Source organism: Myotis myotis, unplaced genomic scaffold (assembly GCF_014108235.1).
Source record: "Myotis myotis isolate mMyoMyo1 unplaced genomic scaffold, mMyoMyo1.p scaffold_m19_p_9, whole genome shotgun sequence".
Lineage (NCBI taxonomy): Eukaryota > Metazoa > Chordata > Mammalia > Chiroptera > Vespertilionidae > Myotis > Myotis myotis.
The window spans coordinates 79,196,045-79,340,223 of NW_023416401.1; the positions used below are offsets into that span (position 1 = coordinate 79,196,045).

The 144,179-nt window shown below is 41.4% G+C and overlaps 1 long non-coding RNA gene and 1 pseudogene across 1 annotated transcript; one reads left to right on the forward strand and one right to left on the reverse strand.

Annotated features, from left to right (window-relative positions):
* Nucleotides 1-55,650: 55,650 nt before the first annotated feature.
* Nucleotides 55,651-87,876, forward strand: LOC118663080. The gene is made up of 3 exons (XR_004969986.1): nt 55,651-55,711; nt 55,893-56,010; nt 87,779-87,876. It is a non-coding gene; the product is annotated as an uncharacterized LOC118663080 (long non-coding RNA).
* A 12,082-nt stretch (nt 87,877-99,958) lies between these two features.
* On the reverse strand, nt 99,959-100,529 carry LOC118662487 (annotated as a pseudogene).
* Nucleotides 100,530-144,179: the final 43,650 nt, after the last annotated feature.

Consider the following 144,179-nt stretch of genomic DNA (forward strand, 5'->3'; position numbering starts at 1 on the left):
AAAAACTAACACCATTTCCCCTAAGAACAGGAACAAGACAGGGATGCCCCCTCTCACCACTCCTGTTCAACATAGTACTGGAAGTGTTAGCCATTGCAATTCGGCAAGAAGAAGAAATAAAAGGCATCCAAATTGGAAAAGAGGAAGTAAAACTGTCCTTATTTGCAGACGACATGATATTATACATACAAAACCCTAGAGACTCCATCAAAAGCTACTGGACTTAATACATGAATTTGGCAATGTTGCAGGATACAAAATTAACCCCAAGAAATCCGAGGCATTTCTATACACCAATAGTGAACTTTCTGAAAGAGAGATTATAAAAACAATCCCATTTACCATCGCACCAAAAAAATTAAGCTACCTAGGAATAAACTTAACTAAAGAGGTAAAAGACCTCTACTCAGAAAACTACAGGACGTTGAAAAAAGATATAGAGGAAGACATAAACAGATGGAAGAACATACCGTGTTCATGGATTGGTAGAATCAACATCACTAAAATGTCCATACTACCCAAAGCAATCTATAAATTCAACGCACTTCCCATTAAAATACCAACGGCATACTTCATAGATCTAGAACGAACTCTCCAAAAATTCATCTGGAATAAAAAAAGACCCCGAATAGCTGCAGCAATCCTGAAAAAGACCAAAGTAGGTGGGATCTCAATACCAGATATCAAGTTGTATTACAAAGCCACTGTTCTCAAAACTGCCTGGTACTGGCACAAGAATAGGCATATAGATCAATGGAATAGAATAGAGAGCCCAGAAATCGGCCCGAACCAATATGCTCAATTAATATTTGACAAAGGAGGCAAGAACATACAATGGAGCCAAGATAGTCTCTTCAATAAATGGTGTTGGGAAAATTGGACAAATATATGCAAGAAAATGAAACTAGACCACCAACTTACACCATACACAAAAATAAACTCAAAATGGATAAAGGACTTAAATGTACGACAGGAAACCATAAAAATTCTAGAAGAATCCAAAGGCAACAAAATCTCAGACATATGCCGAAGCAATTTCTTCACTGATACAGCTCCTAGGGCACTTGAAACGAAAGAGAAAAATAAACAAATGGGACTACATCAAAATAAAAAGCTTCTGCACAGCAAAAGAAACCATGAACAAAACAACGAGAAAACCCACTGTGTGGGAAAACATATTTGCCAATGTCATATCTGATAAGGGCCTAATCTCCAAAATTTATAGGGAACTCATACAACTTAACAAAAGGAAGATAAACAATCCAATCAAAAAATGGGCAAAGGACCTAAATAGACACCTTTCAAAAGAGGACATTCAGAAAGCCAAGAGACATATGAAACATGCTCAAAGTCACTAATCATCCGAGAGATGCAAATCAAAACAACAATGAGGTACCATCTCACACCTGTCAGACTGGCTATCATCAACAAATCAACAAACGACAAGTGCTGGAGAGGATGTGGAGAAAAAGGAACACTTGTGCACTGCTGGTGGGAATGCAGACTGGTGCAGCCACTATGGAAGACAGTATGGAGTTTCCTTAAAAAACTGAAAATGGAACTCCCATTTGACCCTGTGATCCCACTTCTAGGAATATATCCCAAGAAACCAGAAACACCAATCAGAAAGGATATATGCACCCCTATGTTCATAGCAGCACAATTCACCATAGCTAAGATCTGGAAACAGCCTAAGTGCCCATCAGTAGATGAATGGATCAGAAAACTGTGGTACATCTACACGATGGAATACTATGCTGCTCTAAAAAGGAAGGAACTCTTACCATTTGCAACGTCATGGATGGAACTGGAGAGCATTATGCTAAGTGAAATAAGCCAGTCAATGAAGGAAAAATACCACATGATCTCACTCATTCATGGATAATAGAGACCATTATAAACTTTTGAACAATAATAGATACAGAGGCAGAGCTGCCTCAAACAGATTGTCAAACTGCAGTGGGAAGGCCGGGGGGGTTTGGGGGGCAGGAGGTAGTGGGGTAAGAGATCAACTAAAGGACTTGTATGCATGCATATAAGCATAACCAGTGGACATAAGACATTGGGGGATAGGGGAGGCTAGGGGACTGTCTAGGGCGGGGGGATAAAATGGACACATATGTAATACCCTTTGTAATACTTTAAGCAATAAAAAAAAAAAAAGAAAAAAAAAAAGAAACTTATACAACTCAACACCAAAAATAATCCAATTAAAGTGACCTGAATAGACACTTTTCCAAAGATGAGCAATAGACAAATATAAAGATGCTCAATGTCACTAATTATCAGAGAAATGCAAATCAAAACTACAAGGAGGTGTCACCTCCAACATGTCAGAATGGTTGTCAATAAGTCAACAGATAACAAGTGCTGGCAAGGATGTGGAGAAAAGGGAGCCCTCATGCACTATTGGTAGGAATGCAAATTGGTGTAGTCACTGTGGAAAGTAGTATGGAGTTACCTACAAAAATTAAATATGTAACTGCCATTTTACTTCTGAGAATATATCCAAAGACGCCTGAAACATTAATTTGAAGAAATATATGCACCCCTATGTTCATTGCAGTGTTATTCACAATAGCCAAAATTTGGAAGCAGCCTGTGTCCACTAGTGGATAAAAAAGTTGTGGTACATTTACACAATGGAACGCTACTCAGCCATGAAAAAGAAGGAAATCTTACCCTTTACAACAGCATGGATGGACCTGGAGAGTATTATATTGAATGAAATAAGGCAGTCAGAGAAGGAAAAATACCATATAATCTTACTTATATGTGGAATCTAATGACCAAATTAACTAACAAAATAGAAACAGCCTCATAGATACAGAGAGCAGACTGACAGCTGTCAGAAGCGATGAGTTGGGGGGATGGGTAAAAAGGTGATGGGATTAAGCAAAATATCAAACACATACTAAACCTCATAGACAGACCATACTATGGTGATTATCAGAGAGAAAAGAGAGTTGCGGGGGGAAGTAGGAGAGGGTAACGGGGGAATAAAAGGTGATGGAAGGAGACGACTAGGGGTGGTGAACACACAGTACATTACACAGATGATGTATTACAGCATTGTACCCCTGTAACCTATATAACCAATGTCACGCCAATAAATTCAATTGAAAATAATATTCACACAATTTGAATGTGGTACAGTCTTCCCTGGGGTGGGAAACAATATGGGCAGAGGCAGGGTTCTCTGAGTCTCTGCACTCCATTTGTGTTGTTTAAATTTCCTAAACATGTGCCTGTGTTACTTAGTCACAGAAAGAAATTTTTAAAAATATATTTGTTAGATTTATAAATGACTATAAATTCACCAAAAAAGGAAACGACCTACAAAACACACCCAGATCAAAGTAAATGACATGAAAGTGATGTCAGGCTGAGGGTAAAATAAAGGCAGAAACACCAAGGCATAGCTGGGGGTGCTCTTTACTCAACATTATTGCAAAATACCTCTGAGTAACATCGCCCTGGAGTCAGGGAGAAAAAAGTGGAAATATGGCCAGAAGGAGGGCTTTGAAGTGCTGAAGATAGGAATGAGTAGGTCCTCCAATAAGAGGATATTGACTTCCCCTAAGATCATAACCCTAAGCGGGGACTCTCAGACATTATTGGTAATTAATGGAGTGCTATTCTAAGTCACACAGTGCTCTGTGGGTGGACTGCAGAAACAATTTTATCACAAGAAACTGCCTCATGCTCCCGAGGACACTGCAGGATGCCTTTGGGTATTCACTGAGAGGGTGTGGAGAAACAGATGGATAGGTAACATGCACGCACGTGCACACACGTGGGTATGTGTGTGTTTGTGTGGGTTCTGGGGAGGGGGGAGGGGCAGGGACCTGGAACTAGAGATTCTCTTCCTCATCATTCCAGGCCAGTTGGCCAAGAATCTTGGTGTTAAAAGTGTGTCAGGGTCAAGGATCAAAACACAAATGAAAACTCAATAATCCTGAGTCTCACCTACTATCTCCTTTAGTAGGACTCAGACTTCAGGCATCATAGTGGTGCTTTTAGGAATAGTCCAGGAGAGCTGAAGGCAGAGTCCAGCTGTAGCTTTCCTTCACAACCTTCCCAGACCAGTTCTTCCAATCAGTCTCCCCCTCTGTTGAGAAGTTGCCTCCCCACAGGCTGGTACCTCTAGTCACCTACATTCTCATTCCCTTCACATCAGCTTTCTAGCCACACCACTTCTTTCAGGTCTCCTGTTACACTTGTTTTCTTCATTCCCATCATCACAAGTCTGGTTCAGGTCTTGATTGCCCTGACCTAAATCAGCAGCTTTCTAATTGGTCTCCCCACTGCAGGGCTGCTCTTTAAGTGAACTGATTCTATGTATAGACACACTTCTTGGTTCCTATTACTCCCTTGATCCCAAACTTTCAGTGACTCCCCATTACCTTCTGGGCTGGAATCCCAGACTCTTTATAAAATGACCTTGGCTTCTTGTTCCAGCCCCCAGGTCTCTCCTTCAATCCTGTCTCCTCCACATTCCCCCCTCCAGCTCCTTCTCACTTTAGCAGGAACCAAACACACTGCTCAATGCGAACACCAAACTTCTCCGTGTCTCCCTGTGTAAGACCACATATCTTTAGGAGGCAGGGGGGACTCTGAAGGAAAGTGGAGAAGGTGATCTGTTTTTGAATATTCCTGCTTAACTGATTCAATTAGAAAAGTGCTATTCTCCATATTCCTCTTTTGTTTTAGTTTAATATGACTCCTCTTTCTCTCTCTGCCAGCTCCATGCTGCTGATGTCTTGGTTACACTGCCTCCTCGGCTTTCATTCTTCTGTACCTCAAGTCCACCTTCAGTACCCAGTCTGAAGCTTGAAGGTCTCCTTTGGCTGCTGCAGGTTCATCGGAAAGACGTCCAGTCTAATTAGCATATTACAGTTTTATTATTATAGATTTTTCAGTGCAAACACCAAACAGCACTCTCTATAGGTAGATATAGATGATATAGATATAGTTACAGATACACATATATACTCTTCAGATATTCATGGCATATTACCTATACATATGTCATATGCTAGTATATAGATAGAGAGATTAATTTGAAAGATTGGCTTACACAGTTGTAGAGGATAGCAAATCTGAAGCTTGCAGGGAAGGCAGGCATGCTTGAGTGTGAATAGAGGTGGAATTCCTTCCATTTCTGGGAGATCTTAGTCTTCTCCCTTAAGACCTTAATGATTAAATGAGGCCTAGCCATCCTGTGGTGGGTAATCTGCTTTACTCAAACTCTATTGACTTAAATGCTAATCTTATCCACACAGCAAGATCCAGACTGGGTTTTGACCAGGCAACTGGTTACCATGGGCCTAACTGAGTTGAGCCATAAAATTAACCATCATAGGGTCAGTCCCATCATATCCCATGCCCAGCTTTGGACCAGCCTCCTGCTTGCCCAGGTGGCAAAATGGGGGAAACATTTAAGAGTCCCACTTATATGCAGACGCCCTTGTGAAATTATGAATACCATTGACATTCCTATTAGTCTAACTGGGACATATCTACCACTTGGTTTGCCAAGTCAGTATAATAATGTGTATCTTCAGCACCCATGTCCACTGTTAAGCAGATTGTGCACCTACAACATGTATGCACTCTGGTGTGGGACATTATTTGACTCCCTTGTTCCATATGGTAACATTATTTTTGTGATACTAGAATAGGAATGTATTAAATTTTTAATGTGCATGGAGGGGAAGCATATGTGTTGCATCTGAAATTTCAAAAACATCAAGGAACCAGATGTATATTCATATTATCATATATGTATACACACATATACTACACGCCCCTTTAAAATGAGACAGCTTTAATTTTATCTTTTGGTTTTATTGGAAGGATTGTTAAGTAAATAAAACTCTAACGAAATATGTGAAAGAGCACCAAATAGATTATAACTATAATTTACAATGTTTTAATGGCAGTAGAGAGGGAGGAAGGTGGACAATGGTATTTTTGGATTATTTATAGTCTATGGCAGTTCCTGTAGGAGTCATTTCTCACATATCATATCGTTCTATCTGGTGTTGTAAGGAAGCATTTTCCTTAAATTGGGGACTCAAATAAAGTGCACAAGCAAGATTTGAACTAAAGTTTGTCTTAATCTAAATGTATGTGGTTCACCTCCCCTCCCCCTTCTGACCGTGTAATGAATGAGTTCAGAACACTCAGTAGCAAGTTACTCACAAGGTTCTATGGTGATTGTATGCCATGTGCAGAGACTGCTTTGAAATTCTTTTGGCCAAAATTATGCTTTCTGGCTTAGAACTTGGGGCACTGACCCTAAGTGGTGATCAAAAGGGAATTCTTCCTCTCTTCTCCCTCTTTTCTGCCCCAGGACACCCCTCTCTCCACCCAGGAGATTTGGAGACACCACAACCCCTCTGCCAACCCCTTTCCTTACCAGATTCCTCTGTATCAGAAAAGTCATTCCAAGTGCCCTGAGGGGAGAGACTACAGGGGACCAATTAGGGAGACTGAAGAGGAAATACAAGTAGGACATGGCAGAGATAAGAATGTATTCAAGACATTTAGGAAGTATAGTCATGAGGACTTGGTGTTGGGTGGGTGGGTTTGGAAAGTGAGGGGAGTGGCTTTTTTCTCTCTGAAGAGACTCTTATCTGCTGAGGGGGGGCGAGGTGGGTGGTGACGTTTTAGGACTGAGCGGAGAGGAGAACTTCTGAATTAGCCAACTACCTAAAGAAGTGAGTCAACTGGAGAAAGATAGGAGGATCCCTGGGCAATATCCAGAGCTGGATTGAGATTGGATGCTGCAAAACAGTAGTGGTTCCAGGCTGCGAGGTGGTCTGGCTGTTAGCAGGGTCTGGCAGCCTGGGTTTGGGTCCAGACAGGAGAAGATGGGTGATTAGCAGCTGGGGTTTCAGGGAGTACTCACGGTGGCAGGGAGTCCAGGGAATCAGTGCAGTTGTTAAGAGTGGAGTTGAAGGGACAGACTGGTCTACACGGGGCTGGGGCAGAAGGGCTGGCTGGCTAAAGTAGAGGGAGTTAAAATCTCAGTGAGGAAGAAGAAAAGGGAAGTGGGTGTAACCAAGTGAGAAAGTGGAGAGGAAAAGCAGTTCTGGTGAAAATATAAGTATGCGGGTAAAGTTTAGTGGTTCTAAGAAAGACAAGATCCAGGGTGAAGCTAAGGGAAAGCCTTGCCAGGTGGGATGGAGAAGGTCACTGGTGAGGGGTGGCCAGGACCTGAGGGGGAGAGGTAGGACTTGTGGTCCCAGAGGTGCAGTACCACCAGGGGAGACAAAGTGGGTAGAAGGAGGGACAGAGGGTTTGGTACATAGTGCTTCCTGAGGGGGTGTGAGCGAGCAGCAGTAGTAACAGCGTAGACCTGGGCTAATGGTGGGGACCTGTGTCTTATTTAAGGGTTCCCTACAAGCAGAGCCTGATACTAGGAACTGTGTGCAAGTGGCTTATTTGGGGGATGTTCAGGGGATATAGGAAGGGAGCAGGGAGAGAAGAGGAAAGCCAATGAAGGGTCCACTAATAAATGGCAATGGAGCAATGGGGTTCAAGCCTCAGAACTGGCTCATTGAGGGGCAAAGAACCCCTACTCAGTGTTGCAATTGGCTGTGGGTTTTCTACTGCCCACACCTGTCCTGCGTTTGGTCAAGGTGCTTTATTGTTAAGTGTACATTCTTGGAAAAGAAGTGGGAAGCCTTCAGCCTGCACTGAAACTGCCACAGTTGGCTGAGCTCATACAGGTGAGGCACTGCCAGGGTCTTCAACTGGGGGTCGTGAAGGAGGAGTTTTGGGGCAAGAGAGAGAGAGGACCAAGATATGTCACTGGATACATCTTGGTATCACCTGCTCTCACCTCCCGACTCTTAGATGGATGAGGCACTGGGGGGACACAGAAGATGACCCCTGAGAGCGCTGCAGGGGAAGGTCAGGGAGAGCCAGGTTCCAGTGAGATCAGGTGAATGTGCTCAGTGAAGGGCTGTAAAAGAGAGGAGATGTTTGCCTAGGAGGGAGCTTGCAGAAGGGAGGTTGGGTGGGAGATGAGAGGAAATGTGTGGGGACAGGGGGAAGAAGCTCAGAGTGCCAGGGGACACGGGTGCCTGGGGAGGTTCCCAGGACAGAGAGGTACAGTCACGCGATCCAAGTGGGTGCTGCTGGCCCTGTGACTTCTTATAAAGCTTGGCCCAGAGTACTTGGGGGCATCAGGGGCTTCTCAGAAGGAATCATATTCAAAGTATGTTTCCGGGAGACTCCAAGGATGGATCCAGGAATCTTCCTGTGCATTGGAAACAGCAACACCAGGGTGATAGAGACAGCTGATGTCTCTGGCAAGTCCCTGGGTGAGGCTCTGGTTTAAGGCCACTGGCCAACAGTCCCCAGAGCTGGTTCTCTGTGTCCTGAAGGAGTTTCTCCAAGTGCCTCCCAGAGAGCACAATCCTAACTGTGTGCCTCGTGTCACCCGAAATGAGACTCAGCAGGATAAGGTCTTCACGTTTGTCATTTTTACACTTTTAAATTGACACAATTTTTTCTTTACATGGAACATTGTATGAAAGCTAATAAAAAAACAGTTTTAGGCAGAACTTTGGGAAATATCAGGCTTCCCAAGTTGCCAAATGGAACCCAGTTTGAAAACCACCATTCCTGATAGCCTAACATCTACCCCTACCTTGGGTTATCATGAGTCACATGGTGAGACTTCCTTGCTTTGGGCAGCACAGACCCATGTCCCCCGAAATTGCATTAGATCTGGGTGTGTTGAGGACTGCTGTGCTGGTGTGTGTTGGGAAAACGCTGTGTAATGTTCACTCAGACACCCTTTTATGGGGCACAGCAAGAGAAAGTCCTCGTAGGAGTTCCTGGCAGAAAAAAATGTTTTCCTTCTGAGCTGCAAGTTTGTTTGTTTTTAAATGTTGTGGCTACCAGGGATCTCATAGCAGCATTTGTCTGCCTATACAGCTTAGCTCCAGGTCTGTGGTCCTTCCACCCATAGCATCTGCACAGACATTTTTGGGAACTGATGTTACCCTGGACTTCAATGAACTTCCTTACTTTCATTTTTCCTTTCCTTTCCTTTCTTTATGTAATTGGATTATGTACCATATGTATTTAGAGCAGAGAAAAGTTTGCCTTCGGGATTGAAATAAACTTTGGTAATTTAAGGCTGGCTGTATTAGGGTTCCCAAGAGGGAGACTCTGAGACAAGGATTTGCACACAGTCACTGATTTGGGAAGTGACTCAGAGGAGCATCAGTAGGAAAGGAGGGAGGAGACAAGGAGAGGGAGAGGGAGCCTACAACACAGATGTGACCGTGAACAGGTGAGCTCTGTAGGCAGCTGGCTCAGTCCTGCCAGGATCTCTGGAAGAGTGAATAGGACATTCCTCAGAGTTGTTTCACTAAAGAGCAGGGATTTGGGGTATTTATCCACCAACTCCCATCATTCAGTGGTGAGGCCTGCTCCTGGGAGCAATAAATGCGCAGCTACCTTCTAGTGCATGGAATGACGCTCAACCAACTAAGCCACACCAGCTGGGCACCTTTCTTGTTTTTAAAATAATGTCTTTTTATTGAGCTATCATTTACATAGGGCCCTGCACATACATTAAGTGTACACTTCTATCAACTTGACAAGGGTGGACTCCTGTATAACCCACACCCCTACTAAGATACAGACATTCCCATCCTCCCAGAAGGTTCTCGTGTGCCCCTTCTCTTCCATCCATGCTCAGAAGCAGCACCTCTTGTGCCTTCTATGCCACTTGTTAGTCTTGGTTGTTCTAGAACTTCATAGACATGGGGGCACAGACAGACATGTTCTGGTGCCTGGTTTTTGTTTAGCGTATGGCTTTGAAACCATCTATGTTTATTCTTTTTTATTGTTGAGTAGTTTTCTATTGCATAAATATACATTTTTTCTATTATATATAAAATATATAAATATACATTCTCTTATTGATTGGCATTTGAGTTATGTCCAGGTTTTGACAATGGAGAACATGGGAATTTATGAAGTTTGTTATAAGAAACAAGTTCTGGTTTATCTCGCTCTCCTTCATCCCTGCCTCCAATCTGCAAGTCCTGTCAGTTTTCTGGTGCTTCTCTCTCAGAGTTGCCTCATTCCATCCATCACCACTCCAGGTCTCCAGGCCAGGCCCAAGTTGTCCCTCTACTGTCCGCTCTCCCTTCCAGGGATTCCCTCTGGTGTCCTGCCCCTCCTTAAACCAGAGTGAGCTTTAAAAAAAAATAAATAAATAAAAAAAAATATATATATATATATATATATATATATATATATATATATATATTGATTTCAGAGAGGAAGGGAGGGGAGAGAGAGATAGAAACATCAATGATGAGAGAGAATCACTGATTGGCTGCCTCCCGCAAGTCCCCCACTGGGGACCAAGCTGGCAACCCTGGCACATGCCCCAGACTAGAATAGAACCTGGGACCCTTCAGTCTGAAGGCCTATGCTCCGTCCCCTGAGCCAAACCAGCTAGGGCCAGAGTGAGCTTTTGGAAACACAAATTAGATCATGTCACTCTTTGAAATCGAAAAGTAAAACCCTTAAAGTAAAATTCAAAGTCTTACCCTCAAAGCCCCAGGAGATGGGACCCCTGCCTCCTCTACATCTCAGTTGCCTTTCCTGCTTTGTTCTTTGCTCTTCAATCACACCAGTCTTCTTTCGGCTGCTCAGGCATACCCAGCTCATGTGCTGTTCCCCGAGACTCCAATGCTGTTGCTTTTATGCTTGGCTGTTTCCTCATTCTTAACCTCTTTGCTTAAATGTCTCCATCTTAGGGTGGCATTTTCTGAACCCTCCTTCTGAAGTGATGTCACACCCCATTTTTAGTTCCATCACTGAATTCTTCCAACCAGCACCTAGCACAATTTGAAGTTATATATTTGTCTTCTGGTCTGCTGTCTCTCTCCCCTAAGAGGCCAATGGCTCCATTAGGGCAGGAAGAGTCCTGTCATGTTCACTGGTGTTATCCAGTATTGAACATGGTAGGCACACAGTAGGTACTCATAAGTATTTGCTGAACAAATTGTTGAATTTGTAATCATGATTACAGCAGTCCCTTCCTCTCTTTTAGCCATGGGGTTAAGTTGAATCTGGTAGGTAAAATCCAGCACAGTAAAAGGTGACGAAAATAATTTTAGACCTAGGAGGGCAAATGCAGGATAATTTACTGAGATATTAATTTGTGTGTGTCCTTTCCCTCTTCCACAAAGGAAGCCAGACTTTTTTTTGCCCCTTGGGTACAAAATGCGTTTTTCCTGCATACCTGTTTGCACATGAAGATTCATACCCACTACCCATACTTCTTTGTGATGGGTAGATAAGTTAAGCCAAATGCAATGTCTGCTTGCTAAACTTCATCATAAAATCTTGCAGTAGCTCACTGAATTTAAAAGTATTATTTTAATTTATTCTGCGCTATTTTCACCACTACAGAGATAATAGCTTTCTGCATTTGTTTATGAAAATAAATTTTCCTTTGGCATATTTTAGAAAATACTCTCTGCTACACCGCAAAATCAGTTGCTGCTACTTAATTTATTCCATATTTGTTGCTGGGCATAAGCAATGTTTCTAGAATCATTAGTGAGGCACAGATAGAGGCTCTGAAGGTGCAGGTGGGAAAGCAAATGATAAGTCATTAGCCAACATTTGCAGGGAGAAATTGTTCCTAGGGAGGAAGGTAAGTTTTTCTGGGAGCAATGCTAAATCTTCAGTTAACAGGAAGCCACTTAATAATTTATAATACACATATGACATAATTTGCACAATTTGTAAATTACTTAATGGTTACCTTACATACATGTGTTTATGCATATTCATCCTATAATCTTACCTAATTCCTCAACATTTACAAATCATATCTTCATCCCCATTAGAATGCAAATTACTCACTATCATGATTTCTTTACCTTTGCAAATAGAAGAATGTATTGGAGTCCAATGCCTTTATTTTGCAGCAGCTCAGGGGCTTGCTAGTGGCCAAGCTAGGATGTGAACCCTGTCTCTAATCCAATCCAGTGGTTCAATGAATTCAAATGGAGAATGGAAGAATCACTGGAGGGAAAAGGGGAGGACGGAGAAGGAAAGAGAAATTGTGGAGCACACAAATCTGGTAGAGGATGAACAAAAGGGTCCCTGTCCTTCATACTTGGTGGCCTTGTCTATTGCTCTCAGATGGGGAATCATGCTTCCCTTGGAAACATTAGGAAACCATTACTAAACAGTGGCTTCTGGCTCTAATTGCAATTTCCCAGTGCTTTAAAAAATTAGAAACTAAAAAGATAGGGATTTTCTCATCAAATGAAGGAATGGTTTAGAAGAAAATTTGGGAGGATTTAAGTAATATTTTGTTTATAATATTAATGTCATTAATTTATTTTTTAGTTTGAGAAGACATTGGCCATAAAAATCTTATCCACTGAACTGATATTTTTCCTTGGATTTAAAAAAGTAAATGGATTTAGAAATATCTGATATAAGAGAAATAAATGTTCATTATAAAATTTCTGGAAAATATAAAAGACACAAAAAAGTTATAATCCCCCATGATTATTCTCACCATACAGGGAAAGCCTAATTTACTTCTTTGTTTCTGAAAACATCTTTTATTTTATCTTTATAACATTTAATAGAAATTTTACTCAAAATATTTTAATGGAGTCTTGAAACACACAAAATTGGATAGTATAATGAACTTACATGTGCCCATAATGCAGCTTTAAAAATGATCACTGTTTTGCCAGTCTGTTCAATAGTTCTTTAGCCTTTATATTTTGTTTTTGTTGGAGTATTGTAAAGCACATCTCAGACATCATATAATTTTACCCATAAATACTTTAGCATAAATGTATCTTTAAATAATAAGGGCTTTAAAAAATTTAACCATCACACCATTAATAAATGTAAAAAGCTCACAATAATTTCTTTCTTTTTTTAAAATATATTTTTTATTGATTAAGATATTACATATGTGTCCTTATCCCCACGTTACTCCCTACCCCCCCGCCCCCCCCCCGCTCATGCCCTCACCCCCCCGTTGTCCGTGTCCATTGGTTAGGCCTATATGCTTGCATATAAGTCCTTTGCTTGATCTTTCCCCCTTACCCTCACCCTCCCCTACCTTCCCTCCAAGGCCCGACAGTCCAATCAATGCCTCTCCATCTCTGGATCAGTCCTTGTTCATCAGTTTATGTTGTTCATTATATTCCACAAATGAGTGAGATCATGTGGTATTTATCCGCTCTCCAGTTCCATCCATGCTGTGGCAAATGGTAAGAGTTCCTTTTTCTTCTTCCTCTTCTTAAAGGATACCTTTCAGCATTTCATATAATGCTGGTTTGGTGGTAATGAACTCCTTTAGCTTTTCCTTATCTGTGAAGCTCTTTATCTGACCTTCAGTTCTGAATGATAGCTTTGCTGGATAAAGTAATCTTGGTTGTAGGTTCTTGCTATTCATCACTTTGAATATTTCTTGCCAGTCTCTTCTGGCCTGCATGGTTTCTGTTGAGAAATCAGCTGACAGTCGTATGGGTACTCCCTTGTAGGTAACTGAGTTTCTTTCTCTTGCTGCTTTTAAGATTCTCTCTTTGTCTTTTGCTCTTGGCATTTTAATTATGATGTGTCTTGGTGTGGTCCTCTTTGGATTCCTTTTGTTTGGGGTTCTCTGCGCTTCCTGGACTTGTAAGTCTATTTCTTTCACCAGGTAGGAGAAGTTTTCTGTCATCATTTCTTCAAATAGGTTTTCAATATCTTGCCCTCTCTCTTCTTCTGGTATCCCTATAATTCTGATGTTGGTATGCTTGAAGTTGTCCCAGAGGCTCCTTACACTATCTTCATATTTTTGGAATCTTTTTTCTTTTTTCTTTTTCGGTTGGGTATTTTTTGTTTCTTTGTATTTCAAATCTTTGACTTGATTCTTGGGATCCTCTTGTCTGCTGTTGGATCTCTGTATATTATTCTTTATTTCAGTCAGTGTATGCTTAATTTCTAGTTGGTCCTTTTTCATATCCTCGAGGGTCTCACTAGATTTCTTGAGGGTCTCACTAAATTTATCGGCGGTTTCCATAAAATTCTTGAAAAACCTTAAAAGTGTGGTTTTGAACTCTATATCCAGTCGTTTGCTTTCCTCCATTTCTGTCATTTGTGACCTGTTTCTTTGTCTCCGCATTTTTTATGCTTCCCTCTGTTGTTAGAGTGGTTTTGTGTGCTAGGTGTCCTGTAGGGCCCAGTGGCTCAGCCTCCCCAGTTACCTGAGGTGGACACTCTTGTGGGCTTTGTGCACAGTCTTGTTGTAGTTATGCCTTGATTGTTGTAGGATCACTGGGAGGAATTGACTTCCAGGCCAGTTGGCAGTGAGAATTGGCTGTGTCTGCAGTGGGAGAACTTCTGTGCTGAAGACACCCTTCTGGGGCAAGACTTGCTTCAGTGGGGCTTTGGTGCTCACTGAGTCTGCCCCCTGGGTGTGTCCGTTATGGATCTGAGGAGTTGTAATCTGGATGGTCCCCCTCTGACCACGGGGTACACTGGCTCTTGGAGGTTACCCAGCAGAAGCTATGAAGAGAACTGCAGATTCCCCTTCCTTTTTTGGAGTTTGGAGGCGCCCTGATGAGGCCCAGCTGTGAAGCAATGCAAGCTGCTGTGGGGCCTTGGGCCTTCTCTTGGAAGTTCTGGGTCTGTGGCCCAGCTGCAGGTTGTTAGCTAATTTTCAGGTTGCAAAGGGCCAGGGCATTCATATGCAAAAGCCTCTGCTGCAGCCTGGATGGGGCGGGGTCTCAGGGAATCAAAGGGCGGAGCAAGGAACTATGGCGGATTCTCAGCCCTGCCCTAAGGGGCCGGCGCATCTTAGTGTCCCGAGAATCCAATTGCTGCAAGCACCTCTGAGGGAAAGCCGCCCTCGAGTTCCGAGTTCTGCCTGCTGCCAGACAGTCCAGTTTCTCCCCGTATGAGTCCTGGGTCCCCAGAGACTTCCTGGAACTGGAGTTCAGAGCAGTCGGGAGCTTGTGACTCCCTCCCGATTCAAAAAGACAGCCGCGTCCTCAGGTACCAGTCCCTTTCCGCGCGCACGAGCCTCCGTACCTTTGCACTTTACTTCTGCAGCTCCTGACCCTCAATGTGCTTTTCTCCTTCCTTCTAGTTGTAGAATGTCCACTCAGCCAGCCTTCCTGTAAGTTCTGGATGATGTCCGTTTTGTCTGTTTATTTTGTTTTGAAGTTGTTGTAGGAGGCAGCAATTTCGGTGTTTCCCTATCTTAGTTTCTCTCTCAATAATTTCTTAATATCATCTGATATCCCTCATATTAAAATTTAGCAAATTACTACCTAGTTGGTTTGTCTGAATCAAATATTGCATTATATCTAGTACCAGCCTTTAAGTATTTTTTTTTTTTTTTAACAATCTTCTTGTCTGTCTTTTCCCTTCTTTCTTTTCTAATGATTTGTTGGATACATTGAGTTATTTGAGCTGGAGATTGTCTTACTTCCTGGATTTGGCTGCTTGCTTCCTTGTGAAAATGTTTAACAGTGTGAAAATAAAAGAAAACCAAACTGAACACTTTTAAAAGAATGTATGAAAGCTAATCACTTAGAAATTGTTGATTTAGATATATGCAAGATAACATTTGTTCCTCTATTCCTAATATTTCCTGTCAACTGACAGTAGATCTGGAAGATTGATTAGATTAAGGGTTATATGTTTTTCTCACAAATATACTGTGTATATGGAACCTTGCAGCAAAAGATGAGGCATAAGGTAACCTTTCATAACTGATCTCTTCTAAATTGATTCACTGCATTAATTGACCATCACCTTCCCTTGTAAAATAAATATGGATGAATGTCAAAGGCATTTCAAATGCACATGTCCAGCAGGTCACTTTCTTGACCAGTGCTATTCAAAAGAACTTTCTCACCCTGTCGGGTTTGGCTCAGTGGATAGAGCATCCACCTGTGGACTGAAGGGTCCTAGGTGCATTTCTGGTCAAGGGCACATGCCCGGGTGGCAGGCTCCATCCCCAGTGGGGGGCGTACAGGAGGCAGCTGATCAATTGCTGTTTGCCATCATCATTGATGTTTCTATATCTCTCTTCCTCTCTGAAATAAATAAAAACATATTTAGAAAAAAATCTTAAAAAAAGAAGAACTTTCTGTGATGAAGGAAATATTCTGTATCTTCATTGTCCAATGTGTAAGCTACTAGTCTCATGTGACCATTGAACAGTTAATTGAATCTAGTGGGACTGAAGAACTGAATTTCATTTATTTAACTTTAATTAATTAAAACATAAATAGCTCCATGTGTGAGTGGCTGCCACATTGGACAGTGAAGTTCTACAGCATCTACACATGTCTACCTCGTTCAGTGAAGCTGTGTACTTACCAGGAGTCATTAATTTTGTTTACAAATCTTTTTAGGTTTTTTGTACTTCTTATTGTATTTGTGTACTTTGAACAGTGTGAAAATAAAAGAAAACCAAACTGAATACATTTGAAAGAATGTATGAAAGCTAGTCACTTAGAAATTATTGATTTAGATATATATAAGATAACATGCCAAGTTTGGGAAAGTTATACAAGTTTATAAACTTTTTTGTGCTCTGTTAATTTGACAAGTGTCTTCAATTTCTCAATGTATTTAAAAAATAAAGATAAGATTTATAGATAATTCATTATGGGAGTGGTTTATGGAAAAAAGAGAATGGGCAACTCCAATTTTATTCTCAAAGAATAGGTTCTGATACCTTCCCCCCCCCAATATTTTTCATTGTGGTAAAATACACATAATATAAAATATACCATTGTAATCATATTTAAGTGTACAGTTCAGTGGTATTAAGTACATTCATTTATTTGTGCAATCATCGCCATCATCTATCCACAGAATTTTTTCATCTTGCAAACTGAAACTCTATACCCATTAAACATAACTCCCCATTCCCTACTCCTCCAAAAGGAAGACAAATGTATATATGAATAATTTTGAAAAGATTTATTCTTCAATCTACTTTTTCAAGGAACTATTGGTTCTAATAGCAGAGAGAGCTTTGGTATAGTTTCATATAACTGCTCCACTCAGAAGGAGATATTTCCTTTTCACTCTATTTTCTAACCATTGTTGCTTGTGTTCATCATGGCTTTGGCAGGAAAGAGTGGAACAAATGTTGTCAGAGACATGAGGAGTCCAAATCTTTAACCCCTGAAGTATTTCATTCCCTGGAACCAGACAATCTTTATTCTGGAACTAAGGACTCATGAAAACAAAACCACTGGTTTTGGCCACTAAGGGATCATGGATAGTGACAGAGGTGAGGCAAATGGGCTGATCTGTGGTCCCTGGACACTTAGCAGGGAGTTTGACAGTTTCAAAAGCCAACACATGGCCATTACAGCAAATCACTTTAAACTGGCCTCGCTTCCTTTTGCAAAGATCAGGAGGATTCGGTAATCATACTTTCCGAGTCATTACTATGCACCAGGCTATGTTCTAAGTGCTTTACACAGATTTCCTCATTTAAACCTCATGATATTCTTGTCAAGTAGGAACTATGTTTTTTTTTTATCCTTAAGCAACGATGAAATTGAGGTATGAAGAGGTTAAGCATTTACCTAAATAATTCCATTAGGACTGAAGCCAGAATTTAGGCTTACATTTCATCAGATCAAGAAGGAAATTTGAAGATATTTTTATATATTTTTTATGAAAGACCAGATTAATCAACAAATTTTATAATGGCTGACTATTGCTTTTATACTCTTTGTTTCTATAAATTTGACAATTTTAGATACCATTTTTAAGTGAAATCAAGCAGTATTGGTCCTTTGGTGACTAGCTTATTTCATTTAGTGTCACATTCTCCAGGTTCATCCATGTTGTTTCAAATGGCAGAATTTCCTTCTTTTTAAAGGCTGAATAGTATTCTATTTTATGTACATACCATAGTTTTTAATCCATCCATCAGTGGACAATTAGGTTGTTTCTATGTTTTGGTTATTGCAAATGATGCTGCAGTGAACATAGAAGTGCAAATATTTCTTTGATATGTTGATTTCACTTCTTTTGGGTATATATAAAGAGGTAGAATTGTGGATCATATGGTAATTCTATCTTTAATTAAAAAAACATTTTTACTGACTTCAGATAGGAAGGGAGAGGGAGAGAGAGATAGAAACATCAATGATGAGAGAGAGTCATTGATCAGATGCCTCCTGCACGCCCCCACTGGGGATCATGCCCACAACCCGGGCATGTGCAGTAACTGGGAGTTGAACTGTAACCTCCTGGTTCATAGGTTGATGCTCAACCACTGAGCCACACAGACAGGAATATTTATTAATTTTTTGAGGAACCTACATACTGTTTCTATAGCAGTTGTATCATTTGCACCCCCACAAACAATGCACAAAAGTTGGTTTCTCCACATTCTCACTTGCACTTACTATCTTTTGTTGTATGTTGTGTTTTGTTTTGTTTTTTCTTATAATAGCCATCCTAACAGTATGAGGTGGTATCTTGTGGTTTTCATTTGTATTTCTCTGATGATTAGTGATGATGTGCACCTTCTCATATATATGTGGGCATTTGTAGGTCTTCTTTGGAGAAATGTCTGTTCTGGTCCTTTGTCCATTTTGTAGGTTGATGTAATCCTGCTTGATTATTTTGCATTTTGTTGCCTGTACTTTTTGGTGTGATATCAAAGAAATCATTGCCAATGCCAATGTCAAGAAGCTTTTCCTCAATTTTTTTTATTTTAGGAGTTTTATAGTTTGAGGTCTTGTGTTTAAGTCTTTATAAACCATTTTGAGTTGATTTCTGTGTATGGTGTAAGGTAGGGGCTAATTTCATTCTTCTGCATTTGGATACCAACTTTTCCAACAACAGTTGTTGGTATATTCATAAAATGGGATGTTATTTAGTCATATAAAAGCATTAACTACTGATATAAGCAAAAACATAGGTGGATATTAAAAGCCATATGCTAAGTGAAAGAACTGAGACACAGCAGACACGAAATACCATTTTGTTGCATTCTGCATTAGCCAGTATGTTGAGACTTTGATCTCCTTTCCAAATCATAATTGGCAAACTTGACCAGATACCACCTGTGTATTCACCCACCTTGAAAACAGTAGGACAAGTTAAAGAAGGGGTTTCAGCTGAACAGCAGCATAAAAATAACTCTGGGGTTTCAGGTCCAGCAAGACTGTGATTAGTTTCCTAAATTAGCTTATGCAAAGGAGGCCCAAGACAAAGGAAGTCCTGAGTAATTCTGAGTTTTGGGGAGAGGTTAGTTCTCTCTCATTGAAGGTGCTAAGCAAGGCTAGGCAAAGTTTTGGACATATTTTACAGGAACAATATGCCCCATTCTAATGAACATCTAGAATGTGTTCTAGAATTGGGGGGAATGATTGAATGAAAAATCTCAGAAATTCTATAATTATCAATGTTCTCCAATGTTAAAGAGGAGCAGAAAGGCAGATTGGGGCACCCCGAAACAAGCAAAAATATTTTTCCTTGTAGGAGAATAATAATTGTGTTTTAATAAATGTAGGCAGAGCTCAGAGGATTTTTAGGGCTGTGAAGCTACTCTGTATGACACCATAGTGACAGATATATGTTGTTACACATTTGTCCAAACCCATAGGATGTACAGCACCAAGAGTGAACACCAATGTACACTATGGACTTTGGGTGATCAAGCTGAGTCAATGTAGGTTCATCAATTGTAAGAAGTTTGCCACTGTGGTGGGGATGTTGGAAATGGGGACGCTACTTGGGGAGAAGGCTGTGTGTATCAAGTCACTCCAGAACTCCCTATAGGAGAGTGAAAGCTAAGCATGGGCAAAGGAATCAATGGGAAATCTCTGTACCTTCCTCTCAATTTTCCTGTGAACCTAAAACTGATCTAAAAAATAAAGTCTTAAAAAATGTAAGTATAGTTTATATGTATATTAACACCCACTCTTTTACTGTGTAGTTTTGTGACTTTTGACAAATTCATGTTCATATAACTCAGTGGTTCTCAACCTTGGCTGCACATTAGAATCACCTGGGAATCTTTTTAAAATCCTGGTTTCTGGGCCTCATCCTCCAGAAATTCTGTTTCTTTGTTACTAATGCTGTGGCCCCACACCATAGCAAAGAAACAGAATTTCCGGAGGATGAGGCCCAGAAATCAGGATTTTAAAAAGATTCCCAGGTGATTCTAATGTGCAGCCAAGGTTGAGAACCATTGATATAACTGCTAGTATCAACATAGAATAGTTCCACCATTTCCCCAAATTCCCATGCTTCCCTCTTTGTAGAAAATGCCTTATTTCACCCCAGCCCTTGACCACGATTGAAGCGTTTTCTGTTCTTTTACCTTAACCTTTTCCAAAATGGAAGACTGAAAAAGAAATGGAACCATACAATATATAGTCTTTTGAGTCTGGCTTCTTTTATCAGCATAAGTTACTTGTTGGTCCTGTGGTTGCATGTATCAGTAGCTGATTTTCCTTTACTGCTGAGCTGCATTCTATGATATAGATGGAAGTGCGGAGCCAGCTCAGCCAAGCGTTCACAAGCCTGGGTGAGGGCGGCGAATGGATGAAGAAATGACAGACAAAGAGAATAAGCTGGGTCTAGGTCAGCCATGGGCAAACAATGGTCCGCGGGCCAGATCCGGCCCGTTTGAAATGAATAAAACTATTGAAAAAAAAAGACCGTACCCTTTTATGTAATGATGTTTACTTTGAATTTATATTAGTTCACACAAACACTCCATCCATGCTTTTGTTCCGGCCCTCCGGTCCAGTTTAAGAACCCATTGTGGCCCTCGAGTCAAAAAGTTTGCCCACCTCTGGTCTAGGTGGATCTTCCTGTGCCTGGCTGAGGCCACAGAGAGAGATCCAGAGGTCAGCTGAGCCTTTATTTTATAGCCAGAGGTAAACAAGGTAGTTGTCACCATAGTTACAATGTTCTTGTGAGTTTCACTTGTTTTGGCAGCACTTGCTACATCTCCCTCAGCCCATTAGCTACCCAGATAAGATCTAGGGAGCATTATAAGGTCAAGCCTAATTATGCTAAGAGGACTGTGCCCTCAAAGCTGAGACTTGTTTGTGACTGTGCCAACAGGTCAGTCCGAGGCTTAACCCTATAGCCGGGCCCTACAGACACACAGTTTATCTATTCATCCATTGAAGGACATTGGGATAATTCCCAGTTTTTGGCAATTATGAATAAAGCTGCTATAAACATTGGGTTATAGGTTTTTGTGTGAATATAAGTTTTAATTTCAAATTAAATACTCAGAAGTGGGATTTATGGATTCCATGGTCAATGTATATTCAACTTTAAAAGATAAACATATTTTGAATGCACCAAGTTTGTATTCCTGATTTGATCTAAGATTTTGGATCAGAAGTAGATCCCAGGTCTAATTTTTTGCATATAGCTACTCAATTTTCTCTCCCAGAGCAGGTGGTGAAAAGATTCTGCACATCAGTTCTTCATGGGTTTTAAAGCAAAATTGCTGTATAAAGACAGGTAGTGAATGTTCAGAAATTCCCTTGGTGATATTTTTGCAGAAGAATTATAAGGAAGCAACTTTACCTCTTAAGAATCACTTTGCAAGCATGCATATCAATTAAAAAACTTCCAAGACGGATTTTCTTGTTCTTTTGTGCTTAACTTTCATTCTCCTACAGGGAGTTCTAGAGTAACTCCACACACAGCACACACCATGTTTTAAACAGAACCAGTCCATTGTCATGAAGACTTTAACGGTGATAGAAAACTAGCATCGAAGGCCCAGTAAATAAACATTGCTACTAGGTAACATTATGTGGGTAACCTTGTTGAGAGTAAACAGTATTTCTTATTATGTCACATTATTAGTTCCATCAGTTTGCCTTAGTGGATAGGATGGACATGTGTTTCTTTTGTTTATACAGGTACCTAGATTTATTGTTTTGGAGCAAGATCTGTTTCTCTCTAAAATAAGCAAGGGCATTGGGCCAATCAACTATTATCAGAAAATAGTGTTTTTAATTTTTATGGGCCTCTTCAGAAAATCAGATACCAAATAATAGATAGGAAGTTTATTTGTGGAGTTTATTGGACAAAAAGGAAATCTCTTACCTATATAACTAGTTTTATAAAATTACAGCACTGATTTAATATAGATCAAAATTTTCATTTGGGAAAAAAAGCTTATATTTGGCATTAAAGAACAGTGATTCAAATCAGAATAATCAAATTAGAAAACCACTTTGATTTTTCTACATTTTTAAGTGAGGATTCCGTGATAAAAAACTAGCACTGCTTTTAGTTAAGAATAATATAATTTTGTTTAAATTAACAATAATTAATCTTTAGGGCATAAGGAAAATGTGCCACAATATTTCAAATAACAATGCAAAATAAAATAATAAAAGTTATCATAACTGCTAAACTAAGCCTGTCTATTCTAATGAAGAACATCATTCAATGCTTTTAATTATAAACTGTTTGGTTTTTTTTTTTTTAAAAAAAAAAAAACTGGTACTAAGTGACTTTCAAATAAACTTACATGAAAGTCCGAAGATTGAGTTAAAAAATTTCTTTACTTTCTTTAGTATATTTTTTATTGGTATTAGATTTTTAATAACTGGAAATTTTACAAATTTAATTTCTAGTAGTAATATAGGAAAAAATAATACAGAAGCAATAGATGTCTTCCAATCGGTTTCAAATCTTGAAGAATTGCTTCAAAATGTTCACATAATGAAATAAGATGCTTTGCATTAGGACCTTTTATTTAGGAATGACAGGTTCTTAATTCTAGGTCTTTGGCCAGTGTCCAAAGTCAAGCAGCAGAGTGGTAGGAGAGGAGATGCATCCATTATTCAGGCCTCATCCTGTGCCAAGAAAGGAAACTCACAGGAGCATGGCTCAGAGCATTCTTAAGTTACTAAAACTTGACTTTCTTTCTTGGATTGGTAAAATGATACATTGTTGATTCTAGAAATTTGTAATTTAAGATGATTTCTCTGCATAGTACTCAGCAAACCATAAGATGTGTTTTATTTTATAATTTCCAGTTTCATCAAAATACAGATTACTATTTTATGAGTGCACTACCATCTTAGCAGAGAGTCTGCATAAACCGTGGCTCCGAGGGCTGGTGTCTCAGAAATGTGCAGCATTCAGGATCACCTAACAAGGAATAAGTTCTTGATGACTCATTGTGGGTGGACAAGAAGTTTACAATTTCTCTGTTAAAAAGAAAACAAAGGACTATGTAGTTTTGAAATGCAAACACATTTTTTTACTTAGATATTGTGTAATTTAAGATGCTGCTAGTGATACCATATTAGCGTGCCAAGAATTATTGCATTCCTTGGGGACATAGAAAAAGATGAGTCTCCCCGACCACTGTGCGCCTGACCAAGACAGATCTTTCAGTGGGAGGGGCGATCAGCTGAGCAGGATATCCATTCTATCATTCAGTTTGAAGTTCTAGGATCAAAGTGTGCCTTTGAGTGATTTATTATTTCTTTTTCAAGTACGCCTGTTACACACACAGACGTACAATCTGTATAGTGACTTCTTTAGGAGCCTGTGGCAAGCCATCTTGGCTGGGAGACCAGATGGCCGGCATCAGCATATCTCTATCTCTCTCTCTCTCTCTCTCTCTCTCTCTCTCTCTCTCTCTCTCTCTCCCCTCCCACGCCCAAATTTATTAGAAATTTTAAGTCTGGCAGTACCCAGATTTATTCATTTAAAAACTCTGGGGATGGGGCCAGCAATATGGGCTTTAGGAAGTCTTGAGGATTCTGAGGCACCCTCAAAAGTGAAAACTGTGGAACTTGATAATATTGCTTTACAAAAAAGAAAATTTAGCCTAGAACTTTTTTGAATCTGCATGGCCCCTCTGCTTTTTGGGCAGTATGACAAGAAGCCAGAGTAGTAGGAAGTGATAGAGAATTGACAATCCAGGGACAGCCACCATCAATATCTCCCAGGAGTTAGTGTTTAAACATCTCAGCTCTCTCTCCCCTGTAGGTAGGATAATTTTGAGAGAGCATATTTCAGAGTTGTCCCTGTGAGACTGAGCTCCACTTGTTAATTTTTTAAAAAAATATTTATTTATTTTTTGTTTTTATTGATTTTCAGAGACAAGAAGGGAGAGGGAGAGAGAGATAGAAATATCAATGATGAGAGAGAATCATTGATCTACTGCCTCTTGCATGCCTTCTACTGGGGATTGAGCCTGCAACCTGGGCATGTGCCCTGACCAGGAATAGAAATGTGACCTCCTGGTTCATGGGTCAGTGCTCAACCCCTGAGCCAAACTGACCAGGCCATCTTTACTATTTTTTATGAGCATAGTGTTAAACATAGTCATGTTGTTATGCACTGGATCTCCAGAACTTTTTTCATCTTCTCCTTTGCAAACTTTAGAAAATTATTACCACCTCCACACTAACCAATCTCTTAGAATTTGTTCCTTTAAGCCCTAACCTTCTATGTTTCTCCTTAATGCCTTGATATAATGACCTTATTCCTGATGAAAAGATTATCTTGGGAAATGTTGGCCAAAATTAAACCCTTTCCCCAAACATCTGGTCTAATTTCCCTTTCTTGGGCAAATAGACCCCTTGGCCGAGTTCCAGTTCAGGGAATTACATTCTGCCTGCCACAATTTTCCTTGCATTGTCAATTGGCTATGTTGTTCTTCTCGATTTCTCTCAGTGACTTCTCCCTTGATATCGTTGTCTGCTGTTTCACAAAGCAGAACTCAAGACATGGCTTCATGTGGGGAATTTTCTTGTGTTTTAGAAAATATAACTTCCCCACTACAATGGGGCTTAAACATTTCAGTCTTTCTAGGTGTTTTGAAGGGTTTAGCTAAAAAAATACATGGTGGGCTCTCATGTGGGTCTAATTTTAGGAGTGACATCATTGAGATTTACCTAAAAATATCTCTAATTGGAAAGTATGCTGACAAAAATGGCTAATAGTTATCTAAAAATTTCTAATGGGAAATCACAATGACACTGATAGCTAATAATAATAATAATAATAATGATAGGTTACTGTGTTTCAGATACCTTTTTTGGTTGTTAATCCTCACCTGAGGACATTTTTCCCATTTATTTTTAGAGAGAGTGAAAAGGAGGGAGGGGGGAAAGAGAGAGAGAGAATCATTGATGTGAGAGTGTCTAACTCACGTTGATTGGTTCTGCAAACTGGGTTGAGGATGGAACCTACAACACAGGTATGCCCTTGATGGGGAATGGGACCTGTGACTCTTCAGTGAGCAGGCCAACATTCTAACCACTGAGCCATGCTGACCAGGGCTCAGATAACCTTTTAAGTGATTTCCATGTATCTACTCATTGTTATTGTAATTCTCATTTTGCAGATGAGGAAACTGTGGCATGGAGGAGCTATGTCTATTGCCTACAGTTCGTGTATATCTTCTAAGCATCTCATAGGAGATAAAACACATCAGTTATAATGGACCCATAGAATGAGCCATTAAGAATAGTGAGGTAATTCATATGCAGTAGATGCAACAAACACTCCCTGATATATAATTGAGTGAAAAGGGAAAGATATAAAATAGTGTGGATGCTAAATTCTTTTTTTGGAATAAATCATGTAAAGGACTTATGTATATTTTGCTGCTGTATAAATTTCCTTTTCTGATTTGGAAGGAAACCCAAGGTAATGTTAGCAGTGGTTACCTTGGAGTAAAGGTTGATTTTATTCAAAATTAATTTTATCTTTTGTGATATTTAAATTTTTTTCTACCATGTACATGATGTGTTATTTAAACATTTTGAAATTGTCAAGACAGGTTATTTGGATGGTAAGATTATGAATAACCTCTGGATTCTTCCATGTCCCTATTTCAGAAACATAAGAAATACAATTTATATCAATAAAAGGGAACTTGGCCTAAAACTAGCCTGGGAATGTCCAGACTAAGAGTAGAAAAGCTCTATTCTTTTGGACTTTTGGCCTGGAGGTTGGTGATGGGGTGAATCTGGACTGGGGTGGTGGTTGGGGTGGTGGTGAGCCTGAGCTGTCTGAAGGTGGAGGGTGGAGGCCCTCAAAGTCATAAACAGAGTAAGGACATGAGTCAGATGTTGGTCCTATCAAAACAGAAGTCACAAACATATCACATTCCTTTAAAAATATATTGAGATTTTTTAAATCAAGTTCACAATTTAAAAAGAAGGAAATCTGAGTTATATGAGCATTGTCTAATCTCCAGGCTTGCTTCCCTGGTGGATTTAGTTTGTTACAAGGGCATTGGGGGGCAGCACCCTGGACTTGTTCTTCCACAACCTCCCCTCTTTGGTCCAGAGCATCTCAGATTCTGCTACCAATGTGTTAATGAAGCAAAAGGCTCCAGAAAACAACCACGCCATTTCATGGGAATTGCCAGTCGTAAATGTGAGTACACACAGCAGTTGGTTATCTCTTTGGGGGTTAAGTTACCCCATTCAGTGTCGGCTTGCGCAGACAATGGGTGGGGGCCCGCGACACCAGTATAATCCTTTTACCTGCCCTATCTGCAGTGACATTGGAATGAAGGGGCACTTTCAGAGGGTATCAGTTTCTTCGGTAAGTTCTGCAAACAAGCCCCAGATCCGTTGCTTCATAGTTGTGCTTCCACTCCCGGCCGAAGGAAGCCAGCTCTGCCTGTCACTCCTGCAAACAGATGAAAGGCTCACTGAGCATCTGGTGGAATTCCATTGTTGCGGTGTTTACTCAGGGACGCCCGTGCCTCCACCTAAACATGGGCTTCGAGGAGACTGGTTTTCATGCTAAGCACTACATCCTGAGAGCAGAAACAGCAATTAAAACTTATTATAAAAAGAATTGGAAAGGCAGACAGGGTTTTCCGTTGATCTCAGTGAATAAATTTGTCTCCCACATGCCAACACCTTGGAGTTGCCCAATACTCTGTCTTGTCATTTTTCTTTCAAAGAAGCCACACCTTCCATTTCTCATTGCAAGGAACTATGGTGACAGACACATAAGAATTTTATCTTCTTTTTAAAGGAACTTAGGTCACAGGGGAGCTGCAATGAGACAGATGATGCAGGAGAGCAGACAGGGAGGGAGCAGGAAGGGCATGTGCAAATTCTATTGTGTCCTCAATCTTGAGAGCAAGAACTACTGTGCCAACTCAGAGACTGCAGGCAGTCCTGGGGAGAAGATGTGCCCAAGGCCCCCTGCTTTGGGGACAGTAGCTCTACTGTTGAGAGTGTTTTTTCACTTTCACCAATGTTTGTAAGCCAGTGGAAACTTTCATGAATCTAGGCCATTCATTCACAGTCAACCAATATGTGTTTACCGACCACTTATAATCTCAAAGCTTGGGGTGCTGAGAACAGACAAAGAGACCTGCCTACAGCTCTGCAGGCCAGAGTGATCCCACTAATGGGACTTTCTGTCCTTCTCTCCAGCTGAACAAACCTGAGTACACCAGGCTCCTGTCATAGACCTTTCTATGCTCCATAAAATCCAAACCACTCAGCAGGATGCTGGTCCCCGCACTCCCTTCCAATCTGCGTGAGCTCCCCTCTCTCTGATCTCTGATCTGTTCATTAAATATAAAATGCAAATCCCCCATTCTGCTCTGACCCATGCAGTGCCCTTTGCCTGGAATGCTTCTCTTTCAGCTTTATCTACCTCACCCCGTCCATTGGAGAGCCAGCTCAAATGCAACTTGGCTATCGGCCTTACCTCAGCCCTCCTGGAAACAGTAATTGCTCCTCCCTTTAGATTATTATCAGTGATATTATTTGTTTGTGTGTTTATCTCCCCCAACAGTTTCTTGAGGATTACAGAGAAGCACATGTTATTCATCTCCATATCTTTAATTCTTATCACACCCCTCAGAATGGCTATCATTAAAAATCAACAAACAACAAGTGCTGGTGAGGATGTGGAAAAAAGGGAACCCTCATGCACTGTTGGTGGGAATGCAGACTGGTGCAGACACTGTGGAAAACAGTATGGAATTACCTCTAAAAATTAAAAATGGAACTGCCTTATGACCCAGAGATTCCATTTCTGGGAATATATCCAAAGAAACCTGAAACACTAATTTATAAGAATATATGCACCCTTATGTTCTTTGCAGCGTTATTTACAATAGCCAAGATTTGGATACAGCCCAAGTGTCCATTAGTAGGTGAGTGGATAAAAAACTGTGGTACATTTACACAATGGAATACTACTTGGTGGTAAAAAAGAAGGAAATTTCAGTTTTTGCAACAGCATGGATAGAATTGGAGAGTGTTATGCTGCATTGAATAAGCCAGTCAGAAAAAGACACATATCATATAATATCATTTATATGTGGAATCTAATGAACAAAATAAACTAACAAAAAAATAGAAACAGACTAAAAGATACACAGAACAGACTGATAGCTGTCAGAGGGTAAGGCTGTTGGGGGCTGGGTGAAAATGTTGGAAGGATTAAGGAAAGAAAAAAACACCTTCATAAACACAGATAATAGTATTATGATTACAAGAGTGGAAGGGAGATAAAAGAAGATAAAAGGGGATTAAATGGTGATGGGAGGAGATGTGACTTGGGGTGGTGAATACACAAAACATTTTACAGATAATGTATTATAGAATTGTATTCCATAAATGAGTGAGATCATGTGATATTTATCTTTCTCTGACTGGCTTATTTTGCTTAGCATAAGGCTCTCCAGTTCCATCCATGCTGTTGCAAATGGTAAGAATTCCTTCTTTTTTACCACAGCGTAGTAAAACTAATGTTTAGAATTCATAAATTAAAATTAGCACCTTATTCAAATTTACCAAGAATGGCTGTTCATCATTTCTATGCACAACATTGCAAAGCTCCTGTCATATACACTTGAAGAGAACTGAAATTCCAATTTTGGGGAGAAGGATGTTAATTGTAATAAAACAAATTTTTTGGAAAATTAAAAAAAAAAGAATTGTATACCTGAAACTTAAATAATTTTATTAACCAATGTCATCTCAATAACTTCAACAAAAAAACAAATTAGAGGGTGATGAATTAAAATTAAAGGGTTTTCTCTTTTAAATGGGATTAACAATCATACTAAATATAGATTAAATATAACTTTCAAGTTATTTTACTTAAATAAGTTATAAGAATGTACTCAGTGCATTGTAAGGCCTTAATCAAAAGTAAAATTTTTATGTCATTACTATTATTATTGGGGTGAGAGAATTAGAATATTAATTCATGGAAAATTCAGATTTCATTAGACATAATTTAAACCACACAGTACTGTTCAGAATCAAGTCTGTTACATTCTTACTTAAAGCAACTGACAGTGTAGGAACCACATCTACACTTCATACCTCCTTCGTCTTTCTCAGGGCCCAGAGTTCATTGATCCTTTCCATGACACCTTCTCCCAAGAAATACAAGCTCAGAGGATAATCCATTTACTTTTTCAAAGATGCTCAATCCAACCCTGAACCCCGCCTTTCAACACACCTTGTGCATCCTTTGTAGAGTGAGGAGAATGAGATTGTGGATGAAATAATTCTCAGTGTCCAGATAACTCAATATTTAAAAAAGTCAAGGTCTGGAAGTTCCCCTGTAATCCCTTCATCATTTTTGTGTGGATGTTACATGGCAGGTTGCACTGTACACAGTAAGTTGTCTACAACAGAGCCATCGGCAGCCTCGGAATTCATCCGCCTGCTGAGTCCTGTGTGTTGTCACCTACCTGGGGCCGTGGAGAAGGGCAAGAATACCCTTGGCTTCAGGCGGAGTGCTTTGGCCATAGACTTCTTCCAGAACGACTTCAAAAGCAGCATCCCCCAGGCAGTCGCCTGTAGTGACGCTCTTCCTGGCTCCGCAGGGCAAACACAGGTTATGCCTTGCCCCCTCGGTCACTGGTCACCAGGAGCCTCCACGTTGGGGGATGGATCCCAGCGTCCTGGTGCCCCTGCCTGTCCTCCCTTCAAATGCTATCTTGGCAGAAAGGCTAAGAGGAGGAAAGGCGGAAAAGAAGAGCAAATACAAGCCCTCAGGTCTCCCCTGTTGTGTTGGGACATGTTGTCAGCGTTCTGTGGGCCTGGGTATTTATTTTCTCTCAGAGATGGCAGGTTCCAACAATAGAGAAATTGTATCTGGTTAATTTTTTTTTTTAAGTTCAGAAGGCTCTTCCTTTATATATTATAGAGCTTCTTATAGTTCACATAGTCACATGATTCTCATTATTGCTATCAATCTTTCTCCATCTTTCTCAAGTCTACCTCACCTCAAAAAAGGACATAGTGCTTTTTTTCAAAGCCCCAGGCATAACACATATTTTATATAATAAAAGAATTATGGGCCTGGCCCGCATGGCTCAGTGGTTGAGCATTGGCCTAGGAGCCAGGAGGTCACGGTTGGATTCCCTGTCAGGGCACATGCCTAGGGTGTGGGTTTGATCCCCAGTGTGGAGCGTGCAGGAAGCAGCCGATCAATGATTCTCTCTCATCGCTGATGTTTCTATCTCTCCCTCTCCCCCTTCCTTCCTCTCTGAAATCAATATATAGATGAATTATGATACCACAATGAATAATTAAATGTGCACCAGACATCACTGTTCCTGAAGTCAGAAAACACACTCTATCACAGAGACTCTCCTAAGGGTAGATTCTCAAGATCTGTGGGCCAGTCAGTGATAAGGGTCATTTACATAATGAGTGAAATTAAATGGCTGTGCTGGTGTCCTTTCCACAACTGAGTCATGGTTCACGATGAGGGTGTGCTATTCCTTCTATTAATAGCTAGCAACTTTTAAATGCAGCCATTTTACTAAAATAATTTATTCTTCAATGGACACTAGAGTACACAAAACATGGGACCACCCTGTGCATACTCTTTTATCTCTTGCTTTTCTAAAAAAAATTCAATTACAGTTGATTTTCAATATTATTTTATATTAGTTTCAGATGTACAGCATACTGGTTAGACATTTATATAATTTACAAAGTGACCTCCCCAATATTTCCAGCATCCATCTGGCACTGCTCAGAGTTGTTACAGTATTATTGGCTATATTCCCTATGCTGTACTTGACATCCCCATGACTATTTTGTAACTACCAATTTGTACTTTTTAATCCCTTCACCTTTTTCACCCAGTGTTCTGTTAATTTTTGTTGAGCTCCACGAAGGGGGAGGGAACGAGGGAATTTGCCAAGAAAAGGGAAATGGGACAAGGTGAATTAAAACAGCATCCACAGTCTTGGTCTGACCAAAACATCCATTGCTTTGCAAATTCTAAATATGCTATCCCTGGTCATGAATGCTTTTAACAGATTAAAAATACTTAACATTTGCACTTCTCTGAAACACGACCCAAACTGCCTGCTATGCAGTGCGGGGAAGCTGCTAGTTAACACATACAGTGCAGGCCCCGACCTGTCCACTATGGCTCCTGTCCCTCTGTCCATGGATTGCACACAGTTAATTGAGTCCAAGGCCTCCCCTTCCTTTCTCATGCTCTTTGCTGTGGGGCCTCCCAACGCTGGTCGGGGAGGGAGGGTTCTGAGTCCACTCCACATGCAAGCTCTGCACTGGGGGCCCCTCTGAACCCAGTTGTGGTGTCCCTGCCCCCAACTTGGTAATGCTGTCTGGATTGTTAAAGAGGCCTTCAGGTCTATATGACTTTATTCCTAAAATCCATCCTCCATCTTGCCAGGTGAAACTTCTGAAATCAGAGCTCTGGTTGTATCATGCCCGAGCTCAAAAACATCCATGGCTTTATAGATTCTACCCACGTTGTTCCTGGCCTGGGACTCTGGGCCTCACCTGTCTGATTTCCACCTGCTGTTCTCCCAGGATCCCTCACCACCCTGCCTTCTGCAGGGAAGCCCCTGGGGCCTGGCCATTCCTCTCATTTTGATGCAGGCGCCTCCTCTCCCTTGACTTTGGAGTGCTCCCTCTCTCACTGTTGTATTTTCATTTCAGAGCCACGCTTCCTGATCCAGAAGAGATGACACCTCCTCTTTGAAGCCAGCCCCTATTTGCCAGGCAGAAATGATCTCTCTCCATAGGACAGTCACCACTTTACAATAATTAAATGAATTTATTTTGTTGTAAAAATAAAATTTAAAAACCACAACTGTAATAAATACTATTTGCATTATACAAATTCAAATAATACAGAAGAAGGAAAGATTTCCATGCCCTCAGTCTCTTTTATCTTTAATCTAATTACTGGAGCTAACTATCACCAAGATTCTGATGTATTTTCAGATTTTTTTTCTGCATTTAGATCCAGATGTCAACACATAGGCTAACTTATTTTTTAAATTTTTTTGTTAATCTTTACCTATTAATTTTTAGAGAGAGTGGGAGGGAGGGACAGAGACAGAGAGAAACATCAATATGAGAGAGACACATCAGTTGGTTGCCTCCAACATGCACTCTGACCAGGGACAGGGATCGAGACTGCAACTGAGGTATGTGCCCTTCCTTGACCAGAATCAAACCCGAAACCCTTTAGTCTGCAGGCCAATGCTCTAACCACTGAGAAAACTGGTTAGGGCATAAGTTGACTTATTTTATTTTATTATTATTATTTTTAATATTTTTATTGATTTCAGAGAGGAACAAAGAGGGAGAGATAGAAACATCAATGATGAGAGAGAATAAATCTTCAGCTGCCTTCTGCATGCCCCCCACTGGGCTTGTGCCCTTGACCAGAATTGAATTTGGGACCCTTCAGTCTGCAGGCCAACACTCTATCCACTGAGCCAAACCAGGTGAGCTAGGTTGACTTATTTTAAACAAATGTTGAGTCATCCTGTAATTTTTTGCAAGTTTTTTTTCTCACTTAATATAGCAAGAACATTTTTCTATGTCAGGCTATAATAATATACTGCACTATTTTAAACAATAATATAATATTCTATAGTATGCATGTGCTATAATTTGACTATTCTAGTAATAACTGTTTTAGGTTGTTTCTCATTGTTCAATTACAACTAATTATGTAATGAACATTCTTACACATTTATTTTTGTACATTTGAAGAAATATTTCTGTAGGACAGATTCTAGATGTGGGATCCTAGGTCAAAAGAGTATTTATAGCTATTTGTGTATAAATGTCATCTTACTTAGGAAGCCCTAAAGCTGGCAGGTGGATTCATGCCTCATTAGCAGCTTTGATAAAGTCTTCAGAATATTGTTTCTGGAGAGTTTGATATGGGTTTGGAGTGAGAAATTTAGATAATATCACACTTCACATTTTCTCATCAAAATTAGGATCAAAACAGAAGTTGGAAGAAATATGAGGGAAAGAAATACTGATATAAATATGATAGTATTGCTTCATGGAAAATAATTTGAATTCGGAAGTCAGAATTGCACATTAGAATTACCTGGGGAATGTTACAATATCCCAATGCCCAGGCTACACCCCAGATTCTTTAAAATAGATTTCTGAAGGAGGGACCCAAACACCTGCATTTAAAAAACTCTGCAGGTCCTCCCAGTGCCCCTCTAAGGCTGAGAACCACTGTTCAGATGTCTGTATGCTCTGGTCAGCTATGAGGCATCTTGAACGCTCTGCTTGCATTCAACCTCTGTAACATGAGAATGTTCTGTCTGTCTCACAAGTTTTTGTGATGCCAAAATGAGATAACAGATGTGAAAACAAGAGTCAAAAGATAAGAGTATTAATAATAAAAACATATGCCACCATCATTACAAGCTGGGGCAAAAGTAGGTTTACAGTTGTTTGTATGACAAATAATACAGTAATCCTGTATAATGAAGAACTAATATGCAAATGGTCATCACACCCTTGTGCTCTCGCGCCAGAGCTGGGGGACCTGAGGCCAGGTGTGGGGACCTGAGGCCATGCCCCCTGCCCTGGCACCGGGGCCGAAGGACCTGAGGCCGGGCTGGGGGACCTGAGGCAGGGCTGGGGGACCTGAAGCCATTCCCCCCACCTGGCAGGGCTTGAAGGGGGACCTGAGGCTGTGCCCCCTGCCCTGCAGGGCTTGACGGGGGTGGGGCCGGCTGGGTCTCGTGTGATTTCGAGGCACGTACGGGTGGGCTGGGACTTGACTCTGGGTCCCGGGGCATGCCCCAGACTCTGACAGGAGGGAGATTTTTATATACATTTTACTAATTTTCTTTCATCTCTGACACTTCTATTATAGAGAAAGGGCAAATAGCAATATTAAAATATTTCCTCTAATTAATTCCCTTTTAATGTGTATGGATTTTGTGCACCAGGCCACTAGTCAATAAATAATAATACAAAAATAAACTGTGTTTTGTGTACTAACAACTGTAAACCTACTTTCACCGCATCCTGTATCTTTCAGTTCAGCCAGTCACAGACAAAGCAAAGTAAAACATTTAAGGTCTAAAATTCACATAGTGAGGAAACAAAGATGACTGAAGGAGAAGAGCAGCATTTGGCTGCTTCCAGCACTGTTGTCAGTGTGGGGTCTGATAGACTGTACAAGATTAATAATAGCACCCTCCTCATCCCTTCAGAGGGATGGAGTATTGTGAAGGTAAACAAGGTAATGTCAGGGAAAAGAGCAGTATAAATATTTGCCATCAGTAGTGATAAAAACAAATTGCTCCCTCTGTGGATTTTGCCTCAGCTGTGTAATCATTGGAAAATTAATCAATGGTCCACATGCCAGAGGTCCAGGCTGTCGCCCACTGCTTCACTTCTATTTAAATCCTGAGCAGAGGAACGGATAAGAAGGTCTTTGAATTTAAGATGTAAATTTGTGATTGCATTTTCCCTGGTGTGCCCTGAAATGCATCGATAGGAGTGCCAGTTCCTGAGCTCTGACCCTTACCTGGAATGTCCCAATGTGTCAAGCTGATTGAAGACTGAGAAGCTCTGCATTTGGAGAAATCTGTTAACTTGGCCAGATCTGCCTGGATTGTGCACCTGTCTGTTAATACCCTTTCACCATTCAATCCCCTGGAATGAAGGCACCATGGAGAGTTGATACTCATCACCCAGGGACCCCGGAGAATGGAAGACTATTCAGTCTGGACTTAGTCCTCCAGATCATCTCTTCCAATTGTATTCCCTTTGAGGTGAATAAGCAGAGCTCCAGAGATGTTAAGAGCTGGGAATAGATCCCACTGTGACCCTATTATTTTTTTTAAAATATATTTTTATTGATTTTTTACAGAGAGGGAGGGAGAGAGATAGAGAGTCAGAAACATCGATGAGAGAGAAACATCAACCAGCTGCCTCCTGCACACTTCCCACTGGGGATGTGCCCGCAACCAAGGTACATGCCCTTGACCAGAATCGAACCTGGGACCTTTCAGTCCGCAGGCCGACGCTCTATCCACTGAGCCAAGCCAGTCTTGGCACTGTGACCCTATTATATCACGTGTTCAGGGAAGGGGGTTTGGACCCCTCAGTACACAACAGCTGTTGAACAGCCACTCTAGTTTCATCAGTGTGGCAAAGGGCGTGTATTTGATTGTGCAAATTGACTCCTGAGGCCCTCATGCTACCTAATCTAGAAGCAATAGCATGAAATATCAATGTACAATGCAAAGAGAATGAATTAAATGCTAAATTGGGTGGCATGGACAGTAAACAGTGGTGTGCTGATAAACTATCTTTTTGGAGAAAAGAAAAAGCTCTGATTTGTAATGTTTATAGTCTTTGCTTATTTCTATGTTGTAAATACAACCGCCATGGCTGATGTTACTGAATATAAAGTTAGGAAGAGATGGGCACCATCAGAGCAGATTTCAGAGGACAGGGAGGTTGGTGATGATTGGAATTTTCCAGAAAGGGTTAATAAAGGGGCTTGAACTCAAGCTGAGAAATACTGAGTAAGAGATAAGAAATTATAGGCAGCAAAGACTTTACACCTTTTCCAGGTTTGGAAAGAAAGGGAAACTCCCTGAGATAAAATTTATTTCATCCCAGGACTTTTCAAATTTTTTACATTCAGAAATTTTTTGTTCTAAACTTTTTCCTTTAGAATAGTTTGAAATTTACAGAAAAGTTGCAAAGATACTACAGAGTTTCTGTATACCCTGCACTCAGCTTCCCCTATTTTCACGTCTTGCATTGCTGTGGTACGTTTGTCAGAACCAAGGAACCAATACTAATACACTAGAGGCCCGATGCAGGAAATTCATGCAAGAGTAGTCCTCAGGGCCCCGGCTGCCTCGAGGCCCCTGTCCATTGGTCTTTCCAGAAGGTCGTTCTGGAAGGTCATTCCACCGTCCGGTCGAATTAGTATATTAGCTCTTTATTATATAGGATTGTTATTAATGAAACTCTATACTTATTTGAATTTTATTAGCTCTCCTTATTGTCCTGTTCTGTTCTGGGATTCTGTTCAGGATACCACATTGCCTTTAGCTGTCCTAGCTCCTGAGACTCCTCTGGTCTGTGACAGTCCCCAGACTTTCCTTGATTTTGATGATCTGAGGAGCACTAGACAAGTATTTTGTAGAATTCCCTTCCATTTCTATTTGTCTCATGGTCAGGTTGTGGCTGTGGGTTTTCTGGGAGGAAGAATGTAGAGATAAAGCGATATTTTCTTCCTGTCACATCAAGGGTCCATGCCATCAACATGATTTATCACTGAGGAAGCTGACCTTGGTTATCCGGTCCTGGTGCTGTCTCTCCAGTGCACTATTTGGTTTATTCAAATATACTTATTAGAATTATATTTGGTTTATTTGGGGGTAGAGTGAGACAGGACAGGAAGGCAGGCAGTATAGACATGTAATGAGCAGATGGCCATGGTGGGCACCTGGGGCTCAGTCCCACAGGGGCTCTCTGGGACTGAAGAGCATACTTCAGATTTGTCCCTAACTGGACGGCAAGAAAAATGGGGGCATTTAATTCTCTAATTTTCATCTGTCATCAAGTGAGGATACTCCTGGGGGCATTAAGTTTCTGGAATGCCCAGGCTACCTAAGAACTGTGGGGGTCAGAGAAAGCCCCCAGCAGAGGGTCCTAGTAGCTTTCAGTCAAAATCAGGCTGCATGCTCAGGACTGGTAGGTGCTGAGAGTCAATTATAGCCTTCCTCGCCTGTTTCCCTTAATGATCAAAATCAGAGACTTCTAGATAAAGAACATCACCAAATTAAGATCTCATACTTCAAGGAAGTTTATATATAGAAAAATATCTTCCAGAGAGATCTCCTGGATTAGGTAACAATAACAGCAACAAGAGAGTAACATAACACAGATAAGATAATTACTTTTACAGTTTATAAAGCTTTCACAGACATCTTATTTAAAATATAATTTGAATTTCACAAGAACCACATGAAGTTTTCAGAGCCTGTTGTTCTCATTTTCCAGATGAGGATATCAAGGCATAGGGAGTTAGCCAAGGAGTGCAGAGTCAGAACTGGTCACCAGTTTTCCTGAGTCTAACCAGGACCAGTGTTCTAGAGTTAACAGATTATTGGAACTTTTCACCCACTTTGGTGTCAGTGTCTGGGAAAATCAGTTTGCAGCTCAAATAGTATTTACCCCACTTCTGGTGATAGAGCCAAACCAAGCACAGGACTGCCAATTTCAAGATAAATCCAGTCTTTTTATTTCTAGATGGTTTTAAGAAGTACTTCAAATGAGAAAATGGAACATAGCACATTCCAGAACAGCCAGATAAATTCCCTCATGTTAATTTGGTTTCATATGTTTCCAAAATCAGCCACAATGCTAAAACAAGCAACAAAATTGTGTACTTTAACTTAGAAAATGAAAGAACTATAAATATAGCTATGTAAATATTAAGATTAATAACATAAACAAGAATCATGGACAGAGTATCTTAAATATCTGACAAATTAAAAAATATATTTTTATTGATTTCAGAGAGGAGGGGAGAGGGAGAGAGAGTTAGAAATATCGCTGATGAGAGAGAATCATTGATTGGCTGCTGCCTGCAAGCCTCCACCCCCCCCACCCCACCCCTAGTGATAGTGCCCTGAACTGGGAATCCAACCACGACCTCCTGGTTCATAGGTTGATGTTTAGCACTGAGCCACACCAGCCGGGCTGAAAATTTCTTTTATCTGAAAGGAGTACTAAAAAAACCAAAAAACATCGCATTTTGTCACAATGTAGTGGCTGATAGTTTGTATCTATCCAAAGCTTTTTTTTTTTTTTTAAATATTTTATTGATTTTTTACAGAGAGGAAGGGAGAGAGATAGAGAGTTAGAAACATCGATCAGCTGCCTCCTGCACATCTCCTACTGGGGATGTGCCCGCAACCCAGATATATGCCCTTAACCGGAATCGAACCTAGGACCTTTCAGTCCGCAGGCCGACGCTCTATCCGCTGAGCCAAACCGGTTTCGGCTATCCAAAGCTTTTTATCAAAAAGAGGAAAGAAACCCTAGCGCAGTGGTTCTCAACCTTCCTAATGCAGCGACCCTTTAATACAGTTCCTCATGTTGTGGTGACCCCCAACCATAAAATTATTGTCGTTGCTACTTCATCACTGTAATTTTGCTACTGTTATGAATCGTAATGTAAATATCTGATATGCAGGATGTATTTAGGCGACCCCCAAAGGGGTCGTGACCCACAGGTTGAGAACCACTGCCTAGAGCATAGGTAGATAGGACCTATTGGACTATAAGGGAATGGTGGGAGGTGGCTGGGGTGAGGAGGCAGTATGGCCCCTATAAACATTAATTAAGGTTGGTTCACGTGCTATTTAAAATCTTGGTTCCCTGGGATGTTTCTCTAGAATTTAGTGTTATCTTATTGTTCAGTTCCTATATGTTTTTCAAAAGTTCTTTCCCCCCCTGTAATATCTATTAAGAATGCCAAGTATTTCAGTGATTATTTTAAGCTGTATGCTTACCATTTCTGCATTTTTATTCATTTCATGTTAATCCAATATGAGAAATTGTAACATGGCCACATACTAGAATTTATTAGCTGGTAATTTTATATCAGAATTTAAGGAACCACCCAGGCAATGGGTGTGTCTTTTTACATGTAAAATACCTCTATATGCAAAGTACTTTAGCAAACACCAGGATCACCTGGAGAGGTGGTTAAAACACAGATGGCTGAGCATCACCCCCCGAGATTCTGATTTTGTAGGACTGGGATGGGACCTAAGAATTTGTCTATCCAACCACTTTCCAGGTGATAACTGTTGCTGCTGGTCAGGTCCACACTTTGAGGAGTCCTGGTGTTGGGGCAATGATTACAGTAGGACTTCCTATCTGATGGAAGAGGGTGACTCTTTAGCACTAAATAAATTTTCAGGAATAACTGACTATAAGGCAGATTAAGTGCACAAGATGGTGGAGGAAGTGGAAAATCTGTCCAACATATATGTGTCCTGATACACAGTGTCCGTGATTGCAGCAAACTGTCAGTTACTTCTGAAGAAAAGGCATGTTATTGGCTGATGCCTTGGAATTCTGTCCACGTGTTCTATAGTTCGTGATTTACACTTAATACCAATACTCCCCTGGACTAATATTACTCAAAGCAAGGAGACTGGTATCAATGGATGAATCACCAAACTCTTCATTAGAAGCTCTTGGATTCAAGACCTGGTGATGCGCCTACTCCCTTTTTTTCTGCTGTGACTTCAAGCAAGTCACCTAACCTAGCTTAGCCTTAGTGTTTCTCCCAACCCCCCAGTCATGTGGTGATAGCATGAGCCATCCTGATGGGAGCCTTGGACTGCAGCGATTGTCTACATGGAAGTGAGCTGATGTCTGCATATGTAAGGGGTTAACCAGGGAGCAGCTTGTGTCTGAAGTAGAGATGGGGGTGGGCCATCTGAACGCAGGCACAGCTCCATCTGCCCCCTGCCTGGTGGATTGCCATATGGCGCCTCACCTTGTTCCCTTTCAAGATGAACTCTCATTCCCCAGAAAAAATTTCTCAGCCTTACAGTCACAACTTCAAAAATGCAGTGGGGACCACATTTAAAAGGTCTTGTAAATTTTTACTTGATTTAATTTTTTAAACTGCACTTTTAAAACAAACCCAAATATAGAGATGAAAGCCAAGAATTAAAATATACATGCAAAATAGAAAACATTAATATTTTCAAGTATGACAAATTGAATAATCATCATAAGGAAACAATAAAACATTAAGTGACTTGGACCAGATGATTATTGTTAGCCTTCATGATGCTGGAACATGTGGTCTGTGCAGAAGATCAGGAACAAGCCAACCCAGTGCTGGCTTCCACATTTGCAGTCACTCCCTTAATCCCTCTGTTGACAAGTGTCCGTCAGTTAATTAAACAAACTTTAACCCTAATTGTCAGAGGGGGAGTGAGAAGAGACTGAAGGAGTTCTGTTAAAATGACTCAGAGGGTTAAATCCTATGAGCAGGATACTCTATATTACATTGTCTTCCAACCCATAATTCTTTGATTTTTTACCTGGTTGTCAACCATTCTAGCATCCCTTGCTAAGATGTGGTGTTTCTTGCCACGCAAAGGGAACTAAGGAGCTGAGGAGTAGAATATCTGCAGTGACTAAGACATGGGGCTGGAAGTCAGGAGGAATGGAGTGATCCACTGTGCTCCCCTCACCCAGGGCTCTCTCTTCTCACTCCTGCCCTGTTATTCTCATCACCTCTTGCTGTCATCCCTCAGTGATTTGGCTAATGGCAGATTTTCCACATGTTAACCTGGAAGAACTGGCTCTGAAAGAGTGGAATTATAAAGTAACTAGAGGCCTAGTGCATGAAAATTCATGCACTGGAGGGGGCGGGGAGTTCCTCAGCCCGGCCTGCCTCCTCTCACAGTCCGGGAGCCCTCGTCCCTGGTTACCTGAGCCTCGGGCCACCCTGGGTGGCTTGGGGGGCTGAAGGGACTGGGCACTGCCATCTGGTGGCTATGGGTGCTGCCATATTTGAGGGCATGGCAGTAAATTAACATATTCCCTCCTTATTGGCTGTAGGAGCTGCCATCTTTGTGATGGCATGGGGTCAATTAGCATATTCCCTCTTTATTAGATAGGACTAGAGGCCCGGTGCACAAAAATTTGTGCACTCGGGGGGGAGGGGGGGAGGTCCCCTCAGCCCGGCCTTTGCCCTCTCGCAGTCTGGGACCCCTCAGGGGATGACCACCTGCTCCCATGTGAGAGTGCCCTGACCACCAGAGGGCAGCTCCTGCATTGAGCATCTGCCCCCTGGTGGTCAGTGTGTGTCATAGTGACCAGTCATTCCCAGTCATTCTGCTGTTAGGGTCAGTTTGCATATTACCCTTTTATTATATAGGATAGAGGCCTGGTGCATGGGTGAGGGCCGGCTAGTTTGCCCTGAAGAGTGTCCCGGATCAGGGTGGAGGTCCTGCTTGGGTGCCTGGCCAGCCTGGATGAGGGGATGATGGCTGTTTGCAGCTGGTCACACTCCCTTCAGGGTGGGGGTCCCCACTGGGGTGCCTGGCCAGCCTGGTGAGGGGCTGAGGGCCATTTTCAGGCTGGCAGGCGACTGAAGCTCCCAACCTCTCCTTTTTTTCTTTTTTTTAATTCTGGGATTTATTTACCTTCTATGGCTATCACTGGAACTGCGGGCCAGCTTTAGCTCTGAGGCTTGGCTCCAGCTCTGAGACCTCGGCTGCTGAAAGCAGGTATCTGGGTTTGTTTGGCTTCTATAATTGAAACACTGTTGCAACTCCAGCTCTGAGGCCCAGCTGGCTGAAAGCAAGTTTCTGGGGTTTGTTTAGCTTCTATAATTGCAACATTGTTTCTTAGAATGCAGCTCAGAGGCCGGCAGCGGCAGGCGGGGAACCTTGGCTTCCTCCATCACTGGAGAAAGCAAGCCTCCTCTTTGCTTCAGCTGCCTGGCTGCCGGCCGCCATCTTGGTTGGCAGTTAATTTGCATATCACCCTGATTAGCCAATGGGAAGCGTGTCGGAGGTACGGTTAATTACCATGTTTGTCTATTATTAGATAGGATGTTTCTGTGGTGGTGTCCCCTGTCACACTCATGAGTGCTCCAGGGTGGGGCCCAGAGTCTTGTGGACCATGAGGCTCAACTTTAGAAGCCAACTTCCATGAACTGAGGCAGGAGATGCTGAGGCAGCCACTGGATCTCTTCTCCCCAAAGTAATGGTTGGTGGATAACTGCCACCTTTGACAGAGGGATGTTTTCTTATCTACTTAAGTGCGCTTTAGAACAAGAGTGCTTACATTTTTTTTTTGGTATGAAATAAACTTTTAAACATTATGATCATTGCTTTCTTTTTAAATTGAATTTGTTTAGGTGACATTGGTTAGTAAAACCATACAGATTTCATGTGTCCAACTCAATAAAGCATCATCTGCATACTGCATTGTGCACTCATCACCCAAAGTCAAGTCTCTACTGGAGGCACTACAGTGTTTATCTTTTATTGGGATACTCTGATTTGCACTTTATTAAAAGGGAAGGAGATTCCCTTGGTCTGGGTTCCCCCAAAAGCTGACCCTAAGACAAGGATTTGGGGTGGAAATTGTATATTTGGGAGGAGCAGAATGGTGAGGCTGGGAGGGTAAGGTAGGCAATATGGATGCATGACTTTGTTAACAACTTTGTGGGTGATTGGAGCTTATTCCTTCGGAGGAGGGACCCTGGAAAATGCTGTAAAACACATGTAAGTGACAAAGCTGGAGTATCATTAACCAAGGGTTGTTCATTCATGGAAACTTCTGGCCTTCCTGGCACAGCAACAGTTTCAGAGCTAGTCCCTAAGCAAAGAAAGACAATGAAGTACATAAAATAGAAAGGTTGGAGGATCAGGGAGGAGGTCACTAGCAGCATCGACAGCAGAAGCAGACACTCTCAAGGCCTCCTTTCTTGAGAAAGCACCTGGGCAGGCTCATGTTCAAGGACCAGCATTGGTATTTATCTCCTTCTGAACCATAAATAAAAATCCTGGCCCCTCAGTCGAAAATGTCCAAAAGCCTCCCCTTACCCCTACTTCGTTGTTGACAAGCACCTCTGTCTCTCCTGCTGGCTCCTAAAGTGCTGAGGCTCCGGGGCAGGGCCCACACCACAGCTTTGCCTCATTGCAAGTGTGCACATTGATGCGGTTTGTCGGCTGGCCCTGCATGTTGAGAGCACTGTTCATTATCCCAGGGAAACCTGCTGAGCTGAATTGACAGATGGGAGCTGGTGTTTCTGTGAGCGAGGTGTACCACTTGCTTGGGAAAGCAGGTGGGGGACAATGATAGAACGTGTATAGACAATGTCTGCGAGCCATGGTGCATGGGGCAGCAGGGACCATAAAAACTGTCAGCCCAGTACTTTGCTTTTAAGGAGGAAGAGGCTGAAAATGAAAGAGCTAATGTGACTTGTTTCGAGGCTCATGACCAGTTGGTGGTAGAGTGGGGTGTAAAAGTTAGCTCATCTCCGTCGTGCTCAGATCATGTTTGATAGGTCAGATAAAACTGCCCAATTCACAGCTGCAAGTAGGATAAAGCCCCTTTGACCAGGAAGATGGGATACTTTCCCTGATATGCAGCCTGGGGTGGTGGGAAGTGAATTTCCTTTGGCAGAAATTCCAAGAACTTATGGTGATGTGCCAAGTGGCATTACCAGAAGGCAGGGTTGAATGTAACTCAGGAATTCACTCATTTATTCAGTTTTGACTACAAAATTGAGTTGTCTGAGCACTGTACAGTAACACACACACACACACACACACACACACACACACACACACACACACACACACACCCACACACCCTGGTACTCACAACAGCATAAATGTATTCCATAGATTGTGGTGAGTGACAGAAATCAGATAGGAATGAGACTATGTTGCATAAAACCCTTTTTAGAAAGTTCAAGAAGAGGCAACACTAATTTATAATGATAAGCATCTGAATGGAGATTGTTTTTGGGTGGATGCTGACATTAACTAGGAAGAGGTGAGTGGGAGCCTAACTGGGTGATGACAATGTTTGATACTTTGAACTGGGTGGTAGTGCACAGTTGTTTATATGGACAGCAGTCCTCGAGCTGCATATCTAAGATTGGACTTATGCTTTTTATGCTCTTTATGATGTTATATCCTACTTAAGAAAATAAAGAAAAAAAGTTCAAAGCAACACATCCTATATAATAAAAGGCTAATATGCAAATCAACAGAATGGTGGAATGGCCGGTTACTATGACACACACTGACCACCAGGGGGCAGACACTCAACGCAGGAGCTGCCCTTTGGTGGTCAGTGCGCTCCCACAGGGGGAGTGCCACTCAGCCAGAAGCTCACGGGTGAGCGCAGTGGCAGTGGTGGGAGCTTCTCCTGCCTCCGTGGCAGCGCTAAGGAACGCTCAGAAGATGTCTGACTGCTGTGGGGAATGGGCCTAAGCCTGCAGTTGGACATCCCCTGAGGGGTCCTGGTTGCGAGAGGGTGCAGGCCCAGCTGAGTACCACCACCTCCCCTCCCAAATGCACTAATGTTGTGTACTGGACCTCTAGTATAACATAACAGACTATAGCATATAAAGGGAATTGGAATGAAAAAAATAATTTCTCTCATTCACACGTCTATTCTTTCAACAAATGTCTATTGAGACTGTTGGTGCCCAGTTCATATTCCCTCATTCATCTTTCTCATACAAAGGAACGGGATCCTGCAAGAGTGTGCCTCCATGCTCTGACCCGGTGCTGAGGAGCCATGGCCTAAGGGAGCACCATTGGACTAATGATGGAGGGAGGTGGAGCATGAGTACCCTGCTCCAAAGGCACTGAGCCCTGGTTGCCTACAGTTCTACCTTGATCTCTCACTTGCCCTGTATTGGCTGCCTTGCCTTCTTTGTCTCCTTTCCCCTTTCCCCTACTCCTGGGATCATCTCCAAAACAAACTTCTTGCACTCACATCGTTGTCCTAAGGTTTGTTTCTTGGGGAACTCAAGCTAAGTGAAGCTCCTACTTTCCTCCTGGACATCCATTCAAGCCCAGTCTCTCAGGCTCATACAACTTACAGGGTGAGCAATCCACAAACATAAAAAAAAATGAAGTGGGACAAGTGCCGAGTGGGGGAGCACTGCCCAGAAGAGACCATAGAGCCCACAGGGGACCTAGGGAGTCCAGGAGAGGTCGCAGAAGCAGAGCCAGGAGTGATCACACCTCCTCTCCTTCTCTGTTTTCTTCCTCCCTTCTCCTTTGCAGCCAGATAAAAAGGCAGTCATTTAATTAAGACATTTTCTTATGTTCCTATAAATATCAATAAGTATGTTGAATTTACCACCCATGTTGGTTTATTGTGGTGCCTCATCTTCTCTTACAGAACCAAGACTTAGCCTTTACAATTGTCTCCGGATGTATGGAAACCATTTTTACATATATTTTTAATATTTCTTCCCATCTGCATGACATATAGATCCCAGGAAAACCCAGCACATATTTCCCAGACCACGGGGGGAGATGCCTTTCAGGGTAGCTCAAAACTACTTACCAATCAACAGCTGGCAGAAACGTGTACCAAGAGTGATCATCTGGAAATGGGCAGCTGACTCACATCGTCGGAGCTGTCGTCTCCACTCCGGCAGCTTTTCTGGGTGAAAAATTCTTCAAAGCACATGCATTTGAGACCAGGGCATTTTTTTTAATGCTCCTCACCAAAATGGACAGCTCATAGGGCTCTCCAATTCATGATTCAGTAGAGTATCAAATTGAATGCAGGCTGTGGTTTGAACATCCCTTCCCAGATAGCAGATAGACTGGGTGTCATTTCAGCAGGGATTTATGTATTTTAAAATATGAGATGCTCACAATTCTGAACTGGCATGCCCTTTGGGGAGGATCATATAAAGACAGAAGAACCATTTCAATGGACTAGCCATTTAAAATGTTCTTTACCTTATCCTGGGTGGTATCAGGCAGCTTTATACAAATGCTGCCCTTCACTTTATATTAAAGGCTTAGAAAATTATGCCTAAAATGGCAGAATGTCTGTTTTTATTTCTATATTATTTTGGTCAAAACACATGTACTTCCAAAGACCAAAGGACTCTATTAAATAAAAAAGGAATGTTCATGGTAAACTTTCTATAGAAAACTAAACTCAATTAAGGTTGGATTTTTTAAAACAGCAACCCCTCATTTATTGTTTAGAAAATGTTGATGTGAGAGAAAAGATAACTTTTTCCTTTTATCAAATAACTTTTCTTTTAACCATTTATCCTTGGATAAAAATTGAGACCTTGATTAGCCTTCTGTTGCTGCATAACCTATTACCACAAACTTAGAGGCTCAAAAATAACACGTTTATTATCTCCCAGTACATTAGACCAGGCGTCCAGGCCTGGGTGGCTGTGTTCTCTGCTTGTGGCCTTACTAGGCTGAAATTAAGGTGACGGTCAGGCAGTGTTCCTCTCTGGAGGCTCTGGGAAGAATCTACTTACAGACTCATTTAGGCCTTAGCTGAATTCAGTTCCTTGAGGTTGTAGGACTGAGGTCTCTAGTTCCTTGCTGGCTGTCAGCCAGTAGGTCACTCTTAACTCTTAGGGGTCATCCCCATCCCTTGCCACATGGCTTGCTCCATCTTCAAGCCAGCAGCAGAGACTCTCCCTCACCATGTGCCCATTTCACACTTCAAATATGTTCTCCTAGTAGGAGCCCAATCCCTTTTAAAAACTCACCTGATTAGGTTAGACTCATTGAGGAACAGAACCTAGGTTTATGTTTGATTAAATAATTGGGAGATGCTATGCATACATGAGAGGATTTAATCTTGAGATCCATTTTAGAATTCTGTCTACTTGGTAAATGTTGATTCATACCCTCCAGAGAAATAGAAACCATGACATGAGGTATGTCAACTTCTGTAATGACTATTTAAAAGGCCCAGTGGGTAATGTAAAGTAATGCAAAGGGTTAAGTATCAGACAATCTGGTGGAACAGTGGGCTTAGCGGCTCACTGTAACCAATCACACTCAATTTCAGTTGATGGTGGTCATGTGACAGTAGGTACCCAGTATTAGCAGATCTTCTCATTTTTAAGAGAAATCAGAATTCTCTTGACCTTTAAAAGTTGTCAATGACTTTCAATTTTTTAAAATACTGGATGACCCAAATAAAACACATTCATGGTCTTGATGGGACCCATGTGCCACAGTTTTCTTCTTTTTTCCCCCCTTGTAGTCCCATGGTAGTCATTTATTCATTTTATTCATTCATTCAAAAATAGTTATTGAGCTCTAGCAGGTTGGGCTCAGGGAATAGAGCTTCGGCTTGTGGACTAAAGGGTCCCAGGTTTAATTCCAGTCAAAGGAACATGCTTTGGTTGTGGGCTCGATCTCCAGTAGGGGGCATTCAAGAGGCAGCTGGTCAATGATTTTCTCTCATCATTGATGTCTCTCTCTCTCCCTCTCCCTTCTTCTCTCTGAAATCAATAAAAATATATTCTAAAAAAATAGTTATTGAGCACCTACTCTATACACACTGGTTTTAGATACTGGGAATACTGGCTGGTCATGGGAAACTTCACTATGAAGAGGATAGCTGAGTGGAGAGCTGAAGGAATGAAGGATACACAGGTGTCTGTCTAGGTGGCACACATTTCAAAAGGAAGGAACAGCAAGTGCAAAGGCCCTAAGGCAGTGATGGCGAACCTTTTGAGCTCAGCGTGTCAGCATTTTGAAAAACCCTAACTTAACTCTGGTGCTGTGTCTCATATAGAAATATTTTTATATTTGCAACCATAGTAAAACAAAGACTTATATTTTTGATATTTACTTTATATATTTAAATGCCATTTAACAAAGAAAAATCAACCAAAAAAATGAGTTCGCGTGTCACCTATGACACGCGTGTCATAGGTTCGCCATCACTGGGTGTGACTGTCCCAGGAGAGTGGCCTGCTCTCAGATGCTGGGGGACCTTAGGATGTGCCCAAGCCCTGAGCCAGTGGCCTGCTAGCTTGTTGGCTGTCTGATTTCTTTGCCTTGTATGTATCCTTTCCTTGTTTTTCTGTGCATTTAAATGGTAGATCATACATGATTTCACTGACTTACCAGTGTGTGTGTGTTTTTAGCATCCGTGTCATAGGTTCACCATCACTGCCCTAAGGTGATCACATCAGACTGGCATGGATGCCTGTGAACAGAGAAAGCGCAGTAGGAAACCATGTCAGAGGGATCTGTGTTAGTCAGGGTTCTCCAGCTGTACATATCTGGAGCTGTCAGGGGCTTGCTATTCTGAATTAAGGATTTCCTGACAGATAGAATGTGGCATGCGAGGGAAAGAGCTGAGGCAAGGATTGCTCTGTGGTTTGAGTCAGAGAAACTAGAAAGGTAAAGAAACAATCAATAGAAAGGTTACAATGCAAATTCATAACAGATGATTAATGAAATAATACATAAAAAGGTTGGCATACAAATTCAGTTCCAGTAACTTTCACTGGAAGCTAAATGAGAGTCTATATTTGTCCCAGCCTTGGCAGGCCTGCCATCTGCTGCACTCGCTAAGACTGCTTATGACCTCCCACGACTCCTAGCAGGCTCAAGGTAGATGTTTTTTCAACAATAAACAAATAAATAAATAAACATTCTAAAATTGAGAATTTGAGACCCCTCCTGTCTTGTCCTCTAGACCACAGTACAAACCCAGGATCCTGGCTCTAACCTTGTGCCTGTTTCTGGTGACAGGACCCTTCTCTATGACACAGTGACTAAATAGTACCCTGTGTCATTTCTAAGCCTGAGACCTGATGACCTGCCCTGCCCCTAGTCACGTGTGGTACACACTGCCTTCCCCTGACACATTGACTTTTAGACTCTTCTTGAGCTTTTTAATAGCTATAGGACTATTCAGATGTTCTGCTTCATCTTTGTCAGTTTTGGTAGGTCATATTTTTCAAGAAATTTGTCCATTTCAACTAGGTTGTCAAATTTGTTAGCACAAAGGTGCTCATATATTTATTATGCATTTAATGAATGTAGGGTCTGCAGTGATGATCTATTTTACATTCCTGATCTTGGTAATTGGTGTTCTCATTCTCTTTTTTTCTATCAGCCTGGCCAAGAGTAGAAATACATCAATTTTTTGATTCTACTGAAGGAGCCAATGTTCTGCTTTGTTAATGTTTCTCTGATTCAGCCTTGAAAGATTCATCTACTGGTAATTATCTGTCTGCCTGGATTTTCCAGTTCTCTCTCAGATGGAGCTGAGACAGAAGTGTCATTACTACATTATTATGTTTGGTGTCCCTCAGTGACATCTATCTTTCTGGCCTAGTGTTCTCTTGAAGTCTAGCCTTTCCCCATGACTTATTTTATTTTCATTCAACAAAAATTTTTGAATTTCTATAATGTGCAGGCACTGGGAAGATAGCAGATGATTAAGCTGATCTCATAGAATTTACATTCTAGTGGAAAACCAAACAATAAACACGATAAGTAAGAATAGCATTTGCCAATAACACATTTCTCTGTATTACTATTACTTTTAAAAACTTTCCACTTGACCCCACACTATCTTGTTATGAGCTAGTGCTCAGATGGCACCGAGCTTTTGCTAGCTGGTGAGCTTCTTAACCAAGGAACCTTCTTAATAAGGCTCCTTCCAGGAAGGAAGTTCCCTTGCAGGGAGGAAGCCAGGAAGGCTGCTGTATGCAGTCTTATTGTTTACTGCTGTGGCATCTTGTAGGCCTGGGAGTGCTGGCTGAGTTCACCTGATCCAAGTACGCACTTATATAGCTCTGTGAAGGCCTAGCTGAAACAGTTACAGTAGGCTTTTAAAATAAAGGCCAGGGTGAAATAGACACATGTATTTTTAAATTCTGCATTTCCTCATGTGTAGGATGCCATTATTGTGTGATACAACTCATTTTGAAATTTTTTTAATTTTGGTAACTTTTAATTTTGGTATGATTTTAAACTTACCATACCCGTTTGATATCATGTTCTGAGGATGGAACAGATGTCCTCCAGCCCTGGGTCTGTCTCACATGTGTGGGTCCCACCTGACCCTCCTGTGCTGCCTCCTCCTCCTGCAGTTATTGCCATGACTGAAATATCAGTTTCCCCAGATTTAAGGGCACTCCAATGTCTGCTGTTTAAAAACCTGAGAGGGCAAATTTAAGGAGGTTCTTTGAACTAGAAGAGGTAGACCTGAAGTTAAAGTGAGTCCCTGGCATTACTGCTCCTGGGTTAACGAAGGACAAGAGGATGCTATCATTATCATTATCATTATCATTATCATTATCATTATCATTATCATTATCATTATCGGTGGTAAATCATTCCAGCAGATCTGGCCCAAACATTTTACTGAACAACCCACAGCATGAGTTAGATTCTACCAAAATGGTGCCATTCATAACTTTTGTGTCATTTCCTGTCTCTTTCAGTAGATTTTTTTCAATAAATATTGTCTATTTTTCTACAAGAACATGGCTGTGGTAGAGCCTGAGATATACCTTAACTTGACAGTAAATTGACTCACTAGTTAAAATGATGATACATTTAAAAATTTATATTCATTTAAATTAAATAGTAGGACTAAAGCATTTTTTTTGTTTGTTTAGTACTACATATCTAGTTTGAACTGAAGTGGGAATGATGTCTGGTTGTTTCACTGAGAGAAACATTTCAATTTTGGTCTTCTATTTCAGGAGAAAATATCTACAGTCAGTGTTAGCTTGCATAACTGCTCTGTTAGAAAATGCTTCAAAATGCATCGTTTTTCATCGTGGGCAAGAATTATAGCATAATAATTAAAATGTGTTATCAATATATTTATAACATTTGTAGCAAATAAAATAAAAAACGTGAGTCATATAATAACACTTTGAGATCTTGATGCTAATTGTAAACAATAATGATAGCTTGAATCAGTATTAAGAATTGTTAAGTATTAACTATTATTAAGTACAATATTTTAAAATGGAATTTTACAGAAAGAGTACATATTGTATGATCCATTTATATACAATTCAAGAATAGGCAAAATCAATCCATGTTGATAGAAGCAAAAGTGGTGGTTATTTTTGGGGCAGGTGTTGATGAGGGCCAGGAGACCCCTTCTGGAAGGCTGGGAATGGGCTGCATGGTGTTCTGGGTGGTGGTTGTAGGGGTGTGGACTCTGTACACTTCAGATGTGTGCACTTCCCTGCGTGTTCATGGTTATCTCTACAAAATAAAAATAAATACAAATATACTCCCCCAGTCCTCCCTGTGATTTATATATGACCATAGATTTCCCTGTTATAATTGACCCAGAGCAGATTTTCAGCAATTTTTTTTAAACGTTTGTCAAGATTGAGTTTCTTTGAAACACTATAGAGGGTTCTGGTACTAAACTATTCATCATGTCATCTCTTTAGAAAAATATGTCAATGGAAAGATGAAATGAAATGTATTTTGTCACTATTTGCATGATTTTATTTATTTAGCCCACATGCCTTTTCCCTATTTCCAGCTAAATAATTAGCAGATACAAAGTATAGTTCTGTGCTGCAGCTCTGTAGAAGTAAAAAAAAAAAAAAAAAAGAAGCCAAATGCTAAGGATTATTTATGTTTCTTTTGGATTCTTGCAAGGATTATCTGGATTTACTATAAAAGTTATATGTAGATTTCTTTGTTTTTAAATATATATATATTTTATTGATTTCAGAGAGGAAGGGAGAAGGAGAGATGGAAACATCAATGAGTGTGAATCATTGATCAGCTGCCTCCTGTCCACCCCCTACTGGAGATCAATCCTGCAACCTGGGCATGTGCCCTGACCAGGAGTCAAACCATGACCTCCTAGTTCATGATCAATGCTCAACCTCTGAGCCACGCTGGCCGGGCTATATGTAGATTTCAATAAAATATTTTTCATGAAAGTATTGCTTAAGAGGTTGGATGATAATTAGAGATATAAATTCATGATTCTCTCTGGCTTTTTATTCTCCACCTTTCAGCTGAGTAATAAAGTGCTGTGATTTGCAACTGCATATGTTTCATGTGGTGTAATTCCTCTGGCAGTTAGTTGAATTATTTTGCGTACACCTAAACCTGAAATTAAAGCTTCTGGTCTTTTTGGTCCTAGGCCTGCCCTTGGTCCTGCTTGAGTAGATTAGCCTCCTGCTTGCCTGGAGTAGCCTCTTCCCTAGCAACTACTTGAATGTCCCAACACCTGCACGGTTAAGTTTATCTCAAGGGGCGCCTTGGATAACACCCCAGGTCCTTTCCCTGGATCTCCTTGGGACAGATACCATTAATAATTTGGTTATTATCTAATAGGAAAGGAGTAAAGGGAAGGCTGAATAATATAGGCACGCCATTTACACAGCTCTGCCAGAAAGCTGCCTTTAACACTCTCCAGGTCTGCTCCCTACAGATTGATGGGGGAAGGGACTAGACAAAGGCAGTGTAGACACATGCCCTGATGCAGGAAAGGTGCTTATTTGTCAGTCACACTGGGGAGCGAGTTGTGGCCAGAATAGGCATGCCCACCATAGGGGCGTGAAACCTGAGATATTAAACTACTGAATAAAGAGAGTTCTTCCTCTTGGTTCTCTCTCTCTCTCTCTCTCTCTCTCTCTCTCTCTCTCTCTCTCTCTCGTTGCTCACCCCTGACCCCTAGTTTGTGAGGTTCTCATGCTCTGCACTCGCCCACATGGCCCACAGCCATGTGGACTCCATACACTGGACTAATGGACTGTGATTAGCCTAATGCTGTACTGGATTCACTTCCACCATGAAACGGACACTCTGGACACTGGTCCTGCTTTTGGTTCTACTGGATCCCCAGCTGCACCTTTTTAAGGACTGGGTTAAGGGACAGGGGACTTTGCAACCCTAGAAATATAATTCCACAGCAATAAAAACCATTCACTCTCCTGTGAGACTCTTAAAAGATTCATTTTCTCAAGCTGTTAGAAGAGCCACCCTATTCCCACTAACGTTGGGGAAACTGGACCCACCAAGTTCTCTGGCAACAATGGTGGGCTAGGCAAATGGAAACCTCAGGACCCTGCACGTCCAGGCGACCCAGAGCAGAGGTTGGGAAATCATGTAGGATCACATTACATCCTAAAGCAGGTTTGTTAAAGAGGAACCACAGGCCCCAAATGGTGTCATTGTGCTAAAGACCCTGATACCAAACCCAGACTTGACACTGGACTTAACTGCAATTTTGACCTTGACCAAAAATGTAATTTTAATGAACCAGTTTAGAATTTTCTGGTCAACACCAATGAGGTCATCTCTTACGTGGGGTCTCCTTTTACCACCCCTTTCAAGAAGAGACAACCACTATGATAAAACCTTTGCTGTCTCCTCCCCCTTACTCCTTAAAAAGATGTCCTGATCTAAATATAATCCTTTCTTTTCTTTTGGTCCTTCTTCCTATAAAACCTTTTATTTTGTAGAGGCCTGGAAGCACCATTCTAGTTAATAGATGGGATGTTGCCTAATTCATGAATTATTTAATAAAGCCAATTAGATATTCAAATTTACTCTGTTAAAATTAAAAAAGAAATCCTTACTGGAGACTATGTTTTCATTGATTTTAGAAAGAGAGAAAAACATCAATGGAGAGAAAAACATTGATCAGTTGCCTCCGTATGTACCCCAACCAGGGATTGAACTTGAAACCTAGGTGGGAGTCCAGGCAGGAATCAAACCCACAACCTTTTGGTGTGTGGGAGGATGCTCCAACCAACTGAGCCACCTGGCTGGGTTGTTAAATTTTGTAAGATCTTATAAATTTTGACAAGTAGCTGTGAAAATTCTGAAGATACAGAAAACAAAAATAAAACCCCCAAATCAGAAAACTACAACAAAATGTTGATCTATATAATAATTTTTACTTCTAGTTTGGGACTGGAAGTGGTAACTAGGGTTGGAGGAGGGGAACTCCAGGCTGCAGGTGCATTATGGGAAGGGACTGCCTCTAGCTGAAAAGTGAGAGGCTAGCAGGAGAGCTGGGATTATGGGATGTAGGGACCTGTCACAAGGTATGCAGGGACCTACAGAGTGTTCTAGGTATTGTGCTCCCCCCCCCCCCCACACACACCATGGGCTAGTTAAAAATTAACAAGTTCAAGGAAACTGTTGGAATAAGAGGTGTAACATGAGAATTCACCTGATCACAGTGTCAACTTAAAAGCCGTGTGTGTGTGTGTGTGTGTGTGTGTGTGTGTGTGTGTGTGTGTGGATGGCCTTAACTGGAAAGACTTGGTGTTATATGCGTCCAGGGAATTAGGGAAACTATTCAATCTTGGCCAAGAGATAGAAGAAAAATGTGACTAGGAAAGGTTACTTCCAGGGACCAGTTTTAAAGAGTGGCAGCTTTGGGGAAAGGCTGAGTGATAATGCTGAAAGCTTGGCCAAGTGAAGCTGGTCCAAAGAGTCTCTAATTTACCTCTCTGCCTACTAGTACTTCCTCTCACTGCAGTTACATTGCCTTTCAGCTGGAAGAGCTCACCATGTGTGTTGGCCATGTAAAAAGTACATGAGCAGACTAAAAGAAAACCCTAAGGTTTGTGGTATTTGAAAGTAAAATTGCTCATAAGTCTTGCTCTCTTTCCAAATTCTGAGATTCACACATTTGACAATCTGCAAAATAATGACAATATCAATAATATGTTGTTTGTGGTGTTCTGAAATCTCCATAGGAAAGATATGCAAGATATTATGGAAGTTACTAAAAAATGTGCACAAATGGATTAGAGTGAACAGAATCCAGTAAAAGAATGGTTTGAATAATAACTTATTGATAACAGATAATACAAACTTTTTTGATTAGGCTTCAGAAGAATTTGAATAGAAATGCATTGTTTGGAATGTGTATGCTTTGGTCTCAATAAAAATATCCGGTTGCAGAAATATTTCATGTGGTTTGAACTAACAGGCAAAAAATTAAAAATTCATTGGTGTACGCTAATATAGGTAATTGTATATTTTGGAGGTAAATATAAAATGGCATAGGTTTGCTGTAATGGAACTGATTGGAAAATGATCTCTTAGAGAAAATTTATTGCTGGTCATAGGATTTCTTTGGTTTATAAAAATGCTGGGTTTAGTAAAATCCGTAGCACCAAATGAAAGTCTGCTTTAATAAAAACGTGGATCTAAGAAGCGTGGTTTTTAGTAAGTGGGCATTTGAGCCATTGAAATTGTATTGGTTTATTCTCCATGTTGGCTTTTCTGAAATCCATCAGCTAGAAGCATGAAGTACTACTTGCTAGGTATTGCTCCAATAATAAAAGAAAAATACTCAGTAATGGTTAAAACAAATCTTTTTCGTCAACTGTGACTTGTTTCTTTGCCAGGTTTTCACAAAAAAGAAGCATCTCATTTTGCTTTTGTCGAAGATGGCAAAACAGCCCCTTTATTGTCAGAGAATGCACGTGGTGTCACAGAACTCAGTGGTGGAAAAATACCTGCAGCGTTAGCTCATGCCACTGGCGTGGGCTGCCAACGCTGCAGCTTCTTGCAGAGCTCTGCGCACTTTGTCCAGGCAAACCTGGGTTGGATCCCTGATGGGGACTCTGCCACTCTCCTTGGAACAGGATCTCACGGTCTAATTGACTTTATTGTTGGGAAATTGTTCATAAAATTAGGAAACTCAGAGTAAACAGAGAACTCAGACAGAACTCCTCCTTGCAGAGGGCAATGTACATATGGAATGAGTTACTGAGAAACGTGATTGAGGCGAAGTGCACAAATGAATTCAAGAGGCTCCCAGTTTTATTTCTGGACGTGGTGGAGGAGGGAGGGGGTATGGAGGAGGCTAGCAGGAAGGTAAGATGCATTTTGGAAAGACAGGCATGTACATAATTTGACCTCTTCTTCAAATTTTAAGTTTGTGGAATATTCGCAGTGAAAGGCGACTTTGCTACCTGTTCTCATCTCTTTGGGGCTGAGGGGTGTGGCAGGGTTGGGTTCTGAGTGACAGTTCTGATCCTGACATTCCTTCTCCAAGGTAAATGGCTCCAGGTAGAGGCTGGAGCGGGACTGATCCTGAGCAGAACAAATCAGCAGGAAACGAGAGAGGCTGTCACTAGTAGTGGATTCTACACCTTGAAATGGACAACCAGGAGGTGAGTCCCAAAGGCCCTCTGTTTTTTCCATCTTGTTTTAAGCCAGGAAAGGGCACTGGCTTATCAGTCTTGTGATAGGCTGGTTACACGAAGACCCTGTTTTCTCCTCAGTGTTGGCATCAGGATTAAGAGTGTGTGAGCCTGCTCAGGCCGCCATAGCAAAGCATCACAGACTGTGCTGCCTAAGCAGCAGAGGTTTATGATCTCAGTTCTGGAGGCTGGAAGTCCAAGATCAAGGTGTCAGCAGGGTTGGTTCCTTCTGAGGCCTCTCTCCTTGGCTTGCAGATGGTTCTCCTTGTCTTGTGTTTTCTTTGTGTGTGTCTGTGTCTTAATCTCTTCTTAGAAGGACGCCAGCCATATTGGATTAGGGCCCACTTTAATGACCTTAGTTTACCTTAATTATGGTTTAAAAGGGCCTATCTCATAATACAGATATATTCTGAAGTCCTGGGAGTTAGGGCTTCAACATATATATTTGGGGGCACACAATTCAGCCAATAGAAATGAGGTTCAGAAAGAAAGCAGGAGAACTACAAGAGACCAGTTGCAGCACCAAGGGGAAGCCACAAAGCTTGTTGGGGACTCCTGGTAACCTTGGGCTTTTCTGGAGGAGAGAGGCCTGTTCCCACCAACCTCTCCCACCTCTCTCTCCCACTGCACTTGGGGAGGGGTTTTAAAGGAGCCCACACAGTGAGGACTAGGCAGCTCTGGGTGCTGAAAACTCCAGCAACAGACTTTAATAAATCCTGAGGTTGAGGACCCCTGGGATCCTGAGGTCCCCCTGCCCAGCACTCTAGTTCACTAGAGAACCCCCTTCATGCTTGTGTTACTGCTGACGTATCTTTTCATTTCTGTTCTCAAGAGGGAGCAACTAATGGGTTGATTAACTCATGAAACACAAACTTCTTCTTGTAATCCACTATGCTCTAGGCAGCGGTTCTCAAACTGTAGGTCGCGACCCCTTTGGCGGTCAAATGACCCTTTCACAGGGGTTGCCTAAGACCATCCTGCATATCAGATATTTACATTATGATTCATAACAGTAGCAACATTACAGTTATGAAGTAGCAACTAAAATAATTTTATGGTTGGGTCACAACATGAGGAACTGTATTTAAAGGGCCAGATGGTTGAGAACCACTGTTTTAGAGGATGAGTGAGCAAGGCACATGATATAAACATAACCCCCTAGACCAATGGTCGGCAAACTCATTAGTCAACAGAGCCAAATATCAACAGTACAACGATTGAAATTTCTTTTGAGAGCCAAATTTTTTAAACTTAAACTATATAGGTAGGTACATTGTTATTAACTTAATTAGGGTACTCCTACGCTGGCCTTTGCTAAAAACGTCCTCAATCTGATTGAGGTACGTTCGCTGAGGTCGACCCCTTCCAACTCTCCCATCCACACTCGTCTTGTATACTTGTTTCGTCTGTCTCCTTTCGTTCATCCTCTCTATATGTCCAAACCATCTCAACATACCTTTCTCAATCCTCGACACTACATCTTCTTTCACTCCACAACGTTCCCTAAAATTAACTTAATAAACTTTACTTAAAGTTTTAAGTCAACGTTGCACTGTACGTGCACACCCGCACGTGGTATTTTGTGGAAGAGCCACACTCAAGGGGCCAAAGAGCCGCATGTGGCTCGCGAGCCGCGGTTTCCCGGCCACTGCCCTGGACACGTGTACCTTGCAGGGGCTGAGAGAGGCGGTTCCTAGAGAAGTTTCAGGCAGATGGTCCTCCCCAGTGTCTTCTAAAAGGTGCTCTCCTCGAGCTGGGATTCCTGCGATTGCTTGACCCTGAGGCATTCCTGATACGCATTTCGATGCCAAAAGGGCGTGAGAGGTCATCGTGGCCCAAATGATACAACTAGGAAAAGGTCTTATTGCTACATTTCAGAACCATCAGGAACTTTTCATGCATGCTCTCATGTAATTCTCACAGCATCTTAGCTGGAAGATACCATTGTTACCCCCATTTTCATATAAGGAAACTGAAGCATGGGGAGGCAAAAAACTCACCGAGGACATGCAGTGAATGCAGAGCCGGGGTCCAAACCCCAGAAGCTGGGCTGCAGAGCCTGCACTCAACCACTGCCATACACTGTCTGTCCTCGTGTGAGTGGGTGGTCCAGCTGCATGAGAAATTCAGCCATCTGAGTCCTCGTCCTACTTCTCCCACTTTGGAGAACTCCAAAGCTCTCGGGTTCCCCTGGGGAGTGGGTATGATCTGCTTAGCCAGACATTGAGTGAAATGGTGGGTCCATGTGAGGGGGCTGGCCAGGAGGCAGGAGGAGAAGGGGATGATTAGGAATAAATGCCTTAGTCATTGGATGCAGGCATGGGGCATGATGGGCCAGAGATGAGACCCAGAAGAAAATAAACTAGAAATGAGATGAAAATCTGAGAGAGACACAGCCAAGAAATAGATTCAGGGCTATTATTTTGTCTCATTGTTGAGAATGCCTGATCAGATGATAGGGCTAATGCCTTCTATTCTTGTTTTTGTTAGTCAAAACCAGGCACCAAGGGATTTATTTTTATTTATTAAAATGATGGGACCGATGTAGCCCAGAGAGGTGGGTCTGTGGCTGGCTGGCTTGTTAGGAGGCACCTATCTCTTCTCCCAGCAGTATCTCAGTTCCCTCCTGATTCTGCAGAGGATATGACCTGGGTTTTCACTGTCTCTTGTTCTGAATGACGTTATCCCATAAGGAAATATACCCCCTTGCTATGAATCTTGCCTTTTATTCACAATTTCTTTGGAAGAAATGAAATTTACTTGGAATTTTCTATTTAGTCCTCCAAATATTTTCTTTCAATAAACAATCAAAGAAATATTAACCAAATGCCCAGTAGAACCTACCATGGTGCCAGTTTCTCCATGAAATACTAAAAAAAGGAAAGAAAAGACCCTGATTTTATCAACGAAGACTTGTAGGTCAATATCTGCCAATAGAATCACAATATAAAATCTCCTGAATGGTTGTTTTGGGGGTTAAACAAGGTAGTCCGTATGTAGCCCCACATCAAGGCCTAACACATAGTAAGTGCTCAATAATGTGAGTGCAATGATTTTGATTATTGTTATCATGCCATATACTCTGAGTATTTATGTTTAAGAATAGTTGCTAACTGAGCTGATTACAGACCATAATTTTTCCTGCACACCTTGTTTATTTCATGGTTTCTCATTTTGATGCCATTTTCTGACTTGCTCAGATTCAGGACTAGCCTCAGTTTGGTTGCCTGAAGGTAAAGCTTGATACACAGACACAGTGCAGAGAATTACTTGGCCATTGGTCCGAGGCCTGGAAGCAGGAGGGAGGGAGTGAGGAGACCGAGGCAGGGCAGGAGGAATAACCAAATAAGAGTACATTATTGAGATTGCTGCTGTGGGCAACAGGGGCCAGATAGTCAGGGCCTCATGGTTTTCCGCCTGAAGGACAGGGGAGGCTGGAGCACTTACCTATTGGCTGAAGGTTGCCCCAAAGGGCCTTCCTTCTGGGTGCTCCTGGCTGTGACCCAGTGAGCAGAGAGACCCCTGAGCAGAAGGCACAGGCAGGAGAGTGGGGCTGCTAGCTGTGGGAGCTGCGGCCGGGCCCCTCCCGAGCTGTGCAGCACAGCTGCGGCTGAACCAGTGGCGGGCAGAGGGAACACTATCTGACAGCGAAGGCCTCTGCTACTGAGATAGGTAATGCGAAGGAAACACCTGGGTTGTGAGATGTCTAAGTTTCTTTTACTATATTTTATTGCTCTCAGAGCAGAAGGGAGAGGGAGAGAGAGAAACATCAACGATGACAGAGAATCATTGATTGGCTGCCTCCAGCACCCCAGCCCCCCACACACTGGGGATCGAGCCCACACCCAGGCTTATGGCCTGACCAAAGATTGAACTGTGACCTGAGTCACATTGGCTGGGCTGTATGGGTTTCTCTTAAACACTTGATTAAGCAAATAACTCAGGGTGACAGTAATATGCCACACGATCCATACCAGTCATTTTAAACATGAATGCAACCAGGAGATACTCTTGTCCTCAAAAGTATTTCCTGTATCCTTCTCTGGGCACACAAATATAATTTACATCAAATTAAAGCCAAATGCTAAGCACCAGCAGTTATTATCGTTCATGCAGCACATGATATGATGCAAAAGGTTTTTTTTCCCCTCTGTGTATATGAGCATGCCTGTGCGTTCATGAGTGTGCATGTGTGTATGTGTATGCATGTATGTAGGGGAGAAGTAGGGAGTTTTTAATGGATGTCTGTCCACTTAGTGGGAATGGATCCAGTCAGGTGCCATGATTAAATATTCACATCCTGTGACGTTTGCCCTTTAATCATCTGCAAACTGATTTTAATTTGTACTCTAAAAACTGGCCAGCCTTTTCTTTACTGGGAAAAATTGATAGCTGGCATCTTGGAAGGCCTTTTGAATTACTTGCTTTAAATCCTTTAAATAAACAGATTAAACTCCTGTTTGAAATGAAGGCAGCTTTTTACTCCTGTAAATGTATTGTTTTTCCTCCAGTGTTTAAAGGCAAAGAGATTAAAGGAGATAAAGAGTCTTAAAGAGGCTTTGGGAAAGAGAGCATTCTGAAATCCCCCCCCTTTTTTTTAATCTATTGCATCCCACCCCCACCTCATTTAGGCTTTCTCTGGATTTTAAAAATCAGAAGCAAGAAAAGTTTTCTTCCCTAATCAGCCAGGTTTCACAAGCAGGCAGTATTACTCTTTCTAGTAAAAGAAAAACAAATATCTGAGGTGACATACCTGAGGGAATCCTGGCCTGGCTGGTAACTGGTAGGCTGGGCAGGGAGATATGGAACAGACACCCGTCAGGACCTGCCAGGACGCCTCTGTCACTGAGAGACTTATGTGAATATATGACTTTATAACCAGAAGAACAAGACATCATTGGATTCTCTGACACCATGTTGGTGTTTAATGTGAAACAGCAGGATGGGTGACATTGATGAGCTGACACAGAGGTCTCCAGGAGGTGGTTCTCAAGTGTTTCACGGGAGTCAAGAGGATTCTAGATAGTGTCATCTCAAACTTAATAAAGGCCATTTTCATCATTCTTAATGGAGCAGTGAAGACATTAAGTCCCTTCCCCCTTCTCCCAAATACAAAAGTGAACTTTAAAAGTCTGCCTGCTCACGCTGAGTTCTGGAGCAACAAGTTCTATTCTGACAGGGAAACATAACCTCTGTTACCCACCTCCCCCCTCCGCCCTCCATGGCCTCACTCCCAGTAGCCCAGCAGTTGCTTGCAATCCCCAGGGACCATCTCCTAGTAGTTTCTGGGTTTTTCCAGAGGGTGGATGTGGCAGCACTTCCCAGTGCATCCAAAGTTGTCAAGGCCTCGTGTTCATAACCTCCTCCCCAGGAGAGATTCAAGCCACTTTTATAGACATTCTTAACTCTGTTCCCAGATTGGGTCGTTTGCCACTTTAGAGGTGTGAAAGCGCCCTGGGATCAGGTGGTGCATTTACCTTCTCAGCAGACCTGTGGCACAGTTGAGGCAGCTTTTGATTTGGATTTTGAAAACCTGGACTTGAGCGCCAGCTATATCCCTGTTCACTGATTCAGTCAACAGATACTGGGAGCCACCTGTGTGTCAGGCACTGTTCTCACTGCTGAGATTACTGTGGGGAATCAGGCATTGCTCCTTTCGTCTACACAGCACTTAACATAGTGGAGACACAAGAATCCATAGTGGAGGACCAGGTTTTAAAAAATATTTTTATATGTTTTTATTAATCTCAGAGAGAGGAAGGGAGAAGGAGAGAGAGATAGAAACATCAATGATGAGAGAGAATCATCGATTGGCTGCCTCCTTCATGCTCCCTACTGGGGATCGAGCCTGCAACTTGGGCATGTGCCCTGACCAGGAACCAAACTGTGACCTCCTGGTTCATAGGTGGATGCTCAACCACTGGGCTACCACTGGAGATATATGTACTACTATGTGTAATACTTTAAACAATAAAAAAGAAAAAAGAAAGAAATCCATCATGCACTAACACTTTTCAAAAGTACAATAAAGCTAAATTACTAGAAAATAAATTTTAAAAAGACATGCAAAATACAAGCCCCATGGGAGTCCAAGAAGGTGATGGATTAGGTGGAAGCTACGATGACCTTCTCCCAGGGCCAAACTGTAATTACAACTAAAATATAAAAAAATCATCCTAAGTGAAGACTAGCTTGAGAGAAGCCTATAACCAAGTACATAAAGTATGGAGGCATGAGAGGTCTGTCTGGGTTCCCACAGGCAGCAGCTAAAGTTCTGGAGGAATATATCAGCTGTGGGAGCTTCCCCCTGAGAAGTCTGGAGTCTAAACCCCAAACCTGGCTCCCCAGCCCAGAGCACCAGAACTGGAAAGAGGCCCATATAATATCTGGCTGTGAAAAGCAGTAGGGTTTCTGTCTGGCAAGGAGAGATGGCTAGAAATGAAGGCACTGTGTTAAAGGGCCAATGCACAAAATTTATTTTGCAGCCACTCACCTTGGGCACTCGCAGAGGGAGGGCAGAGTAGACTAAAGCTGTGCGAGGAGATTGCAGAGTTAGTGGCTCTGGGGAGGAAGCTGAGAGGACAGCCACCAGGAACCCTGTGCTGAGTCATTCCCCCATAATGCAGAGACCGTCCTTCTCAGCTAGACCTTTTCCATCCACTCAGCATTAGCCTGCGGGGAAGCAATAGTCCCACTCTTTGAATCCCTCTCACCCCACACTGTGGAGCTTACACCCTGACTATAGCCACAGGCTCGTTAAGTGACTGAGACTAACAGACAGGATCTCTGGGTGCTTTGTCTTTGCCTAACCTGCTCCTGGACGTGGGGCTAGTAAGATCAGAACTTGGTGCACAGCTTGGAACTTTCTACACACACATCGAAGCACAGCTGAGGGAGTTAAAAACCATGGATCACTGATAGCTCTAAACAGGTTGCTCAGGGCCAAGTGTCTGACATTTGCCTGCACCAGAGTCCCTCTGAAGAGGTCCAGAACCCGTACACCCACTGGCCACCTTTAGACAACAACAGAACAGGGTCCAATAAGTTTCACAAGCAGCAAATCCACAGGGAGATATTGGCAGGCACCAAACCCTGTTGAGGAAGTTTTGTTGCATGCAATCAGCGCCTGCACAGCTGCCTGCACACTGCGTTGGGAGTTGAGCCTCACTGTCAGCCACCCTGAGGGTGGAGTCCATGCACGAATGGGCCAATAGCTATCAAGACTCAGTTACAACAAGAGGCCCCACAAAATGTTCACAAGGGACGTTCTTAGAGCACCAAGTTATGGTGGTCATATAAGGAGACTGTGTTACAGGTCACCTACTACATAAGGCCACCTACTAAGGCTGGGTGCTGTAGCAGATCTACCTAATACATAGAAACAAACACAAATAGGCAGCCAAAATGGGGAGACAAAGAAACAGACACCAAATAAAGGAATAAGAGAATTCTCCAGAAGAAGAGCTATCGGAAGTGGAGGTAAGCAATTTATTAGATATAGAGTTCAGAGTAATGATTATAAGAGTTCTCAACAGCATGAAAAAGGAAATAGAAAACATAAAGAAAAACCAGTCAGAAATGAAGAATGCTATATCTGAAATAAAGAATACACTGAAAAGATTAAATGACAGGCTTGATGAAGCAAAGGATCAACTCAGTGATTTGGAAGACAAGGCAGAAAAAACACCCAATCAGAGCAGCAAAAAGAAAAAAAAGATTTAAAAAAAGGAGGATAGCTTAAGGAACCTTTGGGACAACATGAGACATAACAACATCTGTGTGTGGGTAGTAGATTAGTGCAGCTACTGGGGAAAGCAGTATTAAAAATTTAAAAATTTAAAACTGAAGAATTAAACATGGAGCTGCCTTATGACCCAGTGATTCCACTTCTGGGAATTTATTGGAAGAAATCTGAAACACTAATTCAAAAGAATATATGGACCCCTATCTTCATTGCAGTGTTATTTCTAATAGTCAAGATTTGGAAGCAGCCCCATGTCCATCAGAAAATGAGTGAATTAAAAAGCTGTGGTACATTTACACAATGGAATACTACTCTGCCATAAAAAGGAAGAAAAATGTACCCTTTGCAACTGCATGGATGGACCTGGAAAACATTATGCTAAGTGAAATTAGCTAGTCAGAGAAAGACAGGTACCATATGATTTCACTCATTTGTGGAATTTAATGAACAATCTAATCTGAACTACCAAGCAAAATAGAGACAGAGTCATAGATAGAGAGCAGGCAGACAGCTCTGGGATGGAGGGAGCATTAGAATAGAGGGAGGGATTGAGCAAAAAAGGGAAAAAAGGAAGAGATCTCATGGACATGGACATGATGTGGTGATTACAGGGGTGGAGGTGGAAGAGGCCATAGAGGGAATAAATGGTGATGGAAAAAAGAAAATAAAATGCAAAAAAAAATACAAGCCCCATTTTAAAATTATTAAATTATTAGATTCCACAGCACAAAATTACTCTGTCGAAGTGGTCAAATGTTTCCTCTCTATTTTTGTCCTCATCTCTTTGCAGACAGAGGACAGCCTTTAGAGCAGCAGCCCCAGGACCACACTCTGAGTATCACTGGTCTAGTAAACTGTGTAATTCTGAGGGAGTGACTTCACCCAGACCCCAGGAAGTGGCGTACTGGAACGACAGCAGGTAGTGGACATTGCTGGGTGTCTACTCAGCAGAATCCCCTCATTCCCCTCCTAGCAGACGCCTGCCTACCGAGCTAGGCACCCACCACTCTTCCTGCCTTGGCGGCTGGCACCGCTTCCAGGTCTGTGGCAGCCTCACTGACCTAAGGATCATCCCATAGCCCCTACTCCCAAACGGTCCAGGAGGAGGTATCTGATGAGGTCCAAACTCATGATTTGCAAGGCAAGCTTTGCTATGAGTTCCTGGGAAGGTTCTTTTTGTCCTTTTGAGAGAGCTTCCAAAAGCCATTCTAGTCTGTCTCCTCCCAGACATAGACAGGAAGCATGAATTCCAGATGGCTGGGCCATAAGCAGAAACAGCCTTAAGGTGGAGTTGACTCTGGATGTCCAGGTTGAGAGGAGAAAAGAAGTGGGCCCTTGATATATTGTCAATTCATCCCGAAGCCCTTCAATCATATGAGCCAACCTGGTTCCTTTTAGTTTACATGAACTTCAGCTGTGTTTTCTCTTCTTTGCAACCTAAAGTATCCCAATGACTACACCATTGTGCAGGGTTTTCTTTAAGGCCAAATCTGGACCAGAGTGACGCTAAAAATCCTTAAAACGGAATACAGCCAGCCAAGGACTCACTGCAAACTATTGGTTTGGCTAGGCAGGTGAAATTGGCTAATCACCAGCTCTGCCCACCACAGAATCCCAGTTGATATCATTGCCAGAGTTTTTATTTTTCTTTCTTTTCTCCTTCCTAGAATAGCAGCAGTGCATGTACATCTGGATTGCTCCCAATTCTTACCTCCTTTCTCTAACAAAGATGTTAGAATTCACTAAACTTTTTTTAATGCCTTTTCTAATTTGTTAGGACCTTATATTTTCCCTGATACCATAAGGATCCTTGCAAAGAAAGTGTGATGACATTCTTTGTTGTAAGGGGAAATATCATGTAGAATCTTTTCAGGCCACTAGCAAGCCCCAGGCTGGAACTGGAGGTGGGCTTGGTTTATTTTCAGCCTCTACCTTCTTGCTCCTTACTTGTCATGAGCACTCTGCCTCCCCAGAAAGTATCCCATATGAGAGCTTCGAAAACTTTAATTCAATGTCCTTTAGAGGAGAGAGCTTTTGTGCTTTAAGGTGGTCCAAGGAAAAGGACTTTGCCGCACCCAAGAATGGTAGATGGCAAATTAGCATCCATGACAAAGCCTTGGTAGATACCTTAGTGTGTCTGTCCACCCAGAATTCGACTCTAAGTCCTTCTCAGAACATGAGAAAGTGAAAACTGAGAAGAAAAAATGAGAGAAGAAGAGGTAGAGGAAAGCAAGGAATAGACAGAAACACAAAGGAGAGGGACAGGAAGCAGACCGAGAAGGGAACAGATTTCTACAGGCAACGCTTTCAAAAGGCACTGAACAGCCCTGCTCCAATCTCGGCTGTCTGCTGGGCCAGGCTGAGAGAGAACCATGATTTTGTTCAAAAGACACATGGTAAAGTTCACTTGTGCAAATTTATCTGTAAAGAGCTGAAATCAGTGTCATTTACTCTTTGTTTACAGCATGGAAAGTTGTTCAGTGTGGGTAACATATCCTCCCTCTGGTCACCAAGTTCTGTTGTGTACATTTGGGTTTCCAATTAACGAACAGATGTGGAGGAGGCAAACAGCTGGATCAGGCAGAGAGGTCCCACATGGCTAGATGTGTGCAAATATTGAAGCTCACAAATTATTCAGGGGAGCTCAGCTGTAACTCATGTGAATCCCCTCTGATACCCACTGTCCGGGAGATTTTGTGATGGAGAGGAAGCCAGGTCAGGCAGGAGAGGAAAGAGAGTTGACTATAGGGCTGAGCTTGATCATCTTACCACTTTGAATTTCTCTTTCTGGTAAACTTTGAGGAATGGGAATGTTGTCAGGGAGACTAGAACAGAAAATAATATTCTACAAGGATTAATAAGTAACTAATGGCATAATAAGTAACTAATAACAGATAGGAATCCTCAGTTGAAATATCTTTGGGTAGAAGGTGGTTTATCTGCTTATAAGCATAGTCCTTTCGCAGTGTAGACTTTTTTTTTCAAAGTTTCAAAAGAGCAAGTAAAAAGTTCATGAGTTTCTCAGACATCAAAAAGCTCTCAAAAATGTCAACAACATCATTGTAAAACTAATAAAAATATGGCACAGATTTAGCACTTGTACTTAAAGGAAATATAAAAAAGAGGAAAGAAGGGCATATGGAAAAGCCTATTTAGGGTTTGAGCAGATGAACCAAACATACTAAAAGAAAAAAAAGAAAAAACAAAAGACAGAAAAAAAACAGAACAGTTTTGATGGGAATGCTAGGAATAAAGGCTTTCTTTAGAAAAAAATGATAATGTGCCACCCCCTTTCCTTTTTCTTCAACATTAATGTTGAAAGTGGCCCTTAGCTTCAAGCATTACCTTTGACAGTCCTAGCAGGGGAGGGTTTCAGACCTTAATTTCTTTTCTAGCCCACAGTGGGTGGGAAAGTTGGCCTTGTCATGGAGATTCTCTATCAATGTAGACCCATCAGAGAAGAGTGGGTGTGCTTTTAGGAGACTGGAGAGCTGTTGAACACCTTTGAACTTCAGTTTCTGCTTTATCATATGGGACAATAAACCTTCCTCACAGGTTTCTTGTGAGAATTAAGTGACATAACACTTGGAAAGTGCCTGTACACAGTAGTCCTCGAGATCAACACTATCCAACAGAACTTTCTGTGATGATGGAAGTGTTCTATGTTCTCTGATGTCCAATAGAACAGCCACCAGCCATATGTGGCAACTGAACACCTTAAATGCTACTAATGCTCCCAAAGAAATAAATTTTAAATTAAATTAAATTAAAATTAATTTACATTAAAGAGCCACATGTGGCTAGTGGCTGTCATGTTGGACAGCGCAGGTCTGACAATGTGGCTAATATTGATGATAATGATGATCACATTGGTATTGTTTTCTCAAGTTGGGAATCAAAGTTTCTTGCTCAGGGGGCTGTTAAAATATTAGGAACTCATGCCTCTTGGATGGTGTTGGAAGCCTAACTTTTTCCATGGCAAGTTATGTCATGGTCAGGTCTTTGTGACTGTGGTCACCTGTGACCAGGTAAGCTTTGTGAAAATTTCCTCAAATATTGGAAAATGGAATGAATAAGGATGAATATTAGTTCTCTTCTCCCATATATTCTAATATTCTAAATGTATAAAGTGACATTAGCATATTAGCATCTAATTGATTGATATCATTATTATTTATTAATAAATGTATGAAGTGCCACTCTCAGTTGCACAATATATACACATAGGGATCATGTCTTAAATTCATTACAACAGCATTATTGCTTCATGTAACCTCTGCTCTCCAGAATGCTGCTAAATCTTGTCCTTACAAATAAATATTGAAGACAGGACCTCTGAGTAACAACATAATAAACCCAAGATTACAAGACACAATGCAATCAGTCATTGAAGATGGAGAAAAGCACTCTTGCTGGCCAATGTTGTTGCAATAGATACTATTAAGATTAATGGAGGTGTTAAGTAGTAGGTTAGATTTCAACCCAAAACAGGGCAATGGAACTTAGTGATACAATCCATAGAGGTTAGCATCCTGGAACACAGAGGTGAGGAGAGAAGGTTGGGCAGGGGATCTAAAAGAGCAAACAAAACATATCCAAAACAAGTTAGCATCTCCATGGGCCTGCACTAGTGATTGTAATTGTTGGAAGGTAGAAAATATTAGGGAGTGTTTGGTAGGGGATTCAGGAGAAATGGGTGGAATTTTTTAGTACATTTCTTAAAGATTAGCCATGAATTAAAGTTATGTAAAAACTCTATTAAATTTTGCAAGTGATGTTATATCATAAGTTAAGAAAAAAAATAATACTAATTGGGTATTTATATTTATGTAATACAGGTATTTCTTACCTAATAATAGACAAACATGTAAATTGACCATACCTTCTCTACACTCACCAGCCAATCAGGAGAGTATGCAAATTAACATAACAAAGATGGCGGTTAATTTGCATACATAGGCACGAAGTGGCTGAGCGAAGACTGAAGGCGGCTCCAGCCGGAGCAACAAGGACTTGAAGGCGGTTCCGGCCAGAGCAACAAGGACTTGAAGGCGGTTCCTGCCAGAGCAGCGAAAACTGAAGGTGGCTTCGGCCGGAGCGAAGGCCTGGGTCCTGGGTGCCAGAGGAAAACTGGTGCCGGCAGCCAGGGGAAGGGAAGGCCTATTGCATGAATCTCTTCGTGCAACAGGCCTCTAGTAAATATATAAGTATTTAAACTATGGAAGTGATTGATACCTCTACCTTCATCTAATCCTCCTAAAAGTTTTGCCAGGGAGGAACCAATATTATCCATTTCACAGATGAGGAATCTAAACAAGATTATACTGGCTCAAGGTAATAGTTGACGGACCTGGATATACATCCTGGCAGGGTCATTCATGTAGCACCAATCTTAACCATAATTAAGCTGCCTGTCTTCCCTAATTTCCTTGCTTATCTCTGGTAAGACTTGAAGTTGAACATTATATTTATTACACCCAGAAAAAAAATTACTCAAAAGGTTTTAGTGGTGAGAGAAAATGGGAACTCAGCCCCAGTTTATTGTAACACAAACAAAATACCTGGAACATCATATTTATTACACCCAGGAAGCGATCTTCCAGGCTGTGAGAAGGCTCAAGTTAGCCACACAAACCAACCCTATGTTTAAGTGCTTCACCAGAAAGCTCCAAGGAGGTCCCAACAGGTAGCTAGTATCAACTGCCAGACATTAAAATGCGTCTCCATTATTCGAGCTCCCAACTGTCAAGGCCCTCCACCCCACAAGCCTTTGTGTCTTCTCAGCTAAGGAGCCCAGACACTGTGGAGCAGAAAAATGCCATCTATTGTGGTTTGTTCTACAAATTTATGACCCATATCATCTGTAGCATAATAAAATGGTGGCTTTATATCATTACATTCTGGGTGTGGTGTGCAAGAGTAACTTGAATATTCTTTTTTTACACCATGTTTTCTATTCTCTTGTCTTTGTATCTTCATCTGATTGGATCAGGTAATTACTATCAACCCTATTGTGTTGAGTCTTTTGAGCTAGATAATCTCATTGGTCCTTGGCCAGCCTCTGCAAGGATGCCTTTGGTCATGTGACAACTCCGATCCAGTCAATAAACAGCCTTACACAAGTTTGAAACTGAGCAAGGTGTTGTGGGTAAGAAAAGAACATTGATAGGCTCACAGGTATTTAAAAATAAAATGATTTAAAAATATACAAAAACATGAAGTGAACACTATCCCACATATAGAGCAGTAGTTAGTTCTCACACAAAGACTATGCTATGACCATTTAAAAATACATTTGTGTAGCATAAAAAGAGACCCGAAGAATGATGTCCTGTGTTTCCTCTGTCTGTGACAGCACGTATCACCATGTTGGAAATGTAATAGGCCCTTTGTTTCTGGTTGGCATTTTCCATCTTCAGGAAAACTGAGTTGCTTTGAGTTAACTAACCTAAAATTTGTTGATGGATTTTGTCCTTTGATAATAGATGGTGAGTTTGTTTATAAGACCATAACTTATGCTAATTTAAAACTTTTTTAGTAAAGTAGCAAGGCTATATTGCATCATCAAAGAAAATGGGAAATCTTTTTTTTGTTGTTTTCTTTTTTTAAAAAAATTTTGTTTTATTGCTTAAAGTATTACAAAGAGTATTACATATGTCTCCTTTTTTTTCCACCTTGACCTTCCCCCTGCCTCCCCTACCCCCCAGTGTCTTGTGTCCATTGGTTATGCTACCACATACTGAGTATTTTTTTTATTTTAATACTTTTCCTAATTTCCCAGCTTGAGAAGATAACAGTACTTAAGTTCCTTTAGAGAACTGTTATATCATGGAAGAGAACATGCATTTTCTTGTTTCTTAACTGATGTCTCAGACTTGGGCTTCTCAGCCCTCCCTAACCCATCGTGGCTGTACTCCCGGAGCCCCGTCCTCTCACTTGGCTGGACCTCAGTGACTCTGGCTGCACTAGTCATAACAAGTGCCTGTGTCCAGCCTTGGGAGGGCACTGGCTTTTTCAACCGCAGCCTGAAAAGATGCTCTGAAGATGAGGTGGTGGGAAAAGTGAGCTAGTATACGCCTTTTTTACTCTGAAGAGGTAAGTTGTAAACTGAAGCAGGACTCAGAGCAAAATGAATCGGTGTCTTCGTCCCAGTAAACACTGGACATTTATCCACAACATGAAACCACCATACAATTCAAAAACATTGGCAGGCTCTGGCCAGGGAGAGACCTGTGAGGGCCTCCAGGCTAGAAATGAGTGGCACAGCAGAGCTGTGCAAGGACACCTCTCCCACTCGGTGCCTGGCACACAGCGTTGCTTCTGCTCTTGTTTTCGTGCGGACCACATTGCAAAAACAAAGTTGAACCAGAAGGGACACTGTACCTTGTCCTGCCAGTTAAGATCTCATTAATCACTGACGAACCCCATTTTGTACCTAAAGTATCATAGGCGGCTCCACACTAACTGACCTTCTCCCCTGGCACATTAATTTTTATTGCTAACGCTATGCTCCAAAACTCTTTGGGGACTGGGAAACCCAGCAGGCAAATCTCAGGCCCTAGAAAGCAGTTAAACTGAATTGCAAATAAAAGCCTTAGAAAATCCTTAAAATCACAACCTTCGCCAACATCTCCAATAGGAAAAATTAACTTTATTCTCTCATCTGATTAACAGAGTTGAGAAAAATTAGTGTTTTTGTTGGATGAACTGAATGCTACTGATTCCATAGGCCAGCTTCATTCTGAAGTTGGAAAAGTGTGTGTGTGTGTGTGTGTGTGTGTGTGTGTGTGTGTGTATGTGTCTTTTGGATCCACCCAATCTTTTTACTTGATTTGGACCATCAAATCTTTTGAACTTTAATTTCTTTGTATCTGAGACTAGCAGTATTTCTCAAAAAGGGCTATCAATCATTAACACATTAGTAAGAATTTCATTCAGCATCATTTCAATACATTTATCAGATAAGTATTTATTGAACACATATCTTGTGCTAGGCACAAAGATGAGTGAGGCACAGCTCCCCGACCTGTAAGAACAGACAATTACAGCAGAGAAATACACACATAGATGAGATTAAACAAGGTGTGAAGGAGTGGGGTAGAATTCAATTCCGTAGAATCAAGAGCAAGAAACATATTTAGGGAGGTTTGGAGGTTGGAATAGAAAGTGGCATTTGACTTGAGCTTCTACAAAGAAGGCTTGCAACAGGCAGGAGAGGGTTGGGCGAGGAAATGGGTGTTATGAGCAAGAGGACAGCACACACGTTAGAGTTGGAGGATGGGCAGGGAGGGCATGGAAATCCCCAGGGACTCAGCTGTGGGTGGCAGGCATGGCAGACTAGAGTGTTGTGGCAGACAGTTGACAAGAAGAGGATAGGGGCCAAAGTCTAGAGGTCTCAAAGGCCATAATAAGACATTGTAACCCAGGCAATGAGGAGCCATTATAGATTTGGGGTGGTAGTCTGACATGGTGAGTCCTCTGCTTAACTAAACATAGCACTGGTGGCCTTGGGGCAGAATATACAGAGACAGAATATGTGCCGATCCAGCAGCTGAAGTGTAAATTTGACTGAGAAGATGGAACTTAAAAGAAGAGAAGAAAACTGAGAGGCGTTTTGCACTTGGTCTTATTTGAAACGTAAACAACCTGTATGCACAGAACAAGGTGGGCAGAGGAGCGAGGTTTTCACCTAGATGGTTTTATTTCTAAATATGAGATTAGAACATCACTGATAGTTAAAGAAATTCCAGGCATCATCTGCAGCTGGGAATAAAAATATAAGGATTTACAAATAAATGGTAAAAATTCTAAAACACACACACAATACATCTTAATCCCTTTACTTTTATCTTCTGATTTTTTTTTTAAAAGACAGTTTTACTCCTAAATTGGAAATATTTTGAAATTTTTGATTTTATCTGATAAATATTCACACAAAGTACTTACCAATGACTACTAATTCTTAGTTGTCTCTAAACAGTTCATTACACATTATGTAAATGCATACTTTTGTTTCATTGTGCTCAGCACTGTATCTTTACACACTCAGACCAGGAAGTGCTTTCCACACTCAGGGCAAGCCCAACATGCATTTCTGTCTGAAGAAGATTCTAGTTTTCCTAAAGAAGGAAGGACTGTCATTTGTCTTTGCATGTGAGCATCCTGGTGTTGACTCTGGAACTCTAAATGTTGGTGGCTGGGTGCTGGCCCTCCTGCTCAGGCTGCCAGGAGAGGGAGCGGAGCAGACTTAATTTTTCAATTGCTTCAGGAGATAAAAAATTACTCAAAAGGTTGTAGTGGTGAGAGAAAATGGGAACTCAGCCCCAGTTTATTGTAACACAAACAAAATGAAAGCAGTCATTTATAAGTGAAGTCATCTAATCACTGTTTTTGGTTCTGCATAGTGCTTTATCATGAACTGTAGTGGAAGGAACATAGTTTTGGAAATGGAAAGCCTGGATTTGCATCTGAATCTCACCACTTACTGACTGTGTAAGCTTTGGCAAGCTGGGCTTCTCTGAACCTCAGCCTCTTCATTAGTGCTATGGTCTGAATGTTTATGTTCTCCCCACATTCATATGTTGAAAACCAAATCTCAAGAGAATGATATTAGGAGATGTGTGTGTGGGTGTCCTTGGGAAGTGATTAGGTCATGAGGATGAAGCCCTCAGGAATGGAGTTAGTGCCCTTATGAAAGAGGCCCCAGGGATCTGAATTGTCCCTTCCCCCATGTGAAGATACAAGAAGTGTTCAATCCAGAATGTCTTTACCTGACCATACTGATACCCGCACCTCAGACTTTCATCCTCCAAACTGTTTATAAATGACACAGTCTCCAGTATTTTGTTACCACAGCCTGAATGGACTAAAACGATCACTAAACTATGGATGATGATGTTCACCTTCAAGGCTTGTTGGTGACCCCTGGGCTAACACATGGAGTGGTAAGCCACCTGGCACGTAGTTAACCACCAGTCATTTAATAACAGCTAAGGAGGCTCTCCACTAGATACTTGGAATATGCTTGTGAACTCAGCCTTGCTCTCACAGTCCTCATTTTAACAGGGTGATAGCTATTAAAAGGTGAAGCAATAAATTGATTCTTTTTAAAACATTTTTTAAATTGATTTTAGAGAGAGAGAGCAAGGGAGCTAGGAAGAGGTAGGGAAGGAAGGTGGGAAGGAAAGAGGGAGGAAAAGAGAAAGAGAGAGAAGCATTAATTTGGTTGCCTCCTGTATGTGCCTTGACCAGGATTGAACCCATAACCTTGGCATATAGGAATGACACTCTCACCAACTGGGCAGCTGGGACCAGGGCAATAAATGGATTCTTGACAGCAGGATACAGTTACTGCCCTGACATCAGGGCAAGAGGGGCCCTGCCTTGGGCTCTGTGCTTTAATAGCCTGACCTTGGGCCTCCTCCAGCTGCACCCCTCCCCTCAGGTACATGCCTTGCCTCCTCAAAGCTGTGCTCCTCTTCTAGACCTGTTCAGGGTACCAGGGTCCTGCAGTTCCCTGCCCAATGGTCTTAACCTTGCTCCTAGGGCTCTTACTAATGGTGAAAATGCAAAATGGAACAACCACTTTGGAAAATAGTTTGTTGGTCTCTTATAAAGTTGAAAATATACTTACCTATGGTGCAGCCATTCCATTCCTAGAATTTTACCAGAGAGAAATAAAAGCATATGTCCACACAAAGTCTTGTACATGAATATTTGTACAGTTTTATTCATAATAGCCCAAAACTTGAGCAACCTGAATGTCTTCTAACAGATAAGTGGATAAACAGATTGTGGTATCCACACCTTGAAATCCTATTAAAAAAAAAAGAAAAGAATGTAACTCAGCCGGTGTGGCTCAGTGGTTGAGTGGTGACCTATGAAACAGGAGGTCATGGTTCAATTTGCAGTCAGGTCACATGCCCAGGTTGAGGGCTTGATCCTCATGTGGGGTGTGCATGAAGCAGCTGACAAATGATTCTTTCTAATCATTGATGTTTCTATCTCTCTCTTTCTCACCCTCTCTCTTCCTCTCTGAAATCAATAAAAAAAATTTAAGAAAAGAATGTAGTATTGATGCACTCAATATTATGAATGAATATCAAAATAATTATTACTTTTAATCTCCTGGGTTTGTAGAGAAAGTTCATCTATCAAAGGGAGCTTCTCTCCAATCAGGCTAAGGGGTTAGAGAATAGGTCCTCTTCATATGATTCATGAAAAGACCACAGCAAATGACAGGACTGTCCACAGAAGCCCCTTCCACTGCCCTTTGCCAGCTTGCTACAGAGATGCCCGTAAGCAGGATGAATCTCAAGAAAAAGGCGTATTGTATCCTCACCTCATAAATTTTACAAAATTGCTTCATGAAAAATAACTCTGGGTCCAGGAACTCCACAAGAAAAATGTCAACCTGTCTTCAAATTTAAGAACTTTGAAAAGTCTGCATACCAGCAGGTCAAGATTCAGTGCGTCTCTCTTAGTGCTCCAGTGTATGTATTTGGCTGGATAACTGAATGCCTGCCTTTTGGCAAACCACACCATATTCATAGGTGTGAGTGCTTAACTGAGCTTTGTCAAGTTGCCATCAAACATATGGGCTCAGTTCCTCTAGTTCTCTAATAAATAACAAGTAGTTCAACTTATTAGATGAGTGTTAATATTCCACATCCGGAAATCCAAGAATTTAAAGAGCAATAAGCACTTTGCAGGAAACTAACCCCAAACCCATCAGTCTGAAATAGGCCAGGTTAAGTTAAGGAGTGTATATGACGTGTAGTCTATTTATATTGATTGTTTTCATTTAGATTCAAAAAGTCCAGGCTTCTGTTTCTATTAGTGTCTTGAATGTATAATAAACAAGTCCTTTGTCTTTGTTTGGGTCCCTTCCCAGAGCAGGTCTTGGATGGAGGTATTCAATTGGATGGAGGTAGGAAGTGATTCCAGGAGGTTTGGTGGGGGTGTGAGAAGCGAGACAGGAAAGGAAGCAATGAAGAGTGCAATAATAAGTAGGTTACCATTATGGGCAAGGGGGGTTAGGTCCAATTGGGGACCCTCCGAGAGCACTTCTCAGAATGGCCACCTTGAGCAGACAAGTGGGGTGTGTGTCATCAATGTCCACCCCTCAGTGGTTGAGGAGTGCTCCCGGGGCTATAACAGCTAATCACTTCTGCCCTGCCCAGTTTAAGAGTCAAGAGTACTCCCTCATTTAGGTGACAGAAAGAGATGAGGGACTCCATTCTCTAGGTGCCCTTCAGAGTGCACTGAGAGGTTATGAAAAGGCACCAACAGTATCAAATTCATCCTAAAGAAGCTATGTTTATGTTTATTGTTTTTGACTTGGCCTATATTTTTTAAATGTCAATTTCTACAAAATTACCTTGTCTTTCTTATTTCTCTCTTTGTCACATTATATCAGTGCATCACATTTAAATTAAATGCCAACCCACTCCTAAGAGATCTGTGAATGGTCATACAGCCTTAACTTTCTTCTTCAGTTCGGACCTCTACAGAGCCACAGAATCCCACCTCCTGCAATCGGAGCAAGACTCTGACAGAGACACACACCAATAAAGTGAGAGAGGATCAAAAGGGAGGGACTCACCTGTCTGGTGTGGTTCAGTGGTTGAGCGTCGACCTATGAGCTAGGAGGTCACTGGTTCAATTCCCAGTCAGGGCACATGCCCAGAATGTGGGCTCAATCCTCAATTGGTGCTGTGCAGGAGGCAGCCAATCAATTATTCTCTCTCATCATTGATGTTTCTCTCTCTCTCTCTGAAATCAATAAAATATATTTTTTAAAAAGGCAGAAAACTCCCCCCAAAAGATTGACTTCATTCACAGAAGACCTATGAACTGGCCTTCACTGGGGAGCCCCAGGCATGCTCTGTAACTGATGGCAGTACCAGAGGGCCAGAACCTCTCTTTTGGTCTGGAAAGCATGAAGCCGGATTTCCACTGCTCTTCTTTCCCCCATCTTTTTGCATATTCAGACACACATGGCAATTTCTCTGGCTGTTGAGCCTGCTTTTCTCTCCTGCCCAGGCTAGAAGGACCAGGAAATAATGTCCCCTTGGGAGCAGCTCTCTGCCAACGACTGAAGGGAGTTGGGGCAAAAATATCTTAGCTCTCTTACCTCTCATCCTGAATGGAGTCACACTGAGCTGTGCTCTACAGTGGCTCTTGGGAATTCCCTCATGTAACTTGTTTGATAATGCGTCATGTTTTGACTATCTTCTTCCCTGTTTCTCTGCCTCCCTTATTGCCAGTATATCCCGATACTTGCAAGTAAACAACTTGCATGTCAATCCTTGTCTCATCATCTGCTTCTGAGGAAACCCAAAGACAGATGAGAACTACATATTTGGTTTCCTTCTTATTTATTTACTAGAGGCCCAGTGCACTATATTCATGCATTCGGGGGGGGGGGGGGGGAGGGGGCAGATCCCTTAGCTTGGCCTGCACCCTCTCGCAGTGGGACATCCTCCAGGGGTCCTTAGCACTGCCACGGAGGCGAGAGAGGCTCCTGACACCACTGCTGCACTTGCGTGAACCCGGCTCTGGCTGAGTGACGCTCCCCCTGTGGGAGCACACTGACCACCAGGGGGCAGCTCCTGCATTGAGTGTCTGCCCCCTGGTGGTCAGTGTGCATCATAACAACTGGTTGTTCCACTGGTCGATTTGCATATTAGGGTTTTATTATATAGGATTTTAAAAATTTATATTCCTAACTGTAAACCAATTTTGAGCATATACTCCAGCATATTTTATTCATCAGTGATATAAATTCTATTGCTTTAAGATTCTATGGATATCAAACACACAGAAAAATAGGAATTAAAAAAAGATGAGGAAAGTACATAAAAAATTTAAAGTCTTGCAAATTGTGATGGCCCAACGTGGACATTCAGGCCAAGGGATACTCTGTTCAGTGGGAGTAGTTCTTCAATAATGAATCCTATTGGTCTGGGATTTGCGAGGGTTATCGATTTTACCTTGCTTTTGCCCAGGGAGTTGTATCAGGGGTAAGAGGAGCATGTCAGCCTGACTTCATCTTGCTCTTTGCTGTGCCTTCATTACTAGTGTTAACTTTGATCCATGCATACTTTTCAGGAATTTTTGTTTAAGCCACCTAGCCATTTTTCATAAGGGTTAGTGTAGTTAAAACCAGATAATATAATCCATAAATCCTCCAAATTGAGCACATGTGAACTGCAGCGTCACAAGGCAGAAAACCAAGGCAGGATGGAGGGCAACACTGCCTCTGGCCTCTGGCTCTTGCCTGGAACGTGACACGTGATCACCAGCCATGCAGGCCACTAAGGGCACAGCTTCCATCTGCACCTCCGATAGGACTACTTACTCATGTAGAAAACCAAATGTAAATAGAAGTTCTGGTGTTTTCTTCCTGTTCCATGATTGATTGCCTCATGACCTGCCTGGGGCTGTGATGCCGGGGTTGTGGATTGTGAAGATGGTGGGGACTGACAGAGAGGCTACGGGCCCTTTGAGGTACAGATGAGTGGAGAGACACAGATGGAGACAGGGAGGAAGTGCAGATACTTTGGAGGAACTGTAAGTAGGGAGAAAGGAAAACTTTCTAAGCTTTGAGTCCAAGGGATATTGGGATCATTTCAGTGATCAAAGTGAGAATTATTGTCAGCTAATCAGGCTCCCCCACCATTTTACCTGGCACATCAGTGAAGATTTTACACCACTTCCCTTCACCACATCCGGTGGAAGAAAAATTCCCCCCTTCAATGTTTGTCTTTTTAGTCTTAAAAATAAAAACCAAAGGGTTTGTGTAGACATTTGAGCTAGAAAACTAGGGATTTGTTGGTCCTTAATGTATGGATTCTGTTTGCTGCAAGAATGATTTCACTCTGAAATTTCAGAGCATGTTGCAATTTATATCATAATATAAAATTCAGGTTGTTTCATAGTTTATTTATAGTAATACCTCTTAGTTTATAACCTGAGGGGTGATTTCTTTTTCTTTTTGAAATTGAGAAATGAGCAATGAGAGTTTACTTAGACACCGTTACAAAAATAATGGAGACATGATTTTTATTAAACTTTACGTAAAAAAAAATTAATCTTTTTTTTTTTTTTTGTCTCAGACCAGTAGAGGTCAAACTCACCATCTGAAGTTAGTTTGTGTTTTCTTTTTTCTTTCTTTTTCATTTTTTTTTAAAAAAGATCTCATTTAAAAAATGTGTGGGTCATCAGACTCCACTCAATAAAATTTGCTTCATTGATTCTAAAAAATGGCATATTAAGAAGCAGGAGCTGTATGATGTTATACATATCTTCTGGTTTTCTCTAGGCTGATTTTGCAAATAAAAGCTCAGCATATGGATTGGACAATCTCGAGGCGACTCTCCTGGCCGATATAACAACAGTGTTCTATAAAGTTGTCAGCCATGAGGCCTTATTACAGAAAAGATGAAATGATGGTTTCAGGAATCCTTTCCCCATAAATCACACTTTGTCATGGATGTTTCTGCGTTCATTAGGGGAGTAAAAGGCAGCGATAAGAGCAGGTTCATTTTTTTTTTATAGGCTTCTTGAGAAACTGGGATGAAGGGTTAGCACACTGGCAAGCCAAGTCCCTATTTCTATATTTTGAGCGTGGTGTCGTCATCCTAGAAACTCATAGTAAAATCAAAGAGTTAATAATAATTTATAGACTATGGCCTGCTTTCCTATGTCAGCCCTAGTTAGTGAACTCAGGAAGGGCACTGGGGTGAGGCACAATAACTCAAAGTTGGCCTCGTAGCTATGGCCTAATTTACAAGCCACTTAAAACCTGAATACAGCGTTGTATATTCCCTTTTGTACTTTATAAGGAGCCTCTTTAGCCTCCTAAGTCATTGGGGAGACTGTCAGATACACAACATTGCAAACAGAGCCTCCCAAGGCCATGTTGAAAGCTATTAAGTGCCCAAGTGCTGAAGCAAATTCATTCTTAGAACAAACAGCGGGTTAAATGTATGTATGAAGGTGTTTGCTCTCCACCAAAGATAAGACAATGGCTAGAAGATTGAGAAAGGATGCACAGGACACTTTGGATGTTGGCATTAAAAATGAATTATATTTTTAATTTTTGAAAGCCAAACATGCCCCATGTTGGTGGGCTGAGGCCACCCATTCTGCTGCTGGCAGCCACACTGATGAGCTCTTGGCCTGGTGCCTCTTGTCCTTGCCTGGCACCCGCACTTTATCTCAACTCCAGGGTAAGTGAGAGAAGAATGACGTCAGGTGCTCAAACCTTTGGATACTGACCTAAGGGCATAACTAAAAATCCCACACCTGAGCTTCAAAATTTCCCATCTGAGGAAGAATCAGTTTTTACAGCACAAGGACAGAGGCTGCTCTGTCCTTATCAGAGCTGCTCTAGGGCAAGCAGAGTGGAAACAGTTTGTCATACGGGCTTCTGCCACTTGACCTACCTATTTCACTCGTCTAAAGAGATTCGCAGGGCTCCACAATGCAACCCTGCTAGTGGCCTGCTTAAAACTGCTGCTGAATGAGGCAGTGATTAACACTGCTCAGCGCTCAGTGATAGTAATTTCTGGGCTTTGTCTCACTTAATCTTCATATAGGTCTAGCAGCGAATGACTGGTATTAGCCCATCACAGGTGAGGAAATGGAGACATAGAGAAGTTTCCAGGTACATCTACATGCCCAAGCTTATGAAAGGCTGAGCTAGGATTTGAGCTCAGACCTGCTCTCACCTGGTAGCCTGGGCTGTCACAATGATACACAGCATGTAGATGGATCTGTGCTCAAGAGAGTTCTTAGCCCTTTACTCTACAACTTCCATGTTCTGTGTAGCATGCAGTGGTGAACAGCTTGGGTCCTGGAGTCAGATCGCATGACTTTAAACTTCAAGTGCATTGCTTTTGGATGACCTTGGGCAAGTTCCTTGTCCTCCACTCACCGTTGTTGCTGCATGTGAAAATTGGGACAACGGCACCTGTTCTTAGGGTTGTTGGGAGTTAATTATGTAAATTAAATGATGTAAAATGCTGAAAGCTGTGCCCAGGCACACAGTAAGAGCTTAATAAATAGGAACTATTTTATAACCCTATTATTAACCCTAATGTGCTCCTCCTGGGATGATGGAGAGTGGTAACATCTGGGACTTCTCTCCACTTGGGTGGATCCCAGCAGGCACAAGAGGGGAAGCTGAAGCACACAGCACATGATGGCATTGGCATGAGTCACTTCTTCCAGTATCCCATTGGCCAGATCTACTCACATGGCCAATCCATCATTGATGTGCCACCAACTGGCATAACAGAGGAACTGAGTGAAGGATGGCAATCATAACTTCACCTACCACAAATGGTACTGCCTTCTTCAAACATCACAACAGCACTCTGAGAGAGGTGATGCTGGTGAGCCATCCTCATCTCCATTTGGGAATACTTTGCCCAATGGGAAATATGAGGGTGAAGGAAATCCCTGGTTCCTAATCGAGTAGATGCTGGGGCTGGTCCTTGCTTTCAAGATTTTTTCACTTTACTCAGATGTTATGAATCCCATCTTAGGGAGAAGCTGTATGTTAAGGCTCTTGAATCATAGCATTACGACATGACAGGCTTACTGTTATCCCATTTACTTTCTCACAGACGTGTATATAGCTGGTCCTCCTGTTACTTGGCTTGTCATTTAGAAGACCGAGGCCTGTTGCTCCCATGCAGCAATGAGCCTCTATGACAGCCACAGCCCATGGTGGTCCTTGGTTTTTCTAGGTAAGACATGAGGGAAACATGTTTTCCCCCTTTTCCTTCACATGGGAATTTCCTTGTGTTTAAAATCATGTGATGATAGAGATGGTTTATTTAGAAGAGCTTTGGCCTCCTTGGAAGAAAGTTCCTGCATAAATTTGGAGTGTTATGGTGAGATGGTATCCTGGAAACGTATGTGTGAATAATAAAAATGTCAGCACCTGCCGCTGAGAACCACCGAATGAAAGGAAAGGCAAATACCAGACATCAAAGACAGTTAGAAGTTTATTTAGATTCCAAGTCCCCTGGGTCAGGACCACACCTAGTACATTGTCACATCCAATAAATGTTGAAAAACAATTGTCTGGCACATGATCCACAGTTGTGACATCCTCGACCACCTCTATTATAGACGCAGAATATGGTCCAGCCACAGTGGAAATCCTCTCTGCTTATGTGCTCTGTTTCCTAAGCACTTGCTTACTTGCATAAGGCTCTGCTAAGGGACCAGGGCCAGTGGATTGGTGTCCAGAGCAGAGAAGAGCCACTGTGAGGAACAGTGAGTGTCGGCTAAAGGGCTGAATTAGTTAAGACAGAAATGGATGAACTTATATCACATAAAATTTCATGGAGGGAATTAGTCCAGGTACAATGTCACCATATCCAGTCCTTACATATCTCTTGCCTTCAGGGTAGACACGCCTGGTCCCCTGTTCAGACCCCTTGGGCTTCTGGCGAAAGCACTTGCGGCTTATTTGTTCCAGGGCTTTCTTGAGCCACAGGTGCAGAGTTTGCTTGCGCGGGGTGGGGTGCAGGCTGGCATTGTGAACGCCCCCAGGAGTGACTCACAACCAACCTCAGGTGGGGAGTTGGTGTGTCAAAGATTAGGTTCCCTCGCTTCTCAGTGGGAAAATGCATAAGCATGTTCTATAGCAGTGATGGCGAACCTTTTGAGCTCAGCGTGTCAGCATTTTGAAAAACCCTAACTTAACTCTGGTGCCGTGTCACATATAGAAATATTTTGATATTTTCAACCATAGTAAAACAAAGACATATTTTTGACATTTATTTTATATATTTAAATGCCATTTAACAAAGAAAAATCAACCAAAAAATGAGTTCGCGTGTCACCTCTGACACGCGTGTCATAGGTTCGCCATCACTGTCCTATAGTCTTTCCCAGAGGTCCTGTCGGAGGACAGGACCAGCCCCAGCTGCCCACAGAGGCAGCCTGCTCCTTTACTTTCCTCATTTATTGGCTTCCATCACCCCTTTCCTGTCTCATTCCCCTAATTCCTCTTTCTGTCCAGTGTAGTTTGGGATCCTCATCCAAAGAAAACCTCTTGTCTCCAGGTTTGCATCCATGGAAATGCCATCCGAGACGGCTTTGTGAAATCTAGCCCACACTCATCTCCCACAAGTTCTATGGGAAAGTCACAAACTATGAGAAGTCATCCAATACTCTTCTGGTTACCAGTACCACGGAGGAGAGGCAGGGAGGCTAACTCCTCAAAGCAAGAGCAAAGAGGGCATGACTGGTCAAGTGGGTGAGCAGGTGGGGAGGCGGGAAAAGGTAGAGCGGGAGGCCCGGAGGCCCTCAAAACTTTAGGGAAATGGACCGTGGACACATGGAAATAGGTACCGTGACACTTAGATTTATTTTCAGGCAAACAGTTCACCACAGACCCAGAGTCCCCCTAAACAATTCCTAAGAAAAGCTTCCAGAAGTTTTGAGAATCTGGTGACCATATTTTCTGAATCAAAAATTAAGACTCAGTCTGCCAAAGAATGTTTTGTTTATGATTTGTGAATATATCTGCACAGAAAAAGTCAGAGAGAATATTGGGAATGGATCCTGCTCCAGAAGTTCTGAGATTTGTGGTCATCACACTCAGGGGTGACCTGATTTAGTGTTTTCTCCATACACTGCACATGTCATCTTGGGGGGGAGGGAATAAGATCAAAAATAGAAATGAGAATATTCAAAAACTTAGAGATTTTTACAATAAAGCTTATTTTCAACACTGGTACTATAACTTTATTTCCTTATATTTTTCTCATAAGTGAAATTAAGTGCTTATAAACATACTAATAATGTTTATATACAAAAAATAATGTTTATAACAAAAAAACTAGTATTTTATATCTTATGTGATGAAAATCAGATTTTCTGGATAATTGGCAGAGTGTCAGCTCTGAAAGGTTTGTTCACTAATTTAACGCCTATTTATTTATGACCTAGGCAAGGCCCAGTGACATAATGATAAGTAAAACAGATAAATTCTTCACCCTCCTATGACTTATAATGAGAGAGACAGCATCACAGACAAGTAAAGACAAAATTACAAATGGCAAAGACACTGAGAAGGGTGCATCGAGCATTCCTGTGATATTTTTTAACAGAGGGAGATCTAGAGGGCCCCAGGGACATATCCAAGATGAAACAGTAACTTAATGGTAAAACTAATGCTCCAAGCAAGGCGGCTGCAACTCTGTATGGGGCCACCTCTGCCTGGCGACTGGCCGTTGCACACGCTGAGACTTTCCGAGAACAGTCGTCTGAAGCCTTCTCTTTCCTCTTGTCTTTCACAGGTTTCATACCAAATAATGGTTTGAAAGCTCTCCCACTTTCTCCTGTCCCCTCCCTCATCTAATTTCACAAGACATTTTCTCATTTCTCTCCTGCATTCTATTCTCATATTTTTTTTCTCAGAAGAGCCAGTTCAGACTAACATAGATCCATCTTGCGTGTCACTAAAAGCAGCTTTTCAAAATCTCTAAAGCACCTTATTATTCAGGATCCTGTCTCTTGTGTGCAACTGGTAACACAAAATGGAGCTGTCCACAAAATGTTCTTTATATAGAATATCCCTTTGATTGAGATCCCAAGGTCGCCCCTCTCAGATAACTGCCTACTTGCTAAAGGAGAAATTTCCACGTTGCCACCCCCATATTGCATCCATACTCACACTCTTCTTTTCATACTCTGATGAAATACAAACCCGATTATTTCTGTACATTGTGAAGAGGGTTGGAGATGAAGCAGGAGGCAGGCAGATGGCTCTTATAGCACAGAAATGGGATGAAAGGGTCATTTTTCTTATCGAGTTGGCATTATAGATTTTAGCATGACTCAGCGCGTGTTTACCTTCTGGGCCCTGATAATTATTGTATTCACATTCCCAATGTAAACATGCTTCTATTCAGTGGATGGCCAGACAGTTAACTCTTTTTTCTGGGTCATAAATGCGCCATTGTTTTCCAAACGATGGCTCTCCATCTACAGCTCTTTCAAGAATATTGGTGTTCTAGTTGCTCCTCAGACTTGTCAGCATTTAGTATGGTCTGTCTTTTTCATTTTAGCCATTCAAGCCATTCTGGTTGATGTCTACTGCTATCACATGTGGTTTTAATTTGCATTTACCTGATGACTAATGATGTGGAGAATATTTTCATGTGCTTTTTGGCCATTTGGGCATCCTCTTTTGTGAAGTGCTGGTTCAAATCCGTTGACAATTTTCCTGTTGGGTTGTCTGGCTTTTCCTTATTGATAAACATCTTTATATATTCTGGCAAGTCCTCTGTCAATTGGATGTATTGTAATAACGTCTCTCATTTTGTGGCTTGCCTCCTTTTCATTCTCACAGTGATGTTTTCCAATGTAGTCTGGTTTGTACAGTTTTTCCTTTGTGCTTATTGTTTTTTGTACTATTAAGAAGAAATATTTGCCTTTCTTAAGGTCATAACTCCAAACTCACAAGTTGTGTACTCCCTCCCTCTCCCTGTATATTATAGTTTAAGAAAAATTGTGCATAAAGTCAGGCTGACATAATTTCAAATTTCTCATAATAACCTCATGAGGTGGCTATTATTGCCATTTTACAGCTGAGGAAACTGAGGTTGGGAGAGATTAGGTAGGGTGTCCACAGTCTCATAGCTAGTGGGTGAGAGATGCGAATGAATTCAGTCTGACTGCAGAGTTCAAGTTTCTGGCCTTCACCTTTACCTGGACCTCACAAAGTCTGTTTGCACTTTTGTTTTTCTCGTCAGCAAAATGAAATTAATTGAATCCACTACACAAGGCTATTATAATGACTAAGGGGCTTATTAAAATTATCTAGCATGGTTTCTAGGACAGTAGGCACATATAAACATTTTTCCTTTCTGTTGCGATTAATACTCCCTAGATAAAATAAAAATTGCAAGAGGCCCAAGGCTGATGCCTCATTTTTCCTTTTGTGTGGAGAAAAGGGCAATTGCATTTCTGCAATGGCTGGACTGACTTTTACTGCTGAGAAACCCCACACACATCCAAAAGTAGTCAAGTGTTGGTACATTATCTCTTTACAGCGCGCACAATAAAGGCTTCCAGATGCATATCATATATCTGTGCACCAGGATCAGATGGTGGCTGGGGCAGATATGAAGATGAACAGGGTGAGAGATGTGAAAGCTCACAGTGGGATTCTTGCCACATTCACCCTTCTGTATTATCCTTGCTACAACAACCCAACTACATCACAGGGAATTAACCAGCAGAACACAAACCTGAAGGTTTTGAAAAGGCAGAATGGTCTGAAGTAGTTCAAAAGTTCAGAGCAAAATGCTAAGAGACTTTTAGTTACAACTGGAAAGTTGTTTTTCTTTCCTTTGGAAACGTAATACTCAGGAAAACTGCTAATTTTGAGTTTAGTGCATCCAACACAATTTCTTTTATAACTTTTTATTAACTAAAAAATAAACAGGGTGGTTGCAGCATAGTAGAATTCTTTGATATAATAACCCTAATTCTTCCAAGGAGAAGAAAAGTGGTGGTGAGGGAAGAAAGAGGGAAAAGGAGTAGGAAAAGGACAAGAAGGAGGGAACAGGAAAATGCCAGGAGTTTGAAGTTAGACAACAAGGAACCGGATTGTTAGTTCCATCACTTTTGAGAGCTGATTGCTCTTAGTAAGATATTCACATTTTCTAAGCTCTGATTTCTCCATCTGTAAAATGGGTATAGCAATGCTTGCTCACTGGGGGGGGGGGGGGTCCTGGTGATGATTCAATTAAGGTAAGACACAGAGAGGACTCAACACATTTGTACTGGGCATTCAATAAAAGTTCTTCCCTAATTTTTACCTTTTTTTTTCTTTGTTCATGACAGTAGCTCTTGGCAAACAAATTCACTGGCTGGGGCCAGCAGGCACAGAATTTAATATGCATAGATGTGTCCTACAAATGCACATCTGCAGTCTTTGATTTATTGGGAGAACTTGGAGTGAGAGACTGCTCTGTAATTTTCGGGTTGGGTGGTCTTTGAGAAGTCACTCCATTGCCCTGGGGGAGATATCTAACCTGCCAGGTGAAGATGTTCCTCCCCAGTCTTCACACGCAGTTACAGGGGTAAAATGTGAGCAAACACACAAGTGCTTTGCACAGCAGAGGTCAGTGTGAGATATCAGGGCTTTGTTTTTCCTTCTGAAAGAGCATTTATCACGTGTTCTTATGGATTGAATGGCTCTTTACAATAGCATAGGGACTGATGTGTTTTTCTCACAACAAAATTTGGGGAGGGGGGTGAACTATTTTCTTGCACATTTGGCAAATCATCACGGGCTTATAATTGATATGTCTCCCAACAGTTGCACTCAGCTGAGAGTATGTGGTATGTGCATATAAAAACAGCCAAGGGAAAAGAACGATTGAAACGAAAAAACAGCCCTAACCGGTTTGGCTCAGTGGATAGAGCATCGGCCTGCGGACTCAAGGGTCCCAGGTTCGATTCCAGTCAAGGGCATGTACCTTGGTTGCGGGCACATCCCCAGTGGGGAGTGTGCAGGAGGCGGCTGATCGATGTTTCTCTCTCATCGATGTTTCTAGCTCTCTATCCCTCTCCCTTCCTCTCTGTAAAAAATCAATAAAATATATATTAAAAAAAACCCAAAACCCACCCCCTTTAAAAATTGAGTTACATTTCTTAAAAGATTCCCGAAAACAGAATGGAAAAAAGCAGTTAACTCACTATTCCATTTGGTCACTTCAACATTGCAGATTTACAAGCTGGAACATGAACACAATAAAAAACGACAACAACAGCAGAAATTAAAAAGAAAACAAAACTACCCAATCTCAGACTGATCACCCTCAGCCTAGAGTGCTAACATACGGTGGGATTCCAGGCCTACTTAGAAGGGGGGCAGTTTGATAGAATGCATTGCATTTCAGCCATAAAGATGACTTTATTAACTAGTCAGAAAACTTCTGTTTGTGTTTACAGCTCCATCCAGACACCTACAAGAAGTTATCCTAGTCATGTGCTGCTGACATGGAGATCATGCTGCCCAAACTCCTCTTCAGAGAAGGACTTGCTTCCAGCTGCGGAGGTGTGGGCATTGGGGGTCTCCAGCTTCTTCAGTGCTGGCCTCAGCTGCAGAGAGCAGCCTTGCCTGAGCTCACCCCCTTCTCAGGGAAGTCTGCATCTAGTGACTATGCAAAGAATAAAAAATAAAAAAATAAAAAGTCTGGCAATTTCTCCCCGATGAGTGAGGACTAGAGGTCCTTGTCCAGGTGGTCAAGCTTTATCATACCTGTACCACAATTTGACTTCCCCTCTGCCCAATCCTTTCTATGCCTTTCTATTCCTTTCTTTCCCAGGTTTGGTTCCCTAATAACATCTTTCATCTAAAACTCTGTCTTAGTATCTGCTTTTAGAAACCCAACCAGCCTCATATGCTATTCTAGACAGGAGAAGGAATTCCAGCTATTACTGAACCTTGACACCCACATAGGAATCCTAACTTAGGTGGCGATGATGAAAGCCAGTAGTTAGGTTTATGGGTTTTCACAAGAGAGTGTTCATCCTCATCACTCATCAGCATCACTGCTAGGAATGGTGACAAATGTTCCACAGAAGGGATAGGCAATCCTGATAGACAAGAAAGGAAGATGAAACCAACATCCATTAGAGATCCAGAGCTTCACACATGTATGGGTCTGGTTAAAACAAGCATAACGCTAAATGAAACACTAATCCATCTACCCCCATACTTATGTTTAGCTCTCCAACATCCCACTAGAGCCACCTTCTTATGTTGAGAATGAATATTCAATTGCACATGCATCAGGCATTTTTCACAAATCAACATTGAACAGGCTGCCCAATATTCAGCCGTTCACATCTTTCCTGCGGTACTGTGACTTAGCTTGGTTCTATTTCTGGGGATGCAGATGAATGCAGTGTTCTCAAACCCATGGCATTTAAAGCATTATCATTTTTATTAAAAATAAAAGTTAATAAACAAGATTTACAATATAAACTAATGGAGAATTAGGGCAGACACAATTCATTGTCCAACATCAGGTCTTTTTCTCCTTCATTTTGCTAATGTAACTCCTAGATGAGAGGGGGTGAATTGTGATTTTCACTAAACCTACATTGTTCAATAAATTGCCACATGGGATCATTGAAATTTAAATTAATGAAAGGTAGGCAACATTAAAAATTTAGTTCTTTAGTCAAGCTAGCCACATTTCAAGTGCTTAATGGATACATGTCCTTAGCAGCTACAGTATTGGAGCATGGGGATATGTAATTGTTCCTTCATAATAAAACATTTTATCACAAGGCTGGTCTAAACCAATCATAGTACCTTCTTCTACATTGTCAGTAGAACTTTTCCTAGGATGACCATAGAACATCTGATTCTGGCTACTGGCATGTAAGAGAACATGTTTTGGAAGATTCTGAGAAATATTGCTTTCCTTAAAGAGATCGACTTGTGGGAAGAGTAAGCGCTTTGTTTTTTCTTCCTTCCCCTCCTGCTTAAGAAGGTGACACAGGAGGTGGGGATGTGGTGCACAGGTGCGGATCCTGATGGCATCACTTAGCGCTGAAGAACCTGCCTACATACACACTTCTCGCTAACTCGAGATTTTATGTGCATAGGATTTAAGCCTCAGTTCTTTGGGTTTTCTCTTACTTGTAGCTGAACACATTCCTAGCTTAAGTAAGAAGTTTGGAAAAAGAAAAGCAGAAGAGAAAAAAATGTATTCATAGTCCTCCTGCTCCTCTCCCTGGTCACAAGTGATGATATTTTTACCTATGCATATGTTTTACATGGACATGATCATATGGTGTATGTACAATCATCTTTTTTATTTTTAAATCTTTTTTTTATTGCTTAAAGTATTACAAAGGGTATTACATATGTGTATTTCCCCCCCCCCCGCCCGCCCTTGACAATCCCCTGGCCTCCCCTACCCCCCAGTGTCTTATGTCCATTGGTTATGCTTATATGCATGCATATAAGTCCTTCGGCTGATCTCTTACCTCCCCCCTCCTGCCCCCTAACCCTCCCCGGCCTTCCCGCTGCAGTTTGACAACCTGTTTGAGGCATCTCTGCCTTTGTATCTATTATTGTTCAAAAGTTTATAATGGTCTCTATTATCCATGAATGAGTGAGATCATGTGGTATTTTTCCTTCATTGACTGGCTTATTTCACTTAGCATAATGCTCTCCAGTTCCATCCATGCCATTGCAAATGGTAAGAGTTCCTTCTTTTTTACAGCAGCATAGTATTCCATCGTGTAGATGTACCACAGCTTTCTAATCCATTCATCTACTGATGGGCACTTAGGCTGTTTCCAGATCTTAGCTATGGTGAATTGTGCTGCTATGAACATATGGGTGCATATATCCTTTCTGATTGGTGTTTCTGGTTTCTTGGGATATATTCCTAGAAGTGGGATCACAGGGTCAAATGGGAGTTCCATTTTAGTTTTTTGAGGAAACTCCATACTGTCTTCTATAGTGGCTGCACCAGTCTGCATTCCCACCAGCAGTGCACAAGTGTTCCTTTTTCTCCACATCCTCTCCAGCACTTGTCGTTTGTTGATTTGTTGATGATAGCCAGTCTGACAGGTGTGAGATGGTACCTCATTGTTGTTTTGATTTGCATCTCTTGGATGATTAGTGACTTTGAGCATGTTTTCATATGTCTCTTGGCTTTCTGAATGTCCTCTTTTGAAAGGTGTCTATTTAGGTCCTTTGCCCATTTTTTGATTGGATTGCTTATCTTCCTTTTGTTAAGTTGTATGAGTTCCCTATAAATTTTGGAGATTAGGCCCTTATCAGATATGACATTGGCAAATATGTTTTCCCACACAGTGGGTTTTCTTGTTGTTTTGTTGATGTATTCTTTTGCTGTGCAGCAGCTTTTTATTTTGATGTAGTCCCATTTGTTTATTTTCTCTTTAGTTTCAAGTGCCCTAGGAGCTGTATCAGTGAAGAAATTGCTTCGGCATATGTCTGAGATTTTGTTGCCTTTGGATTCTTCTAGAATTTTTATGGTTTCCTGTCGTACATTTAAGTCCTTTATCCATTTTGAGTTTATTTTTGTGTATGGTGTAAGTTGGTGGTCTAGTTTCATTTTCTTGCATATATCTCCCCAATTTTCCCAACACCATTTATTGAAGAGACTATCCTGGCACCATTGTATGTTCTTGCCTCCTTTGTCAAATATTAATTGAGCATATTGGTTCTGGCCGATTTCTGGGCTCTCTATTCTATTCCATTGATCTATATGTCTGTTCTTGTGACAGTATCAGGCAGTTTTGAGAACAGTGGCTTTTTAATACAGCTTGATATCTGGTATTGAGATCCCACCTACTTTGTTCTTTCTCAGGATTGCTGCAGCTATTCAGGGTCTTTTTTTATTCCAGATGAATTTTTGGAGAGTTCGTTCTAGATCTGTGAAGTATGCCATTGGTATTTTAAAGGGAAGTGTGTTAAATTTATAGATTGCTTTGGGTAGTATGGACATTTTAATGTTGATTCTACCAATCCATGAACACGGAATGTTCTTCCATCTGTTTATGTCTTCCTCTATCTCTTTTTTCAACGTCCTGTAGTTTTCTGAGTAGAGGTCTTTTACCTCTTTACTTAAGTTTATTCCTAGGTAGCTTAACTTTTTGGTGCGATGGTAAATGGGATTGTTTTTATAATCTCTCTTTCTGAAAGTTCACTATTGGTGTATAGAAATGCCTCAGATTTCTTGGGGTTAATTTTGTATCCTGCTACATTGCCAAATTCATGTATTAAGCCTAGTAGTTTTTTGATGGAGTCTCTAGGGTTTTGTATGTATAATATCATGTCGTCTGCAAATAAGGACAGTTTTACTTCCTCTTTTCCAATTTGGATGCCTTTTATTTCTTCTTCTTGTCTAATTGCAATGGCTAATACTTCCAGTACTATGTTGAACAGGAGTGGTGAGAGTGGGCATCCCTGTCTTGTTCCTGTTCTTAGGGGAAATGGTGTTAGTTTTTGTCCATTGAGTATGATGTTGGCTGTGGGCCTGTCATATATGGCTTTTATTATGTTGAGGTATGATCCTTCTACTCCCACCTTGCTGAGAGTTTTTATCAAAAATGGGTGTTGGATTTTGTCAAATGCTTTTTCTGCATCAATTGATATGACCATGTGGTTTTTTTCTTTCAATTTGTTTATGTGATGTATCACGTTTATTGATTTGCAGATATTGTACCATCCTTGAATCCCTGGGATAAATCCTACTTGGTCATGGTGTATGATCTTTCTGATGTACTGCTGGATCCGATTTGCTAAGATTTTGTTGAGGATTTTGGCATCTATGTTCATGAGGGATATTGGCCTGTAATTCTCTTTCATTGTGTTGTCTTTACCTGGTTTTGGTATTAGGGTGATGCTGGCTTCATAGAATGAGCTTGGAAGTGTTCCTTCCTCTTGAATTTTTTGTAGTAGTCTGAGGAGGATAGGTTTTAGTTCTTCCTTGAATGTTTGGTAAAACTCCCCTGTGAAGCCGTCTGGTCCTGGGCTTTTGTTTGATGGAAGCTTTTTGATGACTGATTCAATTTCTTCCATAGTTATTGGCCTGTTGAGATTTTTAGATTCTTCCTGATTGAGTTTTGGAATGTTGTATTTTTCTAGGAATTTGTCCCATTTCCTCGATGTTGTCTAGTTTGTTGGAGTAGAGCTGTCCATAGTATTTTTTAACAATCATTTGTATTTCTGTGGGGTCTGTTGTTATTTCGCCTCTATCATTTCTGATTTTGTTTATTTGGGTCCTCTCTCTTTGCTTCTTGGTGAGCCTGGCTAGAGGTTTGTCAATCTTGTTTATCCTTTCGAAGAACCAGCTCTTGGTTTCATTGATTTTCTGTATTGTTTTTTTGGTCTCTATGTCATTTATTTCTGCTCTAATCTTTATTATCTCCTTCCTTCTGCTCACTCTGGGTTTTCTTGTTGTTCTCTTTCTAATTCTTTGAGTTGTAGATTTAGATGATGTACTACCATTTTTTCTTGTTTTTTTTGAGATAGGCCTGTAGAGGTATAAACTTCCCTCTCAGGACTGCTTTCATTGTGTCCCAAAGGTTTTGGATTGTTGTGTTTTCATTGTCATTAGTTTCCAGGATGTTTCGAATTTCTTCTTTGATTTCATTGGTAACCCAATCAATATTTAATAACATGCTATTCTGCTTCCAAGTGTTTGAGTATTTTAGGGTTGTTTTTATTGTAGTTTATTTCTAATATTATGCCATCATGGTCTGAGAAGATGCTTGGTATGAATGCAATCTTCTTGAATTTGGGGAGACTTTGTTTGTAACCCAATATGTGGTCTATTTTTGAATCTGTCCCATGAGCACTTGAGTTGAATGTATATTCCGTGGCTGTGGGGTGAAGTGTTCTGAAGATGTCAATTAAGTCCATCTGATCTAGTGAGTCATTTAGGATTGCTGTTTCTTTGCTGATTGTTTGTCTAGAGGATTTATCCAGTGATGACAGTGGTGTATTAAAGTCCCCTACTACGATTGTATTGTTGTCGATCTCTCCTTTGATATCTTCCAGGAGTTTTTTTATGTATTTGGGTGCTCCTGCATTGGGTGCATATATGTTTACGAGGGTTCTATCTTCTTGTTGTATTGATCCCTTTAGTATTATGAAGTGGCCTTCCTTATCTCTTGTTATGGCCTTCACTTTGAGGTCTATTTTGTCCGATATAAGTATTGCTACCCCAGCTTTCTTTTCCTTTCCATTTGCCTGAAAGATATTTTTCTATCCTTTCACTTTCAGTCTGTGTGAGTCCCTTCTAATGAGGTGGGTCTCTTGTAGACAGCAAATGTATGGGTCATGATTTTTTATCCATTCAGCCACTCGATGTCTTTTGGTTGGAGTATTTAGTCCGTTTACATTTAAAGTTATTAATGAAAGGTACTTGTTTGTAGCCATTTCTTTTTTTGTGTGGCTGTTTTCTTTCTGAGTTTTTTATTTCTTCTTTTTACACCAGTCCCTTTAGCATTTCTTGCATTGCTGGCTTGGTGCTGATAAACTCCCTTAGCCTTTTTTTGTCTGTGAAGCTTCTTATTTCCCCTTCAATTTTGAATGATAGCCTGGCTGGATAGAGAATTCTTGGATTCAGCCCTTTGCTTTGCATCACTTTGTAAATTTCTGTCCATTCTTTTCTGGACTGATGTGTTTCTGTTGAGAAATCATTTGATAATCTAATGGGAGATCCCTTGTATGTAACTTTCCGTCTCTCTCTTGCAGCCTGTAAGATTCTCTCTTTGTCCTGAACATTTGCCATGGTAATTATGATGTGTCTTGGTGTGGGTCTTTTCGGGTTCACCTTGTTTGGGACTCTCTGGGCTTGTGTGACTTTTTTCTTCCCCATCTCAGGGAATTTTTCTGATATTATTTCTTCGAATAGGTTTTCCATTCCTTGTTCCTCTTTCTGTTGTTCTGGCACCCCTATTATTCGTATGTTGTTTCATTTCATGTTGTCCCAAATCTCCCTTAGACTCTCCTCCTGTCTTTTAATTTTTTTCTCTAATTGAAGTACAGTTTGGGTGTGTTTTGCTTCCTTGTCTTCTAATTCACTAATTCGGTCCTCTGCTTCTCCTAGTCTACTGTTGATACTTTCAATGGTGTTTTTTATTGCAGCTATATCGCTCTTCATGTCTTCTTGGATCTTACTTAAGTTGTTGATTTTTTCATCTGTTTCGTCTTGCTTCTTGTATATGTTGTTGATTTTTTCCTCCATCCAGTTTATGCACTCTAGGACCCTTATTCTGAATTCTTTTTCTGTCATGTTGCATGCCTCTGTATCACTTAGCTGCTTTTCTGGAAGTCCTCCTTTTCTTTCCTTTGGGGGTTTCTTTGTCTACCCATGTTTGATCTCACCGACAAATAGAGATATTGAGTCGTTCAGTGGCTGCTCCCTGGGTGGCAGTGGCTCCTCGGGCTGTGGTTGCTCCTTGGGCGGTTGTGGTAGCAGCTGCTCCTCCGTTGGTAGCAGGTCCTCTGATGGGTGCTGTTCACAGCTGTGGTGGTTCTTCTGGCTGGTGGAGGGAAGCTTCACACACAGCAACTGTTCCTCAGACAGAGCGTGTGGTGATCAGGAGGCCGCTGTTGCTTGGATCTTTCTGTGGGGAGAAGCAGGGCTCCTCTGAGTTCACGTAGTTGCGCTGCTTGAGAGCCATTGCTTCCGGGTTAGTAGCTGGTCTCTGGATGCCCGGTAACAGCCACTCAAGATGGCGTGGTCTCCGTGGCTGAGCCGGCGCACTGGGAGAGGTTTCAGCCTTAGTCTCTAACCGTTCCCTTTTTCTAGGAGTTCTCTGTCTTTCCTGGCTGCAGACTGTCTCTCAGTTGAATCTCCTCTGCTTATTCGGGCTTTTAGGAACAAAGCCTCGGGTCTGTTGACCATGGAGACAGAGTTTTGGTCAAACTAAAGATGACACTTAGGCCTCAGTTATGTTTCAGCTCCAGGCCCAGAAAAGCAGCAAAACCAGGAGTGAGGCCATGACTGACATCAGGGCCAGCTTTGATGACCAGGTACCGACCAATTAGTAGGAAGGACACACCTGAAAAGCTAACAAATACTCCATTGAGCTCCTCCTCTTGGGCCTCCCTTCAGATCTCTGCCTTTAGAGAGTTGATATAACCCCTTAAGACAAAGGACTCAGCATGTTCTCCTTGGAGCATGCCTGTGCCCCTCCTTTTCTCTGGCTAACCCTCACACCTGTCCCCAAGGCCCCCTTTTCTCTGACTCTCCAGTGAGCTGACAGCAGCCCCACCTTGGCTCACTGCTTTCCCACAAAGTTTCTCTATCCTAAGCCCTTCCTTTGTTTCACTGTCCCCAGCTTTAATAAACATATTCTCACAGCCATCTGGACTCATACTGTGAAATCTTTCCTGCTTGAAGTCAATAACCCATACACTGCAGGCAGACCCGCGCTGGGCCAGTCCCTTTCCGGTGATACCGCAATCCTAAAATTAGTGTGACTTTTCCTTCTCTAGATGCTTTATGATTTAGCTTTTCTCTAAGGTTCTTTTCTTATTGTGGCTTCTATACTTTATTAAAAACATCAAAACCAACCAACTCCACAAAAGTTACATGGACATACTCTCCCCATTTATATTGTTCTTTTTTAAAAAAACAGCAGGCACTGAAGAAGCCCCTGTTTTGTTCATCACTGCATCCCCAGTTCCTTCCTAGCACAGGGCCTGCCAGACAACGGGCACTGATCAGGAGCTTACCTAGCAGTGGGAGCACTGGGGACAAGCAGGCAAAGCATCATTTCAGTGGGCTAATTACCTTAGTTAAGGAAAGGCCTTTGAGGAGAATTCTATTATTATTTTTAAACATTAAAGGAAAGAAGTACAAACAAAAACTAAAAAACAAAATATTTGTGTGATTTGCAAAAATTTCCAAAATGCGATGTATGGGGTGAGGAGATGAAAGGGTATTAGAGATGAGTAACACACGTTTCCATAAAATTCTCATTCAATCTGTCTTTCAGTGTGAAAAATAAATAATTTTCTTTCTACTATTTGCTAATATTTTTTCTTTACCACTGCCTCGCTTAGTGGCCAGAAAGCATCTGTACTTTCCTTTGTTTTTCCAGCAATAAGTCTTTGTTTTGTGCTATGACTCACGTGACTAATAGCTCCTGGCTTCATATGCAGCCTCAGTGTTGGCTCTGCCTGCGTGTGATGGGGAGGGGAACGGCTGCCCCGCACATTCTTCGTTCTCACCTCCAGGGCTCCACTTAACTGAGTCACCCTGAGGGGCCCCTGGAGGGTAAGGTTCTGACAGAAGAGTCTTGCCAGCAGAATCCTAGAGGGACAGCTGTGGGAGCCTATGCCATTTGAAAAACAATAGCTCAATTTAAGAAACAAAAATGATGCCATTTTTAGCTCTTGCAAAGAAAAAATGTTTCAAATGCTTAAAAGACCTCTAAGGGCTCCCAAGTCCAGGGGAGTTTTGCATAAAGACATATACCTCCATACTGAGACTTTGATGCTGTGCTATCCTCTGCCACAGCCCTCTGATCTGGGACCGGGTTTTGCTGTGGTTGACAACAGACCACTGAGTTTTATCCACAGATTTCCCTGAGGATGGGGAGCCTCACATTAGAACTCTGATGGACCATCTTAGATGGGGTTCCTGGGAAACATACTGTGAAATGCAGAATTGTGTATGGAAGGATTTGGGGAGAATGCTCTCAGGAGATAAGCCTGTAAGGAAATATGGAAGGCAGAAAGAGAAACTGATCCACAATTAGGGTGCAACTGAGCCGTCAGTCAATGTCTGGGGGCAGACCTGAGTCCATAATTTGTGAGGCCAAGCGCAAAATGAAAGTGAGCCTCTTGTGCAAAAACAGAAAAAGGCACCATCAACGACAGTAAAGTACACTTTCCTTTCTGCTGTGCTCTCTCAAATCGTCATGGTGATTTTTATTTAAGTAAAAAGAATTTAAAATTATTAGCATGAATTTTACCATTCATCTTTATATTATGCACTGCCATTTTAAAAATGCAAATGTAAGAGCATTTAACTCATATAGAGAAACATTAAAATGCACATTTTTTATTTCACAGCTCATGCATGCAGTGTATTTTGTTCTTACCTAACAGAGGAAATGCTGCACAAAATTAACTTTTAAAATTTTTATTTTATTTCACTTTTTTTTAAAACAACAAACTAATTTATTGTGTCATCTTTTATTTTTCTGGTCTTTGATCAAATGTTAAGTTCTTTTTTGTAAAATTTGTCTTTATTGTTGAAGTATTACAGGTGTCCCCTTTTACCTCCATTGACCCCCCCCCCCCATCCTGGACACCCCCCAGGCCTTCACCAAACTATTGTCTCTGTCTATAGGTTATGCATATAAATTCTTTGGTTAATGTCTCTCCACTCACGGCTCCACCCCTACCTTCCATCTGAGAGTTGTTAGTCTGTTCCATGCTTCTGTCTCTGGGTCTATTTTATTCATCAGTTTATTTTCTTCATCAGATTCTACTTCTTGACACATGCATGTTCTGCTAATACTGTCTACCTTTGGCTTATGCTGAGTAAGGTATAAAGGGAAGGAAAAGTAGATTTTGAAACACGGTTGGCTATATCAGGGAAGTAAGGTCAATAAGAAAAGGAAACAGGAATTTTTTGGGATGAAAAAGACAGGTTTTAGGACATTTTAGAAATTAAGGGGACCATGGAGAAAACTCAGGGCTGTAGGGCAGCAGAAGGTATATTTCCATAGAATAGGGGAGCTGAATAGCTGCAACAGGTACATTTCCATAGAATAAGGGAGCTGGGAACAGCAAAAGGCCTATATTTACAAAATAAAGAGAAGGAAGCCCTTCATCCAGAATGTGAAGAAGAAAGCCCAAAGGGAATAGGAAAACAATAAGGAAGGAGTGAGGGGGGAGGGAGAGAACCTCACATGTTTCATGTGAGGTTCGACCTTTGAGCCCAGGAATTACTATAGTAACCAGTCTAAGGGAATAGTGACCAATCAGAGGGGATATCAAGGCACCAGGATCTTCAGCTTTTATAAGCTATAGGGAAAAAGAACTCTGTGGGACCCTTTCCCCCACCCTATGTGGGAATCCGTTCTGTGGGACACTTTCCCCCTCCCCACATGGGAGTCTGTGTTGTGAGATTCTTTCCCCTTCCCCATGTGGGACTCTGTACTTTTCTTTAATAAATTTCCACCTTTGCTATACCACCTTCTGTCAGTGGATTCATTCTTCGACTCTGGCAGACAAAGAATCTGGGTTCTAGTCCAAAAATTCTGCATCAAAAACATAATAAGATTCATGTTTTTTATAATGCCACTAGAGGCCCAGTGCACAAAATTTGTGCACTCGGTGTGTGTGTGTGGGGGGAATTCCTCAGCCCAGCCTGCACCTTCCGCAGTCTGGGAACCCTAGGGGGATGTCTGACTGATGGCTTAGGCCTGCTCCTCGCTCAGTCCTGATTGGCTGGACCCCAGTAGCAAGCAAACCTACTGGTTGGAGCACGCTCTCTTACTCAACTGTAGATGTGAAATGTTTCATTTGCTTTGAGTCTTGCTGAACACCTACTCATGGTGGGTCCACCGGACTTCTGTGCTCATGGGGTATTGAGAACACTATATGCAAAAGAGGTGGTAAAGAAAGAACACCCATATTTTACATAGTATCTCATTTGCTCACGTGCATGCTCAATTGTCCCAAAGGACTTCACTTGCAAAACACAAATTCAAATACAGGATTATTTAGAATTTCAAGATGCTGACAGCAGAGTATTATACCAAGTGAGAGGTCCTTCTGCCCAGGTTGCAAGTCCATGAAATTGGCTTCGCTTGAGGAACTTTGGAGCTCAGATGGCCTTTCAGAGAAGGGCTGCATTTTTTTTTTTAAAGTCAAATTTGTATATATTTGAGGCAGAAAACATATATGGATAACAACAAGGAAAAAGTCTTAACAGGAAGTATGTCTCTTTCCTTGGCCTTAGGAACTTGTTTCAACAAAGGAGGGTTTTCTTTCTACCACTCTCTATACTGGGGAACAAATCTGACCCCACAGAAGGCACTCTATCATCTGGGCAGAACAGGACACAGTGACAAAATCAAACCAGAATTTCTAGATTTCCGACAGGGATTCCTACCCATTTCCTCAACCTGCCACTATTCCCCACACCCCAAGGCAGGGAAATCTTGCTGCCTTCCCTGGTCTCTACCTCAGCTGTAAGGTGGTTTAGGAGCCACTTGCAAAATCAGTGGCATTGACCACCCAGTGCCCCAGGGGGGTGGCAAGGGATTTTCTGTGTTTAACTATTGCTTATGGCTAAGCAGAAATCCTATAAACATGAGCAGAAATCAATGGAGGCCTCTTAGCAGCCAGGGGAGAGGCACAGCCCACAGACTGCATCTGTATGATGAGGGAGCGGAGGCCGCCTGGGAGGGATGGAGGAAGGGTAGCTGAGGGTAGGGAAGAGTCACTGTGGAAAGAAAAGCCAGGGGCACAGGCACAGTGAGCAAAGGCATGAACCTCATTAGGCTCAGAGTTCTCTTCCCTGTTGTTGCGGAAGTGACACTGTCGCCCAGGCTACTGTCAGCATCTTTAGTTCCCTGTGGTACGTTTAGTAGGAGCTAATAGTCCTAAAGCCAGAAGCGCTGTAGGTACAGGATGCGTTTGGCAGGTGCTGTCTCCTGTGCCAGCACACCACGCACGCTGCTGAGCTTGTCCATCTTTTCTAGGGCAGCTGAGACTCAGTGTCCTATGCACCTGGGCCTCTATGTCGCCCACAGAGTAGCCAAAGTCAGCGGTCTCCAGGCCCACCCTGAGCAGAGGCTGCTCTTTGTCAGTTGAGGGTGGCCCCAGTTTCCAGGCTCTACAACTAGTCACAAAACTAGTGATTTCCTGCATCCCCAGTGGCTCAGCACAGCAGGCTCATCCTCAGCCCCCAGCACCTCCTAGAGCTGGGCCACAGTTGACGGCTCAGCTGTGAGTTCCACGTATTCAGTGTGGGGTTGAAACACCTGCTGTTCCAGCACATTTGAGCTCCCATCCACTATTTTTTTTTTGCTGTCACAGGCTCAGCTCAGGGATGACATAGTAGCTGTCTCTGAAGGTGCCCCAGCGCCCCAGGGTGGCCCCAACTCCTGCAACCTCTTCTGTTTCAGGCCCAGAAACCAACTTTCATTCCATCTCAATCAAGCCCTGGGCCATACTACCTCAAAGCTGGAAGATCTCCCTCTCATGGGACCTGGAGATGGGGGTCAGAGCCTCAGGCCACGCCCACGAGGAATGCCAGGAACATTCCCTAGCCCGGGACCTTGGCCCGGCTCTGCGCACAGGGCCAGTACCAGCGGCAGTGGTCATATTAGGCCCAATGTTGTGATGCCCCTGCCACGCAGGCCAGAGCGGCCAGCTAAGCTTTAAGGGCTGGGACCTCCGCAGTGGGCCGGGAGCAAAGCCATCCCCCTCTGCTGTCCTCCTCACACCCAACCTTTCCCTGCTCAAGCGCTGTGTTTCCAATGTCCGTATCAACCAGGCATTGCCTGGGCCAGCCCCCGTGAGAAGGTAATTAGGAGGGATCTACTCTCCCCTCTTAGATCACTTTGTTCTGGAGCTGTCTACCTCTTGGAGATAGAAAGGAAAGGCTGGGAAAATTATTTTGTTTTAATTTTTATCCACCAACTCTTGTTGTTAATAGAGGGCTGCTCCGAAGGGGTGTTAATTCCTTGCTCACACAAACTGCCCAGTGAAGGGCTGAGCATGCTCCTGCAGCCAGACGAAGTCCCCAGTGGAGAATTTCGGGGCTGCCAAGGAGGTGGGTTGGCATGCATAGGAACGCGGTGCCATGAGAGCCTGGATGGAGCTCTGACAACCGGCCAATGTTACAAACCACTAATGCGTGTGAAGTGGAACCTGCCCCTCAGCAGACACTCAGCAAATGGTCGCAAGCCTTACCTTGCATTTGGTACTTGTTGATGTTTTCACACACACAAACACACTTTCTTTCATAATCTGTATTTAAGCTTCTTTTAAGTACTTGTTTTTAAAATTCTTTTCAAAGGCCAGCATTGTTCCTTTCCATAGGAGGTACTCAATGAAGGGACTACCTTAGTTTTCATTATTTTTGTTCCCTTAGTTTTCATTATTTTTGTTCTTGTTATTTTTTTAAACTGATTTTTTACACCTTATTGAGCTATTTCCCCATTGTTTCATACTTGACTACCACTCAACAAATTAACTGCTTTATCTTCACAGCACTCTGTTTAGAAAAGATAAATGAGAAAAAATAAGCTTAGAAAAAAAACTGAGCCCTGACCGGTTTGGCTCAGTGGATAGAGTGTCGGCCTGTGGACTGAAGGGTCCGAGGTTCGATTCCAGTCAAGGGCATGTACCTTGGTTGCGGGCACATCCCCAGTAGAGGGTGTGCAGGAGGCAGCTGATCAATGTTTCTCTCTCATTGATGTTTCAAACTCTCTATCCCTCTCCCTTCCTCTCTGTAAAAAAAAAAAAAATCGATAAAATATATTTTTTAAAAAAGAAAAAAAAGTGATATTAGCTCATTTCAAGAAGCAGAACAAGTCTATCTTATTGTTTGCTGGCAAACTTTAGTGTTAATGCTATTTTTAAGGGACATTTCAAGGGATTTAGCAGTAAAGATGAGTTGTGTCCATCACACTTAGCATCCTCTTTATAGCAATGACCTAGAAATAACTCAGAGGGGAGTTCACACCCCAAGTCACACAGCGTGTTCATCTCTCTCACTTGGCCTCAACCTCCTGTTTAAGAACTGACAGATCAGTGTAAATGCCTTCAGAAATTTCATCGTTTTGGCTGCATTTATTTTTCTAAAATTCTTTTTACATAAAATCAGGATAACTTATTCTACTTTTAGGCCTTGGTTGGCCGCCCAACTATATCCTTCAAAATTAGACCCATTTCTTAAATATGTCTGGAGCAGTGTCAAGAAGGCATCTATCCGAAGCCAAGGCCAGTGTGTTTTTCAAGCTTTACACAGAAAACATCTCTAAGGATTTCAGCTATGTTGAGGCAATATTTCTGAGGAGGAAACTTGTATCCAGCCTGACATTTTCCATCCTAGGTTTTCTACCTGCTGTGATGTCGAACGGCCAAGATATGAAATCTCTAACGTTGGGGTTATAACACAACTTTACTGGCCTCCAAGGGCCTGTTTCTCACAGCCATTGTTCCCGATGCCAGATGACCTAAGAAGATCATGGAAACCTGGCACCACACTGCTTTTTTGGCTGACACCACCGAAGAAAATTAATTGTTATTGTTTTTGGAAACTCTTATCCAGCGCACAAAATAGTAATATCAGCAATTATGTGTTTTATTTTTCTTTTTTGGGAAAGGTTGGAGAGTAGAGGGATGATGAACACTATGATTTTATTGTAGCTGCCTCAACTGGCCAGTTTTAGGACAACAAAAGGGTGTTACATTCCTATGTCTGAGAATCTTATAAAGTTGTAAAGCGAGAGGGCTCCTCTAATTTGCCTGAGTTGATGAGATGCAATGAACTTGTGCTTCTTGTCTGATTCAGCACAGCTTGAATTTCTGGTAACTCCTTGCCTCATGATTGGTTTTCCCATTATCCTGCTGAGAGCACAGCATTAAGTCAACCCAAACCCTACCTTTCTGCCAAGCCACTATTCTTGGAATTGCGATGTACCCCCAGTCTCCCACGCCATAGTACACACACCCTTCACTGTGGCCAGCCACCAACTTGAAACTCTTTCTTGCCTGAAAATTCTAGCACTAATCCTTAAGAAGCCCCTTTTGATTCTCCTCCTTTCTTCATGGGGAGTCTAATACTTGCCCTGAACTTGCCTTAATGCTTTTTAGTTTGCTTTCTCTGTGTATTTTGTCCAGTTGCCTCTTCCATCCAGTGTATAATCACAGACCCATATCTAGTTTCCCAATATGCCATTCTAGTGGTCAGTGTAGTACTCATTACCCAGAGGATACAAAAGAAGTTCCTGTGGACAGCATTAGCTAGGGAGAGCTGGAGCTCTTTTCTCAGGCTTCGTCAATTGGACGCTGATGCTTCATATAGTAGAGTTAACCCTTTACATAGGTGTGTGCAAGGGCACCTGGAAAGCCTAGAGTCCTGTTCCAGTAGACATATGTCAGTTTGAGTTATGATTGCCCACCATGTGTCTCCTTCCTAACAACACCCTGAGTGAATTCCTTCCAAGGAATTACCCACCTTTCATAGTATGTCTTCCTTGAATGAGGGAAGATCTAGCTACTTCCTCTCCCTCCATGGATGCAGATGAGTTCCTTGAAGTCCCTTCCTCCAGTTTGTTCTTCCCACTGTCTCATAACAGATCAAGGAGCTGGCCAAGAACCCAACTTGAGCCAGACTCTTACTTCTGCCATGCTGACTCTAACAGAGATGCACCCAAGGAAAAATGCTACAATTTATTCATTACAAGGGCATACAGATGAGTTGATCAATTAATCCCTGCTGTCTCCATGTCTTTCACTACATTCTACCCTGAGTCTTGTTTTGTTTCCATCTAATTCTCTAATCTTCCAACCAGGCTGTGAGCTACATGATATGCTCCCAAATAAATTTGTGCTCTTCTCTCAGACATAAATTAGATGGGATTCCTTTTAGTTACTTGTAACCAAAAATCCTCAGTGTATACTGTTCTATTATTGATTTTCTAAGTAACACTTGGAAACCTCAGTATCAGTCAAGATTTTAGTTTTTCCCTTTCCAAAGGAGTTCCACATGGCAGAATGTGTCATAGCAAAAGTGTAAGTGTGATAAAGGCTAATTTTGCTTGAAATCCTCTAAAGATACTACATAGCATTTAAGGACCTGATTACTTTGGAGAAATCATGAAAGTTTTTAAAAGTCAAATTCAAGAACAAATTTGGTGTGTAAGCGTAGAACCCAGGAAGCAGGCGGCAATTACTTCTCCATTTGATCTCCTGGGACATGGATGTGAGAAACCAAAGGGTCCAGACATCACTGGAATGGCTGTCTCAGAGGGGAGGACAGTGGGAAGGACAGGTGGGGCATGTGGGAGGGACTGTGAGGGAATGGAAAGAAGTTGGACGTGTCTCTATCACATAACATATTGAAGAAACCCTCGAAGAAGCCAAACAGTTCTTTCTTTCTAGACGGGAGCCGTTGGTGGCTCACGTCTGTACAGTCTTCAGAATAGGGCAGGTATCTTTGTGAGGTTGTCTGTGGTTGGGGTGGGGGGGGGGGAGGTGGGGACAGAAACCCTGTCTCTCCTCTGCTTCTCTTGGAAGAGGGTACAAAATTACACCGAGGAAACTGTAAAGCTGCACAGAATTCAGAAACCAAAAATGTACCTGCCACATAGTTTCTGAAAAGCCCACATCTGAATCAGAACCAGGTCTACTGCAGCCAGGGAGGCTTTGCCAGGGAAAACACCACAGGTCTCAGTGCAAACAGGACCTGACTGGCCCGACGGGGGATGCAGTTTGGCAGTAAGCAGAGTGGCTCTGGACAAACAGTTCGATGCCGAGACAAATAAAGAACGCACATGGCTATATCGTCTGCCACAAACAACTGGGAAAGACCCTGGGCTCCACGGCTGGAGCTTATAATTTATAGGAGAGTTAGAGAAAGGAAGAGAAGTTGAAAGTGGAGGTCTGGCTAATTCAGGTAAATAATTAAAATATCCAAGTAAAAATAAAACAACCAACCATGGTAAAATGCAACATTTGGTTGTTCCTCTTAAAAAACCCATTTTTTCTACTGTTTTCTTGCAAATTAAACTTGGGGGTAATTCTTAATTGATAAGTTGGCTGGATTCTTTTTCAAATTTGTGCTTTAAATTTTTTCTTAGCAGCTATTTTGAAAGGGGGCGTGGAGCATAGCATATTTTGACTTGTGCAAATAATCAAATAATTGATCAAAACTGGAGATAAACAAACATGGTTAGTGGACAAATAGAGACTATGAAAATATCTTTTAATTTTTTTACCTGAGTATGTTTTCAATTTTTAATTTTTATTGATTTTTAGAGAGAGAGGAAGGAAGAGAGAGAAACATCGATGTGAGAAACATGGATCAATTGCTTCCCATATGCTCTGTGATAGGAAATCAAACCCTCAACCTAAGTACGTTTCTTTACTGGGAATTGAACCCACAACATTTTGGTGCATGGGACGATGCTCCAATCAGCTGAGCCACCCGGCCAGAGTAAATGTCTTGATAACACTTTGGTTTGATGCTTGGAGAGCCCAAGCCACCACAGCACCACTGAATTATCTTGGGGGAAAGTTACTGATTTTTTTCTGCCACTGGGTTATTCAGGGGGTGGGGATGAGAGAGTGAGACTCAGGTGGAGGTTTTGAGTAATTTGTCCAAGGGCCCATTTTAAGGAGAAAGCAGCAAAAGTATGTTTCATTACATTTCTTATCTCTATTCTGGCTTCCTTTGATAGATAGGCTCCTTGAAAACAGGGGACATGCCTGATATAAGAAAGTTACTCCCGAATTTGTGCCTTATGAAATCCTTTCTTTTTTTCCTCAAGGTTTGGTGGAAAGCTGGTCACTGGCCTGGTTCTTAGGATTGCTCAGAGGTTTGTTTTGAACATCTCCCCCTCTCCCCACGCTTGCTTCTAGAGATCTCCTAACCCCCATTTCTTCCCAGGGTTCCTAATTCCGCTTATAAGAGTTGGTCTTGGCTGAAGGTGAGTTGTTTCACGCCTCTGAAACACACCAAGAGTCTTCCCTTCCCCATCCATGATTTTCCAGGAAACACAGCAGGACCTAGAAACTCAATGTCAGAGGTATCTTCCAACGCTCAGGAGCTGATGTGGAGCAAGGGTTAGAGCTGGAAGAGAATGTCACTAGATGAAGGATGAGGTGGTGGAGATACAAGACAGAGTCAGGGTCAACGTTAGTGTGGGCTGGCTAACTGCTTCTCCAAAAACCTCAAATGACAATAACAGCAACGACTACAAAACAAAGACCTGATTTGTAGCCTTTGCCAACTTTTATGGTGTAAAAACTCCTACCTCTGCACCATGGTCCATTTCAAGCTCACAAAATCCCTGAATACTTAGCAATTGGCTACCTAAGTACTCATGAACTCAACTTTGCTCAAAGCACTACATCAAGAATCTTGCAATTGGAAGGATGCCAACTCTAAGATTAATGAAACATAAAAAATGCAATTCAAACTCTTTCCTAAGTGACGTGGAAAAGAGAGAACAATGACCCCTTTCTGGGTGATGGGAAAACTCTAAGAAACACGGGAAAATCAGAGCTAGGTAGATGGGACAAAAGAGCCAGGAATGTACTAGAAGGCAAAATATTAGAATTAGTGATATAGTTTTCCAAAATTAATATTTCAAGCATGTACTAAGTGCCCTGAGTAATTCTAAGCACTATACTTTTATTGACTAACTAGAGGCCTGGTGCATGAATTTGTGCATGGGTGGGGTCCCTAGGCCTGGCCAGTGATCAGGGCTGATCAGGGCTGGGCTGATTGGGGCCTGCTGGCTGGGGGGAAGAAATAGGGCACTGGCCCTGAGGAGGGAGCCGGAACTCGGTCCCCATTGGAAAGGGGCCATGTCCACCCTGGTTCTCCATCTCAGCCCGGGGCCCAAAGCCCTGGCAGGGTCGGGAGAGGAGGCGACAGTCACCAGGCCGGATGTGGAAGGAACAGACACTGGACACTGACGCCACTGGCCGGCCATGGGAGATTGGCTGTGGGAGCACACTGACCACCAGGGGGCAGCTCCTGCATTGAGCGTCTGCCCCCTGGTGGTCAGTGTACATCATAGCGATTGGTTGACTGGTTGTTCCAGTCGTTCAGTCATAACGGTTGCTTAGGCTTTTATATATGTACTAGAGACCCGGTGCACAAAAATTTGTGCACTTGGGGGGGCCCTTATCCCGGCCTGTGCCCTCTCACAGTCTGGGACCCCTGGGGGATGACCACTTGCTGGCTTAGGCCCACTCCTAGGGGTATTGGGCCTAAGCTGGCAGTCAGACATCCCTCTGGCAGCCCAAGAGCCCTCAGGGGATGTCCACTTGCCAGCAGGGAGCAGGCCTAAGCTGCAGTTGGACATCATTAGCGCTGCTGAGGAGGCAGGAGAGGCTCCCACCACCAATACTGTACTGGCAGCCATCAGCCTGGCTTGTGGCTGAGCAGAGCTCCCCCTGTGGGAGCGCACTGACCACCATGGGGCAGCTCCTGCATTGAGCATCTGCCCCATAGTGGTCAGTGTGTGTCATAGTGATGAGTCATTCCCAGTCGTTCTGCAGTTAGGGTCAATTTGCATATCACCCTTTTATTATATAGGGTAGAGGCCTGGAGCATGGGTGGGGACTGGCTGGTTTGCCCTAAAGGGTGTCCCAGATCAGGGTGGGGGTCTTGCTGGGGTGCCTGGCCATCCTGGATGAGTGGCTGATGGCTGTTTGCAGGCTGGCCACAGCCCCTTCAGGGTGAGGGTCCCCCCTGGTGTGCCTGGCCAGCCTGGGTGAGGGGCTGATGGCTGTTTGCAAGCTGGCCACAGCCCCTTTAGGGTACGGGTCCCCACTGAAGTGCCTGGCCAGCCTGGGTGAGGGGCTAAGAGCCATTTTAAGGTTTGCCACACCCCCTTCAGGGTGGGGATTCTGCTGGGGTGCCTGGTCAGTCTGGGTGAGTGACTGATGGCTGTTTGCAGTCTGGCCAAGCCCCCCCAGCGGGGACCCTCACCCCATGAAGGTGTGGCCATCCTGGGTGAGGGACTGGTGGCTGTTTGCAGGCGGGCCACAGGCCCCAGCCACCCAAGTTCCCAGTGGAGGCTGGCTGGAAGCAGGTATCTGGGATTTATTCATCTTCTATAATTGAAACTTTGTTGCCTGGAGTGGAGGCCACAGCCGGCCAGGGCAGGCGGGAAGTTGGCTTCCTCCATCGCCAGGGCAATCAAGCCTGTGCTTGCTCCAGCTCCGGGGCTGCTGGCCACCATCTTGGTTGGGTTAATTTGCATATAGGCCAGAGAAATTGACCTCTAGTTTATCCAAATGCTTTTGTCTAGGAAGAAAGACTGAGAAATTTTGCTCTTATTTTATTAATTTGCATCAGTAAGGTCCTGCTTTGGGACATCTCAATGTGGGTTTCAGATTAAGATACAGGTTGAGCAATGGGTTTTAAGACCTTGCAAGTTGTGCCAGGCCATCAATTTTGCAATTCAAGTTTTCAGCATGGCAATGCCTTTAGAGTGGTTTGAAAAATGACAGACTTGCAGAAAGTAGATCTAAGAATGTAGCAGGGACAAAGACAACAACAAAAAATAAATAAGATAATGGGCAGGTGAGTGGGTGTGTAGATGGATAGATGAATGGATAAAAGTCATGGTTCCTGCTCTTGTGGAGTTTTTAGTTTTGTGAAGGAGACTATGAATTAAAGAATCATGGGAAGAAAACAACAAGAGTAATAAGAAAACAAAAACAAAACCCTAAAACCCCAAACTCCAACAATAACAACGCACACTAACACAACACGAAAGCATGATAGTAATGTAGATACTAAACTATGATTTTATAATACTAGAGGCCTGGTGCACGAATTTGTGCATGGGTTGGGTCTGGCCAGCCTGCCTCAATCACAGGGCTAATAGGGTGGGACCGGCCTGGGGGCGGGGCTGCTCTCTGGTTGAACTCCAGTGGAACTCCTGGTGGAGGGGATAATTTGCATATTAGCCATTTATTATATAGGATAATGCAAATGCAAATGTTTGCATACAAGCACAGTTTTCTTCTACTTACTTCCAATTGTATTTGTTTGAGGAGTGTTTTGGGAGTAAGAAGGGTCCAGGGTCAGCAGGCTACATAGTATGAGTCTTTGAGGTATGTGAATGGGGGCGAGATAGCATCTATCAGTGGGCGAGTGAGACCTCCTTATACTTTCTCACAGAGCATCAAGAGAGTTCAAATGGAGACATAAATCCTACATGCTGAGAGGCAGCAAGATGGAGCTGCTGTTTTCCGTTAATGTCTTTGCAAAATGTGTACATCACTGTTCAAATTACCAACGGAGACTAGAGGTGTGAGTGTGCATGTTTGTGGGTTTGCATGTATGCCTTGTAGAGATAGTGGCTTTTGAAAACATCCGCCCTTGTCTCTCAGCTACTTTTTTACTCATAATATAGGTGAGCCTAACTTCAAAAACAACGCTTACCTGAAATTAGTATTCTAATCAGTAAAAATGAGCTTTTAAAAAAATGATGTGGGCAGAGGGTACAGGACACAGCATTGATATCTAATCCTGAATTCAAACCCACCTGCTTTGCAGTGTCTTTGGCCTGACCACTTTCAAATCACTTTCTCTGCTGGCTATGGCCTGTATATTGTTTCCAAAATACCATGAAAAACTTTTCTCATTGTATTTCAAAACGAGAAATGTTCCCTCTACATCTGGAAATACTAAAAATGCGCTTTCTTACAGTATTTTTTTTTTTTTACTAGGTATGGACAAGGTTTTGACCCTTATTATTGGAACTCAAATCCAGATGGAGTTTGGTAAGGTTCTAATCATAGGAGGGGTACTCTTTTTTGAAGATTTGTACATCTTTAGGAGAATTTCTACTTTAAAGAAGTTATCATTTGTGGGAGGTCCGTTACGAAGATTTTAAATAGTTTGGGGGATTTCTCTTTCTTTGAAGATGTCTATAATTCAGTGAAAACATTTGCCAACTGAGATGGTCACATTTCCCTACTACAAAAACCTTTCCTTCGAAAATGAATCAAATCCCTCTTTCAATGTATTGGCTGTAAGTCGGCGTAAGAGTCCTCCCCCACCCCCCCCACCGCCCCTTTCTTTTCTAACACTGGAAATACTTGAAAAGAACATTCTTGTGTTTGAGTGAAAAGTAAGGCATAAAATGGTACTGGAAGACAACCCAAATAGCAAAATAATAAATGCATACATTAGAATCATTGAGTGGAAGATCTCAATAGCAATGATTAAAAAAAAGAGTAGCTCAGTGTGTGACATTTCTTTGTTACCACTTACTGTGTCTGTAGGGAAGCCTATTGTCTGAAAGAAAAGGTTCCAAGGCAGTTTTAAAATGGCTTAAAGGCTGAAGTCAGTACAGTTTAAAAGGTAAGCTGATGTATAGATGAACTAATCACTGTCAGCAGCATTATTTTTTTCTGGTCGGTAGTTGACAGACCTTTCTCCATTCTGCCTCCAAAGGAGTGAAATCTACCCAAGTGCCACAGCCTGGAAGAAAGCGGGAGTCAGACCAACTTCAGCTCCAGAATTTATCAACCTCCAAACCATTGGCGCCATGGCAACTGGACCCTTTCAGGCTCTGGATTTGCACTACTCTGGGGCATCTGGCTTTAGTGGCCTGGTACTCTGGCTTATTCTTAACATTTTGATACCAATATTTGTACTCTAGTTACATGCTTTAAAATCCATTAAAATATTTATTAAACACCTACTATGTGCTGGATGCTGTTCTAGGTGCCTGGGTTCCCAACCCAGAAAAGACAAAAATGTCTGCCTTGGACAATCTTATGTTCAAATGGGGGACTCCAGATGATCAGCAAGTTAGCAATTACTGCCCTTGCTCCCCACCCTTGATTGCAACTGCATTTGGGACAACAGTCCAAGCAAGCTCTATCTCTCCCCTACCAGGAAGTGTCTCTCTATAAGGGCTTGCCAGATGTTTCTCCATTTTCTTCTTTGCACACTACCTTCTCTGTGGAAGGCTGATTTGAAGAGACAGGATGTGAGTGACTCCAGTGGCTTGGACAACCCGCGGGGGATGGGAGTCTGGAGATGAATATTGTAACCTCTCTTCCTTCAGGACATTGTTCTAAGAGGCATTCTGTATTCTGATCACAGAAAGTCCAGCTTCATTAAAATTTCTGTTGTCTTTTAGCAGTGACCTTGACCATGCCCATTTAACTGGTATTTCCCCTTTTCCTGTCTCACTCTCCTTCCTTCTTCACATCCGACTCCTGGAATTACTTCCCAGGTACATGACTGTACCCAAGTCTTTGTCTTATTCTCTACTTTCAGGGAAACCTAACTAAGACAAATAACAACAACAAAATTAAAAATCATTATGTGGTATATTTTCTATGAAGAAATATATGCTATGTAAAATAATTGAATAGGGCAAGGAGGCTGGGGATACAGATAGCTGGTTGCAACTTTAAATAGAGTGGTCAAGAGAGATACACTAGTACACTGACATTAGAACTAAGAATGGAGGGAGGTGAATGAATTAACCCAAAAGATTTCTTCTCTGGAGAAGGAGAAATAGGGGCGATAGTGCAAAAACCTTAAGGCAGAGGGCTGCTTGGCATATGGCAGCAGAGGTGAAACCTGAGGAGAAGGGATGAGATCAGAGAGGTAAGGAGGGTAGGATGAGGTTGGGTAGAGCTGCCAGCACATTGTAAGGATTGTGAGGTAGGAGCCTCAAAGGTTATGGACCAAGGAGCTTCCCATGCAGAGATTGGGCTGATCAAATGTGGCCACTCCCCTTTTAATTTACCCACTATGGCAAGGGGATTAGACTATAATTAGACTTCCTTATTTGATTTCTGACTTAATCCATTCATCTGTAAAATGGAAATAGTAATTCTTATTTTTCCTAAATTTGTGAGAAATTTAGGTCAAGATTCCTGAGAAAAGACTGAGTTTTAGAACACTTATTTCTTGGTTACTATTTCCAAGTCCCTCGTCTCCATATCTAAAGAAAGTCACCAGATGGAAAAAAGAGATTCTTTTTGTTTTTGAAAGCTTCAAGTGCACCTTTTAGAGCATGATAATCTATTAAGAGAATGCTGGATGATAGTCCCAAATGGACAAGATGGGAATGTTCAGGTACATTTTACTTTAGAGATTGAAGATTAGCTTCCCCTTTTGGTACTTCACTGTCTAATGGAGTACTAGCATGTATATCTTTTGATGGACACTTTGGTTGTTTCCATGTCTTGGCTATCCTATATGATGAAAGGCTAATATGCAAATCAACTGAACTGCAGAATGACCGGTCGCTATATTGAGAACTGACCACCAGGGGGCAGACGATCAATGCAGGAGCTTCCCCCTGGTGGTCAGTGCTTTCCCACAGGAGGAGCACTGCTCAGCCAGAAGCTGGGCTCACGGCTGGAGAGTGCAGCGGCAGTGGCAGAAGCCTCTCCCACCTCCATAGCAGCACTAAGGATGTCTGACTGACGGCTTAGGGCCCCCCCTCCCCCAACCCCCTTCATCGCTTCCAAATCATGATGGCCTAAGACATCAGTCGGACATTCCCCCAAGGGCTCCCGGACTGTGAGAGGGCACAGGCTGGGCTGAGGGACCCCCCGAGTGCACAAATTCCGTGCACGGGGCCTCTGTTGTAAATAATGCTGCTATGCACTGGTTGGGGGTGGGGGTGGGGTCGTTCAGATATCTTTTTGACATAGTAGTTGCATTTCCTTCAGATATATTACCAGAAGTGAAATTACTGGATCATAAGGTAATTCTATTTTTAATTTATCAAGAACCCTACATATTGTTTTCTCTAATGGTTATACTATTTTACAATTCTACCAACAAAACACAATTGTTTCCCTTTCTCCAAGTCCTTGCCAATATTTGTTATATTTTGTCTTTTTATGATGGCCATTAATAGGAATGAGATGATACTGGAGTTTTAATTTGCAGTTTTCTTATGATTAGTGATGTTGAACATTTTCATGTACCTGTTGGCCTTCATATATGTATTTTTGAAAAATATCAGTTCAGATCCTTTGCCCATTCTAAAAATTGGGTTGGTTTTTTTGTTTGTTTGTTTTTGTTTTTGTCTTGTTTTGCTATTGAGTTGTATATTTTGGATATTAACCCCCTTATCAGATATATGGTTTACAAATGTGTGCCTTGGTAGAGATAATGGCTATCTATCATTCTGTAGGTTTTATCTTCATTTTGTTGTTGTTGTTGTACAACAGTTTTTTTAGTTTGATGTAGTTTTATTTATTTTTGGTGTTATTACTTATGCTTTAGGTCATATCCAAAAAGTTATTACCAAGGCCCATATCAAAGAGTTTTATTCCTGTTTGCTCCTAGGAGTTTCATGGTTTCAGGTCTTACATTTAAGCCTTTAATCCATCTCAAATTAATGTTTGTGCATGGTATAATATAGGGGTCCAGTTTCAGTCTTTTACATGTGAATATGCAATTATCACACATCATTTATTGACAAGACTGTCTTTTCTCCACTGAGTATTCTTGGCTCTCTTGCCAAGTATTGGATGATGATATATGCTTGGATTTATTTCAGGCTCTTGATTCTGTTTCACTGGTCTATATGTCTGGACCATACTGTTATAATTGCTATAGTTTATAGTATAGCTTGAAATCAGGGAATGTGAAGCCTCCTGCTTTTGTTTTACTTTCTAAGAATTTCTTTGGCTATTTGGGGTCTTTTGTGGTGCCATATACATTTTAAGAGTGTTTTTCCTGCTTCTGTAAAATAGAGAAGAGATAAACCAAAGAACTTATATACCTATATGTATAGCTCATGGACATGAGCAGTAGGGTGGTGAAGACCTGGGTGGGGGTGGGTAAGGTTGGGAGGAGAGGAGTAAAGGGAGGGGGAGTAAATAATGCTGCTATGAGCATAGGAATGTATATATTTTTTCTGATTGGTGTTTCCTGATTCTTAGGATATATTCCCAGAAGTGGGATTGCAGGGCAGCTGCATTTTCAGTTTTTTAGGGAAACTCTACACTATGTTCCACAGTGGCTGCACAGTCTGCATTTCCACCAACAGTGTACTAGGGTTCCCTTTTTCTACATCTTTGCCAGCACTTGTTTGTTGATTTATTGATGGTAGGCATTCTGGCAGGTGTAATGTGATACCTTATTGTCGTTTTAATTTGCATCTCTCTGATGATTGTGACATTGCACATTTTTTCATATGTCTATTGGCCATGTGTTTGTCTTCCTGGTGTTGAGTTGTATGAGTTCATTGTATATTTTGGGAATTAAGCCCTTATCAGATGCATTATTGATGAGTATGTTCTCCCACACAGTTGGTTCCCTTTTCATTTTGCTGGTAGTTTCTTTTGCTATGCAGAAGCTTTGTAGTCTGATGTAGTTCCATTTATTTATGGTTTCCTCCCACCCCCCCGCCCCCGGCGGCCCCCTCGCCCCCGGCGGCCCCCTCGCCCCAGCAGATATATTGGAGAAAAATTGCTATGTGAGATGGCTGAGATTTTACTGCCAATGTTTTCTTCTAGTATTTTCATGGTTTTGTGACTTACATGTAAGTCTTTTATCCATTTTAACTTTATTAATGTGCATGGTATAAGTGGTAGCCTAGTTTCATTTTTTTGCCCTGTACCTTTACAATTTTCCCAACACAATTTATTGAAGGATCTTTACTCCATTGTATGCTCTTGCCTCCTTTATAAAATATTAATTGACCATAATGTCGGGTCAATTTCTGGGTTCTCTGTTCTGTTCCTTTGGTCTATGTGACTGTTCTTGTGTGAGTACCAGGATGTTTTAATTACAATGGCTTTGTAGCATAGTTTGATATCTGGTATTGTAATCCCTACAACTTTGTTCTTCTTTTTCAAGATTGCTGAGGCTATTGTTTTTCTTTTTGTTCCATATAAATATTTGAAATATTTGTTCTAGGTCTGTAAAATAAGCTGTTGGTAATGTAATAGGGATTGCATTGAATCTGTAGATTACTTTGGGTGCTATGGACATTTAAATAATGTAAATTCTTCCAATCCATGACCATGGTATATTCTTTCACTTGTTTTTATCTTCCTCTATTTCTTTTTCTTTTGTCCTATATTTTTCTGGGTACATGTCTTTTACCTCCTTGGTTAAGTTTATTCCCAGGTACCTTATTTTTTTGGTTGCAATGGGTCATTGTTTTTGTTTGTTTGTTTGTTTGTTTTTTTAGTTTCTTTTTCTGGAAGTTCATTATTGGTGTATAAAATTTAGATTGATTTCTGGATGTCAATTTTGTATCCTTTTACATTGTGGAATTAAGCTATTAAGTCTAACAGTTTTTTGGTAGCATCTTTAGGGCGTTCGATGGACAATGTCATGTCATCTCCAAATAATGACAGTTTTACTTCCTCTTTCCAATTTGAATGCCTTTTTTCCCCCTTCTTGTCTAATCACTGTGTCTAGGATTTCCAATGCTATCTTGAATAAGAGTGGTGAAATTGGACATCTTTGTCTTGTTCCTGATCTTAAGGGAAACCCTTCTATTTTTTGCCCATTGAGTATATTGTTGGCTGTAGGTTTGTCATTTATGGCCTTTATTATGGTGAGGTATGATCCCTCTATTCCCACTTTACTGAGGTTTTTATCATAAATGGGTGCTGGATTTGAATGCATTTTCTGCATCTATTGATATGATCATTTGATTTTCATCCATCATTTTGTTTATGTGATGTATCATGTTTATTGATTTGTGAATGTTGTACCAGCCTTGTATCCCTGGAATAAATCCCAGTTGGTCATGGTGTATGACCTATTTAATGTATTGCTGGATCCAATTTGCTAATATTTTGTTGAGGGTTTTAGAATCTATGTTCATCAACAATAGTGGCCTGTAATTTTCTTTCTTTGTAATGTTTTCATATGGTTTTGGAATGAGAATAATGCTGGCCTCATAAAAAGAGCTTGGATAGCTTTCCTCCTCTTGAAATTTTTGGAATAGTTTGAGGAGGATAGGTGTTAGTTCTTCTTTAAATATTTGGTAAATCTCTTCTGTGAAGCCATTCAGCCCAGGACTTCTGTTTGCTGGGAGTTTTTTAAATTGCTGCTTTAATCTCTTTGGATGTAATTGGCCTATTCAGGTTTTCTGATTCTTCCTGGTTGAGTTTTGTAAGACCTTATGTTTCTAGAAATTTGTCCATTTGTTCATTTGGCCCTTACTCCATAGTACACTTTGTTGGCATAAAGCTATTCATTGTATTTTCTTACAATCCTTTGTATTTTTGTGATGCCAGTTGTCACTTCCCCTCTTTCATTTCTGACTTTATTTATTTGGGTCTTCTCTCTTTGTTTCTTGATAAGTCTGGCTAAAGGTTCTATCAATCTTGTTTATATTTTTGAAGAACCAGCTCTTGGTTTGATTGATCTTTTGTATTTCTTTATAGTTTCTTTGTCATTTATTTTTATTTTGATCTTTATTATTTCTATCCTTCTACTTAGTCTGGGCTTTTCTTGTTCTCTTCCTAGTTCTTTTAGTCTTAGGATTAGATTGTTTATTTGAGATATTTTTGTTTTGTTTCTTGGGACGGGCCTGTAATGCTAGAAATTTTCCTCTAAAGATTTCTTTCACTGTGCTCCATGGATATTGGGTTGTTGTGTGTGCATTCATTTTCATTTGTTTCCAGGAAGTTTTTGATTACCTTTTGACATCATTGGCAATCCATTCATTGTTTAATAACATGCATTATATATATATATATATATATATATATATATATATATATATATTGATTTCAGAGAGGAAAGGAGAGGGAGAGAGAGATAGAAATATCAAAGATGAGAGAAAACATTGATTGGCTGCCTCCTGCATGCCCCTTCTGCCCCCCATTAGGGATTGAGCCTGCAACCCAAGCATGTGCCCTAACCTAATCGAAACATGATCTCCTAGTTCACAGGTTGATGCTCAACCACTGAGACAAGATGGCTGGGCATAACATGCTATTTAGACTCCATGATTTAGAATGATTTTTAGTGTTTTTAATGTTTGCTGGATTTGGTTTGCTAATATTTCTTTGAGGAATTTAGCATCTATTTTCATCAGTGATATTGGCCAAGAATTTCTTTCCTTGTAGTGTCTCTATTTGCTTTTGGAATTAGGATATTGTTGGCTTCATAATAAGAGCTTGGGAGTCTTCCTTCCTTTTGAATTTTTTTGGCAAGTTTGAGAAGGATAGTTGTTAGTCCTTCTTTGAAAGTTTGGTAAAATTTGTCTGTGATGTCATCTGGTATAGGACTTTAGCTTTCTTGGATTAAAAAAAATTCTTTATTGTTTAAGGTATTACATATATCTCCTCCCCCCCCCCCCCGCATTGACCTCTCCCCAGCCATTCCCACTCTGCAGCACATGCCCTCACCCCCTACTGTCTGTGTCCATGGGTTATGCTTATATGCAAGCATACAAGTCCTTTGGTTGATTTCTTATCCCCTTCCCCATTTCCTTGCCTTTCCTCTGAGGTTGGATGGTCTGTTCAGTGCTTCTATGTCTCTGGATCTATTTTTGTTCATCAGTTTATGTTGTTCATTATATTCCACAAATGAGTGAGATCATGTGATATTTATCTTTCTCTGACTGGCTTATTTCTCCTAGCATAATGCTCTCCAGGTCCATCCATGCTGCTGCAAATGCTAAGAATTCCTTCTTTTTTACAGCAGCACAGTATTCCATTGTGTAGATGCACCACAGTTTTTTAATCCACTGCTGATGGGCACTTAGGTCGTTTCCAAATCATAGCTATTGTAAATTGTGCTGCTATGAACATAGGGGTGCATATGTCATCTCTGATTGGTGTTTCTAATTTCTTGGGATATATTCCTAGAAGTGGGATTACTGGGTCAAATGAGATTTTCATTTTTAATTTTTTGAGGAAACTCCTTAGTGTTTTCCACAGTGGTTGCACCAGTCTGCATTCCCACCAGCAGTGCATGGGGGTTCCTTTTTCTCTACATCCTCGCCAGCACTTGTCATTTGTTGATGATAGCCATTCTGACAGGTGTGAGATGCTACCTCATTGTTGTTTTGATTTGCATCTCTTGGATGATTAGTGACTTTGAGCATGTTTCCATATGTCTCTTGGCTTTCTGAATGTCCTCTTTCGAAAGTGTCTATTTAGGTCTTTTGCACATTTTTTGATTGGATCGTTTATCTTCCTTTTGTTAAATTGTATGAGTTCCCTATAAATTTTGAAGATTAAACTCTTATTAGATATAACATTGGCAAATATGTTCTCCCATGCAGTGGGCTTTCTTGTTGTTTTGTTGATGGTTTCTTTTGCTGTGCCGAGCTTTTTATTTTAATGTAGTCCCATTTGTTAATTTTCTACCCAGTTTCTATTGCCCTAGGAGCTATATCGGTAAATATATTGCTATGATATATATCTGATATTTTGCTGCCTATGGATTCTTCTAAGATTTTTATGGTTTCCTGTCTTACGTTTAAGTTCTTTATCCATTTTGAGTTTATTTTTTGTGAACGGTGTAAGTTGCTGATCTAGTTTCATTTTTTTTTTTGCATGGATCTGTCCAATTTTCCCAACACTATTTATTGAAGAGACTGTCTTGATTCCATTGTATGCTCTTGCCTCCTTTGTTAAATATTAACTGAGCATAATGGCTTGGGTCAATTTCTGGGTTCTCTGTTCTGTTCTATTGGTCTATATGTCTGTTCTTGTGCCAGTACCAGGCAGTTTTTAAAAAAATATATATTTTATTGATTTTTTACAGAAAGGAAGGGAGAGGGATAGAGAGTTAGAAACATCGATGAGAGAGAAACATGGATTAGCTGCCTCCTGCACACCCCCCACTGGGGATATGCTCACAACCAAGGTACATGCCCTTGACTGGAATTGAACCTGGGATCCTTCAGTCCACAGGCCGACACTCCATCCACTGAGCCAAACCGGCCAGGGCAGTACCAGGCAGTATAAAGAACAATGGCTTTGTAATATAGCTTGCTATCTGGCATTGTGATCCCTTCTACTTTGTTCTTCTTTCTCAGGATTGCAGCAGCTATTTGGAGTCTTTTTTTTTATTCCATATACATTTTTGGAGAGTGTGTTCTAGGTCTGTGAAACATGCCATTGGTATTTTACTTTTTTAAAAAAGAGTTAGAAAGCATTTCCTTCTCTTCATTGTTTTGGAGAGTTTAAGAAGGTTCATTGTTATCAGATTTTTTTTTTATTACCAATTCAATTTCCTTATTAGGCTTATTTTGATTTTCTATTTCTTCATGTATCTGTCTTGGTAGGTGTATGTTTTTAGGAGTTTGTCGACTTCATCTAGGTTACTTACTTTGTTAATGTATAATTGTTTATACTATTCTCTTATAATACTTTTTTATTTCTATATAATCAGTAATAAATTTCCTACTTTAATTTCTGATTTTAGTAATTTGAGTCTTACATTTAATATTTTTTATTCAATCTAAACAATAGTTTGAAAATTTTGTTGCATGTTTTTTAAGAACTTACTCTTGTTACTTGATTCTTGTTATTCTTTTTTACTCTATGTTATCTACACTTTTGTCTTTTTTTTTTCTCCTGCTACGTTTGGGTTTAACTTAGTTTTCTTTTGCTAGTTCCTTAAGGTATAAAGTTAAGTTATTGATTTGAGATCTTTCTTCTTTCTTCTTTTTTAATGTATGTTTTTAGAGCTATAAATTTCCTTTTTATTTCTTTGGCTGCATCTCCTAAGTTGATGTGTTGTGTTTTTCTGAAGGTATTTTCTAATTTCCCTTCCAACTCCTGCTTTGCCTCACTGGTTGTTTAAACATGTCTTATATATATATTTTTTGTGTGTACTCTGAACATTTTGTGTTTTTTCCCTGTTATTTATTCCAGTTGCATTTCATTCTGATCAGAAAAGATAAAAAAGATTGGTATGTACGATTTAAATGATATGTATGATATGTATGATTTAAATCTTTTATAATTTATTAAGATTTATTTTTGTGGCCTAGCATGTGGTCTATTCTGGAAAGTGTTCTATGTGAATTTGAAAAAACAGTATTTTGCTGGTTTTGTGAGGAATATCCTATTTATAGGGTGGGCAAAAGTAGGTTTACAGTTGTTTGTTTCAAGAATTATGTAATAATTAATAAATAATAATACAATTATAAACTCCATGTTTTGCATACTCACAACTGTAAATATACTTTTGCCCACTCCTGTATATCTGTTAGGACTCTAAAAAGTTTATAGTGTTGTTCAACTCCTTTATTTCTACATTGATCTTTTGTCTGATATATATATATATATATATATATATATATATATATAATTAAAAGTAAAGTCTATGAATTTTTCAAATATTTTTAAAAATTGTGTTTTCAGTAATTTTTAAATAATATACTGCTCTTGTTTCATGGTTACAGTATCCTCTGCTAGAATTCTGACAATATTTAAAAATGTGTCTGTGTATGTATGTGTGTGTGCACAACATCTGCACATGCATGCCTGCTCAAGTGTATATATATATTTTTCATTTATTTATTTATTTATTTATTTATTTATTTATTTATTTATCCTCTTTCTTTGCGTTGCATTCTTTGCCTCGCTTCCCTTGCCCAGCTTTCCTTTAATATGTCTGGATTCTTAAGCATACACTCATCATTGCATTCACAGGTCCTTATTCCCTTTCCTGTCAATATTGTGTCTGTTTATCACTGCTTACCTCTGGGGGTGGGATGTGTGTTTTGATCAGGAGACTGGAGAGAGCATGATGTGCTGCTGAGCTGTGCTGTTTTATGCCTGGTCTTCTGTATTTGAGAACGCTCCATGTTCTAGCTTTCAATCTAGAGCCAATGCTTATTGTTCTCATCTCTAGGTTGACATCCCTATATCTGCCATACATAGTGAGAATTGGGGGAGGAAGTAGGCAGCTCACCCAGCTGCCTGTACTGTTGTTCCACAAATACTGCCCTGTCATTGTTCTCAGGTCTCTCTCTTTCTGTCATCCATCTCTGAATTTGAAAACTGTCTCAAAAATATACCTTGTCTGCCATCTCGATTCAATCTACATGCATGAATAAAAATTACTTTTAAATCTTCATTTTCTCTTTTCACACTTTAGGAGTAGGGCCTGCAACTTGTGAATCCAATGCCCATCTCCTCCTTTGTAAGTAAAGTTTTATTGGCATGCATCCATGCTCATTGGTCCAGGTAGTACTACTCTTATGCTGCAACATCAGAGTTGCTGCACAGATTGTATGACTTCAAAAGCCTAAAATTGTTACTATTTGGCTTTTTCCAGAGAAAACTTGCTGACCCATGTTTTAGGAAGCCTGTAATTAAGTAGATTTATATCTAAAATCCAATAAAGGTCACATTTAGAGTAATAATTACTTTATCCAGGAAGGTGGAAAATGTTCGTAGAGTAAAACATTTGCAGATTTTAATACATGCAATTTGTTTGCCATGCTTTGCAATGGCTCACAAGTATGCAGAAGGCCACCTGTATTGGTAAGGGAGGGAGGTACTGCGGGTATATCAGAACACTAGAACGCATATTCCTAATTGTTGGACGACATGTAATTTACTTGAGAAAAAATATCCCTATTATTTAGAAAATATCTAGCAGCATTTAAACAGGAGCCGTTGGCTATGTGGTTGTCTAAATATACTATGAGAAATCCCAATAGAAAGAGGCATCTAAAAGTCTAATTCAGAAGATTATGTGTACACTGAAAAATGATAGCCTTCATTGTTTTCTCAAAATAAGTTAAGGGATTATCTTTAGGTATTGTGTACCATGACTAATAGGCATCTTTTACTTACTTCATTTTTAAAAATACATTTCAAATGTCTTTGCTCAATTTAAAAAAACTCTATCATTTCTAGGTTGATAAATAAATAACCTTTACAAACTCAAACCACATTTCCCCCTTCCTTTTTCTATTCGGCTTGATATAATTGAAAACTGAAGTCTAAGTCACCAGGCCTATTCGAAATGAAGGTCAGACAGTCCAAACAGACCATTAACTGAGCTCTGGTTCCATGAGGAGATAATGGTGGTTTTGTGGAAGGTAGTAATGGAGCTTGAGTAGGAATTAGCTACATAGCTAAGTAGCTGAATGTGTTTCTCTTTCTGTAGTATAAAGAGTGTGAAAGGCCATTTTAATATTTTCTTAGAGTGGCTTCTCTTGGAAAACATTCCTGAAGATATCATGGAGCAGTGTCGTCTGTAATATAAAATGTCCTAGAAATCTTGCAATTTACCAGTTTAATGGCACACCCGAGGATTACAAGTTTTTCCATTCATTCATAGTAGTCCAATGACTGATTTAGCAGAGAGGAAGCAAGATGGATAATCCTGATCACCTTCTAACATTTCTTCTGTCTTGCTGACTTCAGAGATTTAGGGATACAGCATTTACAGGATTTGTATGTCTTTCTGGCAATATTTTAGAGTCAAACTAAAGAGATCAGAAAGAAGAATGGTTCTTAGATACATATATGTACTTTATGATTTGCAAATGGGGTTACTTTTTAGACATCAAACTCTTTATTGCTCAGCTGTTTTTCATTTCAGCGATCTGCTTATAAAGGAGCCAGGGCTTCTTAACACTGTGTTTTCTCTCTGCTGACACCACTGACCTGAGAACTGAGGAATATGGAGCAGCATGTAGGTTTGAGTTCAGGGTCCACTTTTTAAATTCCTTTTCAAACCTCAGGGTTTTTTTTTGTTGTTGTTTTTGTTGTTAAATATATAAATGGGAATAATAATAAGGGTACTTTGCTCATAGGGTTATTGTGAGGATTTTCTCATAATGATGTAAGGTGGCAGATGTATAATTAACACTTGATCATAGTCTTTATCTTTATATACACATAACCAGTTATCTCTAGTGTATAGAATAATTTGAACAAAAATGACTTTTAAGATTCATGTAATGTTCATATATTGCAATGGTGAATAATTTCTTGTGTGTAGAGACCATTGTCAACTGTATGGCTTTAATGATGCCAAAGTAGACTTTTCTTTTGATTTTAAAAAATTAGAGTGTTTTGCATTGTCCTCTAATATTTTAATGTATGCATCTCTCTCTCTCTCTCTCTCTCTCTCGTCTTTCTCTGTCTCTTTCAGTGCATAACATTTAGAAGAAATGGATACTGTAGGAATATTTATGTATTTAAAGGTTGTGATTATCACAGCAGCATCAGCATAAACCCAAAGACTGTAGAATGAGGAGTCACTCCTTTTCCTGATTCCAAAATTAATCTTCAGAGCATTTCTGGGATAATTGACTTAGGATAAAAATTCAGAATGCTGGGTTTTAAGTGTGAACTTTTCTTCAGCACTGTTGTTCTTTCTTCATAACCTCCTGTTTCACTGAATTTCATGATTTGGAACCAAATGATCAGCGAGGAAGGATAACTAATGGAAGTTTGAAAGTATCTATTATTCCAATGTACCTCAGTTCTCCTTTATTTCAGGTGCAGTTATAGACATTGGAACCACACCATGCTTTTCTCATCTCTATTCTTATTATACTTTCTTTCTATTCTTGAGATGGAAATTAAATTACATTCCTCGAGTTTATGTAGTTAATCTAGCAAGCAAACTGCATCTGTGTTATCTGTATATAACTTTGCATCACTATTTGCATGATGAGGTTCCACAGCTTTTGTGACTGTCAACCACTGAAAAGACGCAGGCAACATGAAGAAGCAATTCAGAAAGAAAAAAAAATAGAAATGACAAAGTAAATAACAATGACATATCTTTCTTCCTGTTGATTTGGTAATCATCAGAATATGTGTGTAACAACCCGTGTCAATAAAGTTCAAGGAAATGGGCACCTCTCACACTTGGTGTGGGCTGTAAACTCATATACCTTTTTGGAGAGCAATTTGTCAACAGGTATCAAAATCCTAGAAAAACTTCTGGGTGTAAACCATCTCTTTGAAATTTGATCTATGAAAATAATCTGCAGGAATATGGAGTCATAACAATGCATACCATACTTCTGTTTAAGATAGAAGGAAAACTCAAATAAGTGATATGTATAATAGGGAATTACAACCATGCAATAAAATATTGTAAAGCCATTGAAATTACATCACAGAAAAATGGAAAATGTTTGTGAAATGTGAAGGAGAAAGTAGTACAGGTTACAAACAGCCTTACAGTTTGAGCTCTTTTTGATTAAGTTTACATTTTAGTTAAATTTACATATTTATATTACATTATGGAAGTAATTACATTGAATTGTTAACAGTAGCTGTATTTTAATGGGAATCTGAGTGATGTTATTTTTTTTTACTTAACTATATATTTTTTCAGATTTTTAAAATAATCATGTACTGTTTTTTGCAAGATGGGAATAGAAGGGTGTTTTTTTATATTTTAAACAAAAGAGATCAGTTAAGAATACTTTATTTTTTCATTCAGAGATTCTTAGTTCTCGGGGGTAGTGAAATATTAGATAAAAAACAATAGATAAATCTAATTGTCATTACAGCTGATTTCTTTTCCAGTTACAGTAAGTGGATTATTTTTCTAAAACAATCTGGATGAATATTTGAGTAAAGGTCAACTCTTTAAAAAAATTCATATTTTTCTTTTGTTGGACAAAACCAATAATACTGATGTGATTATAAAGGATAAATAAAAGCTGTAGGGGAGTAAACTTGGTTAAGCTTGTTGGGAAAACATGTAGGAGTAAGCTTTTTTTCAAAGGGCTGGGAGCAACATTGCCTTAAACCCTAAGTTGTTCTCATCTTTCTGGGTGTTCTGTTTTGAATGAAAAAACAGAAAGACTTAAGAAATCCTGTTCACTAAAGCACCGTGGCACTTACTGCTCTCTTTGGACTCATATCAATTCCTGGGTTCTACCTAAAAATTGCTCCTTGAGATCATGGAGACCCAAATGATTTCCTCAAAAGGTGTCACCTAAAAGCCTAGTTTTTAAATAAAAAAAAATGTTTAGTTGCTTGAGGTCAGGACAATGTTTTGTATAATCTGGGCATAGAAATCTGGCAAATGAGAATTTGGACAACTAGCCTGAGTTTATTAAAACTTGTGGATTAGTTTAGGTTTGGAGTAGACTATGTTACAATTCTTTTCTAAGGAAATTAAAGAACTTTATCTAACTTTTCATTGATTGGCTTCTGGTTGTCCTCCCAGTTTAGTCTTTGTGCTATTGTGAGGTGGATAGAAAATATGTTCTGAGAAATTAACCATTTGTTAAAAGAACCATAGCAAAAAGCAAAAGAACTTAACTTGTGTCTTATTCCTGTTAAGAAAGACTGGAAGTATCTAGGGGCCCAAGTAGAGAAAGCTCTGCTTATCATTTTTCTAATCTGGAAACCACATGGGTTCCCACTCTACTGTTTTGTCCTGGTGTTCTTAACTAACTTAGTGCACCTTGCAAACAAGAATTGGTCATTTAAATAATTTGTGTTTGGGAAAAGATGGGGAGGACATCTTCTTTGGTCTTCTTTTCTCTGGAAATAAAATATTGTCTGATATTTGTATTGAGGATATTGGGGGCTTCTCTTCATTAAATTTCTCTAGTTCCTTTAACAGCTCATAGCATGTGATAGACTTGGAAAGTTCTAGTCTTGCAAAAACTACATAAAGTTGTTAAACTAATGTTTTAAAAAGTCAGCACAAGTGAGCATCTTCTTCTTTTTTTATCCTCACCCAAAGATACGTTTTTATGGATTTGAGAGAAAGGGGAAGGAAAAGAGGGAGGTAGAGAGAGAGAAACATCAGTGTGAGAGAGAAATATCTGTTGGTTACCTCCTGTACACACCCCAGCCAGGGACTGAATCTGTAACTTAGGTATGTGCCCTGACTGGAAACTGAACCTTTTGTTGTACAGGGTGATGCTCCAACCGAGCCTCAGGCCAGAGCAACAAGTAGGCATCTTTTATTGTCAAAATATATTGTGTGTGTGCATGTGTGTTTGTGTGTGTGTGTGCATGCACGCGTGCCTGTCCGTCCATATTCATGTGCTGCCTGAAGACCATATGTCCTTTCTCTGGATAGAGGGAATTTTTAACTCAAGGTAATAAATATCTAACTTTCAAGCTTAAACTGGAAGTGCCATCTCTGACTTAGCCATCATTTCTCATGCTTCTACAAAGCACGTATCTTCTAATCACCATTAACGTAATTTTTTAAAAGTGAAAAAGTGTTTTAGAGCAGTGAGTCTGTGTGAAGCTTCTTTAAGATATTTTTTGAAACAGCCATGAAAATCCTCAACATTATACATATTGTCGCCCCCCCCCACCCCCATCTTAAGAACGGTCTTCTTTAGGTTCATGTCACAGAAAATTGGGAATTTTTTATTTGAGAAATAATGAAATAGCTAAATGAGATACCAGATATTAGCCCAAACAATGTGGGTCTTCTGAGGGAGGGAGAAACTAGAAAGTTTTATATTATTCTATTTCCGTGAGAAAACTCATAGAACACAGGCCCCAAAACTGTCCAGGCAAGCTCTTGCTTTTGAGGAGGACACCAACGGAACAGCTCTTTCCTGGAGCCCACTTCTTACGTGATTCACTAAGATTAACAGCCCCCCGTGAACTTCTGTCTGTGGCTCAGAATTCAAACATGTGCTAAAACCCAGTTGCATGTCCTCACTCGCAGAGACTACCGTGTGAGTCATTCGGAAAGTCCAGGTGTGGAAGGAAAAGGCACATGGAAGAAAAAGCTAGATTCCAAATTTATATTTGTCTAATGCCACATGCTCCCAAGTGATCCTGGGATATTTCAAAAGGGGTCTGCACAGATATTAATCTCTGTGGCCACGTCTGAAACATTTCATCACTAGGGAACAGCTGAAAGTCATTGGTGGTGCTTCGTGGGGGCCACGTTTGGTGCTGCAGGATGGTCAGAAGAGGAACATTTGTTAGGGGCTCATAGGACCGTGAGGAGAAATGCCTGCACCTTCTCTTGCTTATTGTTGAGCTTGGCTGCATGACTGCAATTATTTAGCCCCAGGTTCGTTTATTCCCAAAAAGTAAGGGTTGGGACGGTGGTGGCAATCAGTTGAGGCAGGGAGTAAGGACAGATGCAGTTTTGATGGGACCATCGGTACCATCTGTTCACCAGGAGTACATTTATTACCTAAAGCATCATGCATGCAGATTGTGTTTTCCTAAAAGCATAATCTCATGTACAAGATCAGCCAAAACAAAGGAGAAATATTGTCCTGTGCCTAGGAGAGAGATCTCGGTTGTTGAATTTCATACAGATCCAAGTATCTCTCTACAGGAGAAGACCTTCTTCTTTTACATAATTAGGACTAGCAGTTAGCTGGTTAATTCAAATATTTGATTTTGGGGGGATGGACATAAAAATGATACATACATACCTCTAATATTTTCATTTAACTTAAAGCATGCAACCATGCGATCATTTACCGGTCTTTTGATGTAGGGCCAAGCCTTTACTTCGAGTGTGCGGTAGTTGGTTGGCGTTCCACTTTGCCTTTCTTGCAAAAACCACACTCATATCTTCTGAAATTTCTGGTTTGAATATTTCCAAAGAAGAGCAGGAATTGAAATCAATTTGGGTGCAGAATAATTTTACATTTTGTATGATCCATACTCCAACCCAGCATCAATTGTTTTAGGCACACCTAATTCAACCCACCTTCAGTTTGTATTTTCAAAGCATTCAATTGAGTGTTTATAGATACAATAAACACTCAAATGTTTACCCCTTTAAATGTCATCAGCATGTGCAATAGTTAAATGTAACAAATTTACAATTGGCATAAACTATTTTGAAATAAACACAACCATTATTTGTGAAGTATACAAATCTGTTGGTGGGTATAGAGGACTTGGGGTATTGGAGAGTAGCCTGCTAGATCTGAGTGTTCTGTATGTATGGACATCAGCCAGTATGTTTAGAGAAAATAGAAGAAATTAGTTAATCTGCTGAATTCATTAAGTAAGTAGCAATTAAGATGGTGTCTCGTGTAGGATGAGTTAGGTAATTCCGCAGTAAGAAATACTTCCCCAATCTCATGGTTTACAATGATAAGTTTTAGATTTTTCTCATGTTATGTGTTAATCATGAACCTGCTGGAGTTTTCCCTGGATGCCAGACTGATGGACAGCCCCATGTGGAGCATGGCTGGTAGCTGGTGCAGAGCCAATTGTGAATCAAGTACTTGCTCTTCAAGTTTCTACTCGGGAGGACACATGATAACTTCCACTTCTACTTTATTGGCCAAAAGAAGTCAATGACCACATTTAACTTTATCAGTGCAAAGAAACACAATCCTATCCTGTGCTTAAAAGGAAGAAAGGTAACAATGGTTTCCATGGGTAGCTTTTATTTTAATTCTGCAAAATAATAGCTCTTTCCAAGTGTTTACAATCACTACATATTCTATTTGCTTCATAGTACAAGCTACCACAGGAGGTTGGTATTATTATGCACATTGTACAGACAAGGGCATTAAGCATACAGAGGAGAGAGACTTGTCAGGGATGCATGAATACAAGCTTTTAGCTCAGGTGGCTTAATGCCAGGCTCCCCATTCTGGATCCCTATAGCAGCTGCCTCTCAAGAGAAGGGGACTGACAAGTGGACTCAATGCAGAGTGTTTGAGGTGGTGATGAAGTCAGCTAGAATATTGGACCTAGCTTTGTCATACACAATCCCAGGGATTTTTTTTTAAATGGGACTAGTATTGTTTTTACTCCACTACTTATCTCACAGGGGTTTTAAGAGCCAGTGTCTTCTATCGTTAACTAGCTATAAATTCTAGAACTGCACTATCCAACACAGTAGCCATGATCAACATTACAAATGAGCACTTGAAATGTGGCTGGTTTGAGTTGAAATGTGTTTTAACTATGAAATACAAACACATAATATGAAAAAATACATATCTCACTAACAATTTTTCATTTTGCTTTTACAAATGACAATAGTTTTAAACATATATTACTTATATTTATTTCCCCTGTTTTAAAACACTTTTGGAATGTGTATAAACAAATACAAAATTACACATGTTGCTCACATTATATTTCTATGGGACAGTGATGCCCTAGATTTTCAGTGGATGAGAGATGGATTTGATTGACATATGTCAGTACTTTATATTTTCTACATAGTTTAGAAACTTAAAACATGTAATTGAACAAGTAAGAACTTTAATAAAAGTCCTCAAAAGTGCTCTAAAAGTGCTTTTAGAGCAGCCGTGGGCAAACTACGGCCCGCGGGCCAGATCCGGCCCGTTTGAAATGAATAAAACTAAAAAAAAAAAGACCGTACCCTTTTATGTAATGATGTTTACTTTGAATTTATATTAGTTCACACAAACACTCCATTCATGCTTTTGTTCCAGCCCTCCGGTCCAGTTTAAGAACCCATTGTGGCTCTCGAGTCAAAAAGTTTGCCCACCCCTGTTTTAGAGCGTTATCTCTAAAAGCCCGGAATTTATGTGGGGCTGCAATGCTATGTCTTAGTGAGTCATGCACTAGAAATAGAAAGTGACTGGCTAGCTCTGCCCAGGTGGCTCAGTTGCTCGGAGTGTTGTCCTGTACACCAAGAAGGTTGTGAGCTCGATCTCCTGCCAGGGCATGTACGGGAAGCAACTGATTGGTGTACCTCTCTCACATTGATGTTTTTCTCTCTCTCTTCTTTCCTCTCTAACATAAAAAACAAAAACAATAATAAACATATTTTAGGATGAGGGTTAAGAAAATTACTGGCTAATCCATAAGAAGATGCTGGTCCTTTGGTCTAACACACACAACACAAAGCACTATTCTCTAACTTTAAAAATGTTTCATTCTTAAATTCTGAATATTCTGTTGGGTTTTATGCACAGAAGTCTATTCCCTGCCTGACAGGTCCCCGTAGGTTACAAACAGCCTGTTAATTTCTTAGTGCTCTTCAGTGTGTTTTGAGCTTCTAACTGTTCAGCATACGCTGGCTGTAGCTTTACATCCTCTATTTCTTTACAAGACTAACTAGTTGGCACACCAAACTGAGAATAGAGAATTTTTCAATAAAGCTTCTCTCTTGCTTTGTCCATCCTTCCCACCCAAGACATGTCTATCATATGTGGTAACAGTGTGACCGTTTCCCTGCCCCTGGAAGCCTGGGAAGCAGGGTTGATCTACTGACATGCTGCGTAGTTTTAGGGAACGCACCCTCTCTGGGTTTCAGGTGCCTTCGGGCTATACTGGCCCTATCTCCTGGTCTTTGAACTGACAGTATCAGAATCACCTGGGGAGTTCCAGGCCTCTACTTACTTCTAGACAGTTAGAAATTGGGCTTGAGTCAGGCCTGGGGAGTATGTATTTTATATGTATCTGAATGCTTCATATACCTTCCTCTAAGGCAGTGGTTCTCAACCTTCCTACTGCCGCGACCCTTTAACACAGTTCCTCATGTTGTGGTGAACCCCAATTTCATTGTTACAAATTGAACATAATTAAAGCATAGTGATTAATCACAAAAACAATATGTAATTATATATGTGTTTTCTGATGGTCTTAGGCGACCCCTGTGAAAGGGTTGTTCCACCCCCAAAGGGGTGGCAACCCACAGAACCACTGCTCTAAGGTATCTAATCTAATAAAAGAGAAACATGCAAATTGACCACACCTCAGCTATGCCCAAGCCACGCCCACCAGCCAATCAGAGCGACTATATGCAAATTAACCCAACCAAGATGGCAGCTGGCAGCCATGAAGCTGGAGCAAGCAGGAGGCTTGGTTACCCTGGCCATGGAGGAAGCCAAGCTTCCTGCCTGCCCTGGCCAGCTGTGGCCTCTGCTCAAGGCAACAAAGTTTCAATTATAGAAGATAAATAAATCCCAGATACCTGCTTCCAGCCAGCCTCCACTGGGAGCTTGGGTGGCTGGGGGCCATGTCCAGCCTGCAAACAGCCATCAGCCCCTCACCCAGACTGGCCAGGCACCCCAGCAGGACCCCACACCCTGAGGGGCTGTGGCCAGCCTGCAAACAGCCATCAGCCCCTCACCCAGGCTGGCCAGGTACCCCAGGGGGGACCCCCATCCTGAAGGGGCTGTGGCCAGCATGCAAACAGCCATCAGCCCCTCACACAGGCTGGCCAGGAACCCAGTGGGACCCCCACCCTGCCTGGGACACTCTTCAGGGCAAACCAGCCGGCCCCACCCATGCACCAGGCCTCTATCCTATATAATAAAAGGGTAATATGCAAATTGAACCTAACAGCAGAATGACTGGGAATGACTGGTCACTATGACACACAGTGACCACCAGGGGGCAGATGCTCAATGCAGGAGCTGGCCCCTGCTGGTCAGTGCGCTCCCACAGGGGGAGCTCTGCTCAGCCAGAAGCCAGGCTGATGGCTGCCAGTACAGCGGTGGTGGTGGGAGCCTCTCCCGCCTCCTCAGCAGCGCTAAGGATGTCCAACTGCAGCTTAGGCCTGCTCCCTGCTGGCAAGTGGACATCCCCCAGGGGCTCCCGGGCTGCCAGAGGGATGTCTGACTGCTAGTTTAGGCCCAATCCCCCAGGGAGCGGGCCTAAGCCAGCAGGTGGTCATCCCCCAAGGGGTCCCAGACTGCGAGAGGGCACAGGCCAGGCTGGGGGACCTCCCCCCCCCCCGAGTGCACAAATTTTTGTGCACCAGGCCTCTAGTGTATCTATAATAATAAAAGCATAATATGCTAATTAGAACAGAAGCTGAAGGACATTCCAGAGGACCTTCCAGATGAAGCTGAAGCTGCGAGGGCCGAGCCCCTTGCACAAATTTCATGCATCAGGCCTCTAGTATACTAGTATATACTGAGTGGCCAGATTATTATGACTGGCCAGATTATTATGACCACCCCATCAGTACTTCATTGACACTTCCAAAAATACTGAATATTGAAAACTTCCTAAGCAAATACTCTCAAGGTTTTATTATTATTATTATTTGCATAACTAATTCACTTCATTATACTGATGGGGTGGTCATAATAATCTGGCCGGTCATAATAATCTGGCCACTCAGTGTATATAACTGAGTGGAGAGAGATAGAGATAGAGATAGATGGATAGATAGATAGATAGATAGATAGATAGATAGATAGAGAAACATCAATGATGAGAGAGAATAATCAATTGGCTGCCTTCTGCACACCCCACACTGGGGATCAAGCCTGCAACCTGAGCACATGCTCTGACTGGGAATCGAACCATGACCTCCTGGTTCATAGGTCGACACTCAACCACTGAGACAATGCTGGTTGGGCCTCTAAGGTTTTTGAACTGAATTAGTAGTTTTCAATTTTTTTGTATGTGTCTATGACTCACAGCATGAACTATACACTACACTGAGATCTAGTACACAGATCTAAAACAAATGTGTCACAAACTATGGTTACTGTTTACTATGGACAATGCTCTCTGATATGTTCTATACTACTATTTCTACCATCTTATTTAAAAATTGTTTGTTGTGACTCATAGATAGATCCAACAACTTATTAATGGCTTTTAACTTGCCAACTGAGAAAGACTGGAATATATGACCTTTTTTGCAGTGTGCCTGGATTATATCAAACTTGGAAATCAGAGACTGAAAACTCTGAATTCAGAGATGATTCTATGAAACCATAATTTCAGGTTTTCATTCTCCGAGATCACGATGCATTATCTCTCCTAGATCATAATGCATAAAATACCCATGCCAACTTATTTTGGGTAAGAAAAGATGAAAGCTATGAAAAATTCAGTTGGAGCTCTAGGTAAAATACATTAACTCTGGGGAGGCAGAAGGATGCTTTACTCACAACAGCCTTGTCTTCCCCTGAATTCTTCTCCTTTCATTCAATTCCTTTGCACTCTCCCTCTTTATCTCAGACCGGCCATCTCGTATTTTAGATAAATAAGTCTGGACAAACCTTTCAGATCCATCAGTGCTGGACCCACCAGATGGTCAGAGAGTTTGCTGCAGTAATTAAGCACCCCAGGTGCCCACTCTGCCCTCTCCCTTCTTCACCGGAGCAGACACAGCGCTCCTGTGGGTCCCCAGCATGGGAGGAAAAGGACCCCATTCTTTATCACTGTGGCTTGTTGCCTTAAAAAGATGTCTAGGGTCTCCTTGGGCTGTCAGTTGACACAACGAGATGAGAGCAAGATTGCTTTTTGGAATGGGACCTGCCCCTGTGAAGCCAATGACAACTCTGGTCATTATCTTTGTGTTTTGTGGGTTGAGCTGAATGTTGAATTAACCAGCTGCTTCTGCAACCCTGCTCACACTGTCCATCTTTTGGATAAATCTGTTGGTTTGCCAGACCACACAAGTGCAAAGGGTACTTGCAAATAACTCTTCTGCCCTCTGACTCCGCTTTAACAGCCCTCCAAGGAAACAAGGTCGCAAGTTCACTGATGGCAGGAAATGCCCACTGGTGGCCTGAGCGATCTCACACATTTACTGTACCATTCCTAACTCATAGAGAAACCCCGGTGCCTTGAGAGCCCAACGACTTTTCCATGTGTTTGGTATTTTTAGTTCTATGCTCTGTCTTCAGAGCTTCTCCAACATGTGTTGGAGAAAGACCCAGCGGTCCCATAGGAAGGTAATTATTTTCACTGCTGTTCTGAAACACCACAGCGGTGCACCAAGAAGCTTCCTACCTGGAACCTGCACAGTTGGTTAATCAAAAATGGATCCCTAGTCAATCAAATGAATCTAATAAGTTGTAGGTAAATACGTGATTTCATCACCTACAGTATGAGCACCCAAAAGGAAAAACGTAACTTCACGGCAGGTGTCGATTTCCTTCATAATAAATGGATCGGCCTTCTGCATGTGCCGAGCAATCAGTGATCTCACAAGCCATGCGGCTACAATAAACTGACAGAGAGAGAGGATGCTGGAGAGAATGCTCCCCATCCAGAGCAGGGCTACCTGGAATATGCCTTAACAGGCTCAAACATGAATTCGCCTCTATAAATCTCGTTGCTTGTTGCTTTAATGACATGATGTCCTGCCACAGTATGACCTTCTTGAAAGAACTGTATTAGCAGATTAAGCGGTTTCTGTCCTTGAGAATGTGGAAACCTTTATTTGTTTTGTTAAGAGACTTTTAAATATCCTTAGGTTATGCCTCCAACAGATGTCCAGAGTAAATGCTTCTGACACATTTAGACATTTCTTAGCTTGCGCGAAGGTCCAGGGTCCCAGCTTGTGTAGAGTTCGACTCGCTGGGCAGCACCTGACAAAACTGTGAGGCGGGTAATGCTATGTTTGATGGCTCTGCAGTGTGACTTTTAATGGCAGGACTGAGGAAACTAAGATAAATTAAAAGCTAATTGGGTAGGTTAACAGGTTTAGCAGTCTGCCATATGGATCCCATGAGGACGCTTTCAAAGATGTTACAGTTTAGCTCCTGTTGCCAGGCTGAGCTGCAGAATGTGACCCGACGGTTGTCTTTTCAATCCATTTTCTCAAGGTTGCGTTTCCTTTTTATTTTGAACATTACGTTCACTGAGTGTAAAGGTTATGCTCACTCTTCCACCCGCAGCTAGTTCAGTACACGACGAGGGACTTAGACTATAGGTATAAATGTCCCAACATGAAAGTCACAGGATGTTCAGCGGAGAGAGGAAATTCCTTCGGGTGGTCGCTTCGTGCTAGCCATACTCTTCCAGCAGGAATTTCAAGGAGTCCCCATTGCCTTCAAAATCCGCCATTGTGTCTGTTGTCCAGCAGCCATAACCTACAGACTGTTTGTTTTGTAACCCGAGATCACCAGTCAGGAAAAAACTCCCTGCATGCCCTACAATGTAAACAAAGTTAATTTTACTTAGGTCTTCCACCAACCCAAGCCCTCATGGTTTTTCTTTCTTTATATATTTCCCTGGCCACTGACTTGGAGCCAGCCAGGAGAGAGTCAATGCTGGGACACAGCTTTTTTTCAGGGTCTTCGAAAGGGATCCCTTCCAATCTTTGAGTCAGAGTTCAATAGCAATAGGGTGATGGTGAGTCCAGAAAGGGCTTGAGAAAGCCCACGAAGAGATGCCCTTTGTTCTTGCAACGAGAGAGGACCCAGAAAGTTACCTACTGGTGGGTCTGGCGATGTTTCCTAAATGTAGATTTTTCACGGCTGATAGAATTAATTCACAAATCTTGTTTCTGATAAGAGACGTCGTGAGGCTGGTTGATGTAGAGTTTTGAAGTTTTTTTTCTGTCTGCTAGTTAAAGACTTGAGTTTGCCTTACCCCAAAAATGGGAGGACAGGAGTGAAATGATTTCTTAACCAGTTTGAATCCACTTAGGGCTCTGTACATGCCACTGCAATACTAATATGCACTTAAAGGTTTTAAAAGCTCCTTTAGAAAATACAATTTAAGGTCAAGTTTCTGCAAATGAGTTGAATAGTTAATAGTGTGAATAAAGTTAATATGGCCACTTCCTACTACCAAGTTCTTTGGCAAAATTAAAATCCTTTAGTTGGGTAGCCATGCGTGCAATTCTCCAAGCTGCTATATCTTTGATTTTTAGAATCTGTAAATCATTGATAAGCATATACATTTGGCTCTAGAGATAAGAATGTATTATATTAAGCTAGTTAAAATAGCAGGTTTTATTTCAAATCTGAATAGTTTACATAACTGTATTGAATATCAAAGCATTAACTTGGACATGCCTGAAAATGTCTTCATCTTTTTCTCCACCCTAATGCATTCTTGCCCAGTGTGCACTAAAACATAAAAGAAAACAGGGCATGCAAGCAGAAGAATGTGTGCAATTCACACATTATTATCTATTTTTGGCTCAAGTAGATATATCTATGGTTGGGAAATTACCACTGAATATTGGGGCAAGGTACAGATGCCATAGTCATTGGTTTGCATTTCACCAAAGTGTTTCTGAAATGTAAACTCTTCAATCAGCACACTCTGAGAAATCCTTTATGGGGATCCAATGGGTCTGTTTCCTGTAGGTTTAATCATTGCATGATAATGGGAGATTTCTGTCTCAATGTAAAACCCAGCTCTTCGGAGTTAGAATACATATCCTTACTGAGAAAGGTAGCTGAAATGATCAGCCTCAACTATCTTGTGTTTTCTTTACAAAAAGGAAGGGAAATTGTTTTTCCCTGAAAAAAAAAATGGGCCAATTGTGCACTCCCTTCCTTTCCATTAAGACTCAGAAACAATGCTGAGGCCGACTGATATGCTTACACAGGGCCACTACATTGAGGGCCTATGAGGGAAGTAAATGAAGTGAATAACTGGAACCAGACAAACCTATCTCACAAGATGTGACTTGTGAGAAGAGACCAAGATGGCGGCATAGGTAAACACCTGATATTGCTGCCTCGCACAACCACTTCAAAAATACAACTAAAAGACAAAACAGACATCATCCAGAACCACAGGAAGGCTGGCTGAGTGGAAATTCTACAACTAGGAGGAAAGAGAAAAGCACACTGAGACTCAGAGGAGGTGCGGAAGTAAAGTGCAGAGGTATGGAGGTGCGCGCGCGGAAAGGGCTGGCAACGGACGATGCTGGTGTCTTTTGCAATCAGGAGGGAGGCACAAGCTGCAGACGGCCCTGACTCCAGTTCTGGGCGAGTCTCTGGGGATCCAGACTCATACGGGAGAAACTGGATTGCCTGGCAGCACGCGGAACTTGAGGGCACCTTTCTCTCAGAGGTGCTTGCAGCGATTACCAGGACACTGAGACTCGGGGCCTCTTAGGGTAGGAGTGAGGAGCAGCCATAGCTGTTTGCTCCGCCCTGTTGATTCCCTGAGACCCCGCCCCACCCAAGCTGTGCGCAGAGGCTTTTGCATATGAATGGACTGGCCCTTTGAAATCTAAAACTACCTAACAAACTGCAGCTGGGTCAGAAAGACCCAGAACAGCCAAAAGAAGACCAAAGGCCCCACAGCAGCTTGCATTGCTTCACAGCTGGGCCTCACCTGGGCACCTCCAAAACGAAAGAAGAAAGAGGAACCTGCAGATCTCTCCGTAGCTCCTGCTGGGTAACCTCAGGCAGAGGCTAAATTAGCACCTCCTTAGATCAGCCGTGGGCAAACTACGGCCCGCAGGCCGGATCCGGCCCGTTTGAAATGAATAAAACTATTGAAACAAAAGACCGTACCCTTTTATGTAATGATGTTTACTTTGAATTTATATTAGTTCACACAAACACTCCATCCATGCTTTTGTTCCAGCCCTCTGGTCCAGTTTAAGAACCCATTGTGGCCCTCGAGTCAAAAAGTTTGCCCACTCCTGTCCTTAGATCCAAGAGCCTGTGTACCCAGTGGTCAGATTGGGACCATCCAGATTACAACTCCTCAGATCCATAAGGGACACACTCAGGGGGCAGACTCAGTGAGCACCAAAGCCCTACTGAAGCAAGTCTTGCCCCATAAGGGTGTCTTCAGCACAGAAGGTCTCCCACTGTAGACACAGCTGATTCTCACAGACAATTGGCCTGGAGGTGAATTGCTCCCAGTGATAGCTACAACAATCAAGGCTTAACTATAACAAGACTGTGCAAACAGCCCACAAAGGGGTGCACCAAGAGTGTCCACCCCAGGTAACTGGAGAGGCTGAGCCACTGGGCACTATAGGACACCTAGCACAGAAAGCCACTCTATCAACACAGGGAAGCATAAAAAATGTGGAGACAAAGAAACAGGTCACAAATGACAGAAATGGAGGAAAGCAAACTACTGGATATAGAGTTCAAAACCACGGTTATAAGTTTTTTCAATAATTTTCTAGAAACCGCCGATAAATTTACTGAGACCCCCGAGGATATGAAAAAGGACCAACTAGAAATTAACCATACACTGACTGAAATAAAGAATAATATACAGAGATCCAACAGCAGACAAGAGGATCCCAAGAATCAAGTCAAAGATTTGAAATATGAAGAAGTAAAAAACACCCAACAGAAAAAGCAAAAAGAAAAAAGAATCCAAAAATATCAAGATAGTGTAAGGAGCTTCTGGGACAACTTCAAGCGTCCCAACATCCGAATTATAGGGGTGCCAGAAGAAGAGAGAGAGCTAGATATTAAAAACCTATTTGAAGAAATAATGACAGAAAACTTCCCCTATGTGGTGAAAGAAATAGATTTACGAGTCCAGGAAGCTCAGAGAACCCTAAACAAAAGGAATCTAAAGAGGACCACACCAAGACACATCATAATTAAAATGCCAAGGGCAAAAGACAAAGAGAAAACCTTAAAAGCAGCAAGAGAAAAAAAGCCATTACCTACAAGGGAGTACCCATATGACTGTCAGCTGATTTCTCAACAGAAACTATGCAGGCCAGAAGGGAGTGGCAAGAAATATTCAAAGTGATGAATAGCAAGAACCTACAACCAAGATTACTTTATCCAGCAAAGCTATCATTCAGAATTGAAGGTCAGATGAAGAGCTTCACTGTTTGGAGCTCATCACCACCAAACCAGTATTATATGAAATGCTGAAAGGTATTCTTTAAGAAGAGGAAGAAGAAAAAGGTAAAGATAAAAATTATGAACAACAAATACATACCTATCAACAAGTGAATCTAAAAATCAAGTGAATAAAAAATCTGATGAACACAGCAAACTGGTGAATATAATAGAATCAGGGGCATAGAACGGGAGTGGACTGACAATTCTCGGGGCGGGGGAAGAGGTGTTGGGGGTGTGGGAAGAGACTGGACAAAAATAGTACACCTACGGATGAGGACAGTGTGTGGGGGGGGTAAGGGCAGAGGGTGGGTGGGAACTGGGTGGAGGAGAGCTATGGGGGGGATAAAAGAGGAACAACTGTAATAATCTGAACAATAAAGACTTATATATATAAAAAAAGATGTGACTTGTTCTCAGCTCTGTTACCTTTCGTAGGATTCCAGGAAAAGAGAAGGGTCTTATGGAGCCTTCCCTTTAAAATCCTCTGCTTGCCCCTCTCCCACTTTTGCTGGACCCTTCTCCTTTCTAAAGAGGAGCCCCAAAGGATGCCTATCAGAAAGCAGGTTCTGCCTAGCTGTGGCTATGTTTGCGTGGCCGGCTTATGAGGAAGTTCACTTACGGGGTTGACTTAATCTCTCCAGTTTTTAAACATGGAATGCCATGATGCGAATAGGTCTGAATGAGAAGTAGGCCTAAACTAGTTTGGAAGAAATTTCTGGATTTAAAGTAGAGAGTCCTAAAATCAAAGAATGGAAGAAACAAATTAATGTTAGAGCTTTAATTGAGATTGTACACAATTCCTCCTATATATGTGTGCCTGTGTGTGTGTGCATGTGTGTGTGTGCGTGTGTGTGTGTGTGTTGGGGAAGGAGGTGAAATGAAGAGGATAAGAATCTCATGCCAACTTCCTAAGTCATAGTTCCCCCCAAATTCTCACTTATCTGCCCCTCTACACATCACTTGGTTGAGAATTACTGCTAAAATGAGGTGGTTTCTAATGGGATGTGTTATTATGTGTAATGGAGAATAAAGAGGGCTGGGAATCACTGCATGTAATCACCTTGAGGAAAGGCCAGAGGAATTAAGTAACTTTTCCAAAGTCATGCAATAAACTCCTATTCCACTCCATCAGAGGATCACGATATGTCACCTCTTCTACCTTGGGTCTCAGCCCATAGGCACATCCATAGCCAGATATGAATTCTCACATTAAAGCATTAACTTTTATGTTCCTTCATACCAAAGAAAACATACATCAAAATTAAATACTTTTCCCTTAAATGCGTGCTTCCCTTATGGTTCCAGTGAGCTCTGTGTGGTGACAGTGCCTAATAAAATTCCCCTGCTGCTCCTCAGATGAGAATGTCCAGAAATGATGACCTTTTAGTCACTGGGCAATTGTGTTGTTTACTCTGGCCTTGGACATACTTGGGTGTAGATCCATTCTCTTCACTTTGTGCTTGCCTATGATGGGGTGGGGTTATTTGGAGGCAGTGACTCAGAGTTCTGTGGGGACTTATGTACTATAACAACTTTTGGGGACTAGGAAGACAACTTTTAGTATTTTCCAGAGAGGGCAAGAAAACAAAAGTTTAATGGGAAATTTTAAGAGCGACAGTTCTGTTGTACGTTGGAAAACTATGTATAAACTAGCACCCATTAGTTTCTATTTTTTTTTGTCATAGGAAAAAAATGTAACAATTCATTGGCTGAGATCTTGGTGACCTCTTACATGAATAGCTTCTTCTCTTTTTCTTTTTGGAATTAAGAGCCCATGTCTACCTACTCTTGGGACTACGAAGGATCTGCTTCCCTTTTCTCTGCATCACAGCACTGGCCCTCCTACTCACCTCTCCACTTCCTGTCTTGCCTTCTCCAGTTCACTCTTTCCATGAAGCTGGAAACATCTTTCTGAAATAAGAATATGATCAACTTTTAATCTTGCTTTAACCTATCATTTGCTCCCCTTTGGTTTTGGGAGCAGGCATAAGTTCTTTGTCATGTATCACTAAGGACTTGTGGGATCCAACTGCTGTCCTCATCTCTAACCTTGTTTAGCACTATTCTCTCCTTACCTTCTGTGAGCCAGCCTTTCTAGACAACTTTCTGTTCCTTGGCCTTGCTGCCTTTTCTTTGGAATCTTGCCTTAATACTCTTTCCCCACTGTGCCTGGCTATGGCAGATTGCTTTTCTGGTCCAAATCTTATTCTTCCCATCATCTGCACACCTGCAACAGGCAGAGTGAAACATTGGTCTTGACCAGATGACTTGCTTAGGCCAATTGTATGTGAGTGAAAGTGATGGTGGCTGAACCTAGACCTTTAGGAGCTTTGTAGGTTTCTACCTGCACTCTTGTGCCTCTGTATCACCATGAGTAGAATTTCTCCTGGGTGGCTTATGCCCCTTCAGCCTGGGACTCAGAATGAGCCCAAGTAGAACCACTCTGAGCCACACCTCACCAAGAGCCCAGGCCAACTGACCATAGCACAAAGCAGTGCTGCCCAGGAGAACCCAGACTACTTCAGCTGATCAGCTGATTCTTCAGCCAATATGAGGGCACATGAGCAATAATGAGTAGCTGTTGTCTTAAACCACCGAGTTTGAGGTAGCTCATTATACAGTCAAAGTTAGTAGATATGTTGGCCAATGCAGACTTTAGATCATAACCAGATCCTCTCACTTCTCCTAGGAAGTCCTCCTGGATCTACTCCTACTCCAGCCCCATGTCTGGGATGGTTGCTGCTCACACATGCTCCAACAGAGAACTTGTCCTGCTCTGTTGTGTCCTCCCTCCAGACCCAATGAAGGTACAGATCTCACCTGTCTTATCCACCACTGCATCTCTGAATATAATTCCTTCACTTACTTAGCAAATCTCTTTTGAGTATTTACCAAGTTCCAGGCACTGTCCTAGTGAGAGAGAAAGCCCCTGCTCTAATGGAGCTTCCATTCTACTGGGAGAGAGGAGAGAATAGACACACATAAACAACACACACATATACCTACATACACGCCCATATACCCACCTACCCACATACACAACCATATAGTAGTAAAAAGGAGAATAAAATAGACAAAGGGAATTCTAGAAAAATGTTATTTTGGACAGGGCAGGAAGGAAGACTGACTGTGTGAGCATTGATACATTGCTCCATTTGCTTACTGTGAATATATGTACAGTGGGGCCTTGACTTACGAGTTTCATGACTAATGAGTTTTTTGAGATACCAGCTGTCTCTCAGCCGATTTTTTGCATTGAGTTGACAGAGTAATTTGAGTTAACGAGCTCCTTAATGAGCTCCTTAACGAGCTGGGTCTCAGAACGAATTAAACTCGTAAGTCAAGGCCCCACTGCATTTTTTTTCTCGTTGCATCTATTTTCTCATTGAAATAAGAAAATAATCAATAATCCTCCGGTTGATACTAGTAAGAAATTAACTGAATAAGTAAATGGAGTTCAAGTTTAATGTGAAGTATATTCATGCAGGTTGGAAAAGAATAAGAAAGGCGGTAATGAGTGAGAGGTGAGTGCATTGCTTTTAGAGAGAACTTACAAAAATAACCATGCACTTGCAGCTAATCAGGAAATTCACAGAACAGATGCTTGAAAAGTGAAAGAAGCAGAAGGTAAAAATTAAGGAGTGGGAGAAGTTGAAGATGTGAAATTTGTTTTATGAATCTTTCTGGAGCCAGTTCATTCTAATCTAGAACATCTAGGTTGAAAGAAAGAGAAACACTTTTGATCTATTCAGAAATTCAATGAGAGGGAAGGTTGAAAGCCGACCCATAAAACTCATGGAAACATCTGGGCCAGAGGAGGCAGGAGTAGGAGAGCTGTCAGAAACCAAGGCTGATAATATCTCCTCTTCCGTCTCTTTGTGCAACCATCTCTTGCTCACCTCATCTGTCCAGTTCCCCTTTTTGCAGCTATTTTTCTTTGCTCACTTGTAAGGCCTGACTGAGAAGCCACACCCCATTTATAAGATTCATGGTATGTCATATGTACTACTGACATAGCTCTGCTGTCAAGATGCCCTACTTCTTGAGAGATATAGAGACACACTTTGGTCTGAAACACACTCAGTTCATTGACCGTTCTTCTCAGGATTGAGTGATCACACTGGTCATTGGAATGAGCTATTGTGAGGGGCTTAGCTCTGGTCTCACATTTGTAGAATGCTCCTCTTTAGAGCTGTGAGTAGAACAGGTCCATCTCAGATTGGTGGTCACATCTGGCGGAGGTCACAGGCTCCTGACATCCTCACGTTTGTAAGCTCTCACAAATTGTAGAAAATATTTATTTTGTAGTAAAAAGTAAAAACTAGATACTAATGATCTTTTCATTAAAGTCATCTTACAGGAGTTGTGTGTTTTTAATTTTATCCATGTTTTGTCCATGTGCCACGTATGTGCATAAGCCAAAAGAGTGAAGAATTTCAAAAGTTTATATCTAATGCTGACCTGAAATGAGTAGAGACCAATAGTCATAGTCTCTCCGGATAACAATTGAGGGCTACCTCTACTGTCATTAGTTTTAGGAAAAAGTCTTGCCAGGTTCATAAGTGAATGTGTGTAATGAAACCACGATGTGGTTCTAATTCCAAACACTTGAATTCAAGTCTTGGCATGCCAGTTACAAATATTGCTATTCTGGCAAGGCCTATATCTCCTCAGAGCTTCAATTTCCACATTGGTGAAAGAGAACACACAGCACCAAATAGAATTCTCTGAGGATTAAATGAAGGAATACACAATGAAAACAAATGTTTTGGTAAACCTTAAAGTACTACATATGTTCTTTTGCTTCAAATGAGTACAAATGGCCACTAACTAGACTATTGTTGTCTACAAACTAACAGGAATTATAGTGTACTAATGGAAAGAGCTTATCATGGGATAGGTATATTTCAATAACAGGATGTGTCTTTGTTTTCCCTTAAAATTTTATACTTGTGAATAAGTCAGAATCCACATAGAACAAATAAACAGTATTATAGCAAATTATTGAATGGCCAATTTAAAGTCTTTAGTATTTTACATAGCTTGAAAACAGTGATGCTTATGATTAAATACACATTTTGTGTTTTACTCTTAAGTTTACTATGCTCAATAGCTAAATTTCTTTTTTCTGTATGTGGAGTTCCCAGAAAAAACAATTACCCATGTCTCCATTTGGAGTTCAGCTATATTCAGACATGTCTGACCAATGGACAGCAGGTGCCAGACAAGCCAAATCTCATGAATGGAGACAATTCACTAGTGGGATGGAGGTTGGCATGTCCAGGCAGACACAGCTACAGGACGTGATGTTAAAGCAGTATATCTGTTCCAAGAACTTTGTTATAGCTAATGTATGGATCGGACCCAAACCAGCGACTCGGGTGGCATATGTGTACTCTAGGAGTAAAGAGACTGTAGATGCGAACTAAAAAAGCCAATTTATTCAACTCTGCAACATGTTGGGACCAAGTGATCTTGCTGTAGGATCTTAGTATATTACACATTCCCTCTCCTGCCCTATAGGATGCCACTGAACCATCACAACGCCTGCATCATGAGTGCCTGGTGGCCACATATATCTTTAGGTATCTACACTGCAGTGGGAGATTTTAGGGCCAATAGGACCACTTTGTGAATATATTTGAAGGAAGCTCACCATGGTCATTATGGGGGCTGGTGTGACTTATGCATATTTGGATTGTATTGCAAGAATTTTAGGGTGCATTCAGACCAAACA